The sequence below is a fragment of the Melitaea cinxia genome, chromosome 14 (assembly GCF_905220565.1).
Source record: "Melitaea cinxia chromosome 14, ilMelCinx1.1, whole genome shotgun sequence".
NCBI lineage: Eukaryota > Metazoa > Arthropoda > Insecta > Lepidoptera > Nymphalidae > Melitaea > Melitaea cinxia.
Genome location: NC_059407.1, coordinates 14,120,713 through 14,264,891, shown reverse-complemented (window position 1 = coordinate 14,264,891; position 144,179 = coordinate 14,120,713). Strand labels below are relative to the sequence as shown.

At 36.2% G+C, this 144,179-nt stretch overlaps 6 protein-coding genes across 6 annotated transcripts in view; 3 read left to right on the top strand and 3 right to left on the bottom strand.

Annotated features, from left to right (window-relative positions):
• Positions 1-17,230, top strand: part of LOC123659531 (beta-1,3-glucan-binding protein-like) — a 21,531-nt gene extending 4,301 nt beyond the window's left edge. Inside the window, exons 2-8 of the mRNA XM_045594742.1 lie at positions 2,683-2,907; positions 4,011-4,243; positions 5,970-6,103; positions 6,344-6,510; positions 6,711-6,935; positions 15,153-15,295; positions 17,013-17,230. Of these exons, the coding sequence (XP_045450698.1) occupies positions 2,683-2,907; positions 4,011-4,243; positions 5,970-6,103; positions 6,344-6,510; positions 6,711-6,935; positions 15,153-15,295; positions 17,013-17,195 (1,310 nt within the window). The 3' untranslated portion in view covers positions 17,196-17,230. The remainder of the gene's footprint in view (positions 1-2,682; positions 2,908-4,010; positions 4,244-5,969; positions 6,104-6,343; positions 6,511-6,710; positions 6,936-15,152; positions 15,296-17,012) is intronic.
• A 2,485-nt stretch (positions 17,231-19,715) lies between these two features.
• Positions 19,716-26,889, top strand: LOC123659424 (beta-1,3-glucan-binding protein 2-like). Its single transcript, XM_045594640.1, has 8 exons — positions 19,716-19,839; positions 20,123-20,335; positions 21,130-21,287; positions 21,559-21,674; positions 24,502-24,668; positions 25,214-25,441; positions 26,362-26,486; positions 26,678-26,889. The coding sequence occupies exons 1-8, from the start codon at positions 19,716-19,718 to the stop codon at positions 26,858-26,860; spliced, it is 1,314 nt and encodes a 437-aa protein (XP_045450596.1). The 3' UTR covers positions 26,861-26,889.
• Positions 26,890-28,377: 1,488 nt separating this feature from the next.
• Positions 28,378-37,801, top strand: LOC123659529 (beta-1,3-glucan-binding protein-like). The gene is made up of 10 exons (XM_045594740.1): positions 28,378-28,604; positions 31,453-31,677; positions 31,895-32,136; positions 32,225-32,358; positions 33,191-33,357; positions 33,716-33,860; positions 34,434-34,513; positions 35,426-35,568; positions 35,876-36,067; positions 37,718-37,801. Exons 1-9 carry the CDS (start codon positions 28,493-28,495, stop codon positions 36,062-36,064), a joined length of 1,437 nt encoding a protein of 478 aa, XP_045450696.1. The 5' UTR covers positions 28,378-28,492; the 3' UTR covers positions 36,065-36,067; positions 37,718-37,801.
• Positions 37,802-39,475: 1,674 nt separating this feature from the next.
• On the bottom strand, positions 39,476-47,059 carry LOC123659423 (beta-1,3-glucan-binding protein-like). The gene is made up of 9 exons (XM_045594639.1): positions 46,915-47,059; positions 45,615-45,842; positions 44,749-44,915; positions 43,615-43,766; positions 43,324-43,481; positions 42,558-42,682; positions 41,349-41,466; positions 40,751-40,896; positions 39,476-40,002 (listed from the first exon to the last, which is right to left on the bottom strand). The coding sequence occupies exons 1-9, from the start codon at positions 47,057-47,059 to the stop codon at positions 39,805-39,807; spliced, it is 1,437 nt and encodes a 478-aa protein (XP_045450595.1). The 3' UTR covers positions 39,476-39,804.
• An 11,222-nt stretch (positions 47,060-58,281) lies between these two features.
• LOC123659574 (calcium-transporting ATPase type 2C member 1) lies at positions 58,282-128,061 on the bottom strand. Its single transcript, XM_045594782.1, has 19 exons — positions 127,867-128,061; positions 122,434-122,541; positions 106,377-106,542; positions 87,999-88,155; positions 85,827-86,085; positions 84,989-85,226; positions 84,539-84,670; positions 83,556-83,722; positions 82,521-82,666; positions 81,966-82,168; positions 80,657-80,836; positions 76,387-76,484; positions 65,722-65,809; positions 65,206-65,335; positions 64,551-64,720; positions 60,793-60,956; positions 60,051-60,184; positions 59,569-59,672; positions 58,282-59,252 (listed from the first exon to the last, which is right to left on the bottom strand). Exons 1-19 carry the CDS (start codon positions 127,963-127,965, stop codon positions 59,116-59,118), a joined length of 2,880 nt encoding a protein of 959 aa, XP_045450738.1. The 5' UTR covers positions 127,966-128,061; the 3' UTR covers positions 58,282-59,115.
• A 2,877-nt stretch (positions 128,062-130,938) lies between these two features.
• Positions 130,939-137,493, bottom strand: LOC123659575 (NADH dehydrogenase [ubiquinone] flavoprotein 2, mitochondrial). The gene is made up of 7 exons (XM_045594783.1): positions 137,324-137,493; positions 137,079-137,204; positions 136,311-136,501; positions 135,324-135,471; positions 134,026-134,085; positions 133,552-133,628; positions 130,939-131,101 (listed from the first exon to the last, which is right to left on the bottom strand). The coding sequence occupies exons 1-7, from the start codon at positions 137,357-137,359 to the stop codon at positions 131,002-131,004; spliced, it is 738 nt and encodes a 245-aa protein (XP_045450739.1). The 5' UTR covers positions 137,360-137,493; the 3' UTR covers positions 130,939-131,001.
• Positions 137,494-144,179: the final 6,686 nt, after the last annotated feature.

Genomic DNA, 144,179 nt, shown 5'->3' with positions numbered 1-144,179 from the left:
GAATAATTTGCCTTTAGTATAATAATATATGCATGGTATTTTTCAAACAGATCTATAAATCAAAAGTAATTTTATAAATGTAGTAATCCTTATTGTCTTTTTCTTTTCGTTAATATGTTGTATAATTAATAAGAATTCCTTTAGAGATAACATAAGATTCATTGAAGAAGTATTAGTTATTAAGTAGTTATCATTCTATCATTTCACGAAAGTAAGAATATATTAAAATGTTGTCATCATCACTTGCACCCTAAAAACCCGTAAAATAAAATGACTAGTAATGAGTGCAATATTTGACTCAGTTCAGGCTGTATGAAGATTAAAATGATAATGGATACCATAGACCCATTTTGATAATTATTTTGTTTATACATATCATTATACATATATATTTATATATTAATACGTAAAGCAAAAACTATGTACCCCTTTTTTACGAAATTCGCGAGGACGGAGGGATATGAAATTTCGTACACAGTAGTCAAAAAAAAAAACATTACACACACTACCATGTATTTGACACACACGCATATTATACTCTTTTGTTGATTGTCAGTCTATATTCAAATTGAAAAAAAAATAAAAACTTTTTTCATTATTTTTTGTTATTCTTTAATTTAAAATTTTAACTATGGTTACAATTCGACCTCTGGGCGAACACTAGTTTTAGTACATTTGCCGTTTCATTTAAATCATTTCTAACATAAAATAAATAACCTTTTTTAAAGCTATCAATCATAAACAAAAACGTGTTTTTTATTTATAATTAAAAGTGGGATTTTTGTAATTATAATTTTATTCGCCGGGGACGGCCATATATATAATTATAATTAGTAAAAACTCGTATAGGCAATGTTTATTAATTACAATCTTATTTTAAGTAACATTATACTGTTATAATAGTTATGCAAAACAAAAAATATAGTTATTATAACAAAAAATAATAATAATTGTAGCATCGTGGAGAGAACCACTACAGGTTGATGACTTTTTCGTATTAGCAGCGATCGTTGAACTAGAGTTCACGTTTTTATGACTATAAACTGGTCTTGTATTCAAAGTAATAATAATAGAATTATCTGTATGTACTAATAAATCCTACTATCACACTCATTGTGTGTAATCCCTATTATTATATTATATTTTATATAATATTATAAATGTGAATGTAAGTTTGTTTATTACGCTTTCACGCAAAAACTACTTAACCGATCATCGTGTAACTTTGTACACATACTATTGGAGGTATTAGAAGTAATATGATGCGAATGGGAAGTTTATGAGATACTTCGGTATAGATCGATGTTTGTTACTCATTCACGTAAGAATTAGTGAATTATTTACATTGCGATGTACTAAGATATTATTAAATAAAATACTATTTAAAATTTTATTACGTATAGAAAATACGAATCTCCATTTTTTGTATTGACGTCAGTCTAGTTATTACTGATAGGTAGAAGACATTAAATACCATACAATAAAACCCCTAATTGTTTTTCGCTGGAATTTATTGTTTATACAATTATAAAATAAATTTATTAAATTAATAATAATAAAAAAGAAATTAAGGAACACAAACTCGAACGGGTTTTCCCGTAGATACAAGACGATATAGATTCCTCTAGACGCTTAAATTAATATTAACGCTTAAATTAATATTATTAATTTAAAGTTATTGGATTTTAAATAGATCTAAATAATGAAACGACTCTAAAAACTTCGTATAACAGTCTGATTCATATTCGCCTCTTACTATGTTTTTCAAATCGGTTATCACTTATGTAATAATTACATTGTTTTCATGCATTCCTTTATCAACAAGGGAAGAAAGCTTGTTGCATAACATGGATATAGCCACGAGAATCAATTAAAATAATCTATTAATAATAAATAGACTATAAATATATATATAAGATTATCTAATATATAAAATTCTCGTGTCGCGGTGTTTGTAGTTAAACGCCTCCGAAACGGCTCGATTATCATTGTCATAAAACAATAACATAATAAACAATTGGCTTTTATCTATTTAAGTATAACATTAATTATTTTCTATTTTGTTTTACACATTTTTTTTTAATTATTATTTCATACAAATATAAACAATAACAATTATTTAAAATGAGCAATTGTATTTTTTTTAAATATATATATGGCGATGTTCTAAAAAGTGTAAAACTTAAAATGATTGGCACAAGTATGAAAAATCTTTTTTCAAGATTGTAACGGTTATTTTAAATAATAATCAATTTTGTAATAACGTTTTAAATTAATTTAATTATTAATTAATTAATCAGTTTAAATTAATTAATTTGATACTATTGAACGAAAGAATTTCATCCAATCAACTATCAAACTACAATGGTTTATGATAAACCATTATAAGGGTTAGTGTAGTCCTAAATAAATAACAATAATTTTACTATATATAATATTCTAAAATCCTCAAATAACAGTATCGATTTAATGAAGCACACTTTCAGATAAGTTCAGTTCACTTCAGAAATAGATATTAAATAGAACTGTACGATATTTTCAGATGATTTATTCTTTTAAAATTTCAAGTTTAATTTTGACACTTGTAAAGGTATATAAACACGTGTATCATTACTTATTCCTCATGATTCAGCCTCATAGCTTAGACGTTTATAACTACACCATTATTTTCATACTTTACAGATGACGGCTTCTCTCTATTTGCCTTTCATGGCAACTTGAATCAAGAAATGGAAGGACTGGAAGCGGGACAATGGGCGCGAGATATAACTAAGCCCAAGAATGGAACTTGGATCTTCAGAGATCGAAACGTGGAACTAAAACTCGGAGACAAAATATATTTCTGGACTTATGTGATCAAGAATGGTCTTGGTTACAGGCAGGATAATGGGGAATGGACGGTGACTGGTATGTATGACAATTGTAGCAAAATAAGGTTGCTGGATAAAACTGGGAACATGATTACAATTAAACAACTTTTTTGAATTTTATCGAGAATTGGTCACGCGAGGACATGGCATATTTGTTGTAAAGTATCCGAAACGTCGGGCATCTAAAAAACTTAATAAACCGTGATAAAATCGTGATATTGGTCACGCGAAGACATGGCATGTTTGCTGTAAAGTATCCGAAACGTTGGGCATCTAAAAATCTTAATAAACTGTGATAAAACCGTGATAACCCGTGATAAAAGTTGTTTCATTGTAAGAAGTTAAATTCGCGTAAATATTAGAAAAAATCATCATTATCATTATTTCAGCCTATTACAGTCCACTGCTGTACATAGGCCTCCACAAGCTCGCGCCGAAAATGGAGTGAACTCATATGTTTGTGTAAGACGCTGCTGCCCGTCTTCGACCTGTGTATTTCAAAGCCAGCAGTTGGATGGTTACCCCGCCATCGGTCGGCTTTTTAAGTTGCAAGGTGGTAGTGGAACTTGTCATTCCTTAATCGCCTCTCACGACACCCACAGGAAGAGACGGGGTAGCTTATATTCTTAATGCCGTAACCACACAGCGTAGAAAAAATATATATAAATATATAAGGCTAATAATTTTTTGCTTAAATAAAAATAAAAAAGAACTTCTTCCTCAAATTTAAAAAAGAAAAAAAGTCAACATTATCTGATTTGCCCTACCAGGGCGGGCAAAACGAATACTGATTGGAAAACGCATTTTAATCAAATAATTAAGAGGTCGTAGATTTTCCCAAGGTTTGTTTTGTTCGTCGTTGTTTTTTGATACCCGCCCGTCCCTTTATATGAAAGCTTTTGAAAAATTTTGAAACATTAGAAACTAAAGTCACAAAGTGTACAGCTAAATTAAAGACTAAAAGTATATTCTTTTAGTAAAAAGAAGCACTGTTTATAATGCTTCAAGTATTAATTGGATGCTCCAATAATTAAGCAACAAACACAACACATCCATGTGACATACTAATGGCTAGATAGATGAACAAAATCTTTGTAACAGAATTAACTTCAAAACTTAAAAAATGTATTTTTTTTTCAGAATTTGTCACAGAGGACGGATTACCAGTGACAAATAATATGCCCATTCTCGACAATCGAGAATCTGAAGGCAGTTCAACAACTAATCGACCAATATGTGCTGCTTCCAAAACCGTTGTGCAAGGTTTTTCGACAGTTTGTCAAGGAAATCTTATTTTCTCTGAAGATTTTGACAAGGCAAAATTAGAAGACCTCAAAAATTGGGATCCTGAGATCATGTTTCCCCGAGGACCGGTTAGTATTTACGAAATTTTATTTAATACCAATAATACCAAATAGCGTATGGTGCGCTATGGATACCTGTGACATTGGAACATTAAAGGAGATTTGCAGATCTTACCTTAGAACCTTCCCAGGTGGTATTGGTGTGGTGGGTAAGATTCTGGCTATCATTTTTTTATGCAACTAGCTCGGTAATCAAGCGTACGGCTCACCTGATGGTAAGCGATTGCCGTAGTTTATAGATGTCTGCAACACCAGAAGCATCACAAGCGCGTTGCCAACCTCATCCCCATTTCCCCCAGGAGCTCTGGCCACCTTGAAATTTCCTGCTGTGCCCTACCTCAGTTAACCATACTCAATACAGGGACACAACACCATTTAAGAACAGTAGTTCTCATTTTCAAGTAGGTAAATTAAAAACAAAACATATTGCTAAAAAAATTAGTTGACAAAAGTTTAAAGTATTATTATAGATACCTATTTACGTAAAAGAACGAAAAACATGTTTTCTTGTTTAATGAACCCGATCTCAGACCGTAATAAGTTTTTCCAATACCATTATGCGTTAGACAGCTTATTATAAAGAACGGTAAGACGAGGAATCGCAAATCGAAAACAACTAGGTTAGAAATAGAATAGCTTAGATGTCGGCATAATATCTATGGTATTGAATTATATTACTAAAATTATGGATGTCGCGACTTCCTCACATAGTCACTTACATATTTTGTGATGATAGTATGTACATATGTATGGTCTGAAATTATAAAATTTTGACGAAGATATAGCAAAAATGCAAAAACCCAAAATATGTTTCAAACAATATGAAAACAATTACTATCGTAACAAAGTCATATATTATAATTTTATGTATATTCTAAAATAAATTCATCCAAAAGATCACGCGGAAGTTAAAATTCTAATTTTTATGGGTAAACACCTTCCTTACCTTGTTAAAAAAATTGATCCAAAGGAATCAAGATAAACCGACTGTGACCTGCGGATTAATGGGTTCCGTTTTACCATTTGTAGAAATAATTTTATGAATTAATTCTTATTAAAGTGAAATAATGTCACTCTATTGGTTGATGTATTTACTGTAAAAAATAAATCTTTGTAAATTATTAACTGAGGTAGGGCACAGCAGGAATTTCCTGCTCAAAATATGGAGCAGCCCGACAGAGGTAGTACCTCGACCTTACAGAAGATCACAGCAAAATAATACTGTTTTCAAGCAGTATTGTGTTCCTGTTGGTGAGTAAGGTGACCAGAGCTCCTGAGGGGATTGGGGATTGGGTCGGCAACGCGCTTGCGATGCTTCTGGTGTTGCAGGTGTCTATAAGCTACGGTAATCGCTTACCATCAGGTGAGTCGTACGCTTGTTTGCCGAACTAGTGACATAAAAAAAAAAAAAATAGACCAGAAGATAGATAGAGACGATATAACATATATAACCATTTTATAGAATTATAAAGAGAAATGAATATCTATTCTCGCCGTCCCTTAAAAAGCATCAAAAATTATTTGTCCTAGGTACCGTGGGACAACCCACAAGGACACGCACCTAAATCAGAAACAAGTATAAGTAAATTTGAATCTAAATTGCTACCGTACACTTAACAACTCGACCTTTGAATTATAAAAACGAGGTCCATTAATCTAACTTAAACAAAAAAAAACTTTTACGTTACTAATAGTTTGGTTTTTAGTAAAACGGAAAATGCTGTTTTCCTTTCAGGATTATCCATTTAACGCCTACCACATCGACGGAACTGTGAGCCTAGATAATGGCGCGCTGAAAATTAAACCAGAACTTACGGAATCACACTTCCATGAAGGAGTCTTGAGCGAACAATGGGATTTAACAAACAGGTTAGTAGTTTATGCGTGACTTTTTAACGAATCTTTGCATAGAGCATGCGAATTTAAACAAAAATTGTTGCCGTTTTCAAGATTGATTATTTAAAAATTTACAAGGCGTAATTTTACGGGGAGGGGCAAAGATAAATACCATAGAAAATCTCAATAAATAGAGTGTAACGAGGCACGTTCGGAATATTAGACACACACTCGATAAATACTTAATTTAATCCGAATAATTAACCTTTTCAGATGCACCGGGAAACTCAGTACGTGGGAATGCTCTCAGTCAGCATCAGGAGCCCAAATCCTGCCGCCCGTAATAACCGGAAAACTGACCACTAAAAATCATTTCAACTTCAAATTCGGCAAAATCGAAATAAGAGCGAAACTGCCTGCCGGCTCCTGGTTGATGCCAGGTATTTATAATAAATAACGTTGACAGTCAATCTTATTAAATTTAATATGAAATAAGAATCTTCAATTTATTTGGTTATTTCGTTATTAAATACTTTAAACCGATAGCTATTCTTCGTGGACAAAAAAAAAAACACCGATCCAAACGAAAAATGATAAAATTATTCTGTACGGAAACGCTTAAAAATTTTTTTTTTTCCAGAAATCAATTTGGAACCACGTGATAATGTATACGGAAGTGAACGCTACGCTTCCGGCCTGATTCGAATAGCTTATGCTAAAGGAAATCCGGCGTTCGCTAAGACATTGTACGGTGGACCGATACTTTCTGACGCTGAACCATATAGATCGTACCATTTGAAAGAAAAACTTGGTATCGAGAACTGGAACAAGGACTTTCACATTTACACCTTGATTTGGAAACCTGGTTCGTTTTATTCTATATTTGTTTTTACAAAAAAAAATTAAGATAAAATCCAAGAATATAAAACAAAAACAGTGACTATATATTAATAATATAGTCTCGTAATGGTCATTTTTGACCATTTTGGTATTCTAATAATTAAACCACTTATAACTAACACAACACATTTTTACAATTTATCAAACTATTTTACGTAAAATCAAAAGTTTCTAACTCAAAAAATAATTGAAACGTGAGTGTGGGAACGAACAAACTAGTCCGTCCGTAAAAATTTAAAGACTTGCATAAAAGGAAAAAAAAGTAATGGTATATTTCATGCAAGACGTCAATAAATTAATGAAACACAGTTTTTTAAAAGAGTAACTGCAGATTTACTTGCGGTCCTCTCTGCGGGGTAATGTAACAAGCATAAATTCAACTAACGCTGAATGGCATTCTGCAGGTAAAATTCAACTAAAATTAATACATTAAAACAAATATAATTTTAATCTGTACAATGACATTTCAAAAGTGTTTTTGAAGACTATTTGATTAGTCATTTTCGTGTTCATGTAATTTTTATTGTTTCGATTTTCATTAAACCTATTGTTATAAGGACAGTTAGACGATACACATATTGTCTTTTTAACAATTATAAAAAAAATTGTATTTTTTTAAATTTAGTATGCCGTATCTTATATGCCATATCTTATGTATTAAATTAATCACGATCGACGATCACGATTCAGCTTTTAAAATCCCATTGCTGTATACGAGTATAAGCCTCTTTCTCCATGTAAGACAAGAATCCAATTAATAAAATAATAAAAACCGGTGGTCGACCAGTGGTCGAAATTCGACCATAATTAAATATTTAAATTTGAAAAAAAATGATAAAAATAAAAACACACTTCAGCCTATCGCAGTCCACTGGTGGACATAGGTCTCCCTAAGTTCGCGCCACACATCCCGGTCTTCCGCAATCCTCATCCAGCCTACACCGGCAATCTTACGTAGATCGTCGGTCCAACGGGCCGGAGGACGTCCCACACTGCGTTTGCCAAGACGCGGTCTCCACTCTAGGACCCGTCTACTCCAACGGCCATCGCTCCTGCGACACAAATGACCAGCCCACTGCCACTTCAACTTGCTAATTCTGTGGGCTATGTCGGTTACTTTCGTTCTCTCGCGGATAGTCTCATTTCTAATCCTGTCTTTGAGAGAGACCCCAAACATAGCCCGTTCCATTGCATGTTGAGCGACTTTAAGCTTGTGGACCAGTCCCTTCGTCAGTGTCCACGTCTCGGCTCCGTATGTTAACACAGGCAGGACGCATTGCTCGAAAACTTTAGTCTTCAAGCATTGCGGAATCTTCGAAGTGAAGACTCGACGGAGTCTGCCAAACGCCGCCCAGCCCAACCGAATCCTCCTATCGGCCTCCTTCTCGAAGTTGTTGCGGCCTAGTTGGATAGTATGGCCTAGGTAAATATAATCCTGAACAACTTCGAGAAGGGTACCATCGACCGATACCGGTATCGGTATGACTTGGTTGTTAAACATAACTTTCGTCTTATCCAAGTTCATACAGAGACCGACACGTCGGGAGGACTCGTTTAGGCCGGCCAGCATTTGGCCTAACTCATCCAGCGTCTCCGCAAAGATGACAATATCGTCGGCGAAACGAAGGTGAGAGATGAATTCACCGTTGACGTTGATGCCTCGTTCCCCCCAATCCAAGGTCTTAAAAACATCCTCTAGCGCAGTGGTAAACAGTTTCGGTGATATTACATCCTCCTGTCTTACCCCACGCCGGAGGGAAATAGGTCTTGTTCTTTGGTCATTGACATGAACGGTCATCGTCGCCGCGTCGTACATAGATTTCAGTACCTCGATATATCGCCAGTCGATATGACATATCTGCAGAGAGTCCAGGACAGCCCAGGTCTCGACAGAGTCGAAGGCTTTCTCGTAGTCCACAAATGCCATACACAGCGGTTGATTATATTCTTCCGTCTTTTGGATAATCTGTCGAACAGTATGGATGTGGTCCACGGTGCTGTAGCCATTCCGAAACCCAGCCTGCTCTGGTGGTTGGAATTCGTCGAGTCTTCTGGCGAGACGATTCGTAACAACCCTCGAAAACAGCTTATAGACGTGGCTCAGAAGTGAGATCGGTCTGTAATTCTTTAACAGAGACTTATCGTCTCTCTTAAAGAACAGCACCACCACACTCCTGGACTACGCCTCCGGCGTGGTACCTCGGTGGATGACGGCGTTAAATAGTCTTGCCAAGGCTTTCAGGACAGGTCGCCCTGCGGTTTTAAGGAGTTCAGTGGTAACTCCGTCATCCCCCGGGGCCCTCCCGTTTTTAAGCTGCCCGAGCGCTGTACTAATCTCGCACTCTTCGAAGTCCGGGATACTCTCCGAATAATGGCGCAAAAATGGTGCCTGTGGATCTTCGGTGTCTCAAGTCGCAGGCTTGCGTGCGCTAGACGAGTACAGCTGTCCATAAAAATTCTCAACCTCTTCTCGGATCTGAGGGCGAGAGCAGACGGTTCTGCCATCTGCTGTTTTAAGCTTCGCAAGAAGGCTTCTCCCCAATGGTCTTTGGAAAACCTTGGACCCCCTATTCTGTTCAATCAGAGTAGTAACCTCTCTCGTATTTGAGCAGCGGAGGTCTCGGCGAATAAGTTTCCGTATCCTCTTGGAAAGAGCCCTCTGTTCTGGCGAAGCAGCCGGCAACTCGTGCCTCTGCCGCATCAGATCCAAGGCTTCGGGAGAAAGTTTGGACTGCTTCGTTGGCTTTTTTGGTGGAAAGTGCCTGCGACCCAGTGTACACAGCGTCTTCACCACGTTCTCGGTTATCTCGTCCACGTCGCTAGTAGTTTCCAGCGAATCGAATCGGTTTTGGAGTTCCAATTGGAACTGCTCGGAGCCACATAGTATTTGGGGCAGCGTAGGTCGGAGAGTAGATTTCGTCAAGCGGGTCCGCTCCTTTCGGAGACATATATTCAGAGTGCCCCGTACTAGCCGGTGGTCGCTGCCGGTGTTAAACCTGTTAACCACTGAGACATCTCTGAATATATGCCTTTTATCCGCTATGATGAAATCTATCTCGTTCCTCGTCACAGTATCGGGGCTTTGCCATGTCCACCTCCTTTGGGGCTTCTTCTCAAAAAATGAGTTCATCAAGAAGAGCCCCTCCGATTCGAGGAAGTTGACAAGCGTCTGCCCCCTGTGATTCCTGTGCCCTAATCCGTGTGGTCCGATGCTCGATCCGTCGCGGCCTTGTACTCCCACTTTAGCGTTGAAGTCTCCCATAACAACGCTGTAGAAGGTCGAAGTAGTGCCATGTATGGCCCTTGTAATATCTTCATACAAGGCTTCGACTTCATCGTCAGAGTGTGCCGAGGTCGGCGCATATACCTGTATCACTTTCAGGGAGTACCTGTCGGTGAGCTTAAGTACAAGGTACGCTACCCGGGTCGACACACTACTGACTTCCACAACGTTGTTAGTGAGAGTCTTGTGAACCAGAAAACCGACGCCACCTTGGGAAAGCCCATCACCTTCACGGAAGTAGAACAAGTGCCCGGAGTCCAGGATCATCGTGTCCTCTCCCTCTCTTCGGACTTCAGACAACCCCAGTATGCTCCACTTAATGTTCTACCTCAAGTTCGGTGAGGCGATGGTCCAACCGTAGCGTGCGTCCTTTATACGTAGCCAGGAATATTTTTCTATGGCAGCCTCCCGTACCCCGGTGATTCTTGGCACCCTCTACCCCACCGTTACCACGGCCGCTGCCGTAGCCGGGAATAGTGGGGCTGCCGGGAACTAAGGGCCTAAATTTTTGGTGCGAACTCTGGGTTTTTTGCCCGTAGTCACCACGCTGGGCAGGCGGGTTGGTGACCGCAGGGCTGACTTTATCGCACCGAAGACGCTGCTGCCCGTCCTCGGTCTGTGCATTTAAAAAGCCAGCAGTTGGATGGCTATCCCGCCATCGGTCGGCCTTTTAAGTTCCAAGGTGGTAGTGGAACTGTGTTATCCCTTAGTCGCCTCTTACGACACCCACGGGAAGAGATGGGGTGGCTAAATTCTTTAGTGCCGTAGCCACACAGCACAAAAATAAATAAAAAACTTTAAAAAAATTTAAAAAATTTCAATTTGACTTCAGACTTTGACAATCAATAAATGAGTATAATATGTGTGTGTGTGTCAAATACATGATAGTGTGTGTAATGTAAGTTTTTTTTTTTATTGATTTAATATATTTTTATGCATAATTTTTAGAAAATATTAGCATTGTACATTCCTTCTCTTTATAAACTACAAGCGTACGAAATTTCATACTCCTTCGTCCGCGCAATTTTCGTAAAAAGTGTACCTACAAAGTTTTTGCTTCACGTATTAATATACAGATAATAATGATTTGAGTCATATCTACAAAGTTTTTGCTTGACGTATTAATATATAGATAGTAATGATGTGAGTCATATCTACAAAGTTTTTGCTTCACGTATTAATATATAGATAATAATGATTTGAGTCATATCTACAAAGTTTTTGCTTGACGTATTAATATATAGATAGTAATGATGTGAGTCATATCTACAAAGTTTTTGCTTCACGTATTATTAAATAGACAATAATGATTTGAGTCATATCTACAAAGTTTTTGCTTGACGTATTAATATATAGATAATAATGATTTGAGTCATATCTACAAAGTTTTTGCTTGACGTATTAATATATAGATAGTAATGATGTGAGTCATATCTACAAAGTTTTTGCTTAACGTATTAATATTGTTACGAACACAAAAAGAAACTAGCACCATCTAGCGGCAACCGTTGAAACCATACAAAGACAGCGATAGCACGAAACTCTCTACTCAATACTAGATGGCGTTAGAGGAACTACTGTGGAACTATATAGAAGTATAGTTTCGAAAACCGGGTACATTCGCGAACTTTCCAGAATGGTCTGGGCCTCGCGTCGGCAGATATAAATAGCCGTAGGTAGGCGAGCGAGTGCAGTTCAGTTTGAGCGATCTTCGAGGCAACTTCAAGAGTGAAAACTAGTGATCAAGAGTGGTACCAGCGAAACCTACGACATTGGCTACGACTTAGGACATTGTTAGTGCTTAGTGTTTGAACCTAGTGCTTTGTGTTGGACCTAGTGCTTGTGAATAAAGTCATGAAAAGAGTCAGCAGGTCTTTCTCTCCAAATCCTTCGAACCCTAGCACGTAACAACTGGCGTCGGAAGTGAGATTTGGTGATGCCATTGACTCCGAGAGAAGACTTCAAGGGGGCCGTCAGGACAAGGGCACAACGAGCTGCGGAGGCCACACCCACTGGGGACCATGCTCCGCCCACCGTGGGCCAAGCCCCGCCCACTGACCCCACCTATCATGCCTCGCCCACTGACCACGCCCCCCAGGCCCCACCCACTCAGACTCAGACCCCATCCACTCGGGTTCAGGCCCCGCCCCCTCAGGCTCAGCCCCCGCCAACTTTGTCTCAAGCCCCGCCCACCGGACCCGCCCACCTTACCACGCCCACCAGTGACACCGTAACTTCTACAGACCCTCAAGTGGCTCTTCAATTAGGAAGTTTAATTAAATTAATTGAACAAACAAGTCTCAAATTGCAAGAATCACAAGAGCAGCAAAGGGCTGAGATTCGTGGTGCTGTGCAAGAATTACAAGAGCAACAAAAAGAGCTCCAAGAAAAAAACGCTTTGGGCTGTAAAAGATGTTAGTGACGCGGTGACTAAGCTTCGAAAAGATGTCGACGTAGTGGAAGAACGAGTTACCGGGTTAGGATTGGTGTATTGGTAGGTGTTTGTTGAAAATGTGAAAACCGGCCTCACTGAATTACAGAAGAAAGTAGTGCGCCTTGAAACCACGGGAGCCGCGATGTCAAGTGGAAGTACCGGAGTGGCGCAAGGACCAAGAGTGAAAGTGCCTCTATACGACGGTACTACTCCGTGGAACGCTTATCGTCAACAATTCCAGACGGTTGCTACTGCCAACGGATGGACGGAAGAGCAATGCCTGACCGCTCTCACTGTTGCGCTCAGAGGGCAAGCTTTGTCGGTTCTGGAAGCACTTCCACATACAGGAAACGGGTTCCGAGACTTGATGGAGGCACTTGAATCCCTCAATCCCTCTCCTCGCTCAGGAGAAGGACTACAACAATGGGCGTTGGAAATTGAGAAACTCGTCAGGAAGGCACACCCAGGAGCAGACACCAAGATGGTAGACACGAATATTGTTCAAGCATTTGTCGACGGAATCAAAGACCTGGAGGTCAGAGCTGCAGTGAGGCTTCGTCACCATACATCGTTGAAGGAAGCATTGGCGCATGCTTTGGAGGTCGAGGCTGTTCGCCATGACATACGGCAGACCCATAAGATCCGCGAGGTTTCTGAGGAAGTCAAAGAGGCGAAGGCTCCCACGAAGAAAAGCTATGGAGTCATGTGCTACAAGTGCGGCGAGAGGGGCCATGTTCAGCTCAACTGTCCGCAGAAGAAGACCCAGATAGCAAGGATGAAAAGGATCGAGGAACAAATAGAGGAGCTGAAGAAGCAAGGGGCTTCGCCCCCTGCCCGGGATCAGAAGTATGACTTCAAGACGAAACACCGCAGCGAAAAGATGCATGGGAATGCCGACGCACTCTAACGAAGGCAGTGTTCGGAAGACTGCAAACATTGTGTTAAGCAAGAATCTAATGAAGTAACATTAAAGCTAACAAGAACAAGTCCTTTGGGTATCTGGGAGAATGATTCTATGAGGGAAGCTCAAGAAAGAGATGACGACCTTCGGCACATCATCACGTGGAAGAAACGGGGTGACGTAAAACCAATCTGGAGTGAGGTTGCACCCACTGGCGCTATCACTAAGGCGTACTGAGCTCAATGGGACAGTCTGATACTTCAAAACGGAATACTCTACCGGAAATGGGAGAAGACTAACGGCAGAGAGTTCCGCCTTCAGATAATTGTCTCAAGAACGAGAGTGCCAGATGTTCTCCGTGAAATACATGATGGCGTATCAGGAGGTCATCTAGGTGTCAAGAGGACGTTAACAAAAGTGCGAGAACGATTCTACTGGTTGCATTGTCGAGATGATGATGTACACGATTGGTGCCGCAAATGTACTACTTGCGCTGCTGTAAAAGAACCACAGACCAGGTGCCGTGGAAATCTGCGGTTGTATAACGTCGGTGCACCGTGGGAACGAATTGCAGTTGACGTAGCGGGGCCATTTCCTGTAACGGAATCGGGAAACAAGTATTTTATGGTCGTCATGGACTACTTCACCAAATGGCCCGAAGTATTCGCCATACCAAACCAAGAAGCTACAACAGTCGCTTCTAAGTTACTCGAAGAAGTGATATGTCGCTTTGGTGTGCCTCTAGAAATCCATTCTGATCAGGGCAGAAACTTCGAATCGCAAGTATTCCAGGAAGTGTGCAGAATTTTGGGCATGCATAAGACGAGGACCACCGCGTACCATCCACAGTCTGATGGAATGGTTGAGAGATTTAACCAGACCCTTGAGAGGCATTTTGGCGAAATTGGTAGACGACAAACAAAAGGATTGGGACAAGTATATACCACTTTTCCTTCTATCGTACCGAACCGCCGAGCATGAGAGCATAAAAGCTACCCCGGCGTATGTCAATTACGGTAGAGAATTACGAATACCAGTAGACCTATTGACTGGAGGGTCACCGGAGGGACCAAATACCGTACAAGACTATGTCAGCGATTTGAGGGAAAAAATGCGCTATATACACGCCCTGGTTCGGGAAAATGGGTTACAGTCAAGCGAGAATATGAAAACCAGAGACGACCGGAAACCGAACACGAGCGGCTTCAAAGAAGGGTCACTGGTATGGCTGCATAACCCAACCCGCCGAAAAGGGAAATCTCCAAAGTTGCAGACGTGTAGAGTAGTAGAGTGGTACCAGCGAAACCTACGACATTGGCTACGACTTAGGACATTGTTAGTGCTTAGTGTTTGAACCTAGTGCTTTGTGTTTGAACCTAGTGCTTTGTGTTGGACCTAGTGCTTGTGAATAAAGTCTTGAAAAGAGTCAGCAGGTCTTTCTCTCCAAATCCTTCGATCCCTAGCACGTAACAATATATAGATAATAATGATTTGAGTCATATCTACAAAGTTTTTGCTTCACATATTAATATATAGATAGTAATGATTTGCGTCATCTTTGCAGATGGAATCGAGATGCTAGTAGACGGTGAGACCTACGGCACGGTGCGGCCGGGGGACGGGTTCTACTCCAGCGCTCGCGACCGCGCCGTGCCGCACGCCGCCGGCTGGCTGCGCGGCTCGCTCGTGGCGCCGCTCGACCAGCTGGTGAGTATTGTACGACTGGGTCTTCAAACAAACGTACGGCTCACCTGATGGTAAGCGATTACCGTAGCTTATAGACGCCTGCAACACCAAAAGCATCGCAAGCGCGTTGCCGACCCAATCCCCAATCCCCCCAGGAGCTCTGGTCACCTTACCAACAGAAACACAATACTGCTTGAAAACAGTATTATTTTGCTGTGATCTTCTGTAAGGTCGAGGTTTGGAAGTCTGAAGAAAAGGGTGGATCCTCGGACCAGACGGGTGTTGTGTCTGGCGGGCTAACGCCCCCGACGGTTGTGTCGGGATCTTGTATATATACTTAATCACTTTGAAAACTCTGATAGCGCGATGTAGCATACGTCAGTTTTCTCTAATTACGTAGTTTGTAGTCGTTCGTAATTCGCGCGATAGATGTCGCCACATTACTCCCCTCCGAGACCGGAGGTCGATAGCAGGTTAAGTCGTCCATTAATCTTGTCATGCTTGCCGGGCCAGTGGAATGTTCCAGTGAGTCGGAACCAGATGCCGCATAGTTCACGGTGAGTCGGAACTGTCTGCGGTGATGCTGCATATGCTCCAGTGAGTCGGAGTGGTGCAGTGCTGCGTAGTGGCTGCTGCTGCGTCGACCAGGAGAGAAGTGCGTCTCTGCTTGCTGACCGGCCGAAGTGCAGTGTGCTGTGCCAAAGTCGCTGAGAAGGCTGTGGGCGATGACCAGGAATGCGCGTACACTGCATGCTGGTGGTCAGGATACCCGTAGTAGCCGTAGATGCTGGCTGGCTGAAGCCGTAGATACTGGATGCTACTCGCTGCTCGAAAGCTTGAGGAAGTGATGATGACGATGAAGGTTGCGCTGATGTTCATGCTCGGGGTCAAGTGATGATGACGTCATGATGACGTAGCTTGCGAAGGCTGCGCTGATATTCATGCTCGGGGTCACCAGTTTAGGAGCGTGAGGAAAAGGGAGGATCCTCCAACCAGACGGATGTTGTGTCTGGCAGGCTACCGGCCCAACGGTTGTTGTCGGGATCTTGTATATATACTTAATCACTTTGAAAACTCTGATAGCGCGATGTAGCATACGTCAGTTTTCTCTAATTACGTAGTTTGTAGTCGTTCGTAATTCGCGCGATAGATGTCGCCACAGAGGTACTACCCCAGTCGGGCTGCTCCATGTTTTGAGCAGGAAATTTCTGCTGTGCCCTACCTCAGTTAGTATAATATATACGATTGGGTCAGCAAACAAGCATATAAACGCCTGCAACACCAGAAGCATCGAAGCGCTTTACCCACACTTCCTCGTACCCTCCCATGATCTCTGGCCACCTAAATTTTAGTTTTTTTTTTTTAGGTAAATATCTATAATATAATAGGGTAGCCTATGTAGTGTGTGTATTGTCGTAGCAGTAAATGGTTTGCATTACAGAATAAATAAAATAACTGCAAATATTAATTATTTAACTATTAATAGTTAGCATAAAGAACTGACTCTCAGTTTTGAAAAGGAACAAAAGTCCCTATCTTATCTCAGTGGATGACAGTATTATCGATTTGTTGAGTATGTCGCCATCACTTGTTTGATCATATTAACTTGACTTTTAATATTCTATAAATTTTGTTGACCAGGCTACTCCTGCCGAGCGCTCAATCCATTCTTGAGGGTCCTCCATTCGCAATGAATTTATTTATCAATATTGATTATTTATACCGTTTTGTATTCCAGTTCTACATAACCTTGGGTGTCCGTGTGGGTGGTATTCACGACTTCCCCGACAGTCCTGACAAACCTTGGGAGAACCGCAGCAGAAAGGCACTCTACAAATTCTGGCAGAACAAGGACCACTGGTATCCTACTTGGTACTCACCCGAAATGATCGTGGACTATGTACGCGTATACGCTCTGTAATACATTTTGGAAATAATAAACGTGTCATAAATCTGTTTAATTTTTTTCACATTTAAAACGTATGAGTATAATTATTAAATAGTAATTTAGTTTATGTATAGCTTCAGCCTGTAATATCACACTGGGCATTGTGACCGTTGCGCTAACGTGTGCTTATGTAACCTAACGTTAAATTAATATTTATAAGTTTAATCATATTATATCAGCTGATGCCTAGTATAAGAAATAAAGAGATCACTCCTGAATTTAATAGAAGATATTCTAAGTTTGTTCCTCTAATTCCAGTAACCCACATTTGCTTACACGTTCCATTGGTACTTAAAACAAACCTAACCTTAACATCAATGAAAACATATCTGCTACATTCTAACTTCGGTATTCTATATTATGTTACTAGGACTTGAGTTGGAAAGAGAATAGAAGAATAACTTCGAAAAACACTTATTAAGAAGATAATACCGGTTCTAAATGGATACAACTTGTGTTGGAACAAAATATCTGCTGGCCCGTTTTTTATGAAATTTTGTGTCCATATCGGGTAGGCCTTAGAATCAGCCAACATCTATTTTTCATAACCCTAAGTTATAAGGGGGGAGGGGGGTTAAGGGGGCTAGTAACATATATGATAAAACAACGTTTGCGGTGTTAACTAGTATTTTTAGTCTTAACTTTAGTCATTCAGTCTATACGTAACAAATTCTTTGATTAAATATATGTAATTTTGGTGCCTTTTAATTCAGTGAAGTTGTTATGTATGTTAATATATACAGGTGTGCAGTAATTAATGGATAGCCCCGCAGGTGCTTGTGGGGGGGCACAGGGCCAACTCACAAAAAAAAATCTATCTGCAACGGTCTAGGATTTTCTTACAATTTTTTTAAGTACTAAATTTGATACCTTTGTTCAAACTTTTGGGCACTACAGCTGTAAATTCAGTAATAACGAATTGATTTTCTCTGGAATTAGCCGTGATTAATGGGCTTTGCTATTGCGCATTAATAAATATTTCTAGCCACAACTGTTTCTTTATTTCAAACACTTAAAAATAAAAAATAGTGCATTCGATTATGATAAAGTTTGAGCACCTGTGGTGTAAATAAAATGTAGGGAGACTTATAACCAAAAAATAATAATAATAAAATAAGAACTTTTAAGTGTATTTTGGGGTGGTTGGGATATTATTAATAATTTAAACAACAATTTCAAATAGGTAGTTTTATAATAAATGCTCAAATTATTTGCCAACTACCACCTACCACCACAGGCTCTACATCTTCTTATGAATGACCTTTATAATAAGCGCGAATACCTGCGCTCTCCGATTTCTCGAGCTGCATCCAAAACATGTCGACGAAGTTCTTGTATTGTTGCAATTTGTTTTTCGTGTACTTAGCAGTACCAATAAAAGTAGTCTATTGGGTTTAGGTCAGGCGATCGTGGTGGCTATAAAATAGGTCCCAAACGGCCGATCCATCTGTTGGGATACCGCATCTTCAAAATTAAACAAATTTCGGGTGAAAAGTTATCAATACATTCAACGCTTTGCACTCGAGCACTAAAATTACTCAAATAAAACCTCAGAAGGAAGGTCACTTCTAGCTGTACGTTTGATGCCATAAACCTTATTGTTATGCTATGTTCTACATGTATTTTTTGAGTGCAATAAAGTATATATATAATCTGGAATTTAGCCCTAATGAAACAAACACAGAAACGTCATCAGTTCGCTACTTTATAAAGTTAGGTATCTGGGCTGGTCACCTGTGTTGCAGGACCGATGGCCGTTGGAGCAGACGTGTCTTTGAATGGAGACCTCTACGCAAACGCAGTGTGGGACGTCCTCAGGCTCGCTGGACCGACGATCTACGTAACATTGCCGGTGTAGGCTGGATGAGGATTGCAGAAAACCGGGATGTCTGGCGCAAACTTGGGGAAGCCTATGTCCAGCAGTGGACTTCCATAGGCTGATCTCATAAAATATTGTTACAAAATGATGAGTGTATTCCTTTGTGTGTGATCACAGTTTTTGATACAACACTAAACTTTTTTGAAACGATAGTTTATACTTTTAAATGAGCTTTTAACATTGTAAATCACATTAAGAATTTATAGCAACAAATAAATTGCTAAGCTAAAACGTCTTTTTTTTCAAAGTAAACGATTGCCGTGGCCTGTGGATGCTTGCAAAACCAGAAGTGCCTAAAACGTGTTGTTGAGCCTACCCCTGACTCTTCCTAGGACATCTGACCTTACTCACTACAAAAACAACATTGAGTTCGCTACTTTATAAAGTTAGGTATCCCAGTCGGGCTTTAGTAATTATTTGCATTTGTAAGGATATTCTTAACTTTTATATGTGACATACTTTAATGAACTCTGGAATTTTGCCCTGATGAAACAAACATCGAAACGTCATAAGTGTTTACAAGCTTCTGAGTCTTTATCATCGCTGCGATAAAATGTATTTCCGCTAACGAACCTCAGTACGGCTACAACACTGTCGGACAAGACATGAGAAATATGGAGAAGGAAATTATAATTTTTTTCATCATAACTTATTTGTGTTCAATAAATGCTCAAAACGAACCAAAATCAGTAAAATTAGAAGCTTTAACACCCCAAGGACTGCGCGTTACAATACAGGGTAAACTAAGTTCTTTTGAGAATATAATATTAAAAAAATATTATAAATAATAAATATTATAATCTTAATTGATGTTTAGGAAAATTTTAAGGTTTGTTAACTTAGGTGGCATAAATGCTACATAATTTTTAAACTCCTAAAATTATATTTAATAACGCAATTGCTGCAGCAATATTTTTAAAGCTATTTTGAAACCCTTATTTTAAAACTAAGCCTAACATAATACGAACAAGTTGGAAAAAATATATAATCATATCAAATTAAATATTTATCAAATTTTCAGATGAAGGGTATTCGTCATGTACGTTTGCTGGTTCTCTTAATAGAGAAACTGAGACGAAGCAATGGCAACTATATGTGCCAAGAGCGAAAAATGGGTTATGGGTGTTTACCGACAGAAATTACGAATTAAGGATTGGAGACCATATAACATATTCTATTGCAGTCGCCAAGCACAGTTCAGAGTTTAGGATAAATGGGAATTGGACCGTGAGTGGTAAGAAAGGACGAGTTACGAATATAGATATAAATATAAGGATATTGTTTCATAGATTGTATGATATTAATAGAAATATTTAAAATTATTTAGGTCCCGTCCATAAAATACGTCAAGCGACACTATACTATTTGAACTCCTCCCTCCCTCTTTGCTTAGCTAAGTCATACTTTCAGTGATCCCTAAAAATTATACGTCACTATTGCCCAAGACCCCCTATTATTATTTTTTTTTTATTTATATTTCGGTACACAAACGTACGAGTCACCTGATGGTAAGCGATATTGTAGCTTATAGACGTCTGCAACACCAGAAACATCGCAAGTGCGTTGCCGACCCCATCTCCAATTCCCCCCAGGAGCTCTGGTCACCTTACTCACTAACAGGAACACAACACTGCTTGAAAATAGCATTATTTAGCTGTGATCTTCTATAAGGTCGAGGTATTTCCCCAGTCGGGCTGCTTCATATTTTAAGCAGGAAATTTCCTGCTGTTCCCTACCCCAGTTAACATTATTAAAAGTTTATATTTAGAAATAATACATTTATATTTATAAACATGTGTATTTATGACAACAAATAGATTGATAGAGATTGACCTTACTTCATAAAAAAAATGTATAAACTGTCAAATTACGAAAACAAATTTAATAAACTTCGAAAGTCGCTTTTTTTGAGATAATGTTGTCATATCTCTTTACGCTAAGCAGAGCCCCATATTTGCGAACGTATTATATTTACATTATGCACGACCCCTTACACGATAAATGTTAATTAAAAAATCCTTTGCACAGAATTTGTTATTGATAATGAAGTCTCAACTTGCAACATCTCTGAAACAAATACGCTGTGCTCGACGCAAATTTGTAAGGGTACTCTTATATTTAGTGAAGAATTTGATGAGCCTCTCAATCTGAAATGGCAAATAGAACACATGTTCCCACAGGGACCTGTAAGTACATATTTTTACTATATTGTAATGAATTAATTGTTACAAACTTAAAAAGATTTAAAACGTCAATTATAAAATAACCAAATAACTTTTAAATTTAATTAAAGGGAAGCAAGGGAAAATATTAAAATATCGAAACAAATTGTTTTCTAATCACATAACTTGTATTTATCGACATTGATTATTGGATAACTTTTGACCATTATTTTGGGTTACCATTTTTTAAATACTTTCTTTCTTTATATTATTATCTTTTTTCTCCTTATTTCAGGACTATCCTTTTAACGCTTACTCAAATGACAAAGTAAAAGTCGGATCTGGGGTGCTAGTTATATCACCTTCTCGCACTTTACCAGGATATTCAAAAACTTGGGACATGGGATATGCGTATGTACCCCTATCAATCAATACATATAATAAAAATGTAAAGGTAATATGTTTGTGCACGTTAATCTCAGAAACGGCTTATCTGATTTAGATGCAGTTTTCACGAACATATTGTAGGAAGCTTCACTTAACATTTGGTGTTTGTGTCATTTCAATCGGTTAATAAATAAAAAAGCTATGCTGATTTAAAGATTCGTGTTGAACATGTAAATACCCAAACGTTTATAATCCAAAATAAACCAAAAGATATATCTAGAAAAATGTTGCCCAAAGTCACTATTCCACGCGGACAAAATCGTGGGCACAGTTATGAGTATATATTATATATGTAAAAGTATACGTGGATGGATAGTGTGATAAAATTAATGGAATATTTGTAACAAAACTTTTTTATTCATAAAAGTTTGTAGATGAAGATATTTTTACATTAAACACTTCACAATTAAGCCTTTTACACATTTAAAAAATAACCAACCGCGAAAATTAAGTTAGAGTCATTTTATAATATAAAAGCATGTGCAGTCTTAAACCTCGTGCGTTTTTCAATAGTTCTTTTTACGACTAGGTCAGCAAACAAGCATACGGCTCACCTGATGGTATGCGATTACCGTAGCCTGTCTGCCATAGTCGCCTGCAACACCAGAAGCATCGGGAGCACGTTGACTACCTTACTCCTGAACCTTCCCCAAGAGTTCTGGCCACTTAAGAGCAATATTACCTTCCTCAATATTTTTTTTAAATAAGAAGTCCATAAATCTAAATAGTAATAGGAACAGAAGGATATTTAAATCCGCTCAGTTAAGACTACAAGAAAAAAAAGAAACTGATTGACAGCTAACCCGAAGAACTTGTCAAGTCTATCTTTAGTTATCTGTTAGTCATGTACTACCAGCTAACCCGAAGAACTCGGTACTACCAAGTTTGTTCTTTTTTTTTCTTAATAAACTTTTTTTATATTTTCTCTTAATGTTCCTTAACCTAAAAATATTGAACGAAAAAATTTATGCGATTTTGTATAGAATTTGGATGTAATGTATTTCGGGGATTAATTTTTAGTAATGTACTCGTAATTATATTGAAAATATTATGAAGTTCTTTTAAGAAGCTTCATAAAATTTGTTATACAAACCAACACATATTATCAACTTTTGACATTTAAATATCCTATTTTCCTGTTTTTGTGGAACTATTTTGTGGTTAGTTCTCTCAAAAAGTTCTACTATAACAATAGGTTCACTTAACTTCTTAAAAGTATTAAAATACCTACATTTAAAATTTATGAGTAGAATAATTACTCTACGAAAATCTACTTATTTTTATGTACTTTAAACGTCATTTTATCTTTAGGCTGAAACAATAAAATAATTTAAATTAAAACTTTGTGAAATTGACAAGTAGTTTTGACAGTCATGTCTTGATGTTTGCTTTACACTACCTGAAAAATTCTGAAGTATCTGAAACAAATGAAAATCTTAGGGTGCAAGAATGAAGCTATAGGTGAATGCGACAAAATTTCCCAGTCAAACTCTCTCAGTTTTCGTTGAGTGGCCTAAAGACACATGTGGTTGGGCGTTGTCGTGATGAAAGACCACACTTTTTCTGTTGATCAATTATGGCCCCTTATTCTCAATGTCTTGCTTAAGTGCTGTTGACAGTAGAAATCGGAGTCGATGGTTTGGCCCGGCGGCAAATTCTCACAATGAATGATATCCTTCCAATCTCACCATAGACTCAACATCACCTTATTGTCTGTCAACCCGATAGGCTACCAGATAGTCTGTGCAACTTCGCCGACCATAGACCAAGATAAGATCTCTTTCGTACATTATTATCTTAGATGATCCACTTGTCGTTACTAGTGACCAATCTCTTCAAAAATGGTTCGATATCATTACGTCTTAAGAGAGAATCGCAAATGAGGACACGGTCCATTAGGTTTCTTTCAGTGAGTTCATGTGGCATCCATATATCGAGCTTTTTTCTATAGCCAGCCTTTTCCAAATGCATAGAAGCTGTTTTATAAACAATTCTCAGAGCTTCCGCTATATCGTAACTACACAAATGTCGATATAGGTCTACTTTTTACGTAACTAGGCGACCAAAGAGAAATGCATCGTTGACATCAAAATTTCTGACTTTAAATGCTAAAACTAATATTGTGCTACCCCTACTGACAATGTTCATAAACGTCACAAAGTTTTTAACGACTGAGTTGTATTTTTCTCTTTTTTAAAGTAAAACTTTAAAATGTACCAAATTATATATTATATTGGATTAAACTGTTTTGGCGGAAAGAAACACAAATAAAAAGTTTATGATTTTTAATTTTTAATTTTATTTATGAAATATCACCTTTTCGTGGTAACAAAACCCGCCAGTTACAAAATAAGACAACCAAAAAGATTTTATTTCAACCATTTAGTAGAAAAAATGAAAAAACTTCCCCGACCTTATTAACATTGTTGTTATTCTTCTATTATATCATTCCTATTATATCATCTATTATATCATCCCTAACATTCTTTTACCGCTATGTCGGTAAAAGAATGTTAGGGATGAATGTCGAAGGACGAAGAGCGATCGGCAGACCGAAAAAGCAATGGATGGATTGTGTGAGTGAGGATATGAGAAAGAAAGGAGTAAGCACTGAAGTGACGAATAATAGAGAGGAATGGAAGAGAAAAACATGTTGTGCCGACCCTACATAAGTGGGATAAGGGCAGGAAGATGATGATGATGATGATGATGATGTTATTCTTCTATTATGTTAAATAATTGTGATTAAAATCAAAACATTTCATACATTTGATTACTTATGAATTAACAGATGTACAGGAGAACCTGGCACCAATGAGTGCAAGCAAAGGTCAGTAGGACCACAAATTCTTCCACCAGTTGTAAGCGGAAAAGTAACCACACGCAAGCTATTCAGTTTCAAGTATGGCCGAATCGATGTACGTGCAAAACTTCCCGAGGGCGATTGGCTAATACCAGGTATTATAGCAGCCTGTTAATCCTAGTTCACAGAGTATTTTATGATACACGTAGTTTGTTTTATTACAAAGGTGGTAAATAAACGTGGCCCAGTTGTTTGTAAGCGAATACCGTACCCCCCCCCCCCCGCGTCCGTCTGGTCTTACAGCTCCCCCCCCCAGGAGGGGAGCTGTAAGACCAGACGCATCGCAAGCGCCTTGCCGATCCTACCTCAGGTCCGCCCAAGGAGCTCTAGCTATCTTACTCACCACAGGAACACAACAAGACTTACACAACAGAACAGTATTAATTGGCTGTGATCTTCTGCAAGATTAAGCTTCATCCTCCCATGACCATTGTTACTGTAAAGTATACGAAACGTCGTTTATCTAAAAAACATAATAAACTGGAATAAAATCCGAAAAAGTTGTTTCATTACAGGTATATTTGTGCAAAATATTTTCTGCTGCGCCCTACCACCTAAAAACGAGACAAAATGCCTTTATTTTTAAGGTAATTGTATTTCTTTATACCTAAAATTATACAGATCATAATTCTGTTTTCAGAAATCAATTTAGAACCTCTCTATAATGAGTACGGAAGACAGCAATATGGTTCAGGTCTAATCCGAATAGCGTATGTAAAAGGAAATCAGGAATTCGATCACGAACTTTATGGGGGTCCAATTGTATGTGACAAAGAGCCGTGCAGATCTTCGTTTCTAAAAAAATCTCCAAAAATATCTTCGTCTTGGAATAAACACTTCCACGTGTTCTCTTTAATTTGGAAACCTGGTATGTATAAATTATTTACATTGTATTATGAATCCATGTTTAGCGATAATCACTTGTTATCTTTGCGAAAACGCAAACCAATTTCTTTATAGTTGTAGAGCTTCACCGTAGGCTTAATTAAGTCTAACACTAATATAGTAATTAACCAAGTTAAGTTTGCTATTTGAATAAATGTTCCTTTATCATCAAAACCATTGTACGGAGATAATTTTTTTCCAGAACATTTTTTGAAGGGATAATCTATTTAAATAAAAATGAATGTTTGCTAAGCGCATAATTCGAGAATAGCTCGATCGATTCGGCTAATTATAACTTAAAAAATTTAAAAACAAATTAATTTAATTTTTATACTATTAACTTTTGACAGAACAGTCTGTCCGGGCAGCTAGTTTTGAATGAACGAAAATTGAACAAGGGGTTACGGCGCCTATGAACAGAAAAAAAAATTGACACCCGGTGAAAAGAGCATGAGTTGAATGCTTTGTAAATTTCTAATAAAACCAACACATCCTTTATCAACCTTAACTCTGTTCTATCAACATTATTTTTTGTACTCAACAAAGTATTTATAGTTCTTCTAAGGACTTTAATAAGCTTTAATCGAGGTACCTACCTTCTCTAGCTACTTGACCTACCTTGACCCAAAAAACTTGATCGTAAATAGTTATGTATCTAAGACTTCCTTGTTTTCTGATATTTGCTAATCATTAGTAAATAATTAAAAAAAAACACTTTGTAAAACCTAAACTATGCCCTATGCAACAAACATTTGTATTGCATTTATTGACAAATAAATCCAAAGTTAAAATTTGAAATTCACACTATCCAAAAGAATATTTTCTTTGAATGATAACGCTTTTAGAACCAAATAAGTAGTACCTAAAAATTTGTGCGTAAAATTATGTTCAAATTGTTTTCAGATGGATTCGAACTCTTAGTAGACGATAAGCTTTACGGAGAGGTGAAACCACCGTTTGAAATGTCAAATATACCACACACGGAAGTATGGGAGCGAGGAACTGCTATAACACCCTTTGATGAACTGGTAAGGATTAACTTATTAGAACTATTAAAAACGTGAAAATTTGTAGAGATGGATGGGTCCTTGTTAACCTGTCAAGAAAAAAAAAACACCGAACCAATCACAGCTGGCAGTATTGTTAATGATTTGTGCCTTGGCTTTTCGTTATATTTATACCTACGCACTTAATTAAATTTATCCCTTCGTACTTCCAGTTCTACATATCACTTGGAGTGCGTGTTGGTGGGATCAATGACTTCGCTGACACTCCAGAAAAACCTTGGTTGAACCGCAGCCCCAAAGCTATGTTCAAGTTTTGGAAAGACTCGTACTTTTGGAAGAAAACTTGGACTTCACCGGAGTTAATTGTTGATTACGTTCGCGTATATTCTCTATAAAAGCTTGAAATAAATTTTGAACGTTTATAGTTTAGCTGTCTTATTCTCGACTGTCATTGCATCTAAAAATATCAATAAAAGGTGTATTTTTAAATCTGAAATGCTTAGATTATGCTCCTGCCTACCAATGAAAACCGAATCAACATATCCTTAAAAAAATTGTTTGAATAAAGTTCATTATCTGATGTCGTGGATAATTTCTGTTATGAAAAACGTTCTGCTAATTTTTTTTTTTACTAAATAATATAAATATAATAAATTTTATGTGTTCAAAACAATCATATATGATGTATAAAAAAATTAAAAAAGGCATTTATTTATTAATTTTAATTCTTAAAGTTGTTGTAAATGTTTCACTGATCTGTCTGATAAGAAAATTGTCAAAACAGCAAAATAGCATGCCACAATAGTTTCTGACTTAGTTAATTTGCAATGTAGTTTCTATAGTACACACTAGGTGTCCTATAGAATTTTGCCTACGAAGCCAGCAATGCGAAAAGGTTTTTCTAAACTAACACATGCCACAAAAAATTAATTGATGTGTTATTAAAGTTCAAATGATGACAAAGACTTTGTGAAATAAATAAACTATTCATATTGTACGGCTCCTAGTAATATAAACCTCTTGTATCTGAGGTCTCATCAGGCTCAGGTATCATTTTTTTTTTTATAAACTCAAAATACATCCACGGTTTCTTTGAAACCCATACCATAAATAAAAAATATTCCTAAAACATGCTATTTTTTATCAAAGTAGACGTTATTCAACATCATTGCTTAACTTAGACTATTTTACTTCTCTAACAGAGACCCGAGTCCACCGACCGGTTCTTATTCTAACGTATAAGATGCCATTTTTTTTTTTCATTTTTTTTTTTGTAACTTTTCTATTTATTTATTCAATATGTATAAATTTATCTATATGTATGTTGTTTTTTGTTTTTTATTTATTTATTTTTTTTAAGTTAAAATTACTGGCTGAAGTATCATTTGCTTCTTGGTTAAAGTTTATTTTTATTACTATGTTAAAAGAATGCATTAACGTGTTCAGTAGTAAAGTATATCATTTGATATACTTTATATGCATGCTCTGACTGTAAAGCTACATTACATATAGCTGACATGATGACTACAAAACACATGACATGACCATTGAGTTAATATTACTAGCGTACGTAGTACATATATCTCAATGGACATGACATGACTATAAAGCTACAGTACATCATTTGATATACTTTATATGCTGATTTTGATATAATAATATGATGATAAATGATGATGATTTGATATGCAGACAAACCTCTTTCTCCTGAGCGGGAAATATGTAAAATCTCAATTTACAAAATTAGTACTACATGTTTGTAGCAATATATATTTAATACGATTCATTGCCGACGAATACACATTCCGAAGCGTTATATCATAAAATCGTTCCAATCTCGGAAACAAATTACGTATTCGCGATAAAAAAAAACCTGATGTACATAAATCCGGTAAGACCCTCGACCACTTTAGTTAGTTATCGCGGATACTCGGCGTAAGACATCTCCGCGTGAAGATCTCCTGTCCTCTTCACACTCACACGGTAACGTTACAAACGAAAGAGATAGTGATTAATTTAATAACACTATGATATTTTTAATAATTGTATGGTTTTTTATACATTCAACTCGGTGTTACGAGGTACCACAAGCGAAATTAGAAGCAATTTATCCGAAAGGATTACGAGTATCTATTCCAGGTATTTATTTACAATTTGTGTATAAACAGGTAACTATATAAATTATATTAATCTTTATTAATAATTCACTAAGTAGTAGAAACATTGTATTTGTTTGTCTTGTTTAACCTTGTTTTTTGTATCATGATTTTTTCAATAGTTTAGTTTCCATGTTTTTGAAATGTTTTTGTAATTATGTAATATTGTGTAAATTTTCGTAAAATTTGAAAAGAGGTACGTTTAAAAGAAAATTTTAAAAGACCATTATCTATCTGATTCTTGACCTACGCTGGATTAGATCTGACGCTTGGTCATTGATCTCCAATGACCGCTTTAATGATTCGTATTTCTATTGTTTACTAACTTCCCGACAGACGTTGTCATATCTTCCAAACTAACGAGTGCGTAAGTTTAAATTTACTGAAGAAGTGTTTCTTTACTGAGGTAGGACACAACATAAAATATCCTGTTTATAATTTAGATCAGTCCGACTGGGGAAGTACCTCGACCTTACAGAAGATCACAACTAAATAATACTGGTACGGTATTGTGTTCCTAAGTTGAGTAAGGTGACCAGAGCTGCTGGGGCATTGGGATCGGGAACGCGGTTTTGAAGCTTATGGTGTATATAAGCAATGGTAATCGCTTACCATCAGGTGACCTTTTTTTTTGAGAGAGTTTTCGAGTTTTGCGTTTAATAACACATTTGTCGAAAAATTCACGAATGATTTTTTTTAAATTTCGAAATTAGCACATTCTGATGTATGCAGTGTATATGTACTCTTATCATCAATACATATAATAAAAATGTAACGGATTGCTGTCTGTACATGGAAAAAATATGAGAAAAAAATATTATTGGGACCTTTATCAACGGGAATAGCACCCAAAACAATGATTGTTAGAATTATTGTCTGTTTATCTGAGCGTATGTGCACGCTAATCTCAGGAACGGCTTATCCGATTTAAATGTGGGTTTCTTTAATATATTTTGGTATGCTCTACTTAACATGTAATGTTTGTTTTATGTCAATTGGTTCATAAATAAAAAAATATGCTAATTTAAAGAATCACGTGAACATGTAAAATTATTATTCCAGGCGGACGAAGTCGCGAGCACAGCTAGTATCATAATAAAACACACACACACACGATTACACGACACACGATTGCCGTAGGACCTTGAAGATTCTGCTAAATTTATCCTGTTGGTTATTTCCTAACTGACAATAACCTATAATCTAAATTGTTATGCTCTGTTGTTTTTACCGTTAAAAATTTGCTATTGAACCACAGCCTATGACTGTAGCTGATAACGAACAGAAACAACAGAAAACAGATTTAAAGTTGATTATATGTATATAAAAAAATACTATCATTTAACTGCCGCCAATGCGATTATCTTTGACACCCAATAGACCAAAACAATGCGGCCCAAACAAAGTTATATAAAAAAATAGTACTGTAAAGATAAAATTAGAACGATGTGGCTCAGAAACTGTGAAACATGTTTTGCAATCAAGAAGGAACATACACATTATTATTATATTTTGCAGTGTACAGCTATAAGAAACTTAAAAAATAGAGCAGCCCTACTAGGAAATTATCTAAATATACTGCTATAATATACAACAGTGTTTCCCAAAGTGGGCGATAACGCCTTCCTGTGGGCGCTGCAGTACTAAATGGGGGTAAGAGACCTAGATAAAAAATGGTGCCTTTGTGTAGAGGCTTGGGGGGGCGATTTGTCATTTAATCTATAAGGACTGTCGACTACAACTTGTGAACATCAACTAATATTCATTAAAAGATTGCTCATAGGGGGCGCTATAAAATAATTTATTCTCTTAGTGGGGAGTAGACAAAATAAGTTTGGGAACCCCTGATATACAATAATACTACTCTCAAGTTGTATTGTAATCCTATGATAAGTAGCCATACCTACTGGGGATCCGCCAAACTGCGTGACAGTTTATCGACGGAATAAGTGCTAGTCAACATATAATTATAATATAATTTTAATTTTTTTTACTATATATCTATCATAAAATAATCTATATCTATCATTAATTAATCTAACATCCTTAACATAACTAAACAGTTTTAAAAAATAAACTTAACTAAACTTACAATCTTAATATAAAAATCCATGCTTTTTGCGAACTCTTGATCTTCTGTGAGGTTAAGGTACTTCCCCTATCAGGCGACTCTAAATTTTGAGCAACATATCTAGTGTCCTGCCTCAATGAAAAGTCCTTATGCTTAGAATCCATTTCTTGTTCTGTTGAGTACAATAATGAATATTTCATTTTATCGAGTTTGTTGTGGTTTTTTGATAATAACCAATTATACGGATTGATGGCTGTGTAGCTACGGTAATAAAGAATACCCCCCTCTTCTCATGGGTGTCGTATGAGGCGACTAAAGGATAACACAGTTCCACTACCACCTTGGAACTTATAAAGCCGTCATTGGCAGGATAACCACCCAACTGCTGGCTTTGAAATACACATGGCGAAGACGGACAGTAGCGTCTTAGGTGCGACAAAGCCATCCCTGCGGTTACCAATCCACCTGCCCAGCGTGGTGACTATGGGCAACACACATGAGTTCACGCCATTGTTGGCGCGAACTTGTGGAGGCCTATGTCCAGCACTGGACTGCGATAGGCTGAAATGATGTGATGTGACAGATTGATAGCCCGATACAACTGAGGTGTTTAACTACTGGCGTTTATATATACGGACAAAAATAGCTTTAGTCTTGAGACAAAATTATGCTCGTGCATTAATGTTAAACAGCTGGAAAGCTAGACTATTAATAAAATCTGCAAATTACAGATCGTTAATTACGTTTTAAAAAATTATAGATGATGGATTTTCACTCTTCGCGTTTCATGGAAAACTTAACGAAGAAATGGAAGGCTTGGAAGCCGGTTATTGGTCGAGGGACATCACAAAAGCAAAAAACGGGAGATGGACGTTTAGAGATAGAGAGGCGCAACTGAAAATTGGAGATAAAATTTATTTTTGGACATATGTTATCAAAAATGGTCTAGGATATAGACAGGACAATGGCGAGTGGACTGTCAAAGGTATATGTCCTACTTGTAAAATATTTTCAGTTAATATGAATTTAAAGGTCTGAATAAATATTGAAGTCTGCATAATTATAAAGAAAACTGTTTCCATGGTTCAGAAATCGTTTTTAAAATGAAATGAAAAATGAAAAATTATCAATCTTACAATCTTGATAAAACTATATCACTAAGCCTTGCAATTGATACTTTAAATTATTTCGCTTATTTTAAGGTTATGTCAACGAAGCTGGTGAACCAGTTACAACAGATGGATATTCAACATCTTCAAATGAACAAAATCCTACCGCAACTACTACCAAACTATCGAATGTATATCCATGTGAACTCTCAGAGTCAAAAGTGTCTGTACCTGGTTTCGTTTGTAAAGGTCAATTATTATTTGAAGATAATTTTAATTCTGAAATAGACAGAGGGAAGGTCTGGACACCTGAAGTTAAATTTCCAGCTGAACCAGTAAGTCACAACAATGTCAAGATATGATTAGATTCAAGACTGAAACATTAATTATATTCTAGATATTTAATATATTTGATTTTTCTAGGACTACCCATTCAACGTTTATTTGTATGATGTTAATACTAGTGTAAGAAGTGGTAGATTAACCATCAAACCAATTACCCTCGAGTCTAAATACGGTGAAAATTTTGTACGTGAATCTTTAGACTTAAGCCAAAGGTAAATTATATATTGTTATAAATATATGTAATAACAAGCACTCTTCGCCATAATGTATCTATGAAAGGCGAAAAAAAAATTTTATCCATTGATTAGGTCAGTAGACTTGCGGACGCGAAAAAATTATAGTTTACGAACATAGTTCTAGTGCAATTGGATAGTGTCTAGATATAACTAGAATATTCTATTTGTTATATGTTCACCATTAAATACTTATTTGAAATACACCTTCTGCTAATCTTCTATATAATACCTACTGAAATCATACGTTAATTTGTTGTCGTAACAAATTTCCTAATAAAATCAATGAGAGCTTGGTCAACTATGTGATTTCACGAAAAAATGGCGCATATTCCAATAAATACACAGTTATGATTCTCGACATTCTTTGAACTGACAAGCGTTTTTTTGGTAAGCCATCTAGGATCCCAATTTTCAAAACGCTTTACTTTTCGAGTCTTGAAGGAAAAACCCATAAGGATACAATGACGATAGAAGAAACATTTTTAAATGTAAATAAATGAGATGATATAGGTATATACAACGCTTTGACTCTAACTAACTCATACTACAATAATATATAATTCGAAACACGTCGACGCACCATTTCTGGTACCTATCATCTTGGACCTTTTGTTAAATCTATAGCTAAGTACTAATATCATAAAGTTAAAAACTTTGTTTGTTTGTTCAAACGCGCGTACCTCAGAAGCTACTGGTTCAAATATTTTTGTGTTCGATAGCCCATTACCGTGGAAGGCTTATTTTTCTTTCAAATTAGCGCGTGTAACCGCTGGACACACTTAGTTAATAATAAATTAATTCCTTACAGGTGTACAGGGCGGGTTGGAACGAATGAATGTTATCGCGAAGCCATCGGTGCTCAAATCCTTCCTCCAATCATCACTGCCAAGATAACTACGAAAAACACATTTAACTTTAAATACGGCCGTATAGATGTGAGAGCAAGGATGCCTCGAGGAAACTGGATTTTTCCAGGTAAAAAGAATTTTCACAATTTTTCTCTAAATTGCTATTGCCATTGGCTTCATTCAACATGAAATAATCTATTCATATATTTACCAAATTCAGTGTTTAAAAATTGACTCATAGTTTATTATTCTTGACTTTAGTAAATTCGATTATGTTGTGACCTCAAGAAATTTGTAATTTTGCTAACATTTTACACCACAACATAGATTTACCACATTCACCAATTCAATTTTTGATAAAAGTAACCACATCTAATGTGGTTACTTTTATCAAAAATGTGATATTTAAACTTTTAAAATTGCTTACTTCTTTTCTCTATGTTCAAATCAAAACTAGTTAACATACATACAAGAAATAATTACAGAAATTCAATTACAACCTCGTGACAATATCTACGGTCCCCAGAACTACGCATCCGGTTTACTTCGAATCGCAACGGTGAAGGGTAACGAATATCTTTCAAAGAAGCTATACGGTGGACCTATTTTATGTGATAGTGAACCTTACAGGTAATGCCAATTTCATTGTAACAAGACATATATTTCTTTATAGACATTTATTTTTCAGTTCTTGTTACAAAGACTTTAATTTTTCCATAAACATTTATTTCGAAATTTTACAATATTTTACATATTTACAATTCAGAACTTAAGAACTAAATATTTACATGTAGTAGCAGGAAAAATCATGTCCGTGTGGAATGGTGCTAAGAATGCTGGTAATATTTCCTCGTTGAATTCATATACAGATTTTCTGGGCAAAAAATGCACCAACCCTCTTTAATTTTATTTAAATATAATATACAACTAGCTCGGCAAACAAGCGTACGGCTTACCTGATGGTAAGCGATTGCCGTAGCTTATAAACACCTGCAACACCAGAAGCATCGCAAGTGCATTGCCGACCCTATCTCCAATTCCTCCAGGAGATAAAAATAAATAACAAAAATAGGTAATAAAGTGATTATTATTTGATTGTTCATAGTTGCAGAAGTTTTGTTAATATTTCAATATTAAACTAAATTGTATTAAATCGCTTGTGTTAGCTGCTTGCTTTATAATTGAAAACTACATATTTTATAGGTCGAAACATTTAAAAGAAAAGGTTGGATTTGATGCTTGGAATAAGGATTTTCATAATTACACGTTGCTGTGGCGACCAGGTGATTTTGTTTTTAGTATGTTAAAATAATTTTAATATTTTTATTTATTTCAATAAAACTAAGAATTTATATAATGATACCCGTCTTTCAACAATTTTGTTTTTATTTCTCATTATACTTTTGACTATATATTTTTTTCTGCTAATATCTTTTAAATTATACCAAGTAGATATTTAAAAGTTGAAAATTTAAAATTTTACATTTTCAGAAGTTGTAAAACTTGTAAAAATGTATTAAAACGCATCAAATAATAGCTAGCTAATATTTTAGTTTTTGCAGATTGTGACTTTTCCATTATAATGATTGAATCTTTTTCTCGACAGTTAATCAATAATTTATTTTACCAAGCCCTTCTACTCGTAAATATATTGAAAATGATAATTTTGTATATGTATATACTACGGTACGATCGTATCGTGTATATGTATACGATACATTATATATCATATAAATGTCTTTAAAAAAAAAATGGGAGGTGAATTAGACCTCTAGGTACATCGAGAAATAAATAAAGTAATAGCGCTTATTTTTTTTAATAAAAGTATTTTTAATATCATAATTATCATATCAAATGTAGTGTGTGAGTAACGCAAAAATAAATAATAAATAAATAAAAGAACGCTTTACACGCAACGGCCTCCAATATGATTTTCGCCTGTGTCGGGGCTCTGGAAACACACACTATACACAAACACAAACGGCCACACCACGACAAACATCGATATGTCCAATACAAATGTCTGTCGTGAGCGAGGATCGAAAACGCAACCGCCAGCGCAACAGCTAGTGCTGTAACCGCTACGCCAACGCGTCGGCGAATAAGACGAATTTAATAAAAATATTTACTATATTTTTAATATTTATAACCGAATATATCATTGTTTTTATTGACCATATGACTTTATATTTTAGATGGCATCTACCTTTACGTCGACGGAGAAAAATATGGTGAAATTTCAACGGGTCAAGGTTTTTTCGAAGACGCAAAGAAAAGCGGTGTTGTCGCTGCTTCGCAGTGGTTAAAAGGAACGGCGATAGCTCCTTTTGATGAAATGGCGAGTTTAAACTAATGGTTAACAATTAAAGTTTAGATTTCTTAGCAGAAGACTTTTATTTGAAAAATTTAAAAATCTAATTTTTCCAGGATAATACGTGTAGTATATTTGTGATCAATTTCGCAAATAATTAAAAAGGCGTTAAATAGATTTTTCAGTAAAAAATAATAACTAATAATTTTATAAAATAATTACAAATAGAATAAATGAAAAAAAAAAATTAAATATAAAAATTTATTTAGCATTTTAATCTTCAGACCTGATACTTTAAAACAATTCATTTTGTTAATTTCGTCTGTATTTTCAGTTCTACATTTCATTGGGATTATCCGTGGGCGGGATCCATGAATTCCCCGATAGCCCGGATAAACCCTGGAAAAATAAAGCTACAAAGGCAATGTTTAATTTCTGGGAAGCTCGCAACCAATGGCTGTCAACCTGGTATGACGACACAAGCTCGCTTATAGTTGACTATGTCAGAGTCTACGCTATATAAAAGGTAATTTAGATAATATTTATCTTGATTGCTCTGGTATTGAACATCTTACTTGAATAATATTGCTAATTTATTGCTATACTGCTTGTGTATATTGTAAAATCGAAATTTAATTTCCTTAAGCATTTTAGCTTTAAAATGTTTTAAGTTCAAAATATATTACTAGTCTATTTGCGCTTAGTTAATAGTGAAATCAATTACGTCCAACTGACAAGTTGAAGTAAGCCTTCTTCTTCTACACATGTCACCAACATGTAGGCATTAACTTTCCCACCTTTTATAATAATAATATTAAATATTTTATATTTATATTTTATAATAAATATCTACAGAATACACACACGGTCGTCTGTTCCTAAAATAGGCAACTTAATGCTCGTGTTATAGGTAAAAGCCGACCGGTATAGCTACATTTTTTTTCGATGAACATACTTATAAATAATACATATATAAATATATAAATAAATATATATATTACACCCAGACTCGGGGTGGGAATCGAACCCACAGCCCCCGGAATAGAAAGCAGGGTCACAAACTGCGCCAACCTTAGAAATAGACGACCGTGTGTGTAATTATGTTACAGATATTTAAACAAGTTATACAATTTTATATCACTCGCTGAACCGGTGAACTTCATATCGTCATAATTATTCGATTGTTTTAAGTTTCTTCTACACAGACCTTGGTGTTGACATTAACGAAGACAAAAAAAAAAAATTGCGCGATTCAGTGCAATCGTTCTGATGTTATGCGCATACTAGTACATACTCGTGTCATTCTGCCAGAAAAACAGCATTTTTGGCAACACATTTTTGTCAAAACCAATGCTGAGGCATAAACCTAGTTGACTTTTCTTTCTTTTTGTTACTTTTGTGTTTTTTTTTTATTTTGTGCACTAGATTGTGGCTGTTGCGCTGGCGGTTGCGGTTTGTATTGGCCATACAGGTGTTTGCCGTGGTCTGGGTGTTTCTTGGTTTAGGTTGTCCTTTTGGGTCTCCCCACCGTGCCTCGGAGAGCACGTTAAGCCGTCGATCCCGGTTGTTATCATGTACATCTGATAGCGATCGATACTCATAGTAGGGAATATCCGACAACCCGCATTGGAGCAGCGTGTGGTTTTAGCTCTGATTCTTCTTCTACATGGGGAAAGATGCCTATGCCCAGCAGTGAGATATTCCAGTTTGAAACGCTATATTTTTGTTTATTGTACTATTTTATGTTTCTATTACTATTGTATATATTTTTTACTTTATATATATGCGTCTTCGGTGCGACAAAGCCAGCCCTGCGATCACCAACCTGCCTGCCAGCGTGGTGACTATGGGCAAAACACATGAGTTCACTCCTTTTTAGCGAGAACTTGTGGAGGCCTATGTCCAGCAGTGGGCAGTAATAGGCTGAAATGATGATATTTTTTACTAATTGATTTTTATAATGTGCAAACCAAAATATGGCTAATAAAAAGTTTTTCTTTCTTTACATGTCGGCGATTTATGTATCTGTAAATAGATATGATTGAAGTTGTTATTATTGTCTGTTGTAATACTTTTATTTTAGTTACGTTTGTCGTATAACAAAATAGTTTAGTGTATAATCATTTGTCTAAAATGCAATTAAAATATTGATTGTTTTTTTTTTTTTTTGTTTCAGGTCTGCAGTGATAGTATTCTTTTTATTACTCAAATAACTCGAAATATGTAAAACTAATTATTAAAACACGTTTTTATAAATAAATATTTTTTTTTTCAATTTTTTCGCATCACAACTCGTTATAAATATTATTTTATTAATGCAGAGATTTTTTTTAATTTTGTTTATAGAGATTTGAGATTTATATATAAAAAGTTATGTCTTATTATTAATTGTTATTTATTGTAACTTAAGAACTTTACATGTATTAATAACCAAAACCAAGTTTTAAAAACTTAAAATTAATAATATTGTTCAATATGTTGTTCAATTTTTTTTTTCAATTTTTTGTTCAATTTAAGTTTATAAATCAAATTTAATTCAAAAATTCTCAGTAGTTTCTGCTTTGTCGTTATCCAAAGTCTGCGCCAGGAATGACAAAAAAGGATGGAAAGTTCTTTAGTCAGGTTATTTCTCCTATTGTGTACTCTGTATTAAATTACAGGTTATATGCTTTTTTTTTCGTACGTGCTATACGTAGTTCCGTCATTAATTACCACAAACTTATAGAGAACCCCGAAAGTGTCTATTTATTCTGCTAATAAATAAATACATTCTACTACATAATACTTTTGTGGTCGCTATTTATGTTTCTGATAAATCTTGAGTCTTCCGAGGCAAAGTCAATTTGGTAAAAAAAATTGTTCAACAAATATGTTACCAAGACGATACACGCAAGAAGATCTTTATTTATTACCCTACGTTTGTAAGTATTACGTATCCAAAAAAAGCATGTTTTTTCTACCCAATTTCCTAAACCTAGCTGTAAGATTGATCAGTCTCACATTTTCTGAACACTGTATCAACATAAGTTTGTCAGGAAATGCTATTTTATTACATTGTTATTGCATGATGCTACAACTTGTGAAAATATTTACAGAGACGAATTTATGCAGATTCTAGCACTCTTAAATTTAGGTCCATGTCTAAAACTTAAAATAATTCAAAGAATAAATATCTTTGATTTGAGGAAACTTTACTTTGGAAATTTGGTAATACAACTTATATTTAAAATGATTTTGATAGGTTTGATAGTCTGTTGTTCTATGGTGTGCTCAAAATCTAGATCAGCTTGTCTGGGGAAATACCCCAATCTTACAGAAGATCACAGCTAAATAATACTGCTTTGAAGTAATGTTGTGTTCCTGTGGTGAGTAAGGTGGCTAAAACTCCTGGGGGGGTCGTGGGGTTACCATCCGTACGCTTACCGATCTAATCGTATTAACAAACTTTGTAAATGCCTATTTGAGTATATATAATATGACGACCATTAAGATGTGTTAATTTTAATTAAGACTTGCACAAACCTTAAAATAAAATAAAAAATAATAGTATGATAATATAGTAAAATTGTGCTGTGTGGCTACGGCACTAAAGAATTTAGCCACCCCCTCTCTTCCCGTGGGTGTCGTAAGAGGCGACTGAGGGATTACAAGGTTCCACAACCACTTTGGAACTTAAGAAGCCGACCGATGGCGGGATAACCATCCAACTGCTGGCTTTGAAATACACAGGCCGAAGACGGGCAGCAGCGTCTTCGGTGCGACAAAGCCAGTACTGCGGTCACCAAACCGCCTGCCCAGCGTGGTGACTATGGGCAAAACACATGAGTTCACGTTATTTTTGGCGTAAACTTGTGGAGGCCTATGTCCAGCAGTGGACTGTATAGGCTGTAATGATGAATATAGTAAAATTTATGTGCGAAAAAATAAAACAAAATAACATCTAAATTATTTATTAAATAATATAAATAGATTTTTTTTATATTTATAAAGACTAGATAAATGATATATTATATCGATATAAGCAGTACAAACAACTAGTCTACATGATAATCAAATCAACTTTACAACAATATTCCATTACTGTACTGAGCAGTAGTCCACTGCAACAGCAGACTACTGTTCATAACATAAAGAACGAAACTCTCACAAATACAATACGAGTTTCTTTTTTAATATTCTTTTTACTGTACAACATCCACGAGCTCTTAGTTATCCGTGCCAAAAACATCTAAATTAAAAAATACAATATCATCAGAAACATATTCAAAGTGCCCTAACCCTTACGTAGTCTACGACCAAGCCGGGTTGAATCCACGTACGATGCCAGGAAACAAGGTCCTCCCAGAAGCGAAGACTGGCTTTTCTGCTACTGTTTCGCCAGGGCTTCGGTCTCCCCCCTGAAGTAAGGTCATCGCTAAATTCAGTGATACCTCCTGCTGCTAATCCGAGAGTTAGGAAAAACTGTAAAATACAATACGGACATGTAAATCTTTTACTAATTAACTAGGTATTGTTTTTGCTAATAATAAGCCGCTGAACTTCAATTTCACCAAAATACGGTATTAGGCAGTGGTGGTTGTAACTTAAATGTCAGAACGTTTGCAGATACCTAATCATTTTATGAAAATCAGAAAAAGCCCAGGCTTATTCTTAACTCATAAATTCAGTTAGGACAGATAACTGTTAAAATACGTGAAGCTATAATAAACTCTCAAATTTTACAAGGAAAATTTATTTAAAAAATTTGCAACTCTTTTTAAAAAATGTATAAATTTTTCATTTTCTTCGTCGATCTATATAGATAAATGCTTTGGGTTAACTTGAGAGTGGCAATCCTTGCCTTTGCCTATAAATAAAATGCTTGACTTGGTTTTACAATGTGTAGTATTTATGTACAATAAAGAATATAAAATAAAAAACGAGTGTGCTTTAGACCACACGACTGAAATAAAACTTCTTTAGCAATAGGCTTGCACAATAGGCCTGAACTGTGTCCTTAAATATACGAAACGTAACTGGCTATGAGATAAAGAGAGAAAGAAAATGTGTGCTCGTACTTCTCTCTCTTGCTCCGTTCGCCTCACCCAATGACACTTTTCGTAACGCTCGTGACGTATTCACCAGCTTACTCAACAAGTCAAGAGTGCGCAAAGAAGCTTTACTTCAATAATAGATAATAATATTTTTAAACGTATGATAAAATACTTACGTGATCATCAAACGGCGCCATATTGGAACCTCTTGAGAGAAATGATCGCGGCAGATCACAGGTACGAGGGAATCGGCCTTGAAGCCCACTGGCTGCCGGTTCTATCCTGGCCCACTCTTCCCCGTCCACTGACAGCGTTATTCTTTCTAAGGTAATATTAAACTTTACTTCTGTACTAATATTAGCTGACACGGCAAACACTGTATTGCCATAATTATATATTATTTCTAAAATATTAAAATCGCTATTAAAAATAGAGGTGGTGGTAGAGAAGTAAAAATTTAAGGTTGTATGTATTCAATGCCAAATCATAATCAAATTGACAAAAAAAAGAAAAAAAAATTTTGGGGTGGGCCACCTTAATAACGTCCCTAAGTTACTAAATTCCGTAATGGATATGATAAATTAAAAATATATATATTTCTTACTTGACATAAAATCAATACTTGACATAAACTTTGAACTAACTTTTCTCTGATATTAATACTTATACTTTTACTACGTTTAACTAAGCGCGGCAGAATTATCTAATAGTCATCTTCAGATCTTAATTTTAAAATTTAGCCATTTACTATTTTATTGTATATATATACCATACCTGGTTCCCATCTCGCCACGTACACGTGAAAATCTTCACCCCAGGCCTTATTTGATAATTTTTGACTGAGCAAAGTATTACGGCATCCCATGTCCAACATCGGTCCACCGTAAAGAAGCTGCAAATAAGAACACCAAAAATTCTTATCTTTGTTAAAGGATTTCTTTTTCCTTTTTTTACATACAAGTAGCTGGGCAAACAAGCGTACGGCTTACCTGATGGTAAGCGATTACCGTAGCTTATAGAAGCTAATAATACCAGAAGCATCGCAAGCACGTTTCCCCCCAAGAGGGGGTAATTGGGGAAAGGATCGGCAACTGATCACCTTACTCACCAATAGGAAAACAACACTGCTTAAAAAAAGTACTATTTAATTGTGATCTTCTGTATGGCTGCTCCATATTTTGAGCAGTAAATTTCCTGCTGTGTCCTATTTTAGTTTTTTTTTTTTTTTATGTCACTAGGTCGGCAAACAAGCATACGGCTCACCTGATGGTAAGCGATTACCGTAGCTTATAGACACCTGCAACACCAGAAGCATCGCAAGCGCGTTGCCGACCCAATCCCCAATCCCCCCAGGAGTTCCTTTAAATGAAAAGTAAACGAGCGAGAGAGAAGGATTATCTACTTAATGTTAACTTAAACGTTTCTGTAACATTTTACCATACGTAGTTCAATGAAATGAATGCACAGCAGAAAATATTTTGTTCAGTTAGAAAAAAATCTAGAGAAGTACAACTGGGGTAGTAAAGTGCCACAGAGTAAATCACAATCGAATAATATTGAAGTACAACTTGTTTACGCACGTTTGACTTGGGGAGTAAGCTGGTGAATGCGTGACGAGAGCGTTACGTTACGAGGCGAACGAACTTGAGAGAGAGATGTAATATCTACGATTTTATTTATGTGTTACCCACACATTAGCGGGTACATCGTTCCATAGCTTAATTGGCTAGAGCACCGACAGGGTCAGTCGGAGACGCGGGTTCGAACCCCGCTGGAGCGGTCAATTTTTGATATGATATTCAAAAATGTTTAGAGAGATGAAGTTAGTAATAATAGAAAGAGAGAGTTAAGTTTCAACAAGCTTTACTTCAGTCGTGTGACCAAAAGCACACTTGTTTTATTTTAACCTAGTGTTATGAGAAAGCACAATTCGAGGATTAGTATCAAAGTCCACCATATTCAATTTGATTCTTAAGTTTTTACCTTATTCCCAACTTCATTGTTAACCGTTGACAATTGAGGGTTGCCGCACGATCCGGCTATTCTGAGAACTCCCGACGCGTAATTCAACACTCCATACTTCTTCATCAGTGACTCCAATAAGATATCTGTTTTTTTTTTAAGTTTTAAGAATCGAAATGGATATAACGTGTGAATTTTAGCATGAAAGAGATACCTACAGTTACGGAAATGTTGGGAATTAAAAACTACACAGACATAGACAAGCATTAGACATGCATGCATTTAGTGAAAAATATTGATCGTAAAAAGACGAAGAGACACCATACAATAAAATATTTGCACGGTGTTGAAGTCCAGTACATCAGTGCCAGAACATATTTTAATTTATATCTCACTTCACTTCAGCCTATCGCAGTCCACTGCTGGACATAGGCCTCCCCAAGTTCGCGCCAAAAATGGCGTGAACTCATGTGTGTTGCCCATAGTCACCATGCTGGGCAGGTGGGTTGGTTACCGCAGGGCTGGCTTTGTCGCACCGAAGACGCTACTGCTCGTCTTCGATCTGCGTATTTCAAAGCCAGCAGTTGGATGGTTATCCCACCATCGGTCGGCTTTTTAAGTTCCAAGGTGGTAGTGGAACTGTGTTATCCCTTAGTCGCCTCTTACGACACCCACGGGAAGAGAGGGGTGGCTATATTCTTTGCCGCCGTAACCACACAGCAAGTATAATATCTATATATTAATATATAATATCTATGATAAATTAATTTCGAAATATCTATCTGACCTGGGTAGAGCCAATCTCCTTGGGGTAGTTTAGCTCTAACTTCAACAACGCCATACGTAAAAGCAAATGATCTTGAAGTGACTCGACCGCTAGCTATCGGTGGCAAAATACTAGCACCCCAAGCTTCAGCCAGACACTTTGTTGCAGTGGCTGTACATCTGCACAAAATTTTCTAATTAGAATTTTTAAAATAAATATACAAAAAGTTTTCATAACATTACTTAAAATGAAATATGATTTGAATATATTTTACCCCAAATACAAATTTTAATTTTGTAATTATACACATACCCACTAAAGAGATCCAAAGTGCCGGTGTAGATAGATGAATTGGAAAATCCAGGTAAATCTTGCTGAAGTATCGGCTTAATGTATAAATAACCCCCTTGTACTGAAACTGTGGGGGCGATGGGTGGGCGCTGATAGGAAACGAATGGATAGTCCTGAAAGAGGAACTACGTGAATACGTCACTTTGTTGACACCAAGGATAAAAATATTAAATTTGTTGTCATCAGATTGATTTTATCTATATTCTAAAGCTGAAGAGTTTGTTTGTTTGTTTGAACGTGCTTGTCTCAGAAACTAATGGTCTGATTCGAAAAATTCAGTGTTAGATAGCCCATTTATCGAGTAAGGCTATGGGCTATATATCATCACACTAAGATTAATAGGACCGGAACACTAATGACAAATGTTTCAAAGTCGGGGTTTTTTTCTCAAGTAATTCAAGAAGGACGAAGTCGGTGGCAGTAGCTAGTGTTACAATAAAGATTTTAATTACGCTTTTAAGATTTACGATAGGATTAGCGAAAATCAAACATTAAAAAGAAAATATTAATTATTACCGACGAAATCACTACTTACGATTCCTAAACTAAAGGTATACAATCACTACTTCTACTTAATCTTAAATTAAAGGTATACAAATAATAATCAACTGCTATGGTAGTACGTTTGCCGTTTTAGCTCTTAAGCACCAGCGGTTGCAGATTCGACTCCCGCTTTAGATGGATATTTGTATTTGTCTGGGTTTCTGATTTCTTCCCACTATGCTTCGGAGAGTATGTTATGCCATCGGTCCCGTTTGTTATCATAGTCACCTGATTGCGATCCTTGCTCATCGTAGTAGCGAGTATATTCACCAAACTGCAGTGGAGGAGTGTTATGGATTAAGATCTGACCGAAGGGTTGAAGAAGTTCTACATGGAGAATGAGGCTTATGCCCAGCTGTGGAATGTTACAGGCTGAATCGATCGTAATCGAAGTCGGTTTTTTCGTTTTACTTTATCATAATTTTAGATGTCTATCAGGAATTTTACTAATTGTAATGCTTCTCGCTTGTTTCCCGCCTAAATAAAAGATGACAATGTTATCTGATAATCATTAATCAATGCTAGTGTATTATAATTATTATTAAGACTAACTGGTTCACCAGGTATGTACTGTTCAAGCTGCCACAAGTCTTCACGTAAGGTGTCAAAGTTATCCTCAAAGATAATTTGACCGGCGCAAGCTTTCCCATTCCTCACCACAGTCGAAGTAGGAAAGCATTCTGCTACATCTACTGAATTACTCGACGGACTTACTAATTCTGCAATTATTTTATTATGAGAAATATTTATTAATCTCATAAAAATCATTACAAACTGTGTTGATTAGCTTAACTGAAGATTTAAATATATACCAGTAGTCGAAATTCAACCATAATTAAATTAAACTACTTATAAGTTTCAACATAATCAAGGTTCTATTGTCAAAGACTTAAATATAATAAACATAAGAGTATACATGTGTGTGCGTCAAATACATGATAGTGTGCGTAAAGTTTTTTTTTTTTTTATTGATTTAATGTATTTTTATGCATAATCAATATGTGTGCGAAATTTCATACACCTCCATCCGCGCAATTTTTGTAAAAATGGGTCCAGTTTCTGCTTCATGGGTAAAATTTTTTCTTCACGTAATTAATATATAGATAAGCAAAGGAAAAAATTAAGTTTGTTCAGTGTAAGTTAAAAAAAATCACGAATAGAGAATTCGATCCCGGGATTCCGCATACACTATTGTTTCTTTTTTATCTGTCTTACCGGGGGTAAATACCGGGATTGAAAAATTTAATTCTCATGATAAAACATTAGACATTTTTCAGAGTCTAAATTTTTCTATTTGTGTAGCTTAAGTTACCGGACCTAACAAAGAATTTAACCCTGCTGGTAATCGAGTGTTAGGTGTTAAAAAAATCATACTGGCAGTCGAGTATAATGTATTTAAAAAGTAAATAATTACTTACCCTTTACAGTGTAAGACAAGTTGTCTTTAACATAGCCTCGTCTATCGTATACTACGAATACATAGTAATTTATGATGTCCCCAACTTTCAACTTCGTCGTGAGGTTTTCATACAACCATCTGCCATTAGTAGGGCTGGTTACTTCAGCAGAAATCGTACCCACATCTTCTTGACTAATTTTTCTATTTATATTCCCTTGGAATACGAAAAGGCTAATCTTTGGATCGGCTAAAACGATAATTGTTTGATAAGTTTATTTGAATTTTTATTTCGCAAAATTAGTTGAAGTAACAACAGACATATCTAATTATTCTTGCCACTATTCCGTTAAAATATGTTCGGAAAACTTTTAAAATAAAATATTGATTATAGTTTACCACAATTTTTGGAGTTTAAGGCCCTCGGTAAGAAAAAATATTAGGAGTAAAATTTACTGAACGAATGACTTCGTTACGTTTCTCGTAACGACGTTTTCTATTAACGCTATCTATCGGTCAGTCAGTCAGTCAGTTCAGCCTATTGCAGTCCACTGCTGGAAATAGGCCTCCTCAAGTTCGCGCTAGACATTCCGGTTTTCCGCAATTCTCATCTAGCCTACGCCGGCAATCAATCGTCGGTCAAGCGGGCCGGAGGACGTCCTACACTGCGTTTGCCAAGACGCGGTCTCCACTCCAGAACACGTCTGCTCCAACGGCTATCGGTCCTGCGACACAGATGACCAGCCCACTGCCACTTCAACTTGCTAATTCTGTTGGCTATGTCGGTTCCTTTCGTTCTCTCGCGAATAGTCTCATTTCTAATTCTATCTTTGAGATAAACCCGAAGCATAGCCTGTTCTATTGGACGCTGAGCGACCACGTGAAGACTCCACGAAGCCTGCCAAACGCCGCCCAGCCCAACCGAATCCTCGTATCGGCCTCCTTCTCGAAGTTGTTGCGGCCCAGTTAGATGGTATGGCCTAGGTAAATAAAATCCTGAACAACCTCGAGAAGAGTACATCGACCGATACCGGTCTCGGTATGACTCTTACATAGTAAACAAAAAACGTAACAAGATTGCAAGACTCATATGTAACATAATAGAAAATATATAAACACATATTACACACATAAACACAATATCATAAACACATATTCATATAATATAATAATTGATAATAAAATATACATACATAAATTTTGTACAAATGCAATGTGGAATAATGGCAAGAATCGAATAGGATTCAAGTCTCTTGAACATAAATTTATTTATATATCGAACATGAAACGAGTATTTTTTATAAAATAATAAAATTGCCTACCGGGTATTGACACTCTGATCCCTTGCGGATTTAGAGCTTGTATCGTGACATCAGGTATTGTGTACACTTGACCACATATCTCATTAAAACACACGCAAACTAACAACAACACAATTAAAACACGTCTCGCTCTGATCGCTCCCATTTTCTTACTGGTTGTAAATGCGGAATAATTCCGCCGGAATTATACTTCGTTCCTCAAGCCTCGTTACAAACTAACAAATAATCGCAAAAAGTTTATTTTTAAAGCAAATAATGTTGTTCACTTCTTTTCATTTAATTAAACAAGCAATCGCAAAGAGTATTGATTAATTATTTAATTATTATAGTATTTTTCATTTTTTGATTTATCTGAAATATCGAGCACAAAATTTGTTTTAAGAATAGATATAATTTATTTTAGGTAATAAAATAATTTAATAAAAAGTAGTAAACAAAAAAAAAATAGTTTAATAAAATTCTTGATTTTTTTTTATAAACTTCTTGATTAAAAGTTTGTTTAATTTCCAAAGAAACGAAAAGTAAAGTAGTCAATTTTAAAATTTAATTAACAGGTCATTGAACCTTACAGCTTTTGTTATTTACAATTAAATGTTTATTTGTAAGGTGAAGTTTATTTAGTGAACATTCGTTTATTTGATAACCTTTTCTTTATGTTGGTGACGGATTAAAAAAATATATTTCGTTTATAATATTTTTTTTTGTGTAATATTTTATTGCGCTTTGAGGCCAATAAATAAATTTGTTGTATTGTTATATAGTTATATCTTAAAAAAACAAGCAACAACAAGAAAAGAACAAGAAATATTCTACGATATAGGTATACCTATATCATTATTTTACACATCGATTCGCCAATATAATTTGCAGATTGTTTCAAAGATAATAACGTCATTTTTAAAACTAACAACTGAATAATAGGCAACAAAATCTAACTCAGTTTCTTTATAATCATGAAATAGAATATTTATATAATATATTACTTACTAGTGGTAGCCCAGTGGTCGAAATTTGACCATAATAAATTTAAATTAAGTTTGAACATTAAACAAAATAGTACCCATATAGTATTCGTCTGTGTGTCAAATAAATGTGAATACATGTGTGTAATGTTTTTTTTTTAATTGATTTAATGTATTTTTTTTGCACAGTTAAAAAAATATTAGCATTCTGCACTCCTCTATATATAAAATATAAAGTGTGCGTAATTTCATACTCCTCCCTGGCACAAAGTTTTCGCTTCACGTACCTATCTATATATGTAGATACAGTTTGTTGAGAAGAATTGGAATTATTTTCTTTTCCGTTTTTATTCTCGTGTGTCACTCCGAATATTTCAATCTCAATTACTCAAATCATTAATAAGTAACACAGACTAAGTAAAGTCCCTTTTGACGATTCATAAGAATACGATACGAATCATCATTTCGTTTCGTGGAAGAGGTCAATTGCGAAAAATACAAACAAGACATGATAGCGTGGTATTCCCCGTTTATGCCGATTAAAACTGCTCATTACTTTTGGAATCTGATTAGTTGAGTGACTGGTTTAGCGATTAGTATCGACTTTTACAATTTCTTTTATTAATTATATTTGTAGTTAGTTGCTTTTTTTGTTATTATTAATGGCCGTATTTTTCACTACCTACTTGAGCCACATTGGTGTAACTTCTTATGAAATTTCTCGAATAGTGGTTATTATGTAGTTTATATGTGTTTTTCTCACATGTTAAAAAAAACTCTACTAAATAATATTGCTTTCAAGCAGTGTTGTATACCTGTGGTAAGGTGACCAGACCTCCTGGGGGGGTTGCAGGTAAGGTCGGCAACACGCTTGCGATGCTTGCAGTGTTGCAGGCCTCAATAGGCTACAGTAAGTAATCGCTTACCATCATCAGGTGAGCCGTGTGCTTGTTTAACGATCTAGTTGTGTGAAGAAAAGATCAGGTGAGATCGCAGTCAAGCGCTAGTCTATACATAAAAAAAAAGAAAAAAAACGAGTGTGCTTTAGACCACACGACTGAAGTAAAACTTCATTAGCAATAGACCTGCACAAAAGGCCTGCAACTGTCTTAGATATACAAAACGTAACTGGCTATGAGAGAAAGAGAAAAAAAAACGGAAGTTGAAATCTCCCTCTCAACTTCCGGTCACCTCGCCCGATGACACTTTTCCTAACGCTCTCGTCACGCATTCACCAGCTTACTTGCCAAGTCAAGTGTGCGTAAAGAAGTTTTACTTCATAATCATCATTACAGCCTATACAGTCCACTGCTGGACATAGGCCTCCACAAGTTTACGCCAAAAATAACGTGAACTCATGTGTTTTGCCCATAGTCACCACGCTGGGCAGGCGGGTTGGTGACCGCAGGGCTGGCTTTGTCGCACCGAAGACGCTGCTGCCCGTCTTCGACCTGTGTATTTCAAAGCCAGCAGTTAGATGGTTATCCCGCCACCGATCGGCTTTTTAAGTTCCAAGATGGTAGCGGAACTGTGTGTTATCCCTTAGTCGCCTCTTACGACACCCACGGGAAGAGAGGGGGTGGCTATATTCTTTAGTACCATAGCCACACAGTCACCGTAGCCACACAGTCACTTTCATTTTACTTCATAAATGGACTATTTTTCAACATTGATTATATACAGTAGGTTTCTACCTACATATGTGTATAACGAAACGTTTACAAATGAATAAGCTATACGGGGTTATCGTTTACCCGTTCAAGACAGATAAACACGCGTATTACAACTTTATACCTTATAACCGAACATTAGGATTCAATTTACTTCAAAGCCACATGCTAAACTTTATTTCCTGCAGGCCTAGCATGCACGCCACGACAAAATTTTGTCGACCCCTTTTCTCGTATTATCTCTCTATGTCTACAGTAGCTAACATGCGTGCACGCGATACTCTTCTCGTTACGTCAAGAAGAGATAATCATTAAATTTTAGTGATCTGTGATATTTATCTCTACTGAAGCTAACATGACATCGTAATTTTGTCGAATTTTGTCGTTTTAGGAAGAGAAACTTCTCGTCTTCAATATTATCGACGAGAAAGACGATAAATAAAAAATAAATAAAACCGGGTGCCTATTTTTTGTATACCATGGCGTTTCCCTATTATAATTATATAATTTCGGTATACGAAGAGCGGGAAATGCGAAAAGTCGAGTGAAGTGTGCCATATAATGACACAAAAAACGTATTTGCGCCTTGTTGCTTCTTATTCTAAATAATAATAATAATAATAATACTTTATTTTAGACCAAAGTATAAGTCCATATTGGGTTAGTACAACAAGACAAGACAACATTCAGAATAAAAAACAAAACAAAATTATATTAAAAAAATCATTAACTAAAAATAAAATTAAATAGAATAAAAGTAAAATCAATAATCAAAAAAAAAAAATTCAAAAATTCAAAAAATTTTAAAAATTAAAAAAAAAAAAAAAACAAACAAACAATGCGTGATAGAATTACAATTATCTAATGTGCGACAAGATATAAAGCACAACACGAGCATATTGTTTTACATATATAATTAAATTCATTTACTTACGCCGTTTTATTTTCCATATTAGAGTTTTTTAAATTAGATATACACTTTTTATCTTAGCCAAAAGGCCGAGAACATTTTTAAATAAAACATGTGTCACTCGTTTGAAATTGGTCAATAACCTTGTAAATTCAACTTTACGACATAAGAAATAAGAATGATATTCAGTTGTGATTATGGTTGATAACGTTTCTCTACTCGACAAGGCGAAGTCTTCGGAAGAGAATTTTGTCTCTCGTAGTGCGCATGTTAGGGTAATCGAGAAAATACTCGATGTAGACATTATCTTTCTCTCTCGTCAAGAGATATCTCGTTGTATGCATGCTAGGCCGGCTGGAAGCGTAAAACAACATTAGGTAATTAAATATTTCTCAGACACGTCTACACAGTATTTTTATTATATACTAGCTGTGCCCGCGGCTTCGCCCGTGTTGAAATCAGTGTGTCACAAAGTTTTCCCGGCAAACTTCCTGTGAAATTCTCATCAAAATCGGCTTAGCAGTTCCGTAAACCTTCCTCTGAAGCCCTCTCCATTGGTGAAACCGCATGAAAATCCGTTCAGTAGATTTTGAGGGAATCGATCAAATAGACTTTTGGGGACTTTGTTTTATAATACACTAACTGTTGCCCGCAACTACGTCCGCGTGAAACACGCGTCGCGTCGAACAAAATGGTTCGATGAATTCGTCAGAATTGTGATATGAAATAATGTAGTAATAATATAGTATTGTTGTGTAAATATGTTTAAAATATAATTCATGCCATTTAGTTTTTAATATGGGTCTACGTAAATATATGCCACGGAATAGCGTAACGCTCGCTTTTCCGTGACTCCGTGACGACAGGGGTAAATAAAAAAGTATTCTAGTAACGTAAAGGTTAGATATTGTAAAAAAATATATTTTTTGTACTACTTATAAGTGATCAGTATAAATGTTTCTTGAACACATAGGGTTGCAAACGTGGTTATTTTCCTTTAAACCGACCCTGCTGTTGTATTTTATGTTTCATACGAACTATCAACCCCAATTGAACCCCCTTAGCGGTGGAATTTCGCAAAATCCGTACTTAGCGGACGTATACTAACTATAATCTACCTCCCTGCCAAATTTCATCTTGGACCATCCAGCGGTTTTTGAGTTCTCGTGATGAGTGAGTCCTTTCTCAGTGACCTTTCTCTTATATATATATATATATATATATATATATATAGTTTACCTATCGTGGTCTCTGCGAAAACGTTCAGGGTTGGTGGATATGTTCCCTAATATGAGTAACTATCGCTATCACGTAGTTTAATCGTAATCTGAGAATAGTTTAAGTATACAATTTACCTTACTCACCAACAGGAACACAATACTGCTTGAAAACAGTATTATTTTGCTGTGATCTTCTGTAAGATCGAGGTACTACTACCCCAGTCGGGCTGCTCCATATTTTGAGCAGGAAATTCCTGCTGTGCCCTACCCGTGTCGGCGCTCTAGCCAATTAAGCTATGGAACGATGTACCCGTTAGATCGAAACTTTTGATATGATGATTTTATTTTCGGTTTAAGCGAACCGTGGCGCCGTCTATAGTGAGTTCTTTACAGAAACCCGTAACTATTCAAAGTTTCATATTACAATGAAAATCTTTGACAGGAGACGACACCATGCTATTTTTTTCATATGTACGATTTTATTTTTGTGTTACCCACACATTAGGAATCCTAAACATTTTTGAATATCATATCAAAAATTAGCCTTGCGCCTTTTTCTCATTATAACAGTATCACTACTTATACTTATCTGGTCCTCGCAGAATACCCTCGATTTATGTATATGACAACAGTTCTAATGTAATGGTGCGTGACTGCATGTGGACGCCTTAAACACCGGCAGTTACGGGTCCGACTTGTGGTCCCGAGTATTTCTGTGGTAAGAAAAGTAGCCTTTGCACAGCATTGGGACGTTACACGATGAATCAATCGTCCACACAACATAACTATGATTATTGAAATAAAACAACTTTGAATGCTAACAACTATATTTTTTCACACGGTGTTCCCTATTAACAGATATGAAAACACATTGTATGAAGTTTTAAAAGATTTACATATCGTGTAATAATTTCCATCAAAAATTTGACTAAATAAAAGAAATTAACAAGTGCTATGGCTGCTTCTAAAAAAACCTACATTTCTTTAAATTTACCAACCATTTTTGGAACCTAAACTCAAAAGATTCATAAAAATCAAGACGACCATAACACACCAACTAATATTTCAAGATATCGATAAAAATTATTACATAATATGCATATTATATAAAAGACTACGAGTTTCAAATACTTGTGTAAAATTCACGAACATATTTTTATACATATATTTTAATACAGACATTGTTTATAGAGAGTCGAGTGCTACAACTTGTAAGATTGCCTAAGCAAGAGTATTTTAATAACGAGTGTGCTTTAGACCACACGACTGAAGTTAAACTTCTTTAGCTCCATCTAACTTATATATCTCTCTCAACTTCCGTTCGCCTCACCCGATCACAGTTTTCGTAACGCTCTTGTCACGAATTCAGCTTACTCCCCAAGTCAAGCGTGCGTAAAGAAGCTTTACTTCAATAAGTTTAAAAAAATGTCTTCGTATAGTATTTATGTTGTATACTGAGAAGTGATTTAACATTTATTCATTATGTAGTGCCTACAGTAAATAGTTTAGTTACAATCTTACAGACTATTGAAGAGACTGTTTGACAGTTTAAATGTATATAATAATTTTTTTTTTTCATAATACACTTGAAATTTATCAACAAAAAATTACTAACATGTATTATTCCTATATCTATAACCCAATGGTACTATATTTTATTCAATAAACTGAGGTTTACAAAGCGCGATTAACTTAAAAAATAGTTAGAGAACTATATATATTGAAAAAGAATTACTTCACAAAATTATAATTCAGTATGAATATTACATTTTTTTTTTTTATAAAGTATCTTTTATGAATTTCATAACTTGGATATCATCGCTATGACTTGTAGAAATAATGGCCAGATTACTGTATGTTATATAACGTATTAATATATTAATATTATAATAAAATCATTCTGATTATTATTTTAATTAATGTATGCTTAAATGCAACAGAAGATACTTCAACGATTTTTTTTCCAAATAAAGTAATCCGCTAACTAGTAAATTATACCAGCATTTAAGCATATCTTTGTATATAAATATACCTATTGATACAGTTATATATATATATATATATATATATATATATATATATATATATATATATATATATATATATATTTTATGTCTGAAGTATTGGTTAAAAAAGAAAGTAGCTTTAAATTTTAATGTTTCGTATTTCATATTATAAATATACAATGTTCTAGGATATGAATACATCACAAGTCGATATTTTTTTAATTATTATTTTTTAATTACGATTGTTTGACGATTATGTTACTTCTATTAACAATCGATCAAATATGATTAGAGATGGGTAATTTTTTTTTTTTGATATTTACTTATTTTAATGCATTCACATCAAAGGAACAGAATAAATCTTTAATTATTAAAATAAAAATTCAAAATTTTTTATACAAAATTATTTTCTAATGTCTTGTACTTTCTATATAAAATAAATATTATTTTCAGAAATAAAATTTTATACAACATGAACTTATGCGATATTTATTTTTGGACAACAGTCAGTAAAGTTACAAATTTCATTTTACAAAGTTGATAATTTTTATAATATCGAAATAAACGCCAAAATACACGATTACTTCAACTTTTTCTAAATAAATAGTAAAAAAAATTACTGTTATGAATTTCATTTCAACTAAAGAAACGGCTTGTATTATCGTTGGCTGATAAAGGTACCTTAAATATTTGGCATCCAGCAGATGAGTTCCTAATTTTTTTTTTTTTCTTATTCGTCGTAAAACTTTATTTGTCTGACGTTTCTGTTCGATACCAAAAAGAAAAGTTATGATTTATTGGTCGAGTTTAAAACATACCCTAGGCATTACAAAGCCTATTATTAACTTACCTGGAAGATAAACTATATCAGCAATCGGTTATACAGGCCCTAGATATAAAAACTGTACGTCGGTTGTAACGTTTAAGTCAAACGCACAGGTTTTACTTACTTTCACTAGCGTATCAAATTAGGATACCTATTTCATAAAAACTTTATCGATGAAAAAAAGCATTCGTAATAAATAAATAAATATCTCATAACATACACACACGCTCGTTTTTTCCCATGGTAAGCAACTTTATGCTGTTATAGGTAACAGCCGGCTCATATAGCCAAATACATTTTTTTGATAAATATACATAGAAATATTACATATATAAATATATATAAATACAAATATTACACCCAGATTTAGGCGAGAAACGAACCCGCAACCCGCGGAGCAGAAAGCGGGGCACAACAAACCGCGCCAACGAACTAGTCAAAATCCAAAGTCCTAATGTTGACCAAGTAGTATAAATCTCTTACTTTAAAAATACTAAATCAGAGGATAGAAAGCGATATGTACAGAAAATCTGATTTTCGACCTTAAATATATCAAATGCAGACAAAACATTTAGAATTTTTTTTATTAACATTTAGAAACAGTCCTTTACCCGTATCCTTTCCATACATGGAAAAAGAGACCCATGCCCAACAGTGAGATGTTAAAAGATTAATCGTGAAACAAAAATCTTACAACCCTGATTACAATACAATTTTTTATATCTATAGCATTTTGTTAAAGACATTGTCACAAGCTACTTCACATTACATATTGAAAATTATTCTATGATTTTTAATACCCTTTAACTACAGTAAAAGATTTTAGCCATAGCCTTGTCTACTATAGATATCAAAATTTAATTACACTATTCAAGAAAGACCATAAAAAATCGTACCAGTATTTTTTTTTTATAGTATTCCTATACGCATGACTTACTAAATACATACAAAACAATGTATATTCCAATATTCAGCATAATCATAATTAAATATTAAAAAAAAGTACTCAAAAAGCTTGATTTATGATTACAATAATAAATATGACACATCTTAAATATATTCACATTTTTTTAGACCAGTTTAATCTATTTTCTACACAATTCACTAACAGGATGAAATTAACTTTTAAATAATTATTTCATCTTAATACCGAAATATTTGAAAATAAAATAAAAGATAATACTTATCACAGCCCACAACTCGATACAACCATACGATAGAAATGTGCATAAAGTGCTGCATTCAATCTCTTTACCATTAAACACAGAATGATTATTAACCAACTTTAAGATAAGAGAGCATATTTTAGGAGATAATTTTCAAAATCGGTCTCTTTTCAATTTTAAATATTTAGAACACTCCATTTTACTGATATTTCGGATTATTGGTAGTTTCAAAATTAAAATAAAAAACAACTTTATTCAAATAGGCCTCAAGAAGCACTTTCGAATCGTCATTATTTTTGTAAAAGTAAAACTACCACCGATTCGGAATGAAGATTCTGCAGAGAAGAGTCGGCAAGAAACTCCGCAGTTAAAAAATGTACACTCGCTGTAAATGCCGTTAGATCAAATTTTCATAACTGTGAAAGTGTAAAAACTAATATAAAATGTTTTAAACCAGGGGTGAGCAACCTTTTTTACTAGAGGGCCGCAAAATTTTGAAAAATTAATATTCATATTTAATCGAAAGTAATATGACTTAATGGTACAAGTATTGAATTTGGGTGTGCCTTAATTATAATAAAATTGATAGTTTTGAAAATTTGAAAACCTTTGGCAGGCCGCACAAGATCTCTATTCGATGCAGCTCGCGGGCCGCGGGTTGCTCATCCCTGTTTTAAAAACATTTTTTTCTGATTCTACTGAGAATTAAATTCAATTTAATTCCTTTCAAACGAAATCTTCAAAACGCAAATTCTTAAATAAACGTTTGTTGATGTGTTTGTATTTAAAATAGTCAATTTATAACAAGTTTACTTTTTAATGTTGTTACAAATGGAATTGTAGAAAATATGACTTAACTCATATTGAAAAGTACCCCCTAATTTGATTCATACATTTATTATACATTACCTCAAAAACGGTAATAAATAATTTCCAATAAAATTTAAAACAGCTAGTGAGATAAGCTGTCTGTTCCATTGGTTAGTTTTTTGTAGCACGTGTTTGAATAATTTTCTGATATACCACAAGAAGTCAACTTTTGTAGTGGCGTTTCTCTTGATATTTCATTGAAAATTTTATTTTTTAATCATATATAATAATAAATATGAAATGTGTACATTTCAAATATCACAATATATATATGCACATATCAGTGGTAAGTTTAAAGGCTACATAAGTGTATTAAGGTCACAAGACTCATCATGCCTTTAGTTAGTTTTTATCTTATTACCAAAAAAATCTTTTGCATTCATAAAATACCTAATAGGTTTGTTCAACACTATTAATTATATATGAATTTTAGTTCATTCATACATACATAGATCAATGTCTGAGCATTTTGAAATACTTTAACTAAAAGGTATTTTATAGTGCATACAAATTTCTATTCAAACAGCAGGAGGTCATAGACAGTGTTTTTTTTGACAGTTATATTTCGACAGATTATGCAATGAACTATGAACATTTGAATTTTTTTCAATCATTTTAAATTTGAAGATCTACATTTAAGATTTAAAAATCTATTTTTTTTTTACTTTTGTTAGTAAATTTAGTTGGCTTTTCCATATCTAATAATTTTAACATGCCCTTACAACATACATCTTTCTGAAATTAAGAAAAAGTAAAGAGAAGTAAATTAAAAAAAAACTTTAAATGCTATAAAAAAATGTCTGTGGTTTGAAATAATATAAAATATATTAGAAACACGCTTGCACTTTATAAATAAATCATACTAAAAATTATACAAAAAATGTGTTTTAAAGTTATATCTGAACTAATTATTGACAAAACTTGGTCTTAGATTAATTTTGTCGATAAAACTGGGTCTTTTGTTATGAAAATGTTACCAGCGCTAAGAAATTCTATCGCAAAATCTCTTTTAGTAATTTATAAACTATTCACTGTATATATATAATACACTTGGTTTTTATTATTAATTCCACCCAGAAGACCATAATATAGATTTTTGTTCAAATAGTTATAAATTATATAAATGCTAATTTAAAGTGCGTTCAACGAGCCGAGATACCAAACGTAAACAAACCAAATGAGAGGTCAATTAACTATGAAGGGTTTTGTAACCTTTTTTTTTACTTACAAAAATTTTTAAAATGTAAAATATATTTATATTTTGATAATTACTTAATTAAATATAATTAATTAAATATAATTATGTATATAAGATTTGATACTTCTTAAATAATAATTATCAAAATATAAAAATGACCCCGAGCGCTTCAGGACACGGAATGAAATAAAAATAAATAATACAAATTCAAAGGGCCGTCCGCGATCTGAATGTTTTCAAAGCCAGTTAAAATATCGTTCGTCGCTACGAAAAAACGATGGGTTTTTACGTTGGATATCGCTTCTTGTTGAACCGACTATAGTTGCGATAGTGACAATTTTGTAAAATTTTATATTTTGATCTTGTTACCCTAAGTTATGTTTATGCTGGCAACACACGATAATAATAATTTTTTTTCTTCAGTTTGGAAATAATATTCTATTAGGAATTAGACGATATTTTGTATGACATCTCATGGGACGGGGACAAGGAAATCTCTTGTGTAACTACCAGCCTTAATTATAAGAGAAACACTCAAAAGAAATTCTCGGCATCAAACAGCCAACGATATCTATTTAAATCTAACAATAATATCAATAAGCGTAACTAATTATTACATTCCAAATTCTACTTAAAACTAAAATCATTTAAATAAAGAATTAGCTATTAAAAGAAAATACTGCGATGCGAACACTGCTGTCTAAATAAAAGTATTTATATGTAACTGAAATTTTCTTTATTAAGTCTAATATTATTTTACGTCAATTTGACATAAAAAATGATTATTCCGTCATTATTACATCATTATTATATCACATGGACATCATTGAGGTCAGAATGATAGCAAATAGATACATCATACTTATGTATGTGACTGGATACCGTAAGAAAAGTGGGAAATAGCCTTTCATGACTCAATTACTTTAATCTTATGTAAGTCGTGATCTACAATTATGTCATTCTGACGTCAGTTAGACGTCATAGTGTAGTGCACTGGGTAAGAAATTTATATACATTACTTTTTCTAGGCAGCAGTATAAAGCGGGTCTAAGTTAGAGTAACATCGATTTTACCATCATATATCGCGAACGGTACGCGATTTGATGCCGACGCTTCACCGCAACGACAATTATCGCTGAAAACACATTTCATACTTCTATCCCTTCTAAAATGCACCGGTGTACTCACTTCTGATATACCGTATCTCATTTTCTCACAGAAACACACTCTCACATCACTAGCACTGTCGATGTTCAGTTCACAGTGTCTGACACTTGTGTCGCTACTGTTGTGTAAGTGTCGTACACTCCTTGGGTGTACGTTACAGTGACAGAAACTAATTCCGCCTACTGGATTTTCCTCTCGGACTCGTGTCATACAAAATCCAAGGCATCGTGTGGTTTCGTCGAGAACTTTCCGAAGGATCGTTTCTTTAGCGTCCTCTCGATGAGTTTCTTGATTTCGCTGACGATGAACACGCTTGACGTAAGACAGACTAAGAATATGATATCTGAAATTTGAAAAATCGTTTTTTTGACGATAAATGATTTCAAAATAATAGTTAATTGAAATAGATGAGCGTCAAGTCCAGATTAAAGTTCGAGAGAAATTTAATCCGGACTTGTTACGTTAATTTTTCAATAATTTCTGATCTTTTAAGTCTTGTAGTGTTTGGCGATGAAAATCAAAACGAAAAACATCAAATTTCAGATGAAATTCTGAGGAAAAAGCATGATGGATGAAAATTCATGATACATTTTTCACTATTTTTGAAATCGCAAATTAGGCGAATGAAAGTACGAGAATAATAATTTCAATAAACATACCGTGCCCAGTTAGCGCTTCAGTTTGGAATACCCTCTGGAGTGGAGGGAAGTAGATTACCAACATTTGTCCCACTAAACTTAGAGTGACCGCTATCAAGAACATCCTGAAATATAGTGTCGCTTAAATACAACATAAATATTGTAGAAATTGAGAAAGAGTTAAAAAAACACCACACGAAGGCCTAGTGGTAGGAACTCAAGACCTAAGACCATACCATCTTGAGATCTCTCTATCACTAGGCTAATAGTTATTTGGCAAACAAGTTAATATATACTTTCTTACTTTAACAGAGCCGCGTCAAAAAAATCTAAATGCTTGGTCATCTGAAGTTCTCTCACTTCTTCGTTCTTTCGTTTATATCCAAGCTCTACATGTTATTAAATTTAAGCGAAATCGAGGATGACGACTAGGCGACCTTTCTCTACTAAGATTCGTGAATTTGAAAATTATTAAAATTAGAATTTATTTGATGAACACTTACTTATTTGTGAAAAATCCTATTTGAAAGATAGATTTCGTCTGCGAACGACAAGACAATGCGTTGAACATGTCGAACAGAACGAAGCAGGTGAATGTCATCGTGGTGTCACGAGGTGTTATCTTGTTATCGGACATCTGGACAAAATTGAAAATAACGTTAAATAATGTAAATGAAATAGTCATTTACACAATTCTGATTTCTAAACGTTACCTAATTACGAAAATTTTAACATGGCAACATTATGATTACGTTGCTGAGCATTTTTAGCAGGTGACCAGAAGTTTTAGGTTTCTCAGGCGCTTTAGTGACTTTACTCACCAATAGGAACACAACACTGCTTGAAAGTAGTATTATTTAGCTGTGATCTTCTTATTTCATATATTTATTTATATTTCAAATTTATTATGAAGAAGAAGAAGAAGAAGAAGAAGAAGAAGAAGAAGGAGAAGGAGAAGGAGAAGGAGAAGGAGAAGGAGAAGGAGAAGGAGAAGGAGAAGGAGAAGAAGGAGAAGGAGAAGGAGAAGGAGGAGAAGGAGAAGGAGAAGGAGAAGGAGAAGGAGAAGGAGAAGGAGAAGGAGGAGAAGGAGAAGGAGAAGAAGGAGAAGAAGAAGGAGAAGATATTATGACAAATAGCTAAATTGGAAACAATGAACACAATATACGACCGAAATAAAAGACAATAAAATTAAAAACAATAATAATAAGTAACTAGTAGTAGTAACTCGGATGGAGAGCGGCTCACCTCGCGGTTGAAGACCCAGAGCGTGCCGGCGATGATGACGGCGGCGGACAGCAGCACGGACAGCAGCAGCGCGCGCGAGATGATGCGGCGCGCCGTGTCGCGCGGCCGGCGCCGCAGCACCGAGCGGTCCACGGGCTCCACGCCCAGCGACTGCGCGGGCGGGCCTGCGCGGGGGTGACGTAGTGAGTGCGGCCGTTCGTGTCATAAATATATGCTTCTGTTGTTCGCGCTATTAACGCGATATTAATTCGCCACTTCTTATATAACTCCTATCACTATGGTCCGCAGTTGAGGACTGTAGGCAAGCCAAGTTGGCGCTGCCAGAAATTGATGCCAAATTGGCAAGAATTCTAATAAATCTGGACAGACGCCAACTGAGACAAATAACTGCGGCACTGACTGAATACGGTCCGTATAACAAACACTTATTTAATATGTCCATTACCGACAGTCCCCTGTGCAAAGCTTGCATGGGAACAGAAAAAACGGCTACGCATGTACGTCTTTACTGTCCAGGTATAGCGGCTTACTGGGCACAACATCTTGGCACCCTGAAGACACTTCCGGAGATCTTCAAGAAGCCCAAAAGACTTCTAAAGTTTCTGGAGTAGCCAATTCTGGAGATTCACTCTTGCCACCAAAGCAAGAGTGAATCGGATTACTCACACACACGCAAAATAGGCGCAAAGTCGTCGAGTTGCGGAAACCAGCCCGTGTTAACCATACCATACCAACTCCTATCACACCATATACAACCCTCCGTAAAAGTATAATTATATATACGAGGGGCGGCTGAAAAGTTCTGAGCCTAGGGCATGAAGAGTTTAGATAAAAATCTAAATAAAATTTATTTTTCAATATAGTCCCCCTGGACTTCAATGCACCTTTGACATCTTTTATAGAGGGCTTGTATCCCTGATAAAAAGTAACCCGCGTCTTTGGCTACAAAATATTCATTAACGGCCACCTTCATCTCTTCATCATCCCCAAATCTTCATCCCCGTAAGTCTTTTTTCAAATTTTTAAATAAAAATAATCGCTAGGTGCCAGATCTGGACTATAGGGAGGGTGATTTACTTCATCGTAGCCAGTTTCTCGCAAGGCTTGCCTCGCAATGCGCGCCGTGTGAATCGGCGCGTTGTCTTGCAAAAACAAAATTCCTTTGCTGATTTTACTTTTACTTCTTTTTCCGACAATGGCTTCGCGAACTTTTTTTAAAAGCCCAGCATAATACTCTGCATTCATTGTAGTTTTTTTGGAAGGTAATATATGAGCAAAACTCCTTCGCAATCCCAAAAAATGGTGGCCATGAGTTTGGAAGCCGATTTTTCCACCTTGAACTTCTTCGGCGGTCTTTCCCCCTTCTCTATCCACTGCATTGACTCTTGTTTTGATTCTGGGTCATATTGTCGGATCCACGTTTCATCAACGGTGACAATACTAACTAGTGCAAATTTCTTCCAAATTATCCTTGCACAAGTCTAAAACTCTTCAGAAATTTCAACGCGCCGCTGCTTGTCAAGTGGCGTGAGCATTTTTGGCACCCAACGCGCACTGACTTTATTCATATGCAAATTATTGTGCATAATATCTCCAACTCGTTCCTTACTAAAGCCAAGCTCTTCTGCTATCTGCCACAATTTTATTCGGCGATCGTCCAGTACATTTGTGGCGACATCTATCCCGCGAAATACGAACGACTTCAAACTACGTAATTAGAGACGTAATTACTGACGTATGCTACATCGCGCTATCAGAGTTTTCAAAGTGATTAAGTATATATACAAGATCCCGACAACAATCGTCGGGGGCGTTAGCCCGCCAGACACAACACCCGTCTGGCCGGAGGATCCTCCCTTTTCGATGCCCGACGTGATTCTTCACACCAAGTTCCTCTCACATTCCCCAAACTGGTGACCCCGAGCATGAACATCAGCGCAGCCTTCGCAAGTTACGTCATCGTGACGTCATCATCACTACCTCAAGCTTTCAAGCAGCGAGTTATACAGCCAGCCAGCATCCACGGCTACTACGGGTATCCTGACCACCAGCATGCAGCGGACGCGCATTCCTGGTCATCACCCACAGCCTTCTCAGCGACTTTGGCACAGCACACTGCACTTCGGCCGGTCAGCAAGCAGAGACGCACTTCTCTCCTGGTCGACGCAGCAGCCAGCCACTACGCAGCACTGCACCACTCCGACTCACTGGAGCATATGCAGCATCACCGCAGACAGTTCCGACTCACCGTGAACTATGCGGCATCTGGTTCCGACTCACTGGAACATTCCACTGGCCCGGCAAGCATCACAAGATGAATGGACGACTTAACCTGCTATCGACCTCCGGTCTCGGAGGGGAGTGATGTGGCGACATCTATCGCGCGAAATACGAACGACTTCAAACTACGTAATTAGAGACGTAATTACTGACGTATGCTACATCGCGCTATCAGAGTTTTCAAAGTGATTAAGTATATATACAAGATCCCGACAACAATCGTCGGGGCGTTAGCCCGCCAGACACAACACCCGTCTGGCCGGAGGATCCTCCCTTTGCGATGGCGGACGAGGAATTCAACACCATGTTCCTCACACGCATCGCTAAACATTTTTTTTTTTTTACTTTTTCGATGACTGCGGTGTTCGGCCGACCCGAGCGGGGGTCATCTTCCAGTCTCTCTGCCTAGTTGGAATAGGCGTGTCCATCGTTTAACCATGGCTGACGACGGTCCAGATTCTCCGTATACACTAGAAGTTTCTTCAAAAATTTCTTTTGCTATTTTCCCCTTTTTAACAAGGAATTTGATGACGGCGCGATGCTCAAACTTCGTTAAGTGCAGTGATGACTCAGACATGGTGATGTTTACGGTTCAATTACTCAAAGCGTAATGAAGCTAATGACGTGAAACTTCGCTTAGATAGTGGGTAGATGTCGTTCAAATAGTAACCACCGGATAAGTAAATACGACGATAGTACGACTGTAAGTACCCTAGGCTCAGAACTTTTCAGCCGCCCCTCGTATATTAATTATTCGTTTATTAATATGATAATGTTTAAGATGTTTACCTCCCTTTTTAGAAAAAAACCTCACAAATACTCCACATAAATTGTATATCACTTTATAGATAATTGCTTCATCATTCCAGCCTATTGCAGTCCACTGCTGGACATAGGCCTCCACAAGTTCGCGCCAAAAATGCGTGAACTCATGTGTGTTGCCCATAGTCACCACGCTGGGCAGGCGGGTTGGTGACCGCAGGGCTGGCTTTTTCGCACCTAAGACGCTGCTGCCAGTCTTCGGCCTGTTGTTTCAAAGCCAGCGGTTAGATGGTTATCCCGCCATCGGTCGGCTTCTTAAGTTCCAAGGTGGTAGTGGAACTTTGTTATCCCTTAGTCGCCTCTTACGACACCCACGGGAAGAAAGGGGAAGATAATTGCTTGCTCTACCGGCATCAACAACTAAGAAATTTATTATTGCTATTGTTTTTGTAAATGAATTAATTATTAAAATTATATATATGACCGCTTCAATTTTGAAACAGCGTCAACGTGATTGACGGTCGATAATTTTTTTTTTTGTTCAATTGCAAATCAACTCACGTATAATAATGCTTTTTTGTAATTTTGTAAAGTGATAATTATTACACTTATTTAGTGCGAACTATTCGCACAAGTATAGTTAGTTATTACATAATACCGTTAATTTGAGTGAGATACTACTACACATATGAATACGATATAGTCTGTGCTCTCACCGTCCATAATGATGTTGATCCACAGTATCTGCATGGCATTGAGAGGGTTGGGTACTCCCAACAATGTGGCGAGGGCAACTAGCGATAGAGCTGCGATAGACGTCGACAGCTGGAAGCGGACGAAGTTGCGTATGTTGTAGAAAATACACTTGCCCTCCTCGATTGCCGAACTGGGGATTAAAATTTTCCATTATTAGTATATTACTAAGATATTCTTTACATAATGACTAGTCATTATATATCTAGATATACCCATAGACAGCATTAGCGGCCATTTAAAACACACTATCTGTTTTTCTCCAGTCAAAACTTTTTACACACTTTTTATTTTATTTACGACGCCAGAGGGAATTAGTACGCAGGGAATTGCGGAGTGTTATTGTGACATGATGAAATCTGACTGAGGTGATGACAGAAAATATCCTGCTGCAAGCCTGGAACAGCCCAACTGGGAAAGTACCTCAAACTTACTGTAAACTTCTGTTACAGCTAGATAACACTGCTCTCAAGATGTTTTGTGCTAATGTGGTGAGTTAGATGCCTAGAGCTGATAGGGAGTGTCGGAAGTAGGGTCGACAACGCGCTTGCAATGCTTCTGGCGTTGTCCATAAACCGCGTATGCTTGGTTGCCGTAGCCATATAAAAAAGTACTTACATAATAGTAGCGAAGTCATCGTCAACTAGGATCATGTCGGCAGCCTCCTTGCAAACGTCGGTACCATTCCGACCCATCGCGATACCGATGTCCGCTCTCTTCAGGGCCACGCCATCGTTTACACCGTCACCTTTTGAGTAACGTGATCATTAGAAACAATCGGACGAGACAGACTTTCATGTATTCGCGTTTAGAAAATAGTAACTCAGTTTAACCACGCCCCTTCAATAAATCGCCAACCAAGCAAACAAACCAACCATTAACCAACCAAAATCGTAGTAAATTAGAACGCCTGTCTGAAAGGTTTAGTTCAACTGGTATTCAAGAATATGGCGGTCTAATCCATCTCTTCAAAAAAACTCCAAATAACATTGGCAATATTTCAGCCAAAAAAGTAATGGGCAATGAATATTCAAAATGGTTTTCTAATCAAAAGCATTTATTGTGATTATAATAATGTAAAATATTACATAACGAGATATTTAATTACGTATTTATATTATGTGTAAAACTTACCAGTCATTCCTACAATGTTTCCGAGTCTTTGAAGGGATTTGACAATCGACAGTTTATGTTTTGGCGTCACTCTGTAGAATACTGTCACCTGGGGTTTAGACAAATTGATTGAAATAATACCATTTTCGTTTATTGATGAGTGGTGTCGCGTCGATTCGCGATATTCCATAGACAACCCAGCTATGACATGTAACATCACTATATTTTGACAGCCCGCCAATTTACCGACCTGTCTGTGAGTATGACATATTTCTTTCTTTTCACATGCGGGTGATCGGCGAAGGTGGACGCGGATTTATAAATGAAAGTAAATAGTGTTTAAAGTAGAGTGTTTTACCTTTATAACAATAAATTGTTATTTAAACTAAAGCCAGAGAAGTCCAACGAGTCACCTTCACTGAAAGCTAAGTACCTAAGTATCTAAGTATATAAGCCGTTAAGTATTTGGGTTTCTACCGAAGTATTTAAGCTTGAGTTTCTAAGTATATAAGAATCTATCCTCTAAATGTTAACCGTTTGATTATAGTTCGATATATGACATATATGACTTCTGGTTGTTAATAAATGCAGGTACATAATGAATGATGTCTTCCTAGACAAACTATACTGAAGGACGTCTTCCTTGACACACTGAGAATGGCACCTCGGTTGGTGCAGGTTGTGGTGCTTGACGCACCAGAGAATGTAGGACCTAATGAATTCCCTTTGAGGAACAAGGACCCCTTGTATTGGGGCAAGGTTTAATGAATTCCCTTTGAGGGACAAGGACCTCTTGTATTGAGGCAAGGATTAATGAATTCCCTTTGAGGGACAAGGACCCCTTGTATTGAGGCAAGGATTAATGAATTCCCTTAGAGGGACAAGGATCACTAGCTTGAGATGGTTTCACTATGGACACAAGGAATTCCCTCTACAAGGGACAAAGGTTGTTAGGACTAAATATAACCGTGTGGCATGAAGGTGCCAGCCATATCTCGAACTATACCATGAATCTATTGTTTACAGAAACCCAAAGAGAAACGAGGTGACTCTGACCACCCCGGTGGTCAGAGGTCTGACCTCATGGGCCAATGGCGTTGCATACAGCAGCGTCATTGGTATTTTAAACTTACAGGATGCGAAGCAGATCTCATTGACATGACTAGACATCTCGAGTCATTGGTAACGGAACAGACTGGAGAAGATACCGGATCATGAACTTAGGTGAGTGTGAACACTCGATTTCTGAAATTTATTATCCAGACAATATCCTTTTGTCGCGGTAGAAGTCTGGAAAGCATCATGAGAACAATAATGTAGATAAAACGTCGCGACAAAATATGGTGGAGATGCTGGGATTCGGTATCTTCAAAAGTCTGTTCAGTTCCTCATCTAAAAAAAAAAAAAAAAAACAAGAATGACTATTGACTTTATTGACTTATCATGACATATATGAACAAAACATAATGAATAATAAAAGGAAATGTCGGTAAAAAATAAAATAAAATGAAAAATGATGAAATGAAAATAAGGGTTGTGAAAGTTGCGCGTTTACGCGCAGAGATGGCGCTGAGAGTGTACTTTGTACTTGTTTGCTAACAATGTTTTCTTTAAAGAAAGCAAGAATTTCCAGGATTTACGAAAGGTTATACATTTTCAAAAATTGTGTTTGATTTAAATAACTTGTTTATATGTGTAATAAAATAGAACCTGTACATATTAAAATAATAATAAAAACCTAAATGGTAAAAGGAAATGGCTCGTAGGCGGCGATGGCGGCGTTTCGTTTCCGGTCAAAGTAGAATGAAGTCACATTATTTCATTTAATTACGAAAACACTAGTAATTAGTGATTTATTTATTGTAATGTTTTGGAAAATAAGAAAGTGAATTTTAAGTAGTTAAACTCTGAGAAAACTACAAGATTATCAAGTCAAAGTTTAATTAGAATTGTGATTGACGAGTTTAGTGTTACCAGCATGTGACGAACTCCGAAATGTTCGGGAAAAAATTACGTGACGTATTTATATTAAGATGATTAAGATAAATTAAAAACAGGCTTTATGAGGTAAATACTGTTTATTTACTTTGTGTGTTAACTATTTAATTATTTACGATTTTAAATAAACAATAGAAAAAATTGAGTAATTTGGAGGCGAAAGAAAAGTTCCCTTCGTACACTCTAGATAAAAATTGCGTAAGATAAGTTTTGACTGTGGCAACATTCTTTTTCACTTTGAAATTCGTTGAATCGTTGTTCTGTTGTAAAAAGTTTACTTTTAACTTGCAAACTTGTAAAATACTTATACTTAATTAGCGAGGTCGAAATAAAAGACCAGCTTAGTGAAAGTGATTAACAATTACGGTAAGTTTTAATGTTTTAAAGAAGTTTTCGTAGCTTTGCAAGATAAACTAGGTGCTGCGAAATAGTCCGTGCGATTGTAGGCGCGGCGTCATGAAAGAAACCGGTAAAGGTTTTTGTAACAAACTACATTACAACCTGGTGTTGGAGTTCTATAATCATCACGTTTATGTGAAGTAAAGTGAGTTCGATCTTGAAATCCATTCCGGCGACACGAACATGGTGGCATAACAACGCCATTGAATTTACGCAGAATGAGAAATATTTTCAATTTAAAACCTTTTAATTCGCTACCTACCTGGATCGAAACAAAAGAAACATTGTGTTTTGTCTCGTGGTTAGAGAAAATATCGAATCTACGAATATTTGTTTCAACTAACTTTCTAGAAAAATTTAAAGTAGGTACTTAGGTATTTACTTAGGTGCTTACTTAAGTCACTTATGAGTAATAAGTAGGTATGTAGTTAACTTGCTGTTTGATATCCAATAAGAATCTTAAGTCTGGTTATTTTTATTAACATAACTCTTTCAAAATTTGAGTTACACTAAGCAGTGAAGATTGTAGAACTTAAGAAACTAAATTGTTATCAAACTAGGTAATCACATGTAGATATGTGTGACTATTCAGGTTGAAATAGATGTCCTAGGATAACTTATCATAAGAGAGCCAGGGTCTGTAGCCCTATAATACTTAACGTAGTGTACATGGTTATATGTACATTATGGTTACTTCAGTGAAAGGTTTAATGAAACTATGTTATCATTGTTCTGCATATTAAGTATCAATCTCTGCTTGTGTTTCTATCAGTCATAACAAATAAAACTAAATAAGCTCTGAATTTTGGTGATAAAATTGGCAAAATAAAATATAAAATTATAATTTAAACTTTGATACTTCAAAAAAAAAAAAAAAAGGGGTAAAATTAAAAGGTAATCAAATCTTTTAGACTAAATAGATGAATAAAATAAATAATACATTTTTAGTTATTGTCATGGATATAAATATTGAAAATAAGGTTGTATTTGTAAATAAGTTTTCAAAGTGTGCGATGTGCCAGAGATCTTGGTACATATTATAATAAATAGGTGTAGATACTTATATCACTACTTAGAGACAAACAAATCAATACAATGAATGAAATTGAATAAATAAATTGAAAATTACAATTCATTTTGCAGTAATTTTATCTAATTTACAAATTGTAGTTAAGCCTACAAAGTATCTCATTTTTATCAATTATAAGAATAAAGATTATTACTGTAATTTCAGCAGTCAAAATGGAGGCTGTATTTCTGTCACGCCTCCAGGATATAATAACTCTCATGGAAAGAGTGACTGCCCAATGTGTGGGATTTTTGACCGAGGATCTGGTTGACCAAGATAGAGGAAATGCAGAAGTTGCATGCAAAAAATTAGAAACGTTACACACTAGATTTTCTACTGAGCTAAATAGCTATTTTCGTCTGGTTACTGAACCATCAGCTGATGATATTTCCAAATTCAGTACTATTCAACTACAATCTGAAGAAATCCTCACGGAGCTAACTCTGAAATTACAAAATACTGTGACTAAACCTGAAAGGGTTGGAGATGGGGTGCGAATAAGCAAGCTACCCAAATTGAGTCTACCTGAATTTAGTGGTGACATACTACGATGGCAACAATTTTGGGACCACTTTCATTCGAATATTGATTGTCGAGACATACCGGACATCGACAAACTTCTATATCTGAAATCTTCTCTTAAAGGTGACGCTCTCAGAACGATCGAAGGCCTAGAAACGACTAACAAGAATTACCCGATTGCTATAACTATTCTTAGAGAACGATACGGAAAGGAAAGCCAGATAATCGATGCTCACTACGCGGCATTGTATAAAATTAAAACAGCAGATAACACTCCAGCAGACTGTCGCAGAACACTTAATGAAGTGGAACGCCATGTACGAGTTCTAAACTCCCTCGGAGAAAACACAAATCATAACCATCTTCGATTTATAATTATAGAAAAATTTCCACGAGAAATAATCTATGAAATGAAAAGGGCATTGAAGACTGACACAACTGAAGAAATAAGAAAGCAATTAGAAATTATTGTGTCGGCTAAGGAAGATGCCAGTAGAATTACTCTAGAAAATACCAAGGAAATGCCTCACTACACAGTGGAAGCATTACACGAATCGAGCACTTCAAGCTTAAGGTGTAGGCCAAGACCAAAGGAGAGAGAAAATAAATATAGATCTAACAATAATAAGTTCCCAACCAAGAGAAAGAACGAAAACCAGAATTATTCTAAATCCGTAGAACCAGATCGTAAGAAGAATATAATGACATGTATTTTCTGCGGAAACCCTCATTTTAATGGTGAATGTAGAATAGTTAAGACAATAGCGGAACGAAAGGCTAAACTGCATGATCGCTGTTTCATTTGTTTTAAACGAGGACATCAATCTAAAACATGTAAGAAAAGGAATAGGTGTTTTCACTGTGGAACACATGGAAAACACAATCAAGCTCTATGTCCTAAGAAATTCCCAATTAATCCAACGGATACTAAATACATAAAGACTAATACTATGTTGACATCAGAAGTTCCGGTTACTATATTACAAACTGCTGTTGTACATGTAAGAAAAGAAAAGGATACATTTGAACACGTCAAATGTCGTCTACTCATGGATTCTGGTAGTCAAAGAACCTACGTGACACAGAGGATTGCTACATTACTTAATTTACCTGTACAGGAAGAACATCGTCTTGCTGTGTTCACATTTGGAGCCGAACGGCCACAAGAATATGACAGTCCACTAGTAAAATTCCATATGACAACTCGAACAAACAAGGAGAGAGTACTATATGCTAATGTAGTACCCACAATAACACGAGATGTACCTTACCCTAAAGAGACTATTAGTCACTGCGAAAACATCATGTTAGCCGATGATGGCTCACTGGATGGCCGAGTTGATATTCTAATAGGCAATGACTATTATTTTAGCTTCATGTCTAGCGAAAAGAAACAAATAAGGGAAAATCTGTTTCTGGTCAATTCACAACTAGGATGGATATTAACTGGAAAAACTGATCTCGAACCAACAGATGACTTATCGGTTGTTACCTTCTGTCAGTGCCATGGAGCAGGATATCCATACCTCACCGAACCTGATCTCCCACTGAGGAACACGGATATGAAACTTCTCTGGACTTTAGAAGGAATCGGTATAACTGACTCACCAAAGACCACGACGGAGGAAGAAGCTGTTGATCACTTCAACAAAACCGTAAAATATGAGAACGGGAGATACCAAGTCAAGTGGCCTTGGACAAAATACCCACCAGATCTACCTACCAATTATGGATTGTCGTTTGGTCGATTAAAAGGTCTTTTGAAAAGAATATCTAGAGAAACAATTGAAGAATATAATACAATACTAAATGAACAACTAGAGGCAGGTGTGATAGAAGAGGTTGAAAAACCAGGAAACCCATACGTACAAACGACACCACCAATGCATTACCTTCCCCATCACATAGTTAAACAAGAAGGAAAGAGAGGCAGATTAGTATATGATGCCTCAGCCAAAATCAAGGACCAAAGAAGCCTCAATGAATGTCTTTACAAAGGACCATCTTTATTAGAAGATCTAACAGCGTTAATATTGATATTTAGAACCTATAAAATAGGAATCACTGCCGATGTAGAACGAGCATTTTTACAAGTAGGACTTCAAGAGGAAGACCGGGAAGTCACAAGATTCCTGTGGATCAAAGACATTCATAAAGAAGTTACGGAAACTAACATCTCTCATTTTAGATTTACTAGAGTTCCATTCGGGATCATTTCTAGTCCATTCTTACTTACAGCTACGATACGATATCATTTATCTCAAAAGAATAGCGCTTTGCTTAAAGAGACAATTTAATTACAGGAGTACAGACAGAACGAGAGGCTATGGAACTGTATAACCACATAAATAAGACATTTGAAGAGTTATCGATGAATATAAGGGAATGGACGTCGAACAATGAGCGTTTCATAAAGCAAGTTCCATATCATAAAGCAATGAGGGGAAAGGCTGAAACAAAAGTACTCGGATTGAATTGGAATTTGAAAAACGATACCCTAAAATTGAAATATAAAGAGAATACTATTGTCAAAGAAAATACACCAACGAAAAGAGATGTGTTAAGCACTCTTGCTCGAGTCTACGATCCTTGTGGATTCGTATCACCTCTTGTCTTATCTGCGAAACTAATTTTTCAAGAACTTTGTAAAAGGAAACTAAAATGGGACGATAGAATTCCAGAAGACTTAGCTCTCGCATGGTCAGAAGCACTACGACAACTTAACTTGATTATGTCTATTGAGTCACAGAGGTTTGTTGGTATAGAAAAAACAAATACAGATCTTGAACTACACTGCTTTACTGACGCATCAACCAAAGCCTATGCTGCGGTCGTTTATATAGTTACAAAAAATGGAAGAGCATTTCTAATAGGCAAATCGAGAGTAGCGCCTATCAAGGATCAAGATAATTTAAAAATACCGAGATTAGAACTGTTAGGAGTTTTGATAGGAAGTCGACTCCTAAGATATACTGTAAGAACATTACAAATAAATATAAATAAACTTTTTCTATGGACCGACAGCCAGATTGTTATAGATTGGCATAACTCTAATAAATTACTCCCACCGTTCGTTGCAAGAAGGATTGAAGAGATCAAACAAAATAAACATCTTACCTTAAGATATGTACCAACGGAATTAAACCCTGCAGACGTGGCAACTCGACCTAACAAAACAAAATCTGACGTAGAGTATTGGCTAAAAGGTCCAGACTTCATATCGCAAACGTCAAAGACGTGGCCCAGCCAACCTAATCATCTCTTGTTGGCCCGAGAGGGTCTGTCTGAGACAGATGAAATTGAAGTTGCAAATACTGAAGAGGTAAAAGAACCACAAGACTATGAAAAGACTGAAGAGACAGATAAAACCAAATCAAAAGACCCAGAGGAAGACCAAAGTATATTGTTAAAAATCAAAAAGTTACAAGCAGAATGTTACCCGGAAGAAGTAAAAGGAAAGGTTACAAATCTTAGTAAGAATCTAAAATTATTTAAGGATAAAGAAGGTATATTAAGATGCAAGGGTCGGCTAGAAAACACAGATTGGTCATACGACACAAAATACCCGATATTGATACCAAAAAACTGTAAGTTCACAAACGATTTAATTATAAAGACACATAAAGACAACTATCATGTTGGAGCGAACCACACACTAAGTATTATTCGAAAATTGTACTGGATTCCTCAGGGTAAAGCACAAGTGATGAAAATAATTCGACATTGCTCTAGTTGCGTTAAGCATGGAGGTGGACCGTTCAAACTTCCACCGACTCCTGCACTTCCTCCAGAGAGAGTGAATTATAGCTCACCGTTCACCTTCACTGGAATAGATTATCTTGGACATATTTTCGTCAAAAATACAAATGGTACTGAGAAGAGATGGATATGTTTATTTACCTGTTTGGCTGTAAGAGCGGTACATTTAGAAATAGTTAAAGACCTATCAGCCGAAGAGGGACTTCTTGCTTTAAGGAGATTCATTTCAACAAGAGGAGTCCCAACAATGATCACATCAGACAATGCAACACAGTTTAAGCTTATCTCAGAAATATTAACAAACACATATTGTATCGAAAACAATATTAAATGGAGATTTATACCTCAATTAGCACCATGGTTCGGCGGCTACTATGAAAGATTAGTAGCGCTCGTAAAACATTGTTTGAAAAGGACGTTGCAGAAGCATCTACTCAACGATAGTCAAATTAATACCATAATTAAAGAGATCGAAGCTATTTTGAATACTAGACCGCTTACTTGTGTCGACTCAGAAATGATACATATCTTGAAACCAGCTGATTTCCTAACAATGGGAAAATGTATTACCACGGAAATGACTTATAAAGAAACTAGCTTGGAAGGCACAACAACAAAGGTTGATCTAGTAAGAGGTTGGAAGAGAGGTCAAAAAATTTTAGAAGAGTTCAAAGAAATATTCTTAAACCGATACCTACCCAGTCTTCGAGAAAGGTACAACAATTCTACCAAAGAATCACGAATCACATCACGTTTAGAGCCTAAAGTGGGACAGATAGTGCAGATTAAAGGAAACACAAAGAATCGAGAAGATTGGAAAGTGGGCAAAATAGTATCTCTTGTAGAAGGAAAGGACAAACATTGTAGAATAGCTAAAGTTAGAGCTGACAACAAAGAATATACAAGATCAATCTCACAACTGTACCCGTTGGAGATTGAAGAAAACGATTCTCTACCGTTAGACTCGGTCGAGAATGTTGCTGGTCGTACATCACAGTGTAGTCCTGTTGGCTTCGGGAGCGAATTTCCTATTGAAGAAACCAAAGTTATTGAACAAAATAAAACGGGTATAACAAAGAAATCAAAGGAAACTGAAACGTCACAAAGTGAATTTGAACTTGATGAGGAAACGGAAATATCTCAGAATACTGATGGTGTAACTTTAGAAAATGACGATGTAAGAAACCAATTAATAGAACAACGAGGTAATAAAGACAGTGTAGAGTCACAAGAAAAGAAAGATCAACAAGAAGTAGAATGTGAATTTGAGACAAATGAGAGACCGAGACCGATGCGTGTCGCCGCCACGAGAGCCATAGAAAAGATCCGAGAGTGGACACGCAACCTAGTAAACTTACTTTAATTTTCGCCGTCGGGAGTGTCGCGTCGATTCGCGATATTCCATAGACAACCCAGCTATGACATGTAACATCACTATATTTTGACAGCCCGCCAATTTACCGACCTGTCTGTGAGTATGACATATTTCTTTCTTTTCACATGCGGGTGATCGGCGAAGGTGGACGCGGATTTATAAATGAAAGTAAATAGTGTTTAAAGTAGAGTGTTTTACCTTTATAACAATAAATTGTTATTTAAACTAAAGCCAGAGAAGTCCAACGAGTCACCTTCACTGAAAGCTAAGTACCTAAGTATCTAAGTATATAAGCCGTTAAGTATTTGGGTTTCTACCGAAGTATTTAAGCTTGAGTTTCTAAGTATATAAGAATCTATCCTCTAAATGTTAACCGTTTGATTATAGTTCGATATATGACATATATGACTTCTGGTTGTTAATAAATGCAGGTACATAATGAATGATGTCTTCCTAGACAAACTATACTGAAGGACGTCTTCCTTGACACACTGAGAATGGCACCTCGGTTGGTGCAGGTTGTGGTGCTTGACGCACCAGAGAATGTAGGACCTAATGAATTCCCTTTGAGGAACAAGGACCCCTTGTATTGGGGCAAGGTTTAATGAATTCCCTTTGAGGGACAAGGACCTCTTGTATTGAGGCAAGGATTAATGAATTCCCTTTGAGGGACAAGGACCCCTTGTATTGAGGCAAGGATTAATGAATTCCCTTAGAGGGACAAGGATCACTAGCTTGAGATGGTTTCACTATGGACACAAGGAATTCCCTCTACAAGGGACAAAGGTTGTTAGGACTAAATATAGAGGTGTGGCATGAAGGTGCCAGCCATATCTCGAACTATACCATGAATCTATTGTTTACAGAAACCCAAAGAGAAACGAGGTGACTCTGACCACCCCGGTGGTCAGAGGTCTGACCTCATGGGCCAATGGCGTTGCATACAGCAGCGTCATTGGTATTTTAAACTTACAGGATGCGAAGCAGATCTCATTGACATGACTAGACATCTCGAGTCATTGGTAACGGAACAGACTGGAGAAGATACCGGATCATGAACTTAGGTGAGTGTGAACACTCGATTTCTGAAATTTATTATCCAGACAATATCCTTTTGTCGCGGTAGAAGTCTGGAAAGCATCATGAGAACAATAATGTAGATAAAACGTCGCGACAAGTGGAATATATCAAAATTTCTAGAAACTACATCTGTTACGACAAAAATATGATTTTAATAGTATTTACGCAGCAGTATTATTTTTAACCCGGCTAAAAGAAGACAGACTCATTCGAGTAACCAAATTATATATATGATATACTATATTTGATTTGTTAAATTGACTGCACTATTATTGATATCTACTGGTCCAATTTTGACATTTCTATAATCTTAGTTACTTTTAACATTAGTCGGTAGACCGACTCTTAATAGATTAAGAAATGGACTTTTCTGAAATCAGGAAACATGCTTGGAAATGCTTTTAGGTTATAGTTGAAATATCCAGAAGATATAAATGTGCCATTTATAAAGAATTACTTGATATATTATGTATTAGTCCCTTACCGTATCAATAATAGCATCAAGTTCATCATCAGACATACTGTCCAGTTGCTCGCCAGATAGGGACTGCGAGTGTAACACATCGAGTCCGACCATTTGAGCTGAAACAATTATCTTTGTATTATTTTTAAGCCATTATTAAATATAACGACTATTTTGATCGATCGCGTATTTTGAGCGCTTGGCATCTAAATGGGGATCACTGTGCACATCGCATAATTTAGATCAGCAGAACAATAAAACAAAATGAAATATAAGTATTTAATGCTCATTAAATATCTATACACATTCCACAATCTTCACTCATTGATAACGCGTTGGCGTTGCAGTCACAGCATTCGTGGGCTCGCTTCCTAATCATGACAAACATGCCACCTGCGCGGCGCGGCGCTCAAGATCCGTGCCGCGAGCTACACTCACGCCGCCCTGAGCACGTACCGACGGCGAGCGCGGTGGGGCGCGCGTCCCCGGTCAGCATCTTGACGGCCACCTGCGCGGCGCGGCGCGGCGCTCAAGATCCGTGCCGCGAGCTACACTCACGCCGCCCTGAGCACGTACCGACGGCGAGCGCGGTGGGGCGCGCGTCCCCGGTCAGCATCTTGACGGCCACCTGCGCGGCGCGGCGCGGCGCTCAAGATCCGTGCCGCGAGCTACACTCACGCCGCCCTGAGCACGTACCGACGGCGAGCGCGGTGGGGCGCGCGTCCCCGGTCAGCATCTTGACGGCCACCTGCGCGGCGCGGCGCGGCGCTCAAGATCCGTGCCGCGAGCTACACTCACGCCGCCCTGAGCACGTACCGACGGCGAGCGCGGTGGGGCGCGCGTCCCCGGTCAGCATCTTGACGGCCACCTGCGCGGCGCGGCGCTCAAGATCCGTGCCGCGAGCTACACTCACGCCGCCCTGAGCACGTACCGACGGCGAGCGCGGTGGGGCGCGCGTCCCCGGTCAGCATCTTGACGGCCACCTGCGCGGCGCGGCGCTCAAGATCCGTGCCGCGAGCTACACTCACGCCGCCCTGAGCACGTACCGACGGCGAGCGCGGTGGGGCGCGCGTCCCCGGTCAGCATCTTGACGGCCACCTGCGCGGCGCGGCGCTCAAGATCCGTGCCGCGAGCTACACTCACGCCGCCCTGAGCACGTACCGACGGCGAGCGCGGTGGGGCGCGCGTCCCCGGTCAGCATCTTGACGGCCACCTGCGCGGCGCGGCGCTCAAGATCCGTGCCGCGAGCTACACTCACGCCGCCCTGAGCACGTACCGACGGCGAGCGCGGTGGGGCGCGCGTCCCCGGTCAGCATCTTGACGGCCACCTGCGCGGCGCGGCGCGGCGCTCAAGATCCGTGCCGCGAGCTACACTCACGCCGCCCTGAGCACGTACCGACGGCGAGCGCGGTGGGGCGCGCGTCCCCGGTCAGCATCTTGACGGCCACCTGCGCGGCGCGGCGCTCAAGATCCGTGCCGCGAGCTACACTCACGCCGCCCTGAGCACGTACCGACGGCGAGCGCGGTGGGGCGCGCGTCCCCGGTCAGCATCTTGACGGCCACCTGCGCGGCGCGGCGCTCAAGATCCGTGCCGCGAGCTACACTCACGCCGCCCTGAGCACGTACCGACGGCGAGCGCGGTGGGGCGCGCGTCCCCGGTCAGCATCTTGACGGCCACCTGCGCGGCGCGGCGCGGCGCTCAAGATCCGTGCCGCGAGCTACACTCACGCCGCCCTGAGCACGTACCGACGGCGAGCGCGGTGGGGCGCGCGTCCCCGGTCAGCATCTTGACGGCCACCTGCGCGGCGCGGCGCTCAAGATCCGTGCCGCGAGCTACACTCACGCCGCCCTGAGCACGTACCGACGGCGAGCGCGGTGGGGCGCGCGTCCCCGGTCAGCATCTTGACGGCCACCTGCGCGGCGCGGCGCTCAAGATCCGTGCCGCGAGCTACACTCACGCCGCCCTGAGCACGTACCGACGGCGAGCGCGGTGGGGCGCGCGTCCCCGGTCAGCATCTTGACGGCCACCTGCGCGGCGCGGCGCTCAAGATCCGTGCCGCGAGCTACACTCACGCCGCCCTGAGCACGTACCGACGGCGAGCGCGGTGGGGCGCGCGTCCCCGGTCAGCATCTTGACGGCCACCTGCGCGGCGCGGCGCTCAAGATCCGTGCCGCGAGCTACACTCACGCCGCCCTGAGCACGTACCGACGGCGAGCGCGGTGGGGCGCGCGTCCCCGGTCAGCATCTTGACGGCCACCTGCGCGGCGCGGCGCTCAAGATCCGTGCCGCGAGCTACACTCACGCCGCCCTGAGCACGTACCGACGGCGAGCGCGGTGGGGCGCGCGTCCCCGGTCAGCATCTTGACGGCCACCTGCGCGGCGCGGCGCTCAAGATCCGTGCCGCGAGCTACACTCACGCCGCCCTGAGCACGTACCGACGGCGAGCGCGGTGGGGCGCGCGTCCCCGGTCAGCATCTTGACGGCCACCTGCGCGGCGCGGCGCTCAAGATCCGTGCCGCGAGCTACACTCACGCCGCCCTGAGCACGTACCGACGGCGAGCGCGGTGGGGCGCGCGTCCCCGGTCAGCATCTTGACGGCCACCTGCGCGGCGCGGCGCTCAAGATCCGTGCCGCGAGCTACACTCACGCCGCCCTGAGCACGTACCGACGGCGAGCGCGGTGGGGCGCGCGTCCCCGGTCAGCATCTTGACGGCCACCTGCGCGGCGCGGCGCTCAAGATCCGTGCCGCGAGCTACACTCACGCCGCCCTGAGCACGTACCGACGGCGAGCGCGGTGGGGCGCGCGTCCCCGGTCAGCATCTTGACGGCCACCTGCGCGGCGCGGCGCTCAAGATCCGTGCCGCGAGCTACACTCACGCCGCCCTGAGCACGTACCGACGGCGAGCGCGGTGGGGCGCGCGTCCCCGGTCAGCATCTTGACGGCCACCTGCGCGGCGCGGCGCTCAAGATCCGTGCCGCGAGCTACACTCACGCCGCCCTGAGCACGTACCGACGGCGAGCGCGGTGGGGCGCGCGTCCCCGGTCAGCATCTTGACGGCCACCTGCGCGGCGCGGCGCTCAAGATCCGTGCCGCGAGCTACACTCACGCCGCCCTGAGCACGTACCGACGGCGAGCGCGGTGGGGCGCGCGTCCCCGGTCAGCATCTTGACGGCCACCTGCGCGGCGCGGCGCGGCGCTCAAGATCCGTGCCGCGAGCTACACTCACGCCGCCCTGAGCACGTACCGACGGCGAGCGCGGTGGGGCGCGCGTCCCCGGTCAGCATCTTGACGGCCACCTGCGCGGCGCGGCGCTCAAGATCCGTGCCGCGAGCTACACTCACGCCGCCCTGAGCACGTACCGACGGCGAGCGCGGTGGGGCGCGCGTCCCCGGTCAGCATCTTGACGGCCACCTGCGCGGCGCGGCGCGGCGCTCAAGATCCGTGCCGCGAGCTACACTCACGCCGCCCTGAGCACGTACCGACGGCGAGCGCGGTGGGGCGCGCGTCCCCGGTCAGCATCTTGACGGCCACCTGCGCGGCGCGGCGCTCAAGATCCGTGCCGCGAGCTACACTCACGCCGCCCTGAGCACGTACCGACGGCGAGCGCGGTGGGGCGCGCGTCCCCGGTCAGCATCTTGACGGCCACCTGCGCGGCGCGGCGCTCAAGATCCGTGCCGCGAGCTACACTCACGCCGCCCTGAGCACGTACCGACGGCGAGCGCGGTGGGGCGCGCGTCCCCGGTCAGCATCTTGACGGCCACCTGCGCGGCGCGGCGCTCAAGATCCGTGCCGCGAGCTACACTCACGCCGCCCTGAGCACGTACCGACGGCGAGCGCGGTGGGGCGCGCGTCCCCGGTCAGCATCTTGACGGCCACCTGCGCGGCGCGGCGCGGCGCTCAAGATCCGTGCCGCGAGCTACACTCACGCCGCCCTGAGCACGTACCGACGGCGAGCGCGGTGGGGCGCGCGTCCCCGGTCAGCATCTTGACGGCCACCTGCGCGGCGCGGCGCTCAAGATCCGTGCCGCGAGCTACACTCACGCCGCCCTGAGCACGTACCGACGGCGAGCGCGGTGGGGCGCGCGTCCCCGGTCAGCATCTTGACGGCCACCTGCGCGGCGCGGCGCTCAAGATCCGTGCCGCGAGCTACACTCACGCCGCCCTGAGCACGTACCGACGGCGAGCGCGGTGGGGCGCGCGTCCCCGGTCAGCATCTTGACGGCCACCTGCGCGGCGCGGCGCTCAAGATCCGTGCCGCGAGCTACACTCACGCCGCCCTGAGCACGTACCGACGGCGAGCGCGGTGGGGCGCGCGTCCCCGGTCAGCATCTTGACGGCCACCTGCGCGCGCCGCAGCGCTGCGATGGCGTCCCGCGCCGACTCCCGCGGCGGGTCGCACACGCCGCACACGCCGGTGTACGTCAGGCTCTCCAGGCTCGGCCCGCGGCACAGCGCTATTATACGCAGACCTGTCGAAAATTACGTCATCATCATCATCATCATTACAACCTATACAGTCCACCGCTGAACATAGGCCTCCACAAGTTTACGCCGAAAATAACGTGAACTCATGTGTTTTGCCCATAGTCACCACGCTGGGCCGGCGGGTTGGTGACCGCAGTACATTATGTACCAAATCAAAATTTAAAATTTCTGCTTTTATACGCAGACGTGTCGCAAAGTAGAAACTAAAATCAAAATCTATATTTTCTGCTATGATACGCAGACCATAACCAAAATCTAAAATTTTTGCTATGAGATGCACAAACCATAATCAATAATATAATATATTCTTTATTGCACTTTACACAGCACACACTTTTTTTTCTGCAATAATACACAGACCAATCGCAAGGTAATTAATTATACGCGCTACGCTTCAGCCTGTAATATAACGCTGCTGGGCATAGACCTCTTTCCCCATCTACGAGAAGGATCAGAGCCTTACCCACCACGCTGGTCCTCTGCGGGTTGGCGGATATATTCCCTACTATAAGTAACGATCGCTATCAGGTATCTTTGGTAACAACCGGGACCGACTGCTTATCGTGCTTTCCGAGATACTTCGGGGAGACCCACAAGGACTGCGTAAACACCAAGACCACCGCAAACACCTGTATGGCCAATACAAATGTTTGTCATGTGCCGGGGTTCGAACCCGCAACCGCCAGCGCAACAGCCACAAATCAATGCTGTGACCTTTGCGCCAACGCGTCGTCAAGCAAGGCAATTATCGATATCAAAATCAAAATTTTATTTTATCTTTAAAAGCACTTTTAATTCGTCATTTTAAAAATTATAATTTATATTGGTCCTTGGTATATAACTTAATTTATTTTAATATCTATACTATACATTAATGTATATGATAATAATGATTAAAGAAATAATATAAATGATTATTCTAAAATGATATGATTCAAAAAAAAAAAAAAAAAAATAACATGGTTGTAATTTATGAGGAAAATTCCACAATTTACACTTATTTGACCAATTCTATTAACTCCGTAAAGGAAATCAGCTTCCTTCTCATTTGTCAGATAATTCTTGTCTTACATTTCTACCTAAAACTTTAAAACCAAGTTCCTAAATTCTTACCCATTCGTCCAATATTGTACGCCTCGTTGAGAAAGTCGGCTTGCTTTTCTTTAGTGATTGGCGCGTAGTTGCCCGAACTATCGATATAGTTCGTGCAGAGTGGCAAAACTTTTTCTATGGCACCCTTCACGAACACTTCCTCTTTGTATATTCCATCGTTGAATTTTGGTGCACATTTCACTACCATCATCTTAGTCTCGGAACTAGTTAACAAGAGATTATTATTAATCAATAAGGCAAAATTTAAAAAAAAAATGTTAATGTAGTTAGGAAACTTTTTTGCCAACTTGTTTTTAGTGACGAAATTTACATCTACCCATTGTAATATCAAAAATTCTAACACTCTATACTAAGTTTTCAGTCTTAGTTCGTAAATTGTTAAAAAAGTGAATTCTGTATTATTATTGAATAATAAAATTCTTTAAACACAAACTTTTTATTAGTTTCACAAATTTCATACTTTATTACCAAAATTACAAATAATCCATTAGAATTATTACTTTTTATTAAGAAACACTTCAAAACTACCCATAAAGTTGGTAGGAAACCACTTACCTAAAAGGTATTTCGTTAAGCCTAGTGTATTGATCCCTCAAGTCACGCATATTGTTCTTAAAGGCGCAGGCAAGTAAAGCGCCCTCTGTCGGTTGTCCATACAAAACATCATCGCGAATAACTGCATTATTGCATATCACGCCCACCTAAAATTGGACATATAATACTTAAAAGAATATTCATTTTTCTGCATGATGGTTTTTTGTTTTACCGGTTCGTTTGGTTTTTTTTTTTATTATTGTTGTGAACTATAGGTCCCACAACACTTACTTGAGTATTAAGCTTTGATCGAAGGAACAAATACACAAAGCATTGTAAGTAAATCGCACAGAACTCCACCTGCTAAAGCTCATATCTCCATCTTAACTATTGCAGCGTGATTTCCACATAAAATTACTGTTTCTACACCAAAGATTTGGGATTCGATCCTCATCCCGAATCTCGGTATACTATATAATTACCACTGTGTAAATTTACTAAAAAATATCTCTATCAGTTCAGCTTATTGCAGTCCATTACTGGACATGGGCCTACCCAAGTTCGACCCAGATAATCCTCATCCAGCATCCACCGGCAATCTATATCAGCCAAATGTTTTCTAAAATAGGCACTGAGTTGCCTACATTAGGAATTGACAACCGTTTGTGTATGTCGAACGTAATTATGCATTTATCCTGTAGCATCTGACTGTTGGGCATAGGCCTCTTTCTCCGTGTAGGAGAAAGATTGGAACTTAATCCATCACGCTGCTCCACTATGAGTTGGCGGATATGTTCCCTACTATTAGTTACGATTTCTATCAAATATATATGATAACAACCTGGACCGACGGGTTAACGTGCTCTCCCAGGCAGGTCGGGATACCCACATGGACAGACATCCAAACCGTAAAGAAATATTTGTACAAATATAAATATCGATCCCGAGCGGGAATCGAACTCGCAAACCGTCGGTGTTTTAGGCGGCCACTCGCACCACTACACCAGAACGGTTGTTAAATGTAATTAAATTTATACTCAATTACGCATAACCTACCTCCAGCATACTATTGACTCCCATTCTCGCGACATCCAAATCTCTTCCCTTATACGCCCGTAACTGTATATCTCCTACAGCGCTGTAACCCGCACCCGTAACTTCCGCTATATGACCGCCAGATGTCGATAGTGTTGTTACCGTCATTTCGTTTTTCGTCAAAGTGCCTTAAAATATTTTTACGTTTAAGTATTTATGCCATGAAACAGTCTGTATAATCATCATCATCACTACAGCCTATTGCAGTCCACTGCTGGACATAGGCCTTCACAAGTTCGCGCCAAAAATGGCGTGAACCCATATGTGTTGCCCATAGTCACCACGCTGGGCAGGCGGGTTGGTGACCGCACGGTCTGTATAATAACGTCGAAATATTACGTTTTATGTTTATTCAAATTTACTTAAACAAAACGTTAGCTAGAGCTCGTTTATGAAAGCTTATATCAATAAAAAAAATCTCGCAAATTGTTAGTGCGCGTAGTCGCAATTTTGGTGACCAATATTACTGGCTGAACAGTTTCGATTTATGAATTCGTCACAGCGTTTGTAGAGCGTTACAGAAACATTGATTTGACAAAGTTAACGAAAGATATAAAGACCAACTGTGGCCATTTCGTATATTATGACTGTATATTATCACAGCATCACCATAATCACAGCAGCCTTTCGCAGTCCACTACTGGACATAGGTCACCACAAGTTCACGCCAAAAATGAACGTGAACTAATGTGTTTTGCCCATGGTCACCACGCTGGACAGGCTGGTTGGTGACCGCTGTATATAAACTAATGGACATATATACAATTTTAATTTCTAAAGATAGTTAAATATATTTTGTAATCTCAAGTAATAGTTCTTCTGCTTCTTGTTATTAAGTCTTACACATAATATCAGGAAATCCTTTACTAAGAGTATAATTTTAGAACAATTATATAAAATTTCAATAATAATTTACTTATAATGTAATAAAAATTAGCAATTACCTGTTTTATCGCTGCATATAACGTTTACACATCCAAGAGTTTCAACAGTCGGTAGTTTTTTCACGATGGCGTTTCTTTTAGCCATTCGCATGACACCCAAAGCTAATGTTACCGTTACAACGATTGGTAAACCTGAAATAAATATATCATCGTTATTTAGCTATTCGTTATAAACTTTTTCACTGGATGATAATATGGCAATTAATATGATAATAATATTAATATGCAAGAGTAGTAAAAATAAAAAATAAAGTTCTTCACACATTATAGAAGGTTACCTCAAAATTGGTCCTTTTCAAGACCCAATGAAGTAATTATTGACATTTTATAAAATGATACCTAGTTGGTTTTATAGAGATTTAATCTGATGCAAAAAATATAATTTAGATCGGTTTCTCTCGAAACGCATCAAAATTAAAAAAATATATATTAATTTTAAAAATCTTTTACCTTCGGGTATTGCAGCGACCGCTAAACTCACGCCAATCGTGAACATTTCCTGAATAGCCTTCCCTTGTAACCATCCAGCTACCATAATGAAGCCGATTATGCAAAACGAATACATAGACAGCTGTGTTCCAAGAGTATCCATGGAACGTTGGAGAGGCGTCTTTGGAGATTCTTCAGCTTGCATCATACGGAACATATCTCCAAACTCGGAACGCTCTCCTGTACTGACTACTATACCCTATAACGCAAATGTCATAATCATATATCAGTAAAGTTATGTAACAGTTAAGAAAATCCTTCATCTATCTGTTAGGGTGAAGATTTAGCATTATGCTAAGTGGCAGATTCGTGAAATGATTATTGCAAATAACTAAATTAACTGAGGTAGGGCACAGCAGGAATTTCCTGCTCAAAATATGGAGCAGCACGACTGGGGTAGTACCTCGACCTTACAGAAGATCACAGCTAAATAATACTGTTTTCAAGCAGTATTGTGTTTCTGTTGGTGAGCAAGGTGACCAGAGCTCCTGGGGGGGGATTGGGTATAGGGTCGGCAACGCGCTTGCGATGCTTCTGGTGTTGCAGGCGTCTATAAGCTACGGTAATCTCTTACCATCAGGTGAGCCGTACGCTTGTTTGCCGAACTAGTGACATAAAAAAAATAACGCTTTCTTCTTGGATGAATTCTTAAACGGACACCCTGACTTCTTGGACAAGTTCTTATAAATCAAAATGTATTTAATTTAAATTAATCAAGAATTAAGATATTATTCCATATTTCTAGTTACAAATCGTCGAGTTCAGCAGAAAAGGGTCATAGATCATAATGGACATTCACCTTTGCGTTTCCACATCTAACAAGGGTACCCATAAAAGCAATATTGTCCTTATTAACTCTGCCGGCAGACGCTTTGTTGGGCAGGACGCTCTTAGCAGCCGGTTCAGTTTCTCCAGTAAAGGAAGATTCGTCTATTGCTAAATCGGTGGATTCATATAGCCTCAAATCTGCAGGTACCCTATCACCTACATTCAGGTGTATTATGTCACCAGGAACGAGATTGCGAGCGAGGAAATGTTCGACACTGCCTTCTCGAAGACTGAAAGGGAGATTTTATTAAACACGTTTTCATTGAGGAACACAATAGTAAATATCATTGTCAAAATTTGAAGCAATCCAACCGGGGATGTGTCTCATTTTTTTAGAATATCAAAGTTCAATAATGTTGCTTTCTAGTGGCGTTGTTTCTGCGGTAATTAAAGGCCGATGTATACGTAAGGTGTTTTCGGACGGAACGGGACGTGAAGTTTTTGAAATATCGTTTCATTGAAAATGTAAACGGAAGAACATACATAACGGACGCACGGACGGGACGGGAACGTGAAACGAACGGAGAGGAAAAAATATCGTCGGCGACGATGTTTAGTACGTCCCGCCCCGCCTGATTCCGCTGCGTATGCGTAGTCGCTTCATTCGCTCCGAGGAACTAAAGTAGGAAAGCAAATGCATTTGTTACCAAGTTACTGTCACGGTGCGTATGCATTAAAATCCCCGTTAGTGTTTATTAACCACGCTCCCCGTCCCGTCCACGTACTAATACCGTCCCGTGAACGTTACGTAAGCAGCGGCCTTAAGGTAGCCAGAGCTCCTTGGGAGGATAAGGCGTTAGGGTCGGCAACACGTTTGCAATGCTCCAGTTATAGCAAGTGTCCGCGGGCTATGGTATCCGCTTACCATCAAGCGGACTGTACGCTTGCCTGCCACCTTTATAGTATAAAAACCACCATATATCAGTAGGTAATTATATCAATAATGACAATATTTAATAATTTGACTTGTATTGATTGATTGTTTGATAGCTATCGATTGATAGCGGCACTGAAAAAATGTTGATTACGTCAATGTGACGTAGTATGGACAAGAGACGAAGCTAATTTATTGGTGTCATTGAGATACAAGTAGAAATTAATAATTGTAGGTTGCGAACAGTTTGATACCACATAATCAGAAATATCGCTAGCTTTACTTTTATTTATAAATAATACATTAAAACAAATATAATTTTAATTTGAAAAATGACGAATCAAAAGTGCTTTTTCAGCCCAATTGATTAAATTATTTTTTTATTTGATTTAATCGGTAGTTGGGGTTAATATAACTAATTATTAAAATACATAGATTTTTTTTTAAAGTTACAAATTAGTTTTATACTTAAACTTAAATGTTTTTATTAAATTTTATTAAATTTTAACAGTATCTTTTATTTATTATTACGTTTTTTATTGTACTGACGATTATAAATAAATACAACATACACACATGGTCATCTGTTCCTAAAGTAAGCAACTTAATGCTTGTGTTATAGGTAACAGCCGACTGGCATATCTATTTTTTTTTTCAATAAACACACAAATAAATATATATATTACACGCAGACTCGTGGTGGGAATCGAACCCACAACCCCCGGAGCAGAAAGCACGGTCACTACAAACTGCGCCAAATGACTATGCCTGTGGCATATGACGATATTGTACGAGGCGGTCATTTTAAAATAAATTAAAAAATGTAACAAAATTTTAATGTGCTTCTACTGAGTATCGTTAACAATTTTATTCATTTCAGACCAAGTTTCATATAATGTAAATAACTATTTTTATACTTCAATTACAATCAGTACTCTAAAGAGCTTCATAACATATTTTTGTCAATATTCTTCTTTAAGATTACAAATTTGTGCACTGTTGGCTTTGAACAGTTCTTCCACTTAATTCAGTACAATAATATAAAAAAAAGTGTGTACTTATGTACGAACTTAAGAAGTTATACTTCATTGGCTAGCTAACTTCACGTTGCTAACTTCTTCTCCGTTGACTAGCTAACTTCAGGGTATCAGGGTATTCGTAAAAATTTACTTAAATAATTTTTCCTTAATTCTTAATTATGACAAATAGATAAAACTAAACCACTTACTCAAAGAAAGACTACGACTACATTTAGTTTGATAAACTCACCAGTTACAGGATGGTGGTACTAGTTTGTTGAGCTCCTCGAGCGACTTCTCCGATCGATACTCCTGAACAAACGCTACTGTTACCACTATCATTATGGCCACGGTTATAGAAATGGCATCGTCGAATTGTCGCATGCATATGCTGACCACTGCGGAACCTGGTGACAAGCAATATTATTAGAGTTATATAGCAGACATAGAGTACTTAATATAGGTACGTAATACGTATACAAGAAAATTATGACCAAATGATCGGCTCAAGTAATAGTGACTCTACTAGCCACTCTAGGTTGTCTTAATCGATTCTCACCCTTAGTCCAGATAAAATATTTATATCCAATAAGAAGATAAATGTCCTAAAATCGGTACTGAATAAAACATAATCTTTAAATTTACGAATAAATTTTTCATCACATCATCATCATTATCACAGCAACTTTTCGCAGTCCACTACTGGACATAGGCCTCCACAAGTTCACGCCAAAAATAGCGTGAACTCATGTGTTTTGCCCATAGTCACCACGCAATGAATTTTTATAAGGTATTAATTGTTTACATTATAAATATTTTTATGTTAAATTATGCTGTAACCGATTGGTTTCCGATACGGTGGTTTTTCTTATGTAAATTTCTGTTATCGGCGCGTCTCAGTTAGTCTCACGTTTATAATGTTTACTACTTATTTTATGTTGAGAACGAATTTGAAAATTAATAAATGTACACGTTTTTTTGTATTAAAAAAATTAATATATTTGATATATACACACGGTCGTGTATTTCTGAAGTGGTTAAATTAAGTTCTGTGTTTTTAATATCAATCAATACATATACAGACAAATAACCTGGACTGCAGGGCCGGTTATAAAATCTTCAATATCTTTAAAAGCAACTGACCTAGATTTACGAAATAAAGACTAAATTAAAGAATATTAATGCCACATGAAATAATATACAAAACCTTTTTATTTATTTTTGATAAGTGTATAAAAACTGAAAGTGAAAAATAATGGTCGTTTTCGAATTTAGTACTAAAAATTCAAATAAATTATTTTGGGTTTGTTTTAGTTTTGCAATAAACAAGTATAAATATGGTGTTAAGGAACGTCTCACATTTTCATTGCGGTGCAACTCTATAACGATTCACATCGTGTGATCCATGCTTAATTTATCGGTTATCGGTGTGAAGTATCTATATAGACTGTGAGTGCAATAGACAATCAGTGATGTGACAGAACGTTGGGTATATAAGACAGTGATTTGACATGTAAACCCTCTTTCCCTTACTTCTTCTCGTCGTGCGAAGTGTTTGCGTAATCTTGTAATTTGCAATACAGAATAATTAATTTCTCATATCTTTCATTTTTCAACCACTTCAACGAACAACGAACTAGTAAATACAAGCAGCAAGGCAATGCAAGAAACATTTGGCGCCCGAACAAAAGACAAAATCGACATCAACCCAGGATCACCGGAACACATGGCCGACATCTTGGACCGAGCAGTGACGCGGCTAAAGCCTCACCTCGCAACCATGATAAGATAAGTGCCCAAACCATGATCCCCAACCCCAATCCTAATCAATCCTAATCGATCCTAACCTTTTTCCAAATTATTTTTCCTTATTTTTAACAATCATGATTACCGATCCTAAATCCTAATCCATCCTAATCTCCTAAATTTATATTTCCTTTTTTCATATTTCCAATTATATTTCAAAATTAGCATTCCGCTATTGCAAATTTACAATGATTTTTGGTTTAATTTCTTAATTGCCGTACTACATTCAACAAACATGTGTTCTTATATTCAATTTTCTTGTTCGAATTTCTTCATTTAATACAAATTTACAATAATATTTTTCAACTTAACCTCTAAATTTCTTTCATCCATGCATTAAAATTAATATTTCACAATAACTTCTTATTCCAAATTTCTTTCATTAAGACATTAAATTTAATATTTTATAACAGTAGTTTTTAATTTACTTGCATATTATTTTCCAAATTTACTTTAAATTAAATTTAATGTTTTATATTACTAGTTTAACCGCTTCAGATTTTTATTTCAAGGTGTGTCACACCTAATACAAATGTTTTCCATACATTATTACAAATGTTTATTCAATACTTCATTCAATTCAATTACATTTAACTTTTCTAAATTCCATTACTTAATACAAATTAAACTTAATATTTTATTATATTAGATTTCGAGTCAACAGCATCAAATTTTTTATTTTTTTTTTAATAACATTAACTTAACAACATAATTCAATTCATTTCAAAATTAATTCAATTCTAAAGGCAATATTGAGCCTCAATCCTATTTATTGTGCGATGCTTAGACGATTCGGCCGACTATTTCAGCGTTGCGGTACGTGAGGCGCACCACGTGGTTGGGGCTTCGGCCATCTTGTCTTGCCGCTCCGCGCCGGTCTTCTATGTGTCGTCGATTGAGGAGCTTCAGCTAAGACATTTGCATCATTCCTTTTTATTTTCTTTCTTTTTGAGGTGTCTTGTAATTAATTAACTTAAATTCAATAGTAGTTTATATTATTCTAGTTCATAGTCATATTCAATTTCAAACAACTTTAGTATTAATCCAGTTCAAATTCAAATAACTTTAGTATTAATCCAGTTCATATTCAAACAACTTTAGTATTAATCTAGTTCATATTCATATACAAATACAAATAACTTTAATATTATTCATATACAAATAATTTTAGTATTATTCTAGTTCATACAGTTTTCTATTTTCAATAATTACATTTTTTCTAAAATATTTTCTATATATATTTTTCACAATGTCTGAACCTTCAGTATCAACTATGAACAAAGAATCCGGGATAAAGGTTTTAATTGTAAAGCGCAGTTCCATAAAGGGACAAATTACTAAATTCAAAAACTATTTAGACAAGATTACAAGGCAATCTCAACTGACGGGTATCGAAGTCGCTGAGCTTTCACTGAAGCTCAGTCGCTTTGAGAATCTGTCCGCTAAATACGATGAGCTGCAAACTCAAATTGAACTGATAAATTCTGACAATTTAGACGAAGAGCTCGATGAGCGTGAACGCATTGAGCAAGATTTCATATTATGTACCGCGATGGCAAAAAATATCATTGAAGAACAAAATGAATTAAAGAATTTAGAACAGGATAAGAGACGTCGTGAGTCCTTATTCCAAGATGCTCAATGTGGTCGCGATCATAATAATGAAAATTGTATAACCTTGCCGCAAATACAAATTGCAAAGTTTGATGGTTCGTTCTTCCGTTGGTTAGAATTTCGAGATACGTTTAATAATTTAGTTCACAACAATAGTCGCATTTCATTAATTCAAAAATTTCATTATTTAATTTCTTATTTGGAAGGCGATGCGGCTCGGGTAATTTCAAACATCGAGGTTTCCGCAGCCAACTATAATAGCGCTTATCAGTTACTTTATGAACGTTACAATAATAAAAGATTACTTGTAAATTATCACATCAAATCATTATTCAATATTGAAAAAATAAACCGCGAATCGGACACTTCATTACGCTCTTTAGTCGATCATGTTTCAAAAAATTTACGTGCTTTGGCTAACCTAGGTCAACCTACTGATCACTGGGACACGTTGATTATACATTTGGTTTCATCTAAACTCGATACGCAAACACTGGTTAAATGGGAAGAGCAACGCAACAGTTTAGGTGAAATCCCTAGTTTATCCGAATTCAATAAATTTTTGATTGATAGGGCTTATGTTCTTGAATGTACGCGTCACAATAGGAATGATCAAGGTTCTAGTTTTCATAATAACATTTCAACAAATAATAATAGTAAAATGCAACATTCAAGGCCTGTCAATTATCATTATAATCATCATATTAAGCGTGATCGACCTATTTCAAATTCATTTATTACTACTAATCAAAACGACAATAGCACTTTGTCTAAGTGTGTTGTCTGCAATCAAAATCATAGGATTTATGATTGCCAATTATTCAAATCAAAGTCCAGAAAGGACAAACTAAACGATGTTTCGAAGTACAAATTATGTATTAATTGTTTAAGGCAGGGTCACTCTTTAGTCGAATGTCGATTAGGGCCATGCAAAATGTGTAAGAAACGACACAATACTCTATTGCATCCAGTTGACGCACCAAAGGTTAACAGTGCCTCTGGCGAGGTCTCTGAAACTGTAGTAAACTTTTCAGACAAAAATTCAAATCAAGTTTTATTGTCTACTGCCCAAGTATACATTTTGAATCCAATCACTAAAGAGCCTCTTAAAGTACGGGCCTTGTTGGATTCAGGCAGTCAGTCGTCCTTCATCACAAAATCTCTTCAACAAAAACTTTCAATCAATTCAAATCCAATTTCTATTAACGTCATTGGTATCGGTCACTCAGATAACCAAATCAAAGAAAGCTGTGTGATCCAATTAAAATCAATTTACAATAACTATAAGACTAAATTAAATTGTCTTGTGCTTAGTAGGCTGACTGGGAATCTGCCTAAGGCACCTATAAACATACAACAATTAAACATACCATCGCACTTGCATTTAGCTGACCCCGATTTCAATCAGCCAGCTCCTATTGATATTCTCATAGGAGCCGATCTCTTCTGGCGACTCATGAAAAACGACCGTATTTCTTTAGGTGCAAACAAGCCTATACTACAATATTCCAGTTTCGGTTGGTTGATTGGTGGTCCTATTTCTTATCAAGCTAAACAAGTAGTGTGCAATCATTCAGTTATCAATGACAACCTCCCAAATGAAAGCAAGGTCGACAATTTACTAACAAAATTTTGGGAGCTAGAGGAGCTTCCCCAAAAAACAATTTTAAGTGAAGCAGAATTAGCCTGTGAGAACCACTTTCGGTCTCACACTTCACGGCTTCCTTCTGGCAGGTTTAGTGTCAGGCTTCCACTACGCGATTCACCTGATTGTCTAGGTGACACATATAATTTGGCAAAAAGGCGATTGTTTAATCTAGAAAAACGTTTTAGAAAAAATATTTCATTGAAAACTCAATACATACAATTCATGAAAGAATACCAAAGTTTAGGCCATCTGTCGGAAGCTACAGTTGCTTTACCAGATCCCTCTTATTTTTTATGCCATCATGCTGTCTTTAAAACATCCAGCGAATCTACTAAACTTAGGGTCGTATTTGATGGTTCCGCTTCTTCTTCTTCTGGCTTTTCAATTAATGATTTGCTAATGATTGGACCTAACATACAGGATTCTCTTTTCTCCATACTAATTCGAGCTAGAACATACAAATACCTGCTGACCGGAGATATCGAGAAAATGTATCGCCAAATAGAGGTCAATCCAGACGACAGAAATTTACAGCTGATTTTATGGAGAGAGGATGAGTCTTTACCAATCAAAACAATGCAGCTAAATACTGTCACTTACGGTACCGCAAGTGCCAGCTATTTAAGCACGCGATGTCTATGGCAGATAGGAGATGAATGCGACGATAGTCTTATCAAAAACATTATACAAAAGGATTTTTATGTCGATGACCTCATAACTGGTTCTAATGATATCGAAGAGCTAAATTATATTCAAAATTCAATTGCACAAGAATTAAATAAGGGTTGTTTTAAATTACGTAAATACAAAAGTAATCTGTGTTCTATTTTTGAGAATTGTAATCTAAATTTGCAAGAAAATTTTATGTTAAGTGAGGCTTCAAGTACTCTAGGCTTAGGTTGGAATCCAAATAATGACATGTTAAATTTTCCAATCAATATTCCTCCTTCAAGAAATACCATTACAAAGAGAAGCATCATGTCGGATGCATTTAAAATTTTTGACCCACTTGGTTTATTAAGCCCATACATCATGCAGCCAAAACTTATGTTACAAAAATTATGGAAGCTTAAATCCGATTGGGATCAACCAGTACCAATAGACATTGAAAACGCTTGGAGAGATTTTTCTAAAGATTTGCTATCAATTTCTAATTTTCAAATTCCTAGATTCGTTCTTATTGAGTCACCACAAATTATTGATATTCATTGTTTTAGTGATGCTTCATTGGTTGGCTATGGTGCTTGTGTCTATACTAGGGTTACGTCTTCAAATAATCGCATTGAAGTGAAGCTTCTGTGTTCAAAATCAAAGGTAGCCCCCTTAAAGCCTGTTTCAATTCCTCGATTGGAACTATGCGCCGCTTTACTTTCAAGTCGTTTAGGCAAGGCTGTTCTAAATTCTGTTAGATTCACTCCTAATTCTGTCACTTATTGGTCTGATTCTAGTGTTGTTCTGGGATGGCTCAGTAGTGACTCAACTAGGCTAAAAACCTTTGTGGCTAATAGAGTAGGGGAAATTCAGGAAAATACCAAATTATCTTCATGGCGCTATGTACCAACCGATCAGAATCCTGCTGATTTAATCTCACGAGCTACTACTTTAATTCAGTTGCAGAATTCAGATTTGTGGTGGCACGGACCAACATTCTTGACAGAAGATCAGAATGAGTGGCCCGTATTAAAATCTTGTGACAACATCAATTTACCCGATGTAAAATTCACAGCCACAGTAGTGATCTCAGAGCCTATTATTGATTTTGAGCGGTTTTCTAACTTCAACAGATTACAAAGAACAATGGCATACGTCATTCGGTTTATAAACAATTTAAAAAATCGCAAGAATAGGCTCTCTGGTATATTAACTGTCGATGAACTAAATGAAGCTTTTAAATCATTATGTTTAATAGCTCAGCAACAAAGTTTTTCTGTAGAATACAAAATCTTACGTAATAATAAACAATTAAATTCTAAATCTAAAATTTTAAATTTATCACCTTATATTGACGAGGATAAGTTATTGCGAGTTGGCGGACGTCTAGATACTTCTAACTATTCCTATGATAAAATTCATCCAATACTTTTAGATTCATCACATCATTTGTGTAAATTATTATTCAGATATGAACATATTCGTAATATGCATGCCGGTCCTCAACTGCTGCTGGCTACAATTAGGCAAACAGTTTGGCCAATTAGGGGTAGACTATTAGCACGTTCTACCGTTCGTAATTGTGTGCGTTGTCGACGAGTGCAGGGTAATACATTGTTGCCAAAAATGGGGAAATTGCCTTCACAACGCATTACTCCTGACTTCCCTTTCAAGTCCGTTGGAACTGACATGGCCGGACCATTCTATATTGTAAATCGTAAAGGCCGCGGGGCCAGGTTAATGAAATGCTATCTTTGTTTATTTATTTGCCTTCGTTTTAAATGTTTACACTTAGAGGCCGTTAGTGACCTCTCTAAAGATGCCTTCATCATGACTTTGCATAGATTTGTTTCGCGCCGCGGTAAACCAGCTGAGATCTATTCTGATAACGGACGCAATTTTGTAGGAGCGGCAAGGGAGCTCAGTAAATTCACCGATACACAAAACATCGCGTTGACTGAATTTACAGCTCAGCAAAACATCAAATTTAACTTCACTCCATCTTACTCTCCTCACTTCGGCGGCATATGGGAGGCCGGTGTGAAATCGGCAAAGTATCATATCAAACGAGTCATGGGGAATTCACATTTAACTTTTGAAGAAATTCTAACTTTGTTTGCACAAGTGGAGGCTATTTTGAATAGTCGTCCCTTGTGCCCATTATCCACTTCCCCTGACGATTTCCTTTTCCTTTCCCCAGGGCACTTCTTGATCGGAAGACCACTAAATGCTCTGCCGGCTCGCGCCTTGGAGAATGAAAAGGAACCGCAATTGAAACGCTACGCACGACTCGAGCAAATCAGACAACATTTCTGGCTGAGGTGGCAAAAGGAGTACATCTGCGAACTACAAATACGTACAAAATGGAAAACAAACAAGGCTAAACTAAAGGTTGGAGACTTGGTGCTCATAAGTGAAGATTCCCTGCCACCGTTATGCTGGAGTACCGGACGAGTAACCAGGCTATATCCAGGGCCAGATGGGATTCCTCGTGTTGCTGATGTTCAGACCACGGTGGGTTGTTATCGCCGTCCTCTGGTTCGCCTCTGCCCGTTACTCGACGATGAAGACACAGAGTTGAAGAATCTGGATTCTTCAACGGGGGGAGTATGTTAAGGAACGTCTCACATTTTCATTGCGGTGCAACTCTATAACGATTCACATCGTGTGATCCATGCTTAATTTATCGGTTATCGGTGTGAAGTATCTATATAGACTGTGAGTGCAATAGACAATCAGTGATGTGACAGAACGTTGGGTATATAAGACAGTGATTTGACATGTAAACCCTCTTTCCCTTACTTCTTCTCGTCGTGCGAAGTGTTTGCGTAATCTTGTAATTTGCAATACAGAATAATTAATTTCTCATATCTTTCATTTTTCAACCACTTCAACGAACAACGAACTAGTAAATACAAGCAGCAAGGCAATGCAAGAAACATATGGCATCTCTGCCTTATAACTTTTATTATTTTGAAATCATGATGACTTGTCGTTAACCTCTTAAGAATGTACCAAGATCCTGACAATGCTTGAAGACGAGCACAGTCAGCGAAATATAGCGAGAGCTTTCTAGAGTTCAGCGAGTACTCCAGCGCTTAAATGAAACTGGATCCAATCTTCGAAGACTAGGAACAGATCGAACAAGGTGCACGAGGGGGCGTGAGGATCGCTAAATGGTGTCAACAACTTTGAGAAATCGCTTACTTAAGGCTGTTGAAGTAAAGAATCGCCATTTAGCAGCTGGAGGAAACAATCTGAGTACGGATACAGTAATTAAGGCGGCGTCTGGCTGTCCAGTTTATAATAAAGTGGACGCTCATCGACAAACCAAAACAAACTTATAAGACTCAAGTTTATTTATTAACTAGCTGCTGCCCGCGACGTCGTCTGCGTGAACGCTATACAGCACCAAAAATACAAACGATTATACCTTTTAAAATAACATTCATTTACCCGTTTCTTCTTTACATTTCATATATACAGAAAAATCTCATAGATGGCGCTGCTTTAAAATTGTCTTGTCTACTTATATTCATTTAATTATGTTTATCGGCTTAGTTACTCATATTGCGTGATTTTTATAGTGTGAAGCTAGCTTATATAGCATGGTTATTAACATAATAACAACAACATTCAAATATGCGTCGTTAGATTACACGATTTACAGAATGCGTTGAGGAAATAAAGGTTTACTGCTCGTTCCCCGTAGGTGATAGCATGATAATATGTAGCCTATATGTTGACCCGACTTCTTAATAATATTCGTGCCAAATTTGAAGTAAATCCATGCGGTACTTTTTGAGTTTATCCCGGACATACATACAGACAAACAGACAAAAATTCTAAAAACTATATTTTTGGCTTCGGTATCGATTGTAGATCACACCCCAAGTATTCTTTTAAAAAAATATTCAATGTACAGTTTTGACTTTTCTACCATTTTATTATATGTATAGATAAATTTTCATTATTTTCGTAACACGGTTGATAACTTCAAAAATTATATTATCATTATTTTACATACTCGGTTATGGTAAAAAATTTGTTAATAACTGTCTTACAAAAACCAAATTTTCATCTATCATCAAATAATCAAAACTTACACAAAATCAAAAAACATTTTAAACACATACACAAGAATAATAACGACTATATAATGATATAAATAGAATCATAATAAGCGCAGAATTATAACGTACATACGTTCCGACATGGCTAATTAAACTGACTAAGTAAGGTCAACTACAGAATCTGCACTTAATACAGTTGAAAAGTAAGTATGTTATAAATTTAAGCGATTCTAGAGTGAATTAACTGAAAATTTTATACAGCATATAAGCGGCTATAGGCTTTATCAGAAGAAAATGTATATGAAAGATCAAATTGACCAGTTGAAGTAAACCCTTCACATAGGCGTTCTAATTTACTACGATTTAATAGGTCAAGGGGACTTGCTCAGCTAAGTGACATGACTTGCTATTTACTGGAATAGATTATAGTGGCTATGTAGAGTATATAACGACGGTTTCATCTATATAAAAATAAGCCACTAAACATGTGACAAAACACAACATTTGCTAAAGCAATTGTGCTAATTTTTATAAGTATTTCACACAGCGCATATTCTGGAAGAGCTCTTACTTATTTCGTTCACTACAGGAACATAAACATTACTATATAGCAGGATTAATTGGCTTTTATCTTAAACATTAGGATACCTTCCCAATCGATGCTGGAGACTCCTTTTTTATTTTATATATGATAGGCTTTTTTTATGTCACTAGGTCGGCAAACAAGCGTACGGCTTACCTGATGGTAAGCGATTACCGAAGCTTATAGACACCTGCAACACCAGAAGCATCGCAAGCGCGTTGCCGACCCAATCCCCAATCCCCCCAGCAGCTCTGGTCACCTTACTCACCAACAGGAACACAATACTGCTTGAAAACAGTATTATTTTGCTGTGATCTTCTGTAAGGTCGAGGTACTACCTCTGTCGGGCTGCTCCATATTTTGAGCAGGAAATTCCTGCTGTGCCCTACCTCAGTTAAAGGCTTGCGTTTAACCACTATTTCACCTGATTTTAAGTGAAAATGCGGTCTAGGTCTTACTTATTCTGATACCTTATTAATTCTAGATATTTTATATTGGTATTAGCTGAAACGACCGACATTCTAAAACAATTTGTCTTCCATACTGTCAAAGGCGTGAAGTTGAAATTTTCAATTTTCTCCTCTATTTTAATTCCCTATGAACTTTCTACAAAATATTAATAAAACTCAAAAAAAAAAATTTAGGGATTTGGTCGAGCCGATGCCGTGTTTTGCGCTGAGCAACACATAAAGTCGCTACTCGTTTTGGCTTATAATCATAATTAGTACAGATCCGTTGACAAATCGTTTTTTCTGATCTTTGAAATAATTTTTACATAATGTTTTACGTATTGACGACCAGATACAACAACCGATATTGGCTTAATATGACATATTTATTAGATTAGGTGCACGTTTCAAGGTATTGACGTCAATATTTGAACAAACATATATTTTTATAACATATATATATATATATATATGTTATGCATTAAACGTAAAGATTTTATTATTATGTTATTGGACTTTATTTTCATATATTTTTCATTGCCAAATTACAATAAAAAAAAATATAATGGAATACTAATTCCACACTTGTATTAAAGTGGTCGGTATAATTTATAATATTTTTACGCTGCATCTATTGTAATATGTATCTTTAAACATTCAAATATCTATTTTTCTGATGAAACCTCAAAAACAACTAAGTCCTACATAAATATGAATTTTTTTAGTACAAAAAATTCGGTATGATACAACAATGAAGGCTTTGTTTTTTGTGCTTTTAAGTAAATTAGTGCTATAAAAGTTTTAATAGAGGTTTTTGTATCATATTAATGTAATGAATTTATAATTTTAAATCACGGCGTTAAATTATGATTAATATTTTGAAAATAATTAATCTTAGTTGACTTATTTTTAACTTTATACTAAATATAAATACGTTTTACATGCACACTCGGTTGTCTGTTCTTAACTTTGTGCCGCTATGAGTAAAAAACATCTTATATAGATCCCTATTATTATTATGTTTTTGGTATAATCGTAACTATTTATAAACTATCACGATTCAGCCTTTAACATACCACTGCTGGGCATAGGTGTCTATCCCCAGAGAAGGTCGAGAGCTTATTCCTCGATGCGGCTCCACTATCAGGATCATCGGTAACGATCGCTATCAGGTATCTATGATGACAGCCAGTTCGACAGCTTAACGTGCTCCCTGAGACACGCTGAGAGACCCACAAGGACAGAAACCCACACCGGAAATGTTTGCACAAATACAAGTATCAATTCAGAGCGGGAATCGAAACCGGAATCGCTGGTCTTTGAGCGCGTAGACAGCACACGTGCCACTACACTAGAGCGATGTGAATTGATTATATCGACTATACATTATTTAAATATTCTTATTAAATCCCCAACCCCAATGACAAGAAATCTATAGTTACTCTTCTACCTAATACCATGTATAGTAATTGCTGTAAAGGGTGGAACCAACCTTACTATATAGGTATAGTTACTAAAAATTATTTAAACGAGATATTTGCCATGTTTTTATTTTTATTTTTGTTTGCGGAGTTCGATATTTCGACATCAGCTAGCTATTCTTGTTCACGATACTGAACAACAACAATAGTGAACCATTTACCTATTTTAACAACCCATTTTAAATAATTTTAACAATAAAAATAACCATGTTAATAATCTTACTATAGTATATATAGGTAAACGTATATATATGTATAATTAAGTACTACAAGAACGAGACATTTTAATTACTGGCTAGATACTTTCTTACTAAGTGCTTGCGGCAGTTCATGCATTTATGATACGTTTTACAGCGTTCAAGCCTTCCTGGATAAACGTAAAACCCTAGAGAATAGTGTAGACCCCAGTACAGGTAGCATCAAGCCTTTGTCCATAAACTTTTAATATAAAAACTTTTAATATTTTAATTTGTCTATAAACTAATAATATTTTTTACTGTTTTAGCACGGGTTTTAATTGTTGTAATTTTTTTAATAGTTTTTTTTATACTTTTATTGATGAGTTAATTTTTCATAAGATAGATATTTATTGTTAGTATAAGTTTCGAAACAACTGTTTAAAGTGTATTGCATGCTGAGTTAGCCTATAAGTGTGGTGTATAGTGTAAGATATTCTGTTTAACTATATAATTATGATAGAAACCACTGTATATCTACTACGTTGGCTTCCTATATAAATAAATAAATAAACGTCCTACTCAAATAAATAATGGATACTTATAGCTTAATACAGCATAGCACAATCTATTATATACCTAATGGAAATAATAAAAAAAGACTAATGTTGTACAGTTTTGCGAACTATCAGACACAGAGTTGTATATGCGTGTTTTTTTCAAATTTTCTTACTTTTCCATTCCATAAGACTAGCCCGTTGGCGCAGTTTGTATAGTGGCCCTGCTTTCTGTTCCACTGGTTGCGGGTTTAATTCCCGCCTAATTCTGGATGTAATAATTGTATTTATTTCTTGTATTATTTCCATGTATATTTATCAAAAAAAAAAATAGTTATAAAAGTCGGCTGTTACCTGTAACACGCATTAAGTTGCTTACCATAGGAGCAGACGACCGTGTGTGAATGTTATATAAGATAATTATTTGTCATAAGAATCTTCTAGAGCTTATAAAGAAAATTTTCGTTATGATTACATCGTCGTTGAGTTTATCACTGAGGGATTCATTTTAATAATTATAATAGCTGTTGATCGCGGTTTCACCCGCGTTTATGTGAGGAAAAAATGTATATATAAATAAACGTATGGCTAAAAATATTATAATATAGCCTTCCACGGCATATGGACTATCCAAAAAAAAAAAGAAGAGTGTTCAAACAAACAAAACTCTCAGTTTTATTATATTATTATGTACATAAAAGTAATAATTTAGTGTGAACGTGTGAAAGTTCTTAAAAATTATATATTAAATTTCAAAGAAGCAACGTAACCGTAACACCGACATGACAAAGTATTTATCAATATCGATCGAGCGTCTCAAGGACCTTCAGTTATGTCTTTATAGTTAGGTACATATAAACGTATGTATAGGAACTTATTTATAGATCGCTATTTTTCTGAATATAAAGGTGCGAAAGTTCGTGAAGATTAGAGAGGGGATGATCTTACATTGAATCTCGAATCTTATCGAAATCTTAATCTTTATGATAAGATTTGATTTATTTATGAATCTTCCAAGTTAAATAACTCTTATCGTTAAAGGTAAATAAAATGTCTATGCAATTTATATTGTAAAAAAAATAGGTAAAAAAACTTTTTTAGTTAAACGGTTTTATGTTAAACATACATTGCAATGTTTAAGATAAATGTACTAAAAACCAAAAATTTTAATCAACGATTGTAGACAATTGACGTGCCCCACGGTTTTATTTTAGTTTTGTCTATGCATATGTTTATAATTCCCACGACTGTATCTATTTTATTATTTTTTGGTTTTTAGTACATTTATCTTAAACATTGCAATGTATGTTTAACATAAAACCGTTTAACTTAAAAAGTTTTTTTACCTATTTTTATTTTCTAGTTTTTAGTTTTTATTTCGCATTCTGTTTAATTCATTTAGTGCTTCATTATTGCAAGGCCCATCTTAAATATTGAGGTTGTATAGTGCACTGTATTCTTCTTGTCAAGCCCTTTTATTTGATACCCATATTGGTGGGATTGATAAAAAATTGTTATCAGACATTTGGTAGCGGCGGCCAGCTTAGATTTCAATTTTGCATAGTAAATTGTATTCTACTTGTTGAGACCTTTCATTTGATACCCATGTTGATGGGATTGATAAAACCTAAGTTATCCGCCATTTTGTAGAGGCCGCCATCTTGGATTTTAATTTTATATAGTACATTGATTATACTGGTTGAGCACTTTCATTTGATACCCATATTGATGGGATCGATAAAACCTACGTTATCCGCCATTTTGTAGCGGCCGCCATCTTGTATTTCAATTTTTTATAGAATATTTTATTCTGCTTGTTGAGCCCTTTCATTTGATACCCATATTGATGGGATTGATAAAACCTACGTTATCCGCCATTTTGTAGCGGCCGCCATCTTGGATTTCAATTTTTTATAGTATATTGTATTTTGCTTGTTGAGCCCTTTCATTTGATACCCATATTGATGGGATTAATAAAACATAAATTATCCGCCATTTTGTAGCGGCGGCCATCTTGAATTTATAATGTTAATGAATAAACATTGTATTGTCACCAAAATCCAAAGTGTATACAAAATTTCAGATTAATCGGTTGACAGGAAGAGGGTGAAATTTGAATTACTAAATTTGACCCAAGAATAATAAAAAATAAAACAAACGGGGTGAGCTAAATAAAACCGTTTAAAAATACCAATATTATGATACGAAGTCACGTTCTAATTCCCGAAATTATATGTAAAATTATGAGTGAAGATACGAAATGAAAACATCTACATTAATCTGAAGTAGGTATTTCCACCTATTGCTCAAAAATCGAGAGCAGCGTGACTGGGGAAGTACCTCGACCTTACAGATAATCACGGCTAAATTATACTGCTTTCTGTGGGGGATTTCTTCTTCGCAAACAAAAGAAAACACAGGTACTGTGTGGCTACGGTACAGGTACTGTGTGGCTACGGTACAGGTACTGTGTGGCTACGGTACAGGTACTGTGTGGCTACGGTACAGGTACTGTGTGGCTACGGTACAGGTACTGTGTGGCTAAGGTACTAAAGAATATAGCCACCCCCTCTCTTCCCGTGGGTGTCGTAAGAGGCGACTAAGGGATAACACAGTTCCGCTATCACCTTGGAATTTAAAAAGCCGACCGGTGGCGGGATAACCATCCAACTGCTGGCTTTGAAATACACAGGCCGAAGACGGGCAGCAGCGTTTTCGGTGCGACCAAGCCAGCCCTGCGGTCACGAACCCGCCTGCCCAGCGTGGTGACTATGGGCAAAACACATGAGCTCACGCATTTTTGGCGTGAACTTGTGGAGGCCTATGTCCAGTAGTGAACTGTATAGGCTGTAATGATGAAACAAAAGAAAAACGACTTCAACTATATCTATAAGTAAAGTAACACGACGTAGGTAGTCGATAAAACAGACAATTAAATACACATAACAAACATCAAGTTTTAATTAAAAAAGGATCAAAAATATTATTGACAGTAACGGACTGTAAAACACGACTAGGTATGTCTCATGAGCGCCAAGAAGAGACCAAAAACGTCAACGGAAATGGCGCGTACAATAGTAAGTTATCAAATTATCAAGAATAATTTAAAAAAATGTTTTCACCTTGCCTTGTTAATTAGGAGTTATAACAAGCTATAGAAATGTACATATAACGAGTCATAATAAATGAGACACATGAAAGCCGAGAAGAGACCAAAAAAGTCAGCAGAAATCCGCACAGAACGGTAAGACTCGTTGCTACTTGTAATAATATAAAATTGTAGGAAGACATAAACACAACCCGTCACGCAAGTAATCGCACTTCATATTTTTTTTTTTTTTTTTTAATCATAGAACCGGTTCACAAAAAGCACATTGGCATCGTGTAACAGTTGCTGAACCGTATCGCGATATAAAAAAACTTCGCACGGAACAGGTTTCGATGCAAACGTATCCTAGATCTTAGGCTGAGTATACAATAATAAATAAAAAAATTATTACTTTCTGACAAATGATCATTACAATTATATATTATTTTTCAAAAGAGTAACTGCGGAGTTTCTTGCCGATTCTTCTCTGCAGAATCTACATTCCGAATCGGTGGTTATAGCTTTACTTTTACAAAATAATAATTTATTTTTAAAATTTTAATTTTTAAAATGACGATTCGAAAGTGCTCTTGGGGCCTATTTGAATAAAGTTGTTTTTGATTTTGATTTTAATTTTAAATTATATTTAACAGCCTAAGTTAATATTACAATAATGATTGATGTGACATGCCTTATTTATTTTTAACATAATGTATGTTGACAAGCGTGTGGTCCGATATAATCATCGGTCAAGATAGTAAGAGATTATTGCATATAGCAAATTGACGCCTGAATCACCATTGCAAGAGCGACCCTAATACCAACCTTCCCTATGAGCTCTGGGTACTTTACTCACCACAGAAGCATAATAATAAAGTAGAGATAATTCCCTAGTGGGGCTGGTCTTGATTTCGAGATAGATACTTCCTGATTGCTGTGCCCTTCCTCAATTACTTGTTACACGAATTTGATTTAATAATAAAAAACGTACGGGTAAGTGTGACGCACTTTTGCGTTTTATGTTCAACGTACTTTTATCAATGTAGGTGAGGAAAAATAAATAAAAACTTTCTTTTTAATTGCTTTATAATATCAGTACACCAAGTATGACAATGAACTGTAATATAAGCAATTGAATCTTATTATTAGTTATTACTGATAGAGAACTCATACCATAATAGGAAAACACAAAAAAACATAGATAAATATATGTATGTGTGTACAAAAACATATTTTTTTTAAATTGTGTTTGCTCGTAAAGGAATTAAAAAACTAACTTCGATTTTTATCGAGAAGTGTACAATAAAATCGATACACTCAGTTCAAATTTATGAGGTAGCGTACATAAAAAAATCAAATCAAATTTACATTGACTTTTAACATCACAAGATATTCCATAAGCAAAATTATAAAAGCTGCCTGTTACGACTAATGCAAGCTTATTTATTTTATTTTATAGCTTTTGTATTTGTGTACAAAAAATAGTAAATAAAAAATATATATAATATAAATAAATATATGCCCTGAGTATTAAATAAAGAAAATACAGAAATTCTCATAAAAGTATATAAATGAAATGCCGTAATAAAAACATACTGTAATTATTGCAAGCCAACTGTAAAACGCATCACAAATTGGGAATTATAGGTGTGAAGAATAAAATAGACATTTTTATCTTTCGCATTATTAATTAATTATATCTTTGTATGGTCGTTTTTAAATGTGCGATAAGATTTCGGTAATTCATTTTTTTGGAATTTGGACACGTATTTATTAGTACTGTTTAAAAGTTTATGAATAATACATTTGAGTAGTGACACATTTAGCGTATAACTTAATTAACTGTTAATTATTACCTCGAGCAATATCAATTATTCGCGATAAGTGATAAAGTGAGTCGCTTTACAATAAAAATATTTTACTTGAATTACTTTACTTACTGCCTACTTCCTCTACCTCTTTGTCTATAAACCCCACCGAAAAAAAAAACTTACTTCAATTACATCGACCAATAATACAACGTAAAATTTAAATGGGACCACGTGACAATCATCAGCTTTCAATTAAAGTCATCAATTCCACCAGTAAAAAGTTATGAAGTAACATACATAAAAATACAGTCGAATTGAGAACCTTCTCCATTTTTAAAGTCGGTTTAAAGGACATTTAGAGCACTGCCTTACCAGCTATATCACACGATTAAGAGATAAATTCATCGGTCGCTGACGTAGTACATTTCACTGCCGTAAATTACTTAAAGCTTTCAGCATAGTATACCCTCCTTCTAAATGGAGAAATAATCTACACTAATATTATAAAGCTGAAACGAATGTTTGTTTGTTTGTTTAAACGCGCAAATTTCAGAAACTACTGGTTCGAATTGAATTTTTTTTTTTGTGGTGGATAGCCCATTTAGGGAGGAAGGATATAGGCTATGTATTCTCAAATTAACTGATAAAGAAAATGAAGGTAAGCTGAACTTCTATTTATAACGGGACTCACCGAGCAACAACAGTATCAGCGGGTTCTGAAACTGCTCGACGTACTTCTTCCACAGCGGCTCCTGTTCCTTCACCTGGAACTCGTTCGGCCCTACGAAGTTCATGCGATCGTTCGCCTCCCTCCATGTCAAACCTCGTCTCACGTCCACCTGCAACCGCTCAGCCACCTGAAAAATAAGATGAGTTTAGAAAACTTACATTCGATATGTGTTAAGATTGCAATCGATAAAATCGTCATATAAAAGAGTAATAAATACAACGTAGGGAGACGACAATCTTCAAATTATAAAATTGTACTGTATTTGGTCAAATAAAAATTTTATTATTATTACTAGCTGACTCGGCAAACGTTGTCTTGCCGCTAAACGCTATTTAAAAATAGGGGTTGGCGGTAGAAGGGTGAAAATTTAGGATTGTATGTATTTTTCAACGCCAAATCATAATAAAATAAAAAATAAATAATTTATCTAAAAATTAAAAAAAAAAAATTAGGGGTAGACTACCCTTAAAATTTAGGGGGATGAAAAATAGATGTTGTTCGATTCTCAAACCTACCCAATATGCACACAAAATTTCATGAGAATCGGTCAAGCCGTTTCGGAGGAGTTTAACTACAAACACCGCGACACGATATTTTTTTTTTTTATGTCACAAGGTCGGCAAACAAGCGTACGGCTCACCTGATGGTAAGCGATTACCGTAGCTTATAGACACCTGCAACACCAGAAGCATCGCAAGTGCGTTGCCGACCCAATCCCCAATCCCCCAGGAGCTCTGGTCACCTTACCAACCAACAGGAACACAATACTGCTTGAAAACAGTATTATTTAATATAATATTAGATAATTGTATAATCTCGTTAGTTTAAACACGTAAATTATAGACTTGATCGTCTAATTAGACCTTTGTCGAGTGAGACACGAAAATAACAGCGTAAGCTGAGTCACAGGAACGACTCGCTATAAACATTAAACAAAATGTCAATTGTAAATTTAATTGAGAACACGCGAGCTGCGTCTAGTCTTATAATTAAAGGTAAAAGGGTTCAATGAATAACGGTGTAAAAGCACTATTATGTTTCTGTATAATAATGACTGTATATGTACTCAAAAAAAAATCCAACTTTAAATACGCAGTATGACTTACTATAACTCAAAAGCTTTTTTTTAATATCACTTAGTCGGCAAACAAGCGTACGGCGCACCTGATGGTATTCGATTACCGTAGCTTATATAGACGGCTGCAACACCAGAAGCATTACAAGCGCGTTGCCGAACCTATCCCGATTCGCACCAGGAGCTCTGGTCACCCTACTCACCAACAGGGACACAACACTGTTTGAAAACAGTATTACTTAACTATGACCTTCTGTAAGGTCGAGATACTACCCCAGTCGGGCTGCTCCAGATTTTGAGCAGGAAATTCCTGCTGTGCCCTACCTCAGCTACTCGTCAGATCTCGCTCAAACGTTGAATCGCTTCGCTTTAGCCTATAATATCCCACTACTGGGAATAGGCCTTTCCCCATGTAGGAGAAGGACGTTGAATACAAAAAGCGAAATATAATTTTTTTTTCGTAAATTATAATTTTCAGAATATCATCATTGAATTTTGGTATAATCTGGTTAAATTTTAGAAAATAAAGCATCGTGACACATATTTATAGACGACAGGCGTTAAGATTGTCTGTTAGTTTTTTTTAGAAATCGCGCGTTCAACGAAAACAAGTGTATTTAATACGTAATATTTCAAAATAAACCCCGCCGCCACCTCGTGATATTTCGTGATTTTTTTCCGAACCCCCGTTCCGCTTTCGAGCCTCACGTGGTACATGGGAATTAAAGAGCCATTAATATTAGTCTGATATGATTACAATAAATTTAAAACTTGAAAAAAAAAGGAGTGCGAAATCCTTACAATTGTAAACAATACATCAAGTTCACGCCAAAAATGGCGTGAACTCATGTGTTTTGCCCATAGTCACCACGCTGGGCAGGCGGGTTGGTGACCGCAGGGCTGGCTTTGTCGCACCGAAGACGCTCCTGCCCATGTTCGGCCTGTGTATTTCAAAGCCAGCAGTTGAATGGTTATCCAGCCATCGGTCGGCTTTTTAAGTTCCAAGGTAGTAATGGAACTGTGCTATCCTTTAGTCGCCTCTTACGACACCCACGGGAAGAGGGGTGCGATATTATTTGATGCCGTAACCACACAGCAACAATATATAATATATAATAAATGTGGCAAATATTACGAGATAAAACTGACATTATTTCGATTAGAACGTATGTCACAATTACATACATTAATTAAACTATAAATGAATTAAGAGTGCCTAAATCGTAAAATGAATCAGATTCTACGATTGAAACTTGATTTGATTTTACCTTGAGTTGAAGATAGCACTGAATACGACACGCCAACTCATATTATTATTTATCGACCCAAAAACAATAAACATGTGTGTAGCGTGAACAACCAAATATCACCATATGTAGAGTCGGAAGCCAAAAATATCTTTTTTTCCAACTTCGAAAATAGATCTTCTGAGAAACGCAACAGTTTCTCAATTCTGTTGAATGATTTCATTTTTACACAGACATGTTAGTACATTAAATATGTTATAGAAGTTGGCTTTCAGATTCTTGTATTTTAACTCGTTGGATTTATAAAACAATATATTAATATGTTACATATAATAAGCAATTTTGATACGAACTATACTTACTACGTCGACTTTTAGAAATTTTAAGACTAGTTATTAAGGCTTCTAGATTCTAAAGTTGCGGTGAAGTACCGATACATGTTAAAAAATAATAATAATAATAATAATATATGGAATAACAGAAGCACGGGCATAATAAGCCTGTGGATATATCACATAATTGAAAAAAAAAACTATGCTTACTTCTTGATTGGACCCGTATTATTAAAAAATTAAAAATTTAAGGTTGGGAGTCATCCACCTTTCACATGAGGCTCGAAAGGGGAAAAAACATCACGAAATATCACGGGGGGGGGGGGGTCTATAATGAGATATCATGTGAAAAAAAAACAACACCGTGCCCCTAAATGCCTGTGTAGAAATTTGTATAACGATGCTTAATTTTTTTCAAAATTTATTCAAATCATACATGTATAATTTAATTTTGTTAATACATGTATTAACTGGTCAATTTCAATTTATTTTATAACACACGTGATTCTTGGGTATATAGTAAACCCCACCTAGTTTTGGGTTATAGTTGCTAAAAAAATCACGTGATCTATGGACGACCCCTTACAGCTTTACTTCTTTAATTATGCAGGTTATCGACTTTACATCGATATAAACATATATACATATATTGTACGCGAGTTCATTCTAAACAATAGACTCATTTACTCGTATTTAAATTTTATTTATTACTAGCTGACCCCGCAAACGTTGTTTTGCCATATATGTTATTAACCTCCATAACCCCCCCCCCCCCTTCCTTATAACTTAAGGTTATGAAAAATAGATGTTGGCCGATTCTCAGATCTACCCGATATGCACACTTTCATAAAAATCGGTCCAGCCGTTTCGGAGGTGTATGTTAACTAACAATGTGACAAGAGAATTTTTTATATAAGATATTATGCGCATATATACTCGTATTTTTTTCTTTTTAGTAACGTGAGTCCGTCTTCAAAACAATTAATAATGTTTGACCTATCAAAAATTTACTTACCAGATCGATTGATATTAAAGAATAGGTGGTAATACAGAAGCACATAAGATACCTCGAAAGAAATAAAACAAAATAAAATATTTTTAAAGCCAATAAATATCTTGGTCAGATAATGACACAAGAGATTAATTACGGCGTGGGACAGTTTGCAGTTGTCAGTGGAAGATCATTGCACAGCCTTGGGGTATTTGGGGTATTGTCATTTTTGTCATAATGACAACACAGGATTATATGATAATCAAAATACTTAATACTATAATAATTGTGTTTGCTCGCAAACATTTATGCGTAGGTAATTAAAAAAAAAAATAGATTAGCATCCTGCACTCCTACTCTATATAAATTATAAGCTCGAAAGTAGATACTTCTCTGTCCGCGCAATTTTCGTCAAAATGGGTACACAGCTTTTGTTTCGCGTATTAATATTATATAGATAGGATATTGTAATAGTTTATGTGAGTCCCCCATTGCTTCAGTGACTAATCCAACTAATAATTCGCGGAAGTGTCAGTTTTCCACATAACTCTGAAGGAATGCCATAAGCTAGTTATATAAACACTAATACTCATTTGTAATTAGTGTTTGCTAGCAAAAGAAAAAAAAACGACTTTAATTTACTTAGACAAGTAATACAAGTAAATAGGTATTAAAAAAAATATCAAAAAAAAAATAATTAATACTCGTTAGACCTCGATCAAATTCGAAATGAATTATACGACAGGCACCAGCTTTCGATTTTTTAAAAAAAGTATTATCAGTAAAGGGTCCACCTAAAAAAACTTTATGAAGTGAGAAAAAAAAATACAATAAAAAGAATGCCAAAAAAACTGATCGATTTATTTTATTTTCATTAATTGTGTATGTAAGTAGTCGTAGCAAAAAAATATAGATAAAAATTCCTTATTTTTTTAATTTTTACGATCATAAACATAATTATGGCAAGCATGGGTTGTCTGGAAGAAATAGCTAATTAGCCATAAGTCCGCCCATTGTACTTCACTATCTGTAACTATCTTTATGCTTTTTTTTTGTAATATATTTGTGGTGTACAATAAAGTATAAAATAAATAAATAATAATTAAAGAAAGAAAAAAACAAACGCATAAACATAAACTTTCACTATATAACAGTAGTATGCGTAGATAATCGTTCTATTTTTAATTTAATGGCATAACTGTAGTTAACAATTAAACACACGTTAAGTTAACAGCTGTGCTGTGTGGCTACGGCACTAAAGAATTTAGCCACCCCCTCTCTTCCCGTGGGTGTCGTAAGAGGCGACTAAGGGATAACAAGGTTCCACAACCACCTTGGAACTTAAGAAACCGACCGATGGCGGGATAACCATCCAACTGCTGGCTTTGAAATACACAGGCCGAAGACGGGCAGCAGCGTCTTCGGTGCGACAAAGCCAGTACTGCGGTCACCAACCCGCCTGCCCAGCGTGGTGACTATGGGCAAAACACATGAGTTTACGCCATTTTTGGCACGAATTTGTGGAGGCCTGTGTCCAGCAGTGGACTGTATAGGCTGTAATAATAAGTTAACAGCATCGAAGTAACAAGTTGTAAACTGATGAAAGTGAAGCTATCACCGATACAGAATGTAGATTCTGCAGAGAAGAATCGGCAAGAAACTCCGCAGTTATTCTTTTAAAAATAATATATAAATTGTGTTTTAGTACAAAATTAGTAACATATTGCATGAAATACATCGTCACTAAGTTCACACATCTTTATCGTCTATGTAATCCTGCACCGAATAATACGCTCTATCTATTAATTTATTTTTAATAAACACGTTCAATTTATGTTAAGCCAGTTGCAAAATTGTTAGTGGGATTTTGTTATAAGTACATGCGAATACCAACACCCAGAAAGGAGAGGTTTACTTTGCGCTGTCGTAAACTTGAGAACTAAGAACCATCTCTGTTTCTCTTTATTTGACTTTTACAGACTTCATTATATAATTTATTATTTTAATTATATTAAAATTTTTATTTATATTGAGTCAATTACTATAAAACCAAACTTATTTTAAGTTAGTTTCTGTAAACTTTTCATGGAATTTCCTAAAACTGATTAGATTTTTTTTAATCTTATTTACGCTCTAATAATTATCCAGTTATTATTACTATACTGAGAAGTAAATATTTTGAAAAACAAATTCTCAAAATATTTTCTTAACAATTACAAGGTTCAATATATATACAAAAGACTACCTCGATCTGAAGGGCTTTGTTCAACTGGTCAATTTTAACACGCCCTTCTCATGCACTACGATTTAGTTAATCAAGGGGCGTGGCTAAGTTAACAGACAGCTGTGACTTACTACCTTTTTTAACTCACGAAGAGACTTCGTAAGCCCGCTAGAGCTATTCCGGACGAAAAGAATCTTATAAAACCAATTGAAAATCTTAAGCATTCTAGAGATCCACTCAAATACAAAAAATATATATTCAAATCGACCGTTTTGGATTACAATTAATATAATAAGTATTTATATGTATATAAAATATTAATCGAAGATGGCTGAAAAACTTCTTTTATTTTACCTCACCTTCAAACATAATAAGTTTTTAAGAAATCTGTAATGAAACTAAACTGATAACAAAATAAGCAATGGGTACATCTATATCTATACAAATAAATAAAGTTGGAGTGTCTGTTTGTAATATTAAAATAACCGCTTTTTACTAAATGCATATGGATGTATACCTAAACGGTACATATAACAAAATTAGTTTTTATAATTTTTGTCTGTCTGTCTGGTGTTTGTTTTGGCTAATCTCTGAAACGGCTGGACCAATTTTGACGGGACTTTTTTTTATTTTTTTATTCTTATTTTATTCAAACTTTCACTGGCAACTGTGTGTAATAAGAAGAACTAACTACGAGTAAGCTACTTTTATTTTAGAAATTTATGTTTATATATTTATTTTCTAGCTCTGTGAAATGAACAATAACTTTTTTGTTGATTTACACGCGGGCAAAGTCGCAGGCACAGCTAGTTTTATATAATATTAAAAACCTTACCTACTTAAAATGAAAACAAAATAATTATTTTTTATCTACATTTTTAAACTTTTGACAGATTCTTGTTCACACATTTAAACGGGACCTACTATTTTTTTTTTTTTGTTTTTATCGTTTCAAAGTCATCGAAATATAATTAGGTAAAAAATCGTACTTACATAATAAATACGTCGACTTTCGAACTTTTTCATTGTTTAAAAAAACAAAGAAATACAGATAAAATAAAGATTTTACGCATTGAAAATTAAATGACATAACAGACCTTATTTTTTGTTTTTTATTCATTTATATAAAAATATAATTTAAAAATGTGTAAAGCATTTTATAAACATAATTTATCATTCCGAAGTTATGTTTAATCCTTTTAAAATAATTTGGTAACAACTCAAAGTTTGTTAATTAAAGGAATACAGTCAAGGAAAGATTTTTTTACACAAAACAAGCTTAGGGCGGCCACAAAGGTAAGGTTCATATCTTGAAGTATTATAAAACCAGGACAAGACGACGAATAACTGGGTCAGTTAAAAAAATACAAGAGAATGAAACACATACATCGTACAAAAAAGAAAACTTCCGACAAAATTTATGTAACCACAACCAGACAAAAAGAGATTGATCGCGATAGTTAATTATTATGATCTAAAATTGTAATATTAAAAAAAAAAAACGAGTGCGCTTTAGACCACACGACTGAACTAAAACTTACGAAGCGTATCTCTCTCTCATCCTATCTTCACAAACTATATCTCCCTCTTAACTTCCGTTCACCTCACCCGATCACACTTTTCGTAACGCTCTCGTCACACATTCACCAGTTTACTCCCCGAGCCAAGCGTGCGTAAAGAAGTTTTACTTCAAAATGTATGCAATATTCTTGAGCACAAATCATACTCAAATTATATGTTTTACATATCTCATAAAACAATATATTTTCAACTACGAAGGCCACACTATCGATCAACATCGTAGGCTGTATAACATCGAGTTATATCTAAAAATAGTATAGTAGAAAAAAATTATAACGAAAGTGAAACGACTTGAATTATTACAGACATTATTACTGAGGAGAGTCCAGCAGGAAATTTCCTGCTCAAAATATGGAGCAGCCCGACTGGAGTAGTACCTCGACCTTACAGAAGATCACAGCAAAATAATACTGTTTTCAAGCAGTATTGAGTTCCTGTTGGTGAGTAAGGTGACCAGAGCTCCTGTGGATTGGGGATTGGGTCGGCAACGCGCTTGCGATGCTTCTAATGTTGCGGGCGACTATAAGCTACAGTAATCGCTTACCATCAGGTGAGCCGTCACTTGTTTCCCGACCTAGTTATATTTTTAAAAAAAAGACAACAAAAGTCATTTCTTAATATTTTCTATTTTCGTTATCGGTTTAACGATATCATAAATTGATGAGCAGTGGCATTTGTGCGTCGGTTGCTATGATAACTTTGACACAACACGACCCAATTCAATGAATCCAAATGTACGTATTTAGAAATAAAAATATTTAAGAATAAGAAATTATGATCAGATAGAATTGTCAATACTAATATGATAAAGTAAAGAATTTTTATTTCATAACTTTGCACCAATTATCTCACTTCCAGCTTTTTAAAAAGTTTACATTTCATAAAGGTTTATACAAGAGATCAATATAGGTTACAGAGACATAATAAGCGTCTTAAGAATCGAATACTTCAGATGAGACCAGACGGGCTCATATCAAAAATCAAAACGCAGACTACAAATCAGTAATAAAAAAAACCACACAATAGTAGGCAAAAGCCTCTTCTCCGTATAAGAGCGGTGTTAGAACTGATTCCAGCATGCCACAGGTTGGCACATAATTCGTTTACAATGAGTACTGTGTGGCTACGGTACTAAAGAATATAGCCACCCCATCTCTTCCCGTGGGTATCGTAAGAGGCGACTAAGGGATAACACAGTTCCACTACCACCTTGGAACTTAAAAAGCCGACCGGTGGCGGGATAACCATCCAACTGCTGGCTTTGAAATTCACAGGCCGAAGACGGGCAGCAGCGTCTTCGTTGCGACAAAGCCAGCCCTGCGGTCACCAACCCGCCTGCCCAGCGTGGTGACTATGGGCAAAACACATAAGTTCACGTTATTTTTAGCGTAAACTTGTGGAGGCCTATGTCCAGCAGTGGAATGTATAGGCTGTAATGATAATGATGAGTAACGATCTTCATCAGACGTGATTGGTAGGTGGACCGACGTACTTTATGTATTCTCCAAGACATATTGGCATACCCAAGGAACCAAGGTGAGGTATGGCACAGCAGAATATATCCTGCTCAAAATCTGCAACAGCTCGACTGGGAAAGTATCTCGACCTTACAGAAGATCTAGCTAGATAATACTGCCTTTAAGCACTGTTGTGTTCCTGTGGTGCGTAAGGTGACCAGAGCTAAGTAGGAGCTAGGTAGGTGGGTCGGAAACACGCTTGCGATGCTTCTGGTGCTGCAGACATCTATAGGCTACGGTAATCGCTTACCATCAGGCGAACCGTATGTTTGTTTGCCAACCTAATTGTATAAAAAAATATTTGCATAAATTCAAATATCTACCACGAGAGGCAATAGCACTCCTCATTGCGTGAAGCTAACTACTCAACACAACACCAAAACCTTCGACACAAGTCCGTTTAATTACGAATATGATCATTTTAATAGGGCTTAAAACGGGAACACTCATACAATCGTAAAAGTAATTCATACTAAAACATAGCCAGTAACGTATTGTAATTATATTTAACATTGTAGTGTCTAATATTGATAAATGAAAATATTCTTCATTTAATGAGATCTCGACATCAAAACGGCCTTTGTTCATCGTCCACACTGAATTAACAGGCTGACTGACTGAGATTTTAATTATTTACTCAAGAATTGTGTACCTCATTGTGTAACTCTGTTTACGAATTCGCAATAGATTAACGAGATTTTCTATATAATGCAACGCTTCTTTAATTATCTTTTTCAATGTAATATTTTAATGCTTTCAAATGTTTAAATTATTCTGAGTTTTTTAATGTTCTATTAATCTATTCATTGTTTGAATAGTCAATCCTTTCTGTTAGAAATAGATATTTTTGTAAACATTTATTATTGCTATTAACTATAGTTATATAGTGATAACTAGTTATTAAGTTAAATTTTTAAACAAGTCGCAGATTTCAAATTGTTTAAAAATTTCAACATTTGAGAGTTGCAATTTTTGTAGAATGTTTTGTTTTTCTTCTATTAGTGTGTAATATAAATGTATTTAAGACTTTAACAGCGATTCATCATTACAGCCTATACAGTCCACGGCTGGACATAGGCCTCCACAAGTTTACGCCAAAAATAACGTGAACTCATGTGTTTTGCCCGTAGTCACCACGCTGGGCAGGCGGGTTGGTGACCGCAGGGCTGGCTTTGTCGATTTCACAGCGATTACTTTCACTAATTTACTATATCCCACGGTATTTTTTTTTAAATATATAGACTAGCGCTTGACTGCGATCTCACCTGATGGCAAGTGAAGATGCAGCCTAAGGTGGTGCGCGCTTGCCTAGAAGATGCCTATTCACTCTTGATTTAAAGATACCCAAATTATAGTTCGTTGGAAAAACGGAAGCCGGAAGGGCATTCCAAATTTTTGGTACAACTTTTGCGCCTTCTTCCTCCACCTAAGCGATTTCATATCAACAAAATACTGATTTAAGTAGTAAATTAAATTTAAACATATCGATTGTATCGCCAACAAATATACATTGTAACGTTATACGTACATTATTAATAAATATACGTACATTATTTGTGCTGCTAAATTAAAATATGTTTAAATTTAATATTTAAATACGTGAAATGATTTTTTCTTTAAAAAAAATATTAGTTATTATAATTAAATGAAATGAAAATCTACAGTAATTTATGATACACTATTTTTATCATAAATTATTTTTTTTTTTTCTACAAACAAATTATATAAATTCATCAACCGGCATTTATATATTTGCGCGGGCAACATTTTATCTTTTTTCAAAAATTCAAATGAATCTTTTGGCTCGGCTTATAAAAACGGCAGTACTGGTCGCCGCCGCGTTATTCATTTTTGGAAATTTGTCTCAAGAAATAGTTAACGCACATCACCTGTTTTATTACGGTCTCTTAATACGGTGGCTAATATATATTTAAGCATCGTAACCGTACTTTATAAAATTGTGTGATCCTTGCTTAGCGTTGTCTCGATTTAACAAATATTATAGTGTCAGTGTTTATCGCCCCCAAACTGGGTAAGTGGTATATTTTTGTATAGCAGGCAATTTATGTAGTTAATGCAAGTAATCATGCCTATTGTAATATATAAAATTTGTATTCAGTAGCATAAATCTCATCTCAATTAAGTTCTTAGATTTCATCTTTCAAGTCTACCCTCATTTTTAATATTTTTTATTATAATTGTATAATTCATTATCAGTTAACCTTCTTTTTAAAAATGATTATCTCCGCTTCTGGCTTTATGATTCCACGGCACTACTGCTACAATTTAGGTGCTTTCTTTTATAACGCAGTGCCGTGGATGTTTGCAAATTGTGCTGGAACGCTTATTTTTATATTTTGATGGCGCGTTCCAGGGTTCGACGTTTGGGTCACCAATTTCAACGTTTGGGTCACCAAGTTCGACGATTGGGTCACCGATTTCGACGTTTGGCTCACCAATTACGACGTTCAAACCAATTTCGACGTTTCCACCTAACCCCGACGACGAGAGTGCACTCCGCCGGGTCTTGAACTACCCGTTCCTGCCGCCCCCGGTCGATAGCGGAATCCTGTCACGCGGCTCCCGGGAATATCACCTGCACGGCGAACCAGGAGAGTACCTGAGCCGAACTGCATTTGGAGCTTGTGTGAATTGAGTGCTCGACCCCGCCCATATACGTACATATTTTATTCTACCTCACCGGGTTAATATTAAGCTAATAATTTTTTTTTGTTCATGGTACCCTGGTTTTATTTACTTCCTCAATAGACCAGGGGAACCGTGACAACATAAATATACATTTTTTACTTTAGAGACCTGATACTCTAAAACTCGATTTCTTATCAAGGCAATAATTACACGCGTGTGCTGAAAATTGTTGGAACGAGAATTAGAAAGTAAAAACGACAATTAATAAGTTATTCACATACCGAGCGACAACTCTCAGAAATCTAAACAATATTATTTATTTAAGACTAAACCTGTAGGTCACATCATGAGAAGCTCTAAATATCAGCTGCTTCGACTTATTATCTAGGGCAAGATCCAAGGCCAGCGCAATGTGAGTCGTATAAGAACATCTTGGCTAAAAAATCTACGCCAATGGTTTGGGAAAAGCACCCGTTCGTTATTCAGGGCTGTGGTATAAAGGGTACAAGTTGCCAAAATGATCGCCGAACTTCGTGAGAGGATGGCACTTTAAGAAGAAAAAACCTGTAGGTACTGTGTGTATGTTTTACTTGCATTAGGTTTAAAATTTCCTATATTTGTTAGTTCTTTTCATAAATTTCGTTCCTATTACCATTTATTTACCTATGTCATTTAGACATATTGTAGCATGATTTATTTAAATAAAAAAAATCGTATAAAGAGTCATGAATATTATATAATATATATAACTACGTACGGAACATGTCCAAACAACTTACGTCTTTTAATGTTTAAAAATAGATGATCATTAATTAAAACTCCTTGTGACTTCTACGATTATAATTTCGAAACTTTTCAAAGTAATTGAAAAATTGGTTATGTTTACCTATAATATAGTGGTAGAATAAAATCACATTTTTTTATAACAGAAAAAAAAAACAATAAGAAATTTATTTTATTTTTCTTCAAAAATAATTATCTCAAACTATCATCGTCTTACAAGTAAGTGCACGATCACTTATAGATCAATAACCAGTCCATCAATATGACCTCCATGTGTAGTTTCTCGACCTCTAAATTTTGTTTGAACATGCAAAATTACCGTTTCTAATAAAACATTGTCATAATATACCTGACACTAGTTAGTTTTTTACGCGTACTCCGCATATATTAATAATAGTATGGTTAAGAGATTTTTTTTATGTAATCAGATAGACCAATAAGATACAAGCTCAAGATAATAAAAAAAAGTATGGACAAAGGCACAGAAGCTAAAGAAAGGTGATTACGCTTTTATGCAAAACATAAAATTTAATATATAGGGTTTTTTCAAAATAAAAAAAATAAGTTAATATGACAGTGAATCAATTTTCTACTCACCTCTCTAACTCTAACACACTCTAATTTTCTAATCACTTGACTATTTTTTAACCGACTTCCAAAAAAGGAGGAGGTTCTCAATTCGACTGTATATATATTTTTTTTTTTATGTATGTTACATCAGAACTTTTGACCGGGTAGACCGATTTCGACAAATTTTGTTTTAATCGAAAGGTGGTGTGTGCCAATTGGTCCCATTTAAATTTATTTGAGATCTAACAACTACTTTTCGAGGTATATCTAATAATGCGTTTTTACTTGACGCCTTTTTCGTCGACCTACGTTGTATTATACCGCATAACTTTCTACTGGATATACCGATTTTGATAATTCTTTTTTTGTTGGAAAGGGGATATCCCTAGTTTGGTACCGTGATAAGGAAACCAGGATCTGATGATGGGATACCAGAGAAATCGAGGGAAACTCTCGAAAATCCGTAATAACTTTTTACTGGGTGTACCGATTTTGATGATTTTTAATTTAATCGAAAGCTGATGTTTATCATATGGTCACATATAAATTTTATCGAGATCTGATAACTACTTTTTGAGTAATCTTTGATAACGCGTAGTTGCTTGACTATTTTTTTGTCGATCTACGTTGTATTACTTGTCGATGTAATTGAAGTCGGTTTTTTTTTCGTTTGCGAGCAAACACAATTATTTTAATTATTACAATTTAATGACAAACGTTTGTACTGGCAGTAATTATTACAAATTGCCATCCACTAGGTCATTTTAGTTAAACATTGTAAAGCTTTATTTGTACACTAGCTTCTGCCCGCGACTTCGTCCGCATGGAATAGTTACTTTTGGCTACCGCAAACTTTGATAATTTGTGAAACTTTAACTAATATTTACGCAGCGCAGCCAGCGAAAGCTCTCAAAAGGAAAAAATCCTGATTTTGAAACATTCTTCATTGGTGCTTCGCTCCTATAGGTGATAATATATAGTGATAATATAAAGCGTGATAATATATAGCCTATATAGCCTTCCTTGATAAATAAGCTATCTAACACTACTAATTTTTCAAATCCGACCAGTAGTTCCTGAGGTTAACGCGTTCAGACAAACAAACTATTCAGCTTTATAATATTAGTTTAGATTAAAAACAACCTAACGTATAACTCAATTACGTGGATACTAAATAAACTTAAACTAACAACCGGTAGACTCGTTCAGAATCCCATCAGAAAACCTGTTTTCCATAATTGAAATAGTAATTGGTTTCATGGGTCCCTATTTCATGTTTTATGTTTACGTATGAATGTTAGAATGTAATTAACTGAAGATTTTACATAATAGCTAGGTATAATGAATATTGACGAATTCCTAACTGGATTCTAACGGACGTATAAGACTTCGTCTGGGTATCTTTTTTTTTCATATAAGTATATGTTTTAGTGTTGGATATTCCATTTCCCGAAGAAGATGGCTTAAGAAGAGGCTTTATAATATTTGAATTTTTAAGTTTTTTTTTTTCTAAAATTAATGTGGGTTAATATCGTTATATAAAGGTAAGGAGGTTGCATATTTTCAAAATTAAACTTCTTTAAAATCGTTGTGATTTGAAACTTGATGAAACGAGATAACGTTACGGTAAATAAATATATAAATGTATAGAGGAGAACGAGATAGAATAAATTACAAAGTATTGTATATTCTCGGTGAAAAAATTCAAGTTTCACTTCTGCTATGTGCATATCACAAACACTTTTTTTAGATAGATAAAAGCCTAGGTGCCTTAGAAATAAAACTCGCAAGGTTTAATTGAAATATATCATTAAAATATATGAAGTGATAGCAACAAATATTTTTATCACACATTAGGGGGCGTCCATAAATTACGTGAGGTGTTTTTTTTTTAATTTTCTGTGCCTCCCTTCCCCCCCCCCCCGGTGAGATGTCGTGAGATGTTATTCAACCCCCTCCGACATCCCCCAATCTCACGTGAGATTTTTCAAAATGTGGGTTTCTTACGTAAACGCTTTGGAGTGTTATTGTAAAAAGAAAAAAAAATGCTTCGTGCTTTTATTTACGACTAGTTAAGACTAGTAATCAGACACAATCAACAAATCAGACAGTCCGTAGATGTAACGTCGAAGTATGAATGAAATAATTTTTTTTTTTTCGAAATAATTAATGAATGATCTTAATCGTATTACGATTACGCTTAAAATTAAGTCTTAAGCATGTACAATCTGGATTAAATGGACCAAAATAGTATAATTTTTTTTTGTTTCGATCAGAAAAAAAATTTCGTGATATTTGCCGAGGCCCCCCCCTCTCTCCAACGTAAGATTAGATGAGATTTGACTCGACCCCGTCCCCCACTTAAACATCTCACGTAATTTATGAACGACCCCTTACTCCTCAAAAAACCAACATTTTTTTTTATTACCATTTCCAATATCATCCTAAAAATATCATACAAGTTCTTATGCAAATATTTGTTTAAAACATTTACGCGTAAGAGTGCAAAACTAGTTTCCATTGTCATATAACGATGAAAACAGCCGAGGGTATAAAAATAACAAGCTGATCGTAAATAAGCAAACCAGCGGATATAAATGAGTTCATAATAACCATTGACCACCGCCGCGTGCAAGGCCATTGCTAAATATCTTATTTTTATGACATAACTAGCGATCCGCCCCGGCTTCGCACGGATTCAAAAACTATCAGTGTTCCTCTACTGTATTATATGCATGTATTATACATATAAACCTTCCTCTGGAATCACTTTATTTACTAAAGAAAACCGCATCAAAATCCGTTGCGTATTTTTAAAGATCTAAGCATACAGACAGCGGGAAGCGACTTTGTTTTATACTATGTAGTTGTATAAAGCACCCTAAATTATTGAAGGAAAAAAAAGTGATATTAATAAAAGTTAATGAGATAAATTCTATCTCGAATCCTGCCTGCCGAAATCGCCTCGGTAGACAATAAAGAGCTATTTTTATTGTTAGTATAAAAAGCGTAGATTACAATTATATTTCATTCTATATAGATTACTTACCGCCTCCCAACTCAGGATGGAACTTTCGACAGCACTGATCCACATGTCGCCGGCGCCTGCGCTCACGTCCCCTGCACCGCGCCGACTACGTTCCTCCGTATTCGAATGCTGAAACAATAATAAAATTTATTCTGATATCAACAATATCGATAAGTAATAAAACAATGTCTTCAACCTAGTAAAGTCAATCGACGATACGAAGATTCAGCCTGTAACATTCCACTGCCAGGCGTAACTATAATTAGGTGTAATTATGAGTAACGATCGCTCTCAGATGTACCTATATGATAACCGGGATCAACAGCTTAATGCGCTCCGAGACACGGTGGGGAGACACACAAGGGACGTCAATCAAATACGCATTATTTTGGATAACTAAAATCTGCTTGTCCAATCTCAATGACAAGCACCTTTCGAATATAAAAAGAATAATCAAATTCGATCCAGACGCTTTGCGGGGATCGATTCGATTCCCGTTCGGGATGGATAATTAGTATTTGTACAAATATTTGTTTCTGGTTTGGATGTCTGTCCTTGTGGGTCTCTCCACCGTGCCTCAGAGAGCACGTTACGCCGTCGGTCCTGGTTGTTATCATAAATACTTGATAGCGATCGTTACTCACAGTAGGGAACATAGCCTTTACTAAGCTCCAATCTTTCTCCTACATGGAGAAAGAGGCCTGTACATTGGAGTGTTACAAGCTGAATGCAATCAAAATCGGTACACCCAGTAAAAAGATATGATGTAACACACATAAAAAATATAGTTAATAGCCTCCTCATTTTTAGAAGTTGGATAAAAATACATTGACACGAAATAAGTGACGAATCCCCCGACCCATCGTCTGCTCGAGAGATCTCCGCGGGCGTGGAGTAAACCCCCCGTCCACCCACCGTGCCCTACGGCACCGCGCCCCAAAGACGCCACCTCCTCGCGCCGCCCCGGCACCCTAGGCCTAGCCCGGGCGCGCCAAGCCTAGCCCGGGGCGGTCAATGCCAACCGGAGTCGACAAGGACGACGGACGACGATCGACGGAGTCCCCTATCCGCCAAACGGGGGACGCGCCCAGGTAGAAGTCCAGCAACTCGTCCCCAGTCCGAAAGTCCGAGGCCTAGGTCCCAAGGGCCTGGGTTGGAACATTCGCCTAGGTCTACCCCTTTCAACCCTTTCGTCCACACTCGCCTTATACACTTTTTTCGTCAATCGTTGTTCACTCATTCTCTCGACATGACCAAACCATCTAAGCATACCTTTCTCAATTTTTGTCACTACATCTTCTTCAGACCACAACGTTCCCTTATCTCACACTATTTCTTATCCTGTCAGTCAGTTTAACTCCTATCATACTTCTTAACGCTTTCATATCAACTGCATTAATTCTGCTTTCATGTTTCTTCTGCCATACCCAACTTTCACTTCCGTACATGAGTGTCGGAACCAACACCCCCTCATGCACAGCCAAACGAGCCTTGTTAGACACCTTCCGACTGCTCATAAAGGAGTGCAAAGCTCCATTCACCCTGTTTCCTGCATTCACTCTTTCAATATCACTCTCACACTTTCCATCTCTTGTAAACTTTGAACCCAGATACGCAAACTCATTCACCTGTTCAATTTGTTCATCTCCAATCACGATATTGCAGCCTGTCACTGTCTCATCTCTTTCAAACACCATCACTTTCGTCTTCTTTACATTCATCTTCATTCCCTTTCTTACAAAAGCTCCACACATATCGGTTACCATCTCCTGCAACTCCTCGGGCGAAAACGCAAGTAATACTTGATCATCAGCATAGAGAAGAAGACATTTGACGAGTATAACTCATTCATTCTCGACCCACTTTCATTATCTTTTAAATCTGTCAAACAATTGTCCATGAACAGATTAAACAGCCACGGTGACGCTACACATCCCTGCCTAACACCTTTTTCGATATTAAACCGTACAAACCAATATAATCTCCCAAACAATAAAGATCTACTAGATCGTTCAATAAGTCCCGAGACTAACCTGGAAATGGCGCATATATTAAAAACTCTTTTGATTTTTAAAAAGTACTGGCTATCAATACAAGAATATGTGTCAAATTTTTTAAAATGGAACAATAAAATTATTGATTTTGAAACATTTAAGTGACGCTACGGTTGTAATTTCGATACAATGGAAAAAAACGAGTTTCGCGTGTTGATAAAACATTGTTTTTTAATGGGAAAAAATACCGTTGAAGCACAGCAATGGCTTATAAAATGTTATGCAGGATCAGCTCCCTCTAAAGCAACCATTTGTCGGTGGTATGCCGACTTCAAACGCGGTCGCATGGACACCAATGATGGGGAACGCTCAGGTCGTCCAAATGAAGCAGTGACTCAACAAAATATTAACCAAGTCCTCAAAATCGTATTGGAAGATCGGAAGGTAACAGTGCGAGAGATAGCCGAGATAGTGAAGATTTCAGCTGGTAGTGTTTTCACTATTTTACATAAAAATTTGGCCATGAAAAAGCTTTTTTCTAAGTGGGTGCCGCGTTTGCTTACAACTAATCAAAAGGAACAACGTATCAATGATTCAGAGCGATGTTTGGCGCTGATGAATCATAATAAAAAGGATTTCTTACGTAGGTATGTAACAATGGATGAAACCTGGATATACCATTTCACTCCGGAATCCAATCGGCAGCAGCGGAGTGGAGAGCGGCTGGTGAAAGCCGCCCGAAGCGTCCAGACTCAGAAATCGGCCGGTAAGGTTATGGCGTCTATATTTTGGGATGCGCATGGAATACTTTTCATCGACTACCTTGAAAAGGGGCAAAATATAAATAGTGACTATTACATGTGCTTATTGGAGCGATTGAAGTACGAAATTGCGGATAAACGGCCTCACATAAACAAAAAGAAAGCGGTGTTTCACCAGGACAACGCGCCTTGTCACAAGTCCGTGAGAACGATGGTCAAAATTAACGAATTGGGCTTCGAATTGCTTCCTCATCCCCCTTATTCGCCAGACTTGGCCCCCAGCGATTACTGGCTGTTTGCAGACCTCAAAAAAATGCTTCAGGGTAAGAAATTTGACTCAAATAGTGAAGTTATCGCAGCAACGGAGGCTTATTTTGAAGCCAAAGACAAATCGTTCTACACACATGGGATAGAAAAGTTAGAAAATCGTTGGAGGGACTGTATCGCTCTTGGAGGAGACTATGTTGATGAATAAAAATTAATTTTATAAAAAAGATCCTTTTTTAGTACTTAGTCTCGGGACTTATTGAACCACGTGTTACGTAGTATTTAAACACGTAAATCGAAAAGAAAAAAAAATACGGTAAAAGCGATTCTGCGATTTATAAACTTGAAGGTAATAGAAATATCAGATAATTTTGCACGTCATGTTTGTTGGAGAATAAACAAAGAAGATTGGTTGGTGAAGCCAAGGTTACAAACTTCTAAAGAAAAAATCAATGATAAGTGAAAAAATCGTGTTTTAGGTAATAATAGCCAACTAAGAAAGATGCATTTCTTTTTTTGTAATAATACTCGTACATCTAATGAATATGATAAATAGGAAAGTTTGTGACTACGACGAGTGACGACGCGTTGGCGCAACGGTCACAGCACTGGTATATGCCTGTTGCGCTGGCGGTTGCGGGTTCGATCCCCGCACATGACAAATATTTGTATTGGCCATACAGGTGTTACTCATAGTAGGGAATATATCCGCCAACCCGCATTGGAGCAGTGTGGTGGATTAAGCTCTGATCCTTCTCCTACGTAGGGAAAGAGGTCTATGCCCAGCAGTGGAATATTACAGGCTGAAGCGAAAGTTTGTTAGGATAGATACATGTACGTTTGTTACTCTTCCAAGCAAAATCTACTGTACTGATTTTAATGACGCTTGGTACGTAGATAGCTAGAGATCTAGTATAACACATGAGCTACTTTTTATTCTGACATTACCACAGGATCGGAAATTATGTGGGTGAAACCATGTGGTACAGCTAGTAGACGAATAAATATACATATATGATTATTAGACGAGGTGATCCAGATACGTACTAATCAAGATCAGACTGGATGTGGGAATCGAACCCACAACAGCCAGCTGCAGCTGGGTAAAAACAAACTATGCGAGTGGTTTAGTCAGAAATGGTAATCAAATTCCTTTCACCCATCAAGGTACTGTGATAATTTATAAACAACTCAGTGTGTTTATGAGCTGTATGATTGTATTAAAAAAAAACTACCATCTAATCATGTTATCTACTTATATTTATTAGATAATAATGTTAAACAAGTTACCTTACTCTTATCAGTTTTATATTACTATTGTTCTAAATTACATTTCTTTTTACTCTTCAATGTATGAAGATATGTGTTTCCCAGCATACACATTTAATATTTACATCCTATAAATCTTGGTCTTAATAGTTTATATGATTAGTTTTGTACTTATAATTTCAGCCCAATCTATACAAATAAATAAAATTGGAGTTTGGAGTGTCTGTTTGTAATATTAAAATAACCGCTTTATTAAATTGTTACTAATTTGAACATAAGTGTTATCATTAACATCTATTGAAGTATTAAGGTACTAATTTTTTTTTCTTTTTATTTAATCACAAACAGAATATTTTTTTCATTTTCATTGTTTTATAAAGGTCTTTTTTAATAAATTTTTTGTTGTATAAAAGTTTGTATGATATTCAGTAAATTGCGATTTTAATAACATTGAATTTAATTAATGTGACATTTTATGAACTTTATAAAATAAAAAATATAAAACAAAAAGTATCTATGTGTTTTTCCAACTTGATCATACCATTGTGTTTAAAATATAGAATACACAAAAGAAGCTAAAACTACATGTTAAATATTTTCTGTTTTCTGTAATTGAGACCACATCATAAAATATTTTCTTTTTTAAATTTTTTATCTTTATTTATGAATACTTTTTAAAGTTAGTAATACTACTTTTATTAAATATTATAAAAAAGTATTACTTAATTTAAATAAAAAAACACTTGAAAGTTCTAACGTTAACAAAACTTCCTAGTAGAAATTTTAATAACAACTTACTTTCATCGTTTAAGTAACTCATGAACATGTGAAAGTTAGTAGAATTATGACGCGAAAACATTAAAAGTATCGAAAAAATTAATTTTTGTTTCTGCATATTCAATATATGACAATGTACCATGTTAATTAAAGTGCACCAACGTGCTGGGAAAATCTAGGTCGCTAAAACCGTAGTAGACTACGTGAAGACCGAAATAATAGCAGACAAACACGATATAAATTAAAGAGAGTTTATAAGTGTACCTACCATCTACCATAACTTTCTTTTGTAGGCCAACAATGACTAATACTGTACATTAATGAATCAATAACATCTGGATAGTACACAAACAAAATCAATAATTTTAACAAGTGAAATTACTAACCAGGCTGGCGGTGTCCTGACTATCTAGTGAATATTTGTCAGTTTCTTTTGCTTGGTGGTCCGAGAAATTTTCATATTTACGAGTGGGACTGCTTTTCATCTTTCACAAAATGCCTTAGAGCTTTAAGCCTCGAAAGACATTGTCTCGTTTAATAAGACAACACAAAACACAAGCGATCGCGACGACACTTATGAGAAATTGAACAAAATTGACAAGCCAGCAGGCTAGACGGAATGACATTCGTGACAGAACTTACAGGAATGTCAATACGTTTGGTTATACGGTTACTAAATTTAGAAAAATGTTTTACTTTTTATATAATGCTATAAAAAAATAAGAACATTTTCTTTTTATTTAGTATTATTACTTACGTTAAAATTATCGCTGTAATTAATATTTTACGTATATTTCATAAGCACACATATTTTAGTAGGCTTACTGTTTGGTTATTTACTTGTTAAACAATATTTTATTTATTTGAAAACACTCTTTGTTGAAAACCTATAACCTACACGTTTATAGCTATTTTACTAGCTATGCCCGCGGCTTCGCCCGCGTTGTACTCAGTGTAACACAAAGTTTTCCCGGCAAACTTCCAGTGAAACTCTCATCAAAATCGGCTTAGCCGTTCCGTTAACCTTCCTCTTAAAGCCCTCTCTCCATTGGTGAAACCGCATGAAAATCCGTTCAGTAGATTTTGAGGGAATTGATCACACACACTTTTGGGGACTTTATTTTATAATACACTGACTGTTGCCCGCGACTAAGTTCACGTGGTTATGAAGACATGCATTACTATTAAGATGTTTATCGCAAATTATTTTTTAATTTCAGTCACTTGAAATGCTTATCACACTGAGTAACTTTTTAAAAGGGACAATTTAGTATAATTTAATAGTTATTTTTATAAAACCTCTCTATACACCACATTTTTAGTTTTATTTTCAGACTGCTGTATAAATAACCTATTAGGCGAACTTATAGCTGCTGTATATGTTTCATACCAACTACCAACCCCAATTAAACCCTATTAGCGGTGAAATATCGCAATAGCCGTTCTTAGCGGACGTCTACTAATTATAATCTACCTCCCTGCCAAATAATGGATGGACCATCCAGCGGTTTTTGAGATCACGTGATGAGTGAGTCAGTGACCTTTCTTTTTTATATATATAGGTAGATTAAGATGCATTATTTGGACACCTCCTCACCATCTATAGACCATACATCTTAAATTTCAAGTCTCTTACTTCAAAAACATAGGACTTTCATACAAATTTCCAACCCCCGTTTTATCCCCTTAGGGGTCGAGTTTCGTAAAATCCATTCTTCACGAATGATTACGCCCTATAAGAAGCCTACCTGCCAAATTTCAAGCTTGTAGGTGTTATAGTTTCGGAGATTTCGTGATGAGTGAGTCAACTTACCATCCCCCGTTTTAACCCCAAAAGGGAATTGATTTCTAAAGATACATTATTTAGACACCTTTTCACTATCTATAGGGCATACATTTTAAATTTCAAGTCTCTTACTTCTAAAACATAGGACTTTCATACAAACATCCAACCCCCGTTATACCCCCTTTAGGGGTCCAGTTTTGTAAAATCCATTCTTAGCGATAGTTTACGCCCTATAAGAAGCCTACCTGATAAATTTCAAGTTTGTAGGTGTTATAGTTTAGGAGATTTCGTGATCAGTGAGTCAACCTACGATGCTCCGTTTTAACCCCAAAAAGGAGTTGATTTCTAAAGATACATTATTTGGACACCTTTTCACCATCTATAGAGCTTATATTTTAAATTTCAAGTCTCTTACTTTAAAAACATAGGACTTTCATACAAACTTCCAACCCCCGTTTTACCCCCTTAGGGGTCGAGTTTCGTAAAATCCGTTCTTAGCGGATGCCTATGTCTTATAAGGAGCCTACCTGCCAAATTTCAAGTCTGTAGGTGTTATAGTTTCGGAGATTTCGTGATGAGTGAGTGACCTTTCGCTTTTATATATATTATATTATATATTATAGATTACTAGTTTTTCTTATTAACTCACTTATCAAGATAACTATTAAAGACTTATATTTTATTTATATTAATTAAATATATTACAAATTATTTTATATACTTAACAATAGATTCATTGATAAAAATGACAGGAGAGAAATATTTACTTACTTTTTCTGACTTCGAGTATGTGTCCAATAATGGAACTTGTATGTACTTATTTCCATCATTTTTACTTCGACGAAACATTTATTCTAGTTACTTATTTTCCTTAACACTCAACTATTTAACACCATTTTCTTAAATATTCCAAATTCGATATTGTGCGACGGTCGTTTTACAACACGAACTCACAACTTAAATTGTTATGAATATTAATTACGATTTTGCTTAGTCAACTTAAAGAAGCAATAATCGTAGTGACATCCACGTTAATGTGGAAATCATGACTGAAACGTGTTGCTCCTTATCAAAACAATGCCAGTGACGCTTATCTCACGAATTACGCAATAAGCTGATTTGTCATAATTCGATGGGTTTCGAGTTAACGTTTTTAAATTCAAATTGTTGTAAACTTTTTGATACCTATAAATCAAATATCATTATCAGTGACATTAGTAGATTATTTTCCTTGTTATATGTATCATAAATAATTATTTTGAATTCTTATTGAGGTAAGATACAAGAAATATCCTGCTCAATCTCTGGAGCAGACAGACTGGGAAAATAGGTCAACCTTACAGAACATCACAGCTAAATAATACTGCTCTCAATGAGTTTCGTGTTCCTGTGGCGAGTGTAATAGCCAAAGCTTCCTCAAACGCCATGGGGAGGGTCAGGGGTATGGTCGACAAAACGCTTGCGATGCTTCTGGTGTTGCAGGCGTGTTACGGTAACTGCTTACAATCAGAGGTCGACAAAACGCTTGCGATGCTTCTGGTGTTGCAGGCGTGTGTTACGGTAACTGCTTACAATCAGATGAGCTGTACGCTTGCTTACCACCTTTAAAGTATTAAAAAAATTCATTTATATTGATTTACAATTATAATTTTTGCAAACAAAACAAACAACATTTTATCTAACATGATTTTATTTAAATATCCCTATTAAAATTATAATTTACACAACAGATTGTTTAGGCTTTGAGTCCTTCTTGTAGACCGAAGCCAGGGCCCGTTGGCTCTTCAGTTAAAGACGTAAGTCCCCCAAGGGGTTCTGCTGCATATCTTCCACTCCTAAAAGTATAAAAAATATATAAATATGGATATTTTTTTAGTTTGCTTAGTAAATTTGACTACCCAAATCTGTTAGAAATTTATAATTGGAATTGTTTTTTAGTTAACAAACCAAGCGAAAAAAGGTTTTCTTTTCCTTGCTGGCATGTGCTTAAAATCTGTTAAAAAAGACCAACCTCCATTAGAGCAGCGTGGTGGATTAAGCTCTGATCCTTTTCATACATAGGGAAAAAGGTCTATGCCCAGCAGTGAGATATTACAAGCTGAAGCAAACCAAAAGACTACTGATTTTCTTTGATAACTTAATTAATATGCAGGTTGGCTGGAAGAGATCTCTTCCAGAGATAAGTCCGCCTTTGCACATAAAAATTGTACCCTTGTGTTTGTGTCTTTTATATTTGTATTGTTTTTAAGTGCAATAAAGAATAAGTATATATTTTTAAATATCTTTGATATTTAAAAATATAAACTAATATTTATTATATTCAATATGTGTTGTATATTTCTGGACCGCAGTTATAGTATCGTAATATGATTGAGAAATGTAATGTGTACATAAATATGTACTAATTCATTTAATTTTAAACAATAAATGTTTTACACTTAACCAACCTATATTATAATCTATTTCACATAGGATGTGTACGGTGACATTTGATATGTTCCAATACACGCACACTATTTTCAACAAATCGGATAAATATACATTTTTAAAAGTCACCAATTAGTTTCCAAAGCAAATAATAATGCTTGATTAGATTGAAATTGTATTTATATGCGTATTGTATGCGTTTTTACATTTTAAACAAAATGAAAAAGGTACAGAAAAAATTATAACTTAAAATTACAGGCATGAAACGAAACGTTCAATGATGTAACGGCCATCTTGTGAATCGCGTCATCTCACTGACTCGAGATATCTCAATCAGTACTTTCTGTCTCTTGTATGCTTCCCGTGTTTTGGTTTTGCCAGTTGCTATAGTATTGTATTGCTATAGTAGTTGTATTTGTTGCTGTTTTATTGTTGTTCTGTTATTATTTTTTTTTAGTTATTCATTTTGTGTGTGTGTTCTGTTCTGTAAAATGCCGAAAAGAACAAAAGAAGACCGTTTCAAACAGTCTATTGGTTGTCCGCTTTCGGGAATACTTTGAACGGCCAAGCCAGCTCGTGCCAAAAAATGGCGTGAACTCATGTGTGTTGCCTATAGTCACAACGCTGGGCGGGTTGATGACCGCAGGGCCGGCTTTGTCGCACTGAAGACGCTGTTGCCCGTCTTCGGCCTGTGTATTTCAAAGCCAGCAGTTGAATGGTTATCCCGCTATCGGTCGACTTTATAAGTTTCAAGGTGGTAGTGGAACTGTGTTATGTTATATAGCTATATTCTTTATTGCCGTATCCACACAGCTTAGTGTCAAAAATAAGTAAAGAAAAGTATGGTGACACCAATATGGAAGATAATAAGTTATCGACTCCCAAAAAGAGGCAAAGGAAATAAATGTTTGGTCGTTGAGGTTGAATATGATTATTAGCGAAGAAATGATTTGCCCACAGTTTTACAATAATTAATGTCTTTGAAAGGTGCTAAATTATTTAATGGAAGTGTAACATCGTTATGGCGAGTTTTAAACAAAATTGGTTTTCCTTAAAATAAAAAAAAGTTAACAAACGGAAAAGTGCGTGAAAACTTTGTGACATTCTTAGAAAAGGCGAAAAACATTACGGATTGGAACAACGTAGTATTCCTTGACTAGACATGGTTAAACGCCAATCATACTGTTGGCAAAGTATGGACAGACGACACTGCTCATTCTTCGACTAAAGTACCGGAGGATAAAGGCGAACGACTAATAATTTACCACGTGAGCTGTGTTAATGGGTTTGTCGATAACTCATTTCTCGCGTTTAACACCATCCTTAAAATATTATTTATTTACTATAGCGATGATTAATTTTTAATAAGCAGTTAAAATTTTTTTTTATACAATCGATTAAAGGTTAACCGCATTTGTACTCGATAATCGAATTACATCAATTAATTATGCATGGTCACCTCACTATAGGGTTAATTTGACATGTGTCACCGTACCCATCCTACATGAAATAGACTATAGAATAATCTAATATTAAATCTTGTGTCGGGGAGCCAGACATACTCACGATGATACACTCATAAACATGTATGTTTAGACTATGGTAAAAATCTGTATGACTTATAAAAATTTTGTTCTATCCTTATATGTATAAGGATAGAATTAATGATTGTTAATGCAGGAATCAATTCCTGTGACCACCGTACTAACATATTAATTTAAGACTATTTTTTGTAATAAAATTCAAATATAATCCTATAATATGAAAAAAGTTTTCATATGGAATGGTAAGCTCCTTTTTGATAATTATTTTGAGTTGTGTTTATTAACTAATTTGTTATGGTGTGTGTAATATCTACCTCGGTCCTGGTTTTGGCTTTTCATCTTTCTTTAGCTTGTTAATTATCTCCTTTGTATCCTCAACAGTTAAATCTTCCTGAAATAAATATAAAAAAATAACCTTAATACTACTACTAACTATTTATTTTTCTAAGAAACACTAAATCTTAAAAATGTTGTTATTTATACCAATCAAAATAAAAGTGATTTCAATTCCAGGTCTATCGTATAATATTATGATGCTTTAAAAGCAAAAAGGACTTTCATAATAAATTAGTAGACCTTTAGAACTTAACAAATTTCAAGAAAGACACAAATTTACTTTCCAATATCAGAACAGATTTGTTTTATTATCAAAAGATTAAGAAGTTTGATTAATTTAAAAAGTTTTATTTTATAAAATTATTTCAATTAGGAGCAATCAGTTAGGTCTTTTGTAACTTGAAAAATGTTTAAAAATAATCTTCGAATTGAGATAACAGTGTTTTACTTACATAATAATCATCGTTGACTTGTATCATGGGTGCATTAACGCAAGCACCTAAGCATTCAACCTGTAAAGAAAAATAAGAGAACATTGATACTAATGGTATAGTTGTATACACTATATATCAGGGATTCCCAAACTTATTTTGTCTACTGCCCACTAAGAGAATAAATTATTTTATAGTGCCCCCTTTGAGCAATGTTTTAATGAATATTAGTTGATGTTCACAAGTAGTAGTCGAGTCCTTATAGATTAAATGACAAATCGCCCCCCAAGCCTCTACACAACGCCACCATTTCTTTATTCTAGGTTTCTTACCATATAGTACTGCAGCACCCACAAGGGGGCGTTATCGCCCACTTTGGGAAGCACTGCTATATATTTACACCTTAATTTATTACAATATTCTCAAATTAGTTAACATTTAGGTTTTTCCACATTTTTCAAGATACTATTCCATGTTTTGGATGAATAAATTATTTTTTAAAGATTTTGAGATTTATCACTTATCTATTAATAATTAGTAGGAGACCTTAACTAGAGATGAACTTCACCCATCTGCTTAATGGACGAAAATTATAGGTATTTATATAGAATAACAATCCCAAAAGGATTGCCTGAAAAATGCCTGGCCAAGCTATATTTAATTCAAAATTGAATTTTTTTTAAATGTACCTACAAGTTTGAAGAAAGAATTTAATACCTAATGACAGAATGAAGCCCGTAGAAAATGGAAATTTTGGGTTGTCTATTATTTTCTTGGCATAACTACTGGGTGGCAGGTATAAACAGGTATATTTGTATGTATTGATGCTTTTTTTGTAAACATATAACTAGGTCAGTGATAATCATAGCTTATAGTCATCTGCAACGCCAGAAGCATTGCAAGCACGTTTCCGACCCTACCCTCAATCCCTCCCAGGAGTTCTGGTCACCTTACTCACCACAAGAACACAATACTGCTTGAAAGGAGTATTATTTAAGTTACTTTCTAATATGTTAACATAGTTGCTTACTAAAAATCTGGTTTAAGTGGAGGTTGCCTAAATATAGTAAATAGTCTGGCCAGAAATTTTCCACCCTTACGCAATTTATCATTAGGATATAAATTAATTTTTATCTATTAAGTGAAGATAATGTATAAGAACACATTTAGACTGTATCAAAATTCCTTTTTTTGAAAAATTATGAAATTGAAATTACATATAAAAAAAATATACCAAAAAATTTGTAAATATCAAACAATCGATCCAAATTTTATAAGTAATTGGTAAAATAGAGTACAACTAAAACTATATCATCTACCTCAGATACAGAGAATTTTCCACAAGGGCTATTTCCACCGACTTCACAACCAGTAGCTTCTTTAATAGCATTAAGTACTGCATCGGAGCCTCGTAACCAGCAAGGTGTTGTCGTACAGACTTGGACATGATATTTACCAATTGGTCGCCTGTAAAAGTAACAAAATAACATTAATATTTATAATATAAGCTCAATAGAGAGTAAGTTTAATAAATGTAATTTTAGACAAAATCTTTCAATTCAATTCTTAGGTATTAAATTCTTACCAATGACATATAGGGCTTTTATTAATGCTATTTTGACACAAATAATATTAATGTCATGTGGAATGAAAATTCTGGAATAGATTCTGGATGGAAAATGGATTCTTGTGTAGTTGAAAATCTCAATCAAAGGTGGTTTGATTAAACTAATTCATATTACATAACAAAAAAATAATAGTGACCAAAAATAATTTTATAGACTGTTTAGTTACTGTTAAAATGAGTACTCTTACTGTCATTAAAAATGACGTCTATTTAAAAAAAAGTATTTCGTAGTAGTGTAATAGGATAAAAAATTGATAAAATCGTTATTGTATTAAGATAAAAATAAAATTAAAAAGTCTATATCTATTCATATATTATTATTATTGTGGTATTTTCAGTAATTATATTAGATTCAAAATATTTTGCTCTAGACTGAAAGAAAATCAAGTAAAACTTAAAGGTAGTGGCGTAGCGAGAGTTGGCAAGGAATTATGCCCCGGGCACTACTCACAAAAGGGCGCCAAATGGTCCACAAAACAAAAAAATTGGGGAGGGGAGGGCTAAAAAGGTATTGTGCCACGGGCGCGAATTAGGCTCGCTACATCACTACTCAAAGGTAAAGCTGATATTAATTTTTATGTATTAAAAAGTTTACAAGGTACTTTACATGTTTACAATATAAAGTTTAAGTTATTTACTCTAAAGATAATTGAAGTATTTAAAAAAAAACAACACTGACCTTATAAACATGGTATAGAATGTAGCCACCTCATACACCCTCATGCGAGGTAGGTTCAATAGCTCAGCTACCTTGTGCATAGCGGATATCGGGAGCCAGCCACCATTTTGACGCTGTGCCAGGTCTAGTAAAGGAATCATAGCTGCTCTCTTGTGGCCTTCAGGGTATATGGCCAAGAGGGCCTCGGCACGCTAAAGGTGAAAATTTGTTGATAAAAAATTGATCTTATTTTAATATTTAAGAATATATTTGTTGAGCTTATTATTCTAAAAATCTGGAACAGTCCAACTGGGGAAGTACCTTAACTTTACAATAGATCATATATAAATAAAGTATAGAAAGTAAATAGGTGATAGGGTAGGCAAAACACTTCTAATGTTTCTGGTGTTGTAGGCGTCAATAGGCAATGGTAACCACTCACCATCAGGTGGGCCGAACACTTGTTTGCAGGCTTATTTATATAAAAAGCATATGTTGATACAACATGAAATGATAATATTGATAATTACTATGTATTGTTTATGTATATAAGAACTGTACGTAGAGACAGGTCCGTTAGCGTAGTTAGCAGGGACACTGCTTTGTTTTTGAAATATATACCTGTATTTAACCCAAAAAAATATTTATAATTATCTAGCTATCAGCCAGCAATAACCTAATCGCACTTAAACATACATACTAGAAGTTCTACGAACATAATTTCGTTCTTAATTCAAATACTTAAAGAAAATTTAAGCCACATTCTAAACAAACGACTGTCAAAATTACCTTATGATTTTCGGGCGTAAATTCGAATGGGATACTAGGGTTATCCTCGGGAGTGTCTCGGTGTACAAATAAGCTATCATGTTGCAAATTTACTGTTGTTTGGATAGCTCTGCAAGACGCCCTCCACTGAAAACGCACAAATTTTTATTCACTATTTTTGATTTACGAACTGTCATCGATATTATGTAATTCAATTAATAATACAGCAAGTTATAGAAAATAATTGAGTGCTTTTAATCACCTACCAATCCCTGAACTCCAGACCTGAAGCTGGATAGCATGATTATTGTTTAATTTTATATATTTTATTGCGAAACACAGTTCGCGAACAACTCTACGATTTTTTTTTTTGGTTGAACTTCAAATTCAATGTCGAATTGTCGATGCAAACGTTTAGAAACTTGTTATTATCCGAGGACTCTATAAAGTTCATACAGATAATTAAAAAACAAAAAAGTCGTCCTGAAATGATATTTTATATAGAATTAATTTATACGAATAAATATTACATTTATTATAAATTATAGACGATATGTAAACTTACTTTTACTCAGCTTCTTTACTCGCTTTTACAAAAACTCCTACTGTACTTTTATAGCAAATGCTCTGTCATAATATTTATTCGACAGTTTTATAACTATTACATTTTTCTTATATAAATTAATTTGAACGTTAATGAATATTTAATAAAAGATTCTTTCGATTTCAAGATTCTTTCATGCTTTCAATTCAAATCTATTTGTAACTAATGTTTTACCATAAGATTTACCATAAGGTTCCAGTTAATATTTTAATTCAGTACGATCGATTATTGAGTTATTAAAGTTAATTAATTTTTATACTAAACGTAAAATATCGAAAAAAGAGTTAAACTTTGTTTTATACGTTATTAATAGTGGGTCTTTATTTTATAGAAAAAGAAAATTGCTCCATTGTTACTCTACAATTACACTGTCAAAAACGAAACGTTTAATGTTTAAAGCCAGGCCACAAAGACCTGCTGTCGAATTTTCTAACAGCCCCACACGTACTCAATTTAGCACAACTAAGGAGAATTATTTAAAAAGTAGACGTCCCTATGGTTTACTTACGTTCACATTAATATCAAATGTTTCGCTACTGTACTGAACTAAAATCTTTTATATCCTTTGTTAATTGTGAATAATATAGCTTTTTAATGGTGAACAAATTATAAAGTACTAATTTAGTAATTAGAGTCTGTCGATCTTTAAACGAGTAGAATATGCGTCCATAGTTCATTTTAAAATTTGGATTACCTACTAAATTAAATACCCTTTGTATTATTTAATTATTATTATAAACTAAAAACAAAATAAATTCATTCAAAATTAAATAAAATGTATAATTTATACTTAAAAGAATGATTGCGATTGTGTCAAACCCGACAAAGGACTAAAATAATATATGTTAATACTCATACAACCTGATGAACCTTAACGTAAACGTATTTATTTACTTACTAATGTTACTTACGTACTGGCTAACGTATAACTTTTAGTTTTAATGATATACTTAATTATGATACATACATACATGTGTATGGTATGTATAATAGTTAGATTAGTAAGCAAATATATAAATATTTTATGTAACTGCAACTTTAACTTCAATTTTTGTTTCAAGTAACTATTTATAGTTAGGTACATTGACAAATAAGTTAGATGATTAGTTTCAATTCAACAAATTCAACATTGACGACGATAATTTAACAAAACGGTATTAGATCGCTTCTATTTTACATACAATTTTATATATTCTCGAATAGAATGTACATGTTATTTTGATCAATATTAATTGTGTTTATTTCTAACACAGTTAATAATTTCCATATTTTTTTTCATAGACCTGGCATGCGAGCAAAAGCAATAAAATCCTTCTTTTTAAAAATCGAACCATAACGTCTCTTAATAAAACGCTATTGGCTTTTGCTTCTAAACGTTAACCCGGAGCCCATAAAAGGTATTTCTGCCTGCACATGCCTATGCCTAGTTCGATGAAAAAGATAGAATAAAACGAGAATGAATAATAGTAGACAGAATTGGCAAAACAACGATGTGGTTGTTATGGCAACTGCCGCACTTGGTTGCAGGCAATATTATTAGAAATATATTTAGGTAGGCTTATTTATAAGCGTTTTGTTTTTATTTTTTTCAGAATGTTCTATGTTATCGATGTAAAAATTATGTACGGTATTATGTTATTTATAATGTTGGTTGGTAATGATAAGACTATATAGGTAGGTAGGGAACTTTTGACTAAAAATATGCTAGTCTAGAATCTGTCAAGAATCATATTAATATATTTGGCATAAAGCTATTATACTCATGTGTCGATCTTCAGCTGACTACGTACTATTTTTCATTACAAATCGGTTCATCAGATTTGCGTGAAAAAGTTACAAGCACCCACTCATTTATCCTCACAAACTTTTGTACATATAATACAAGTAGGATATTGTTAGCAGTGGCGTAGCATGATGTTTTGCCGCCCGGGGCCCACCGAAAATTTTACGCCCTGCTACTTAATTTCTTTTTTTTAACAAATTAATGACTGTGTTAAAACACACTGTTTGCAAGTACAATTTTTATAATGTTTAGTAACCAACTTCAATAAAGGAGGAGGTTCTCAATTCTACTGTATTTTCTGTGTGTTACATCGCAGACGCAATTTGAAATTATTTTTTTGTCAATTGAAGAAAATCGTGGTTATCTTGCCGCCCCCCTTTCATGTACCATCCGATGCCATGCCCCCCCCCCCCGGCACTGCGCCACTGTTGTTAGTAAAATATTTTCTGAACATATCGCAAAAAACTTTTATCCGTGCCACTTAAATGTTTCTTCCATCTGCTGTTACCGGATATCCTCTGCCGCTCACGTATAATTATGGAAATTAGGTTTATAAACAATATTTTAAAAAAATTGTTGATTTTCTTTAATGATAAATTAATTTATCCTATGATAGCGTGTTTGTGTATTTATAATAGAAGTTGTAAACTTTCATTGTGACAAATAGGAGTTTCTCGAAGAATCGTCTTCTCTGCAGGATCACGTTGTACTTTCCGAATATGTAGTATTATTTATTTATTTGTTATTTTGCACATACTTATTTATTTATAAGCATAGATTGGCATTAATTTTAATTAATTTATTAAAAATATAATAATATAGTTTTTGTTTGCAATATGACGACATAAAACTGTTTTCGAAATTGAATAAATTTATTTTTGACTTTTTTATTATTATTTATCTATATAAAATGCTTGCAGTCTTCGTCGTGCTCTTGTGATAGCTCTTAGCTTTTGTGCAGAAATATTAGGAACTCAAAATGAGCATCAAAAAACGTGGTAAATACAAAAACTGAACAATTTAAAAAAAGCATTTTATTCACATAGGCCTTAAAAGCGCCTTCTATTTGTCATCTTCGTCTTTCTGCTTCCTCTGATACTGTCTCTAATCAGCAGCTGTCATTTGTTAACACAGTTTCAAAATGACAATCGCGGTAAGACCAACCAAATCAAAAGTGTTCAGTAGCAACCATTTGTGAACGATTTAAAGCCCTCATTGAAAACTTAACACGTGTTTTCAATCAATCATCGAAACATAATTATACACTCACCAACAGTAACGATAGCTGTAGGTACACAGGCAATTTACTTTTTTTATGAACATAGAATAGTTACCTAGCTGTATAGTACGTGTTGCATTTTTTAAGAAAGACATTTAATCGATCCGTCAACGGCCAAAATTTCTCGCAGACCAATCACCAAAGACGATTGGTCACGGCCAAGCAGTGAGTCTATTCGTTCAGAAATTAGATAACGGAACATCGGTGGCACCATTGATAAGGAATTAAATTTTTAAAGTAGGCGCCGCCTATACACGACAATGCAGATAAAATTGGGTTTTAGAAAGCATAATGTTGCTACGATACAAATATCTTGATATCTGATAACAGAAGTTCGAAAATTACACCGTTTTCGGACGTTCTTAGACAATGGTGAAGTGATAACTTAATTATGTCGAACGACTAAGTACATAATTTATTATAAACGATTTTTACAATTTCAATTTTCATTCAATTGCCAGAAAGTAATTTTACAGTTTATATGAAAAAGAATTTAAAAGCTGAAACAAATTATTTGGTTTTAGATTATGTTCATAATAAAAATTATGATATTAATATGATATTATTTTTCAACTTTTTATGTATTTAATTTATCATTTATTTTTAGTAAATTTATTTCTGCCGTATTTCATGTAAGACACGACTAAATTTATAATGATTGACAATTTTTTTTTTTTTTTTCTTAAAGAATAATTGCAGTTTCTCACCGATTCTACTTTTCAGACTCAACATTCCAAATCGGTGGTATAGGAAGTAGAGTTCACCATAATTCATTTATCATAGGCTCATATTTATAATTTATTTATTTATTTATTTATTTATACTTTATTGTACACCACAACTACATTTCAAGCAATAAACACATTACAGACTGTGAAGTACAATGGGCGGACTTATGGCTATTTAGCCATTTCTTCCAGACAACCTAAATAATGTGTAAAATGACAATTCAAGATTTTTTTTTTATTTTTATAAAAAAATGCTTTTAGTGGAAATACTAAGTATTAAATATTCTACATTATTTTGATATGTTTACTTTAGTATTAGCTCCTTGTTCCAACACAGAATCTTGCAATTTGCCGATCACATTTCATCTTTCATAAGCAACAGGTTTCAATAATTTTGTTATCACACCAGCCTTTTCGAATCCTCTTGGAACGGCGCTCATATCATTTTTTTTTTTCGTGGAAACTAATTCCGTTTCGTCTTACAAGAACTATATTTATTCCTACCTTTCTAGTTTTTGGAGTGTTTCATTAAGTACTTGTATTATTCCTTTCTGCTACCGATCTTTTAAATCTTGATTAAATTTTAATACTTTATAAACATCAAAACAACGAGACAACTGATATATAAAAGTTGTCGAAATAAAAATAGAATATGTAATTAAATTAACATAAATCAATTCATACTATCCGTCGTAATCATAGGGTCACAATGACCTTTAGGTTTTTTATGAGCTTCACGAATTATGCTAAACATTCGACCTACAGACGTTCTTAGAATCGGGTTAGGTAGTTTTCGCGCTTCGCCAATATCTTGTGTTTTCAACTTACGTATATTTGGGATTTATGACTGAAGATTATATGATTAAATGTGACATTGAGAATTGTATTTTAATGTTTTTAGTGTTTATGTTTAGTATACGTTGAATTTTAAATTTGTGAGACAATTACTAAGTGTTAAAAAAAGTTTTGACTACTTTATAAATATTCAAAAAAAAAAAAAATATTTTTAATTTTAAAGTTAGCTTTGCGAGTACGCTTGAATGATCATTTTACTAATTACGTAAAAGTTCTTTAATTATAATTAAACCTAATGTTTACGCGTATTTCACTCATTATAATGAAACATTTTTTTCGGATTTTATCGCAGCTTATTAAGGTTTTTTTTTCTCCCGCGACCATGGTTGCAGTTAAGTATCCGAAATGTCGGGCATCTAAAAAATATTTAATACCCTTCGGCTAAAACGCTTAAATTTGACTAAAGACGTTTTTAATTTCTCTTACCTTCTTTCCTAACGACCAATTTCAATGAGAGCATCTATATCTGACTTAGCTTACTAGAAATAGAGTTTTGACTTAAACTATATACAAATTGAGTCAAAAAGCTATCGCTAGTAAAAAAAACCAAGGATCGACAGATTATTGATAAGTACTATAAGAAAAAAGAATAGTAGGTATAACTGGGGGTAGGATAGCTAGGATAAGATGGACTGAGATGAATGGAATAAGAAGTATGAGGTATGAAAGTGCAAAAGGCAAGCAAGTGAGGACTGGTATGAAAGAGTAATTCGAAAATGGGTACAGTCTCTATTCACAGTGGGGGGGAGAAGAAAAACAAGACACTGTTGGAGCTTTAAATTAAATTGATTTATTGGCATTTGTAAAATCGTTTGAGGGATTTGGTTGTATATGCGATTAATATGGCCTAAAAAAGAAATGTTTACCTTTCGAAGTCGGAAACTTGGAATAGCAGTTTTTATCATTCCTTCTAGTGTTTAGACCATATGTTTGACAGTTCCTATCACTTCTTTATATACCAGAATATACTTAGTTATTCTGTTTTAATGTGTAAAGCGCTTACCCAAACTTCTGCTACATGAAATTTAGTAATGACCATTGTATTGGATTTTATTCAGTTGCATATGTTTTATATTTTCTTGACATACAATTACCTATTTTCTAAATTGAAATAATTTATGTTACTTCTTATAATATAAAATCTGTAAGTTAAGTCTTCTGCTGAATCAGTGTAAGTGCCATTAAAATTGAACCAGTTTTCAGATATTAGTTGGAACAAATAGTTAGACACAAAAAACTTTTAAAAACTGTTGTATTTTGCTTTACTATGAACTACTTATTAAAATATTTTTGTTTGCTGGCAAACAAAAAAAAACCGATATCAATTATACATTACATCGACAAATAATATGACGTAGGTAGACGAAAAATTGTCAAGTAAATACGCATTATCAAAGATCACTCCAAAAGTTGTAATCAGATCTCGATGAAATTTAAATGTTACCACATGATAAACATCGGCTGTACTGTGTGGCTACGGTACTAAAGAATATGGCCACTCCCTCTCTTCCCGTGGGTGTCGTAAGAGGCGACTGAGGGATAACACGGTTCCGCTACCACCTTGGAACTTAAAAAGCCGACCGGTGGCGGGATAACCATCCAACTGCTGGCTTTGAAATACACAGGCCGAAGACGGGCAGCAGCGTCTTCGGTGCGACAAAGCCAGCCCTGCGGTCACCAACCCGCCTGCCCAGCGTGGTGACTATGGGCAAAACACATGAGTTCACGTTATTTTTGGCGTAAACTTGTGGAGGCCTATGTCCAGCAGTGGACTGTATAGGTTGTAATGATGATGAAACATCGGCTTTCGATTAAATTAAACATCATCAAAATCGGTACACCCAGAAAAAAGTTATGCGGATTTTCGGGGGTT

What these genes read in the sequence shown, in the direction of transcription:
- LOC123659574 (XM_045594782.1), bottom strand. Translation starts at nt 127,965, where the DNA reads ATGAAAAGCAGTCCCACTCGTAAATATGAAAATTTCTCGGACCACCAA. An exon ending in GTCAGGACACCGCCAGCCTG is followed by an intron (nt 122,542 to 127,866) that starts GTTAGTAATTTC and finishes TTATTGTTTCAG; the next exon opens with CATTCGAATACGGAGGAACG. An exon ending in GATCAACATCATTATGGACG is followed by an intron (nt 60,957 to 64,550) that starts GTGAGAGCACAG and finishes ACCCCCGCGCAG; the next exon opens with GCCCGCCCGCGCAGTCGCTG.
- LOC123659424 (XM_045594640.1), top strand. Translation starts at nt 19,716, where the DNA reads ATGGAGAAGGAAATTATAATTTTTTTCATCATAACTTATTTGTGTTCA. An exon ending in GGGCGATTGGCTAATACCAG is followed by an intron (nt 24,669 to 25,213) that starts GTATTATAGCAG and finishes TTCTGTTTTCAG; the next exon opens with AAATCAATTTAGAACCTCTC. An exon ending in TAACACCCTTTGATGAACTG is followed by an intron (nt 26,487 to 26,677) that starts GTAAGGATTAAC and finishes TCGTACTTCCAG; the next exon opens with TTCTACATATCACTTGGAGT.
- LOC123659423 (XM_045594639.1), bottom strand. Translation starts at nt 47,059, where the DNA reads ATGGGAGCGATCAGAGCGAGACGTGTTTTAATTGTGTTGTTGTTAGTT. An exon ending in ACAATGAAGTTGGGAATAAG is followed by an intron (nt 41,467 to 42,557) that starts GTAAAAACTTAA and finishes TCTTATTTGCAG; the next exon opens with CTTCTTTACGGTGGACCGAT. An exon ending in CGTGGCGAGATGGGAACCAG is followed by an intron (nt 40,897 to 41,348) that starts GTATGGTATATA and finishes ATATTACCTTAG; the next exon opens with AAAGAATAACGCTGTCAGTG.
- LOC123659575 (XM_045594783.1), bottom strand. Translation starts at nt 137,359, where the DNA reads ATGCTATCCAGCTTCAGGTCTGGAGTTCAGGGATTG. An exon ending in GGTCTGGAGTTCAGGGATTG is followed by an intron (nt 137,205 to 137,323) that starts GTAGGTGATTAA and finishes GTGCGTTTTCAG; the next exon opens with TGGAGGGCGTCTTGCAGAGC. An exon ending in TTCTATACCATGTTTATAAG is followed by an intron (nt 135,472 to 136,310) that starts GTCAGTGTTGTT and finishes TTACTTTTACAG; the next exon opens with GCGACCAATTGGTAAATATC.
- LOC123659529 (XM_045594740.1), top strand. Translation starts at nt 28,493, where the DNA reads ATGATATTTTTAATAATTGTATGGTTTTTTATACATTCAACTCGGTGT. An exon ending in TGGCGAGTGGACTGTCAAAG is followed by an intron (nt 31,678 to 31,894) that starts GTATATGTCCTA and finishes GCTTATTTTAAG; the next exon opens with GTTATGTCAACGAAGCTGGT. An exon ending in AGGAAACTGGATTTTTCCAG is followed by an intron (nt 33,358 to 33,715) that starts GTAAAAAGAATT and finishes AAATAATTACAG; the next exon opens with AAATTCAATTACAACCTCGT.